The following is a 144,179-nucleotide window of genomic DNA, read 5'->3' on the forward strand; positions in this document are numbered from 1 at the left end:
TCTGGACAGGTTTGTCAAGACCAAGCATCTACAAGCTACTAGGCAGACGATCCTGGAGTCCTACATTCAGGACTACATCTGCAAGGGGGGTCTGGAGGAGGTTCCAGCAGGTGAACGGGGCTTAGGGATCTATTCACCAGTTTTTATGGTTCCCAAAGCTTCAACAAGTCTCCGGATGATTATCCATCTGAGGTATGTCAATCGGTTCATAAGGAAGGTGAAGTTTCGTATGGAAACTATCAGGTCAGTAGTTCACATGCTCAATCCTGGGGACGTGATGGCAACCCTGGACCTCAAGGATGCATATCTGCACATCCCGATCCATCCCATCTTCCAGGATATATCTCAGGATCGCGGTCCAGGTTTCCGGGGTCGTCAGGCATCTTCAGTTTGTTGCCCTTCCCTTTGGCATTTTTTCTGCCCCTCACACTTTTACCAAGGTGGTGGTTTCTGTGGTGGCAGCTTTTTTACCAAGGTGGTGGTTTCTGTGGTGGCGGCTTTGAGACTTCAAGGACTGACCATCATTCCTTATCTGGACGACTGGCCTTTTCTATAGCGGTCCTAACTCGAGATCTTCAGGTAGCAATCTCATTTCTGTTCTGCCAGTTGACGATCCAACCTAGGCGGAAGTCAAACATAATCCCGTTGACATCAGTAAGATATCTAGGCTTCATAATCGACTGGAGTGGTCTTTACATCCGGAGATATTCAAGCAGATAGTCCTCAAGTGGGGTATGCCAGAGGTGGATCTCATGGCAACAAGGTTCAACACCAAGGTGGAGAGGTTTTGCTCCCTTTACAGCGGTGATAGCCATCATACTGTTTTGGCCAAAAAGATCCTGGTTTACCCAGCTCACCCAGATGAGTCGAGGACAATATTGGAACACCCCCCCACAGCGGACCCTGGTTTTGTGGGACACTCACCTCTGCTCAGATATGCACAGATTCAACCTGACAGCCTGGAGGTTGATCAGTCACTTCCCGGAGTAGAAGGGCTTTCAGAGTCGGTCCTGAGAACGCTGTCTCATTCCAGAGCGAACTCTACCAAGAGAGCCTACTCTCGTATTATGAGGATATGCTCATCCTGGTGTACCTCAAAGGAGGTGGCGTCTGCAGATCCGCCCCTCTCTGCTATCCTTCAGTTCCTGCAAGACGGCCTTGATAGAGGCCTTGCCCCTTCTACTCCTGAGAGTTCAAGTCTCAGCCATCTCAGCTTGCCTCAACAGGCCTTTTTCTCAGGACCTGCTCATCAAACGGTTCCTTAAAGGATCTGAAAGATTAAAGCCTATAGTACTGAGACCCATTCCTCAATGGTATTTATCAGTAGTTCTCAGGGGGTTAACATCTCCCCCCTTTGAACCGTTAGAGGAAGTGGATTTTAAGTTTGTCACTTGGAAGCTTGTGTTTCTCCTTGCAATGACTTCGGCCAAGAGGGTCTCTGAGCTTCAAGCTCTCTCAGCACATGAGCCCTATATGATCTTCTTACATGACCGGGTGCTTCTTAGATTCCTCCTGTATTTTAGGCCTAAAGTTCCTTCCTTTCAGAACATCAACTAGGTGATATCCCTCCCGGTTCTGTCGACATCTTCCACCTCCTCCGAGGAACCTGCTAGACATTCTCTGGACGTCTCGAGATGTCTCCAGATCTATATGGATAGATCAAAGGAGTTCAGGAAAGATGAAAATCTTCTAATTCTGTTTGCCGGTAAGTTTAAAGGCTGTAAGGCATCCAAACCTTCCATCAGTCGGTGAATTAAGGAGGCTATTAGGGAAGCTTTTGTTTCCAAATCTCTGGACCCTCCGGAGTTTGTAAAAAGGCCCACTCTACTAAAGCTGTGGCTACTTCTTTTGCCGAGAGGAGTCTTCTGCCTCTGACATGATTTGTAAAGCTGCCTCCTGGAGCTCTGAATCGACATTCATCTCCCATTATAGACTAGATGCCAGACTAGTTTTCGGCCTTTGGGCAGACTATTCTTAGTTCTGCCAGACAGGAGGGCCCTCCCTAGGGGTTTCTTCTTGCTATCTCTCCATCTGTGCTGCTGGTAGGAAGTAAGGGAATCGTTAATGTCTAACGATAATTTGTTTTCCCTTAGTCCTAACAGCAGCACACAAATATCACACCCTAGTAAGTCTAGTTTTTTTCTTGCTGTAAACACAGTGGGCTGGGGGTTTACTCCCGCCTTTTAAGGGGAAACTTAATTGTTAAATTGAGTTATTATGCTTGGGCTCATTAAACATTCCGCCAGTCCTACCAGTCCACGGGGTCGGTTAACCCCATCTGTGCTGCTGTTAGGACTAAGGGAAAACAAATTATCATTAGAAATTAACAATTACTTTACATTTTCTATATGTCTACTTTTTGTTGGCATCATTTTGTAAATGTCATAAAAAAATTTCACTACATTAGAAGGCTTAGAATTTTAGAAGCAATTTTTCAAATGTTCAACAAAATTTCCAAAACTATTTTTTTAAGAACCAATTCAGTTATAAAGCGATTTTGAGGGGCTTACGTAATGGAAACCACCCATAAATTATTTTAGAAACTACACCCCTCATATTATTCAAAACTTATGTTTTAAACTTTGTTAACCCTTGAGGTGTTCCATAAGAAATAAAAAAAATTCATTTTTTGGTAATTTTTTTCTTGCAATACAGCAAGGGTGAACAGCAAAATAAACCTCAATATACATTATTCTGATTCTGCAGTTTACAAAAATACCCCATATGTGGTTGTAAACTGCTGTCAGGGAAAATAGCAGTGGTCAGAAGGAAAGGAGCGCCATATTGTTTTTGGAGGCAGACATTGCTAGGATGGTTTTAGGGCACCATTTTGTATTTGAAGAGACTCTGACATATACCTACAATGGAAACCCTCAGAAAGTTACCCAATTTTGGAATCTACACCCCTCAAAGAATATATTAAGGGATGTACTGAGCACTTTGACCACATAAGCGTTTAACGGAATTTGGAAACACTTGGCTATAAAAATGAAAAGTTTAATTTCTTCCAATAAAATGTTGCTTTAGTCCCAATTTTTTTATTTTCACATGGATAGCAGGAGAAAAAGCACCCCATAACGTGTTACCCATTTTCTCCTAAATATGGCAACATCCCATATGTGGTGGTAAACTGCTGTGGGGGCACATGGCAGTACTCAGAAAGGAAGGACTGCTGTGGGCAGAGCTAACTGCTGACTGAACAAGACGCACATCTCTGTGCTACTCAGAAAGTCTGCTTTCTTGATGATTTCCATCAGCAAATCAGAGTTGGAAACAGGCCATCCACGCATCAAACATCACCACGTGAGCTGCTGCACATTTTGAGACCATTTTTGGCCACATCGAAGAACATCCCAAACCGCGGCCTACAGATCCCTTAAGCCACGGCCTCGATTTACTGCCGAGCATCAGACCTACAAGCCACGCCACAAAGCCAGGCCCAAACGTAGTGCACACTCTAGGGGAAAAACCTACTTCCTCACCTGCACCGCACCCTGCTGTCCGTATCAGCGGACCTCCAGTATAACAAAGCAATCAGCCTAAGGGATCCTCGCCATCCATACCCTACGCACCATGAGGCACATCTCGGCCATAAACGCAGAAGGCCCTCCTCTAAGTAGGCACGCTTTCGCTTTCACTGCAATCTGTCTGAAGTTCGGTGCTACCCCCTACTTGAAATATTAAGACAGCAACAGGCATAGTCTGAATTTTGAATAGGATTGACTTTGAGATTTCCAATCTTACACTAAACTTTACAAGCATCTATACCTTAAAGGGCCAGTGAGTGACTCCATTTTTTACCTCCTAGAGGTGTATAAGTCAAATCTTCCTCAGGAGTGAATGTAAAGATCCCCCCACCTGCCACCTGCCACCTCCCACTGAGTCTGCCTGCCAACATGGTGAAATACGGTAACTCTAAAAATACGGGAGTACATGAAAAGAATAGTGGGGTTAAAGAAGACATGGATACGTTCATGAAAAGAAATACCTCGACCCCACAAAAAAAAAAACTTTAGCGAGATCACACTTTCCAACATAAAATCTAGGGACTTCTAGAGAGGAATTTGTAGACAAAGGTGCTAGTGAAACAGAAAGCATGGCAAATTCAGAACTTCCGCTATCAAAATCTTTTCTGCAGATGACTGATTATCTGAGGACTTAAATGATATCAAACAAGACCTCAAATTATTGGGCCAAAGAGTCGAAGTTCTTGAAAATGCACAACTCACTATCAGTGAACATTTAGAAGCCACAGCTGAACACTTCCAAAAATGTCAGTCATACTTTAACTCCATATTTGACTATGTAGAAGACCAAGATAATCGGAGTAGAAGAAACAATCTGCGTATCAAAGGGATCCCAGAAACCATCACCCCAGAGACTCTAATGTCCGCAGTGAAGGAGATATTTGTAACGATACTGGGAGAAGACCATTCAGAGCAGATTGCAATACAAAGAGCACACAGATCTCTCAGGCCCAAACCCAAACCAAATGATCCTCCAAAAGACGTAATTTGTCGTCTATTGGACTTTAGAACAAAAGAAGCTATCCTGAAGCAACATAGAGAAGGAGGGGCATGCAGTACGTCACATGATCTTTTACCATGGTGATTCACCATGGTAAAAGACCATGTGATGACCGGAGTGACGTCATCAAAGGTCCTTTACCTCTATTTAATGCTCACCACAGGTCCTAGTCAACAAAATAGAAACAAGGAGATGCCGGGCTTCGCGATCAAGTGGACTAAGGTGAGTTAAATTATTTTTTATTTTTTTTAACCCCTCCAGCGCTGTTTTACTATGCATTCTGTATTCAGAATGCTATTATTTTCCCTTATAACCATGTTATAAGGGAAAATAATACAATCTACAGAACACCAATCCCAGACCCGAACTTCTGTGAAGTTCGGGTTTGGGTACCAAACATGCGTGATTTTTCTTATGCGAGTGCAAAACGCATTACAATGTTTTGCACTCACACGGAAAAATCGTGCATTTTCCCGCAACAAACCCGCCTCTTATCCGGGCAAAAAAACTGACGCCCGTGTGAAAGAGGCCTTACTGATAATGAAGGTAGATACGTTTTTGTAAAGGGGAAAATAACAAACCAACTAATCACTATTGGGAACTTCTATGCCCCAAATCAGAAGCACGTTCAGTGGGTCATAGCTAGAGATGTCCTTGCGGTTCACCCGGCGGTCGTTTTGCAGCGAACTTTTCGCGTTGGCAATTTGCCGAACATGCGGACATATGGCGATACTCGCGCCTGCCATATTCTTTTAGATCGTGAAGAACTTTGAACCATGACACATCCATCAGATGGTACAGGACAGCCAATTGAGACGTTTCAGCACATGGACATACCCCTACCTTATAAATAAACCTGTCTGGGTGCCATTTTACATTCAGTCTTTTTCCAGTGTAGGGAGAGGTTGCTGTGTGGAGCAGGGACAGACTGTTAGGGACATAAATCGCTAGCTAATAGGGCTACAAAAGTCCTTTTAAGGACTGGTATAGGTGTTCTATCGATAGGTGTACAAATAAAAAAGAAAATCCACAGCACTCCTCAGTTCTGGTGAATAGGCTGGTTACTTTATTGGTAACAGCAGCATTGGAATAGCAACGTTTCAACCATCTCTGGTCTTTATCAAGCTATGAAATCATATAGTGACATGTGCCTTTAAATAGTGGTTCAATGGGTGTGTCTCCCATCAATAGAGCAACAAAAATCAACATGTGAGATAACTTCAGTGTTAGGGTTCAGCCTATCAAGTGGTTCAGTGTAGTTAATTGAATCATTAACATATCGTTTATACATAAAATCACATAATACTTACTGATGGGGGAGGGACCATGTGAAAACCGCGCTCAGTCAGGAGGTGAAATGGCGCCAAAAACCGGCATGTTCCGATTCCATATGCGCCTGCGCCGAGTCCCCACATCCACAGGGGGAGGGATTCTAAGGCGGCCAATAGAAAAATCGGGTGCCCGTGACGTCTGCTGTTGCCGGGGGCGGGGGGCAGATCCCAGTGAAGGGAATGTCCTCCGGCCGCGGCGCCAATCAGAGCACAGGCACTGATGACGTCTATTGTTGCTGGGGAGAGTCAGCAGTCCCGAGCAGAGCTCGGATCGCTTCCCCTTCACAGCAACTGCAATTGTCATACATATATATGCAACTGGGGGAGAACCGGGGGGAGCATCTTCAGCCTGAGGATCCCATCTGGCTGGAATTGTTGTTTAGACAATTCCAGCTGTCACTTGGGTGTCCGTACTAGGCTGTGGCCCCTACATGGACGTGGCCAACACTAGGTTAGCCATCAGTCCCTATAGCAGGGGCCACAGTCCGACATTCATACATCCCCTATCTGTATACAGAATAAACCACAAAATTCCTTGAGTGTGTTCATTCTGTGACAGGGGTTGCTTAACATGGTAGTGTCCCCCCGGCCGCTCATTATTCAGATGGCGACCGGGGGTGACACCACCCTGTTCATACATACTCATTAGAGGGCTGCTAATGCATCAGACTTACCCCCGCGGTTCCCGTGTAGCTGCTGAAGAAGTATGGCAGTGATAGAGGTCTTGGTCATTGTGGAATCTGTGTAGGCGCAGCTGGAGTGGTAGTCGGATGGAGAGACTAATAAGACCTGGTTTCACATGGAGGACCCCCTGTAAGGTAAAGGTGAAAAAGGTGACTGAAGTGATTAAAATAAACACAACAATTATCTATTGTTGGGCACTCTACTTATGATAAAATCGTCCGTAGCAAAGTCATGAATAGAGATTGGGCAGGACATAACCTGGGGAAAAAAATGTTAATGTAAGAAGATGCTCAAATTAAAGTCCCTATTGAGTCCCTTCGGTTCCAGCGTATCAAGTCTATGGATCCATTTTAGTTCTAATTTCTTAAGTTGGGTCTCTCGGTCCCCACCTCTCCTCAGTTGTGGGACTCCATCGATGACTTGAAATCTCAACTGTGAGATATTATGTCCGGTTTTTACAAAATGTTCTGGGACAGGTAGTTCAAGAACGTGTTTGCGTATCTTGGATTTATGTTGCGTAAGTCTTTTTTTGATCTCCTGTGTGGTCTCGCCCACATATAGTAGTCCGCAGGGACATTGTAAAATATAGATGACAAATGATGAGTTGCATGTGTATAGCTGTTTAATACGGTATCTAGTACCTGTCCGTGGGTGTACAAATGTATTACCTTTCATCATGCTGTTGCAATGGCAACATCCTAGACAAGGGAAGCTGCCCGTTCTTTTATTTTGTTGTTTTGGGGTATGTGCATCTGCATGTACTAACCTGTCTCGTAGGTTCGCTCCCCTTTTGTAGGAAAGTAGGGGGGGGTTCTGGAACTCAGGAGTTTCTGGGAAGGCCTGGGTTAAGAGTTTCCAGTTCTTTTTAATGATGGATGAGATTTGGTTGCTCAGGGGGGTATATGTAGATACAAATGGTATTTTTTTAAGTTGTTCTCTAGGTTTTCTTTTTTCAATCAGTTCCCGTCTGGACATACACTGTACTTTGTCTTTATGTTTTAGGACCAGTTTAGGGGGATACCCTCTCTCCGTGAATTTTTGTGTCATTTCTTTTAGTCGGGTATGTGTATTCTGTTCCTTACTCACTATCCTCCTAACCCGTAGGAACTGGCTATATGGGAGAGACTTTACCATTCCGCGCGTGTGTGCACTGTCAAAACGCAGGAGGTTGTTTCTGTCAGTTTCCTTGCGGAATAAATCTGTTTGTAAAGTGGTGTTTTCAGTATATACCCTTACATCCAGGAATTGAAGTTGTTCAGTTGAGTATACTTTTGTAAATTGTAATTCTTGGTGTATCCCATTGAGGTAGTCATTGAATCTCTGCAGTTGTGGTATGGTTCCTGTCCAGATGAAGAAGATATCATCGATATATCTCATCCAGCCTCTCACATACTGGAAGAAGCTGGATGGATATATGTGGGCCTCCTCAAAATCTGCCATATACATATTTGCGTAGGCTGGCGCCACATTCGAACCCATTGCGGTTCCTCTGCACTGGACATAGAAATCCTCTTTAAACAGGAAGTAATTACAAGTTAGTACTACTTCCAAAAGGGAGAGAATCAATTGTACCTTCTGTGGTGTGTAGTTGGAATGGTCGAGTCTGTGTTGTACCGCTTCTAGTCCTTTCTGGTGTTCTATGCTGGTGTATAGACTTACCACGTCAAATGAGACCAATAGATTACCTTCTGTGTATTCAAGTTCCTCTAGTTTAAGGAGAAAGTGGGAGGTGTCTCTGACAAAGGAGGTGGCCGTGGTTGCAAATTCCTGGAGTACCTTGTCTAAAAAGACAGCTATTGGTGAAAAGATTGAATTTATCCCTGATACAATCGGGCGTCCCGGTGGGTTGGTTCTATCCTTATGTATTTTTGGTAGGGTGTAGAGAACCGGTGTGGTGGGGTGTGTCGCAATCAAGTAATCATGGAGGGATCTGTCAATGATGTCGGCAGCAAATGCATCATCAACTAGTAATTTGATTCTCTGCATAAAATCAAATTTGGGATCGTGGTCGACTTTTCGGTATACTAGAGTGTCATTAAGCTGTCGTGTGACCTCCAGTTCGTATTTCGCAGTGTCCATGATGACTATGGCACCCCCCTTATCGGCCGGTTTAATGGTAATGTCTTTCATGTTGCTCAGTTGTTCTAAGGTCTCTCTCTCATCTTTTGTGAGATTTGATTTAGATTTAAGGTGTGGGGTTTGGGCCCTAAGTTTTGCCATATCTTTTTGTACTAGGGCTATATATGCCTCGATCACATTATTGTTCGGGGGTGGACTAAAGGTGCTCCTAGTGGGTAAATTGAGATTTTTATGTGTCATTATATCATTATTACTAGGCTGGGCCGTCTTTATCATGTCCCCCTGTGGTTGATCCATGAAGTGGGCTTTGAGTCTAAGTCGCCTGAAGAAGGCAAACAGGTCCACTTCATAGTTAAACCAGTCAATTTGTGTCGTGGGGCAATATGACAGTCCCCTTTCAAGGAGAGAGAGTTCTGAGTCAGAAAATGTATGTGATGATATATTTACCACCAGTGTGTCCCTCATGTCTTTTTCAGGAAGAAGTCCTTCGGTATATTCGTTTGTCCAGAGGTGGTCGGACCCACAGGTGGTTTCCTGGATCTGGTTACCCTGGTTTTTCCTCCATCGTCTGTGTTTTCGTCCCCCCCTCCTCTGTCGGTATTGCTTGCACCTTGTCCTAAAAAATGAATGTCGTCGCTGAGATCCTCTGAAGACTCTGTAGCTGTATTTCCAGCGTCTCTCCTCTTATTATTTGGGCGCCGGGATCTGGATTTTGTTCTTGGTTGACTTCTTTGTCGTCCATCTGGTTGTTTCCTATATACATCGCCTTTGGTATAGTCGTCCATGTCTCTATGCCACTTCTGTCTTTTGGTGGTCTCAATGTTGTTACGATATTTTAACAGGTCAGAGTCGAGTTTATCTTTAAGGGCTGAAGCTTCCGCTTTAGGCAATAGTGATCCTATTTGGTCTTCAAGTCTGTCAATCTCTTTTCTATGTTCCTGGATTTCGATCTGGAGATATTCCATATTGAGCAGCATAATATCCATGGAGTATCGGTTGGAGATGAGTTCAAATTTGGCACAGAAGTCACTATTATTTGGTAATAGGATAGGTCTAAGGTGAGATCTAAGTCCTCTGGGGATGCGCTCAGCTCTATAATATTCCCGGAGTGTTGAGAGATGTAGTTCATGAGAGATGTTTAGTTTTTTCTTTTGTTCAAGTTTACGCTTCAGGAGGTCCGTAGTTGGTGTATTCAAAAAGGAGGTTTCTTCTGTAGTGTTCCCCAGTATCCGTGCCACTTCTTCTCTAGTGTAGACTGAGCTACCAGCTGCTGTCATTTTGAAGAGAATTTAGAGAAAAATCTTTACTGAGGAGTGCTGTGGATTTTCTTTTTTATTTGTACACTTATGGGACCCCTAGCCAGGATCCTGATCCGCGAGCACCAACCTATCCAGGTTTCTATTGGCAACTGTCCCTATATTGGGACCTGGAGTCCTCTTTTTTACTATCGATAGGTGTGACATATTGAGGGGTGTAATATGCTTATACTTTCTAACATACAAAGTATAATATAATGCAATTGTATTGTGCAGCAGTTGTGTGTGGTTCTGCTGTGATACTGCAGCCACACAGAGTGCCAAACGCTATTGGAACAAATAATTTCTACTGGTGTGATTTACCAGTTGCCCCCCCCCCCTAAACCTCATTGAGGCAGGGGTGTTATTTAGCAATAATTGCGTTACCGCATCTACACAGAATGACAAACACTATTTGAAGAAATAATTTCTATTGGTGTGATTTACCAATTGCTTCCCGAAAAAAACTGATTGAGGCAGGGGTGTGATATATCTTCTTCCACAAATACTGCTCTTCTATAGGGACTTTTGTCACAGGGTAATTTTGGAAATGACAGGCAGAGGAAGAGGCAGGCCATTCCACAGGGGTGGTAGGGGTCGGGCAGGTGCACCAGGCTGGAGCCTAAGTGGGAAGTTGCAGAAGGTGCGTGCGATTACATCAAAGGACGCACCAGACTTGGTTGAGTGGCTCACTCAGCCTTCCGCTTCTGCACCCTCCTCATCCTTTCTATCTGCACCCTCTTCACTCTCTGCTGTGTCGACCCCCAAAGACACCACCACCACCATATCCCCTCCGCTCGGGTCAGAGGATTTATTTTCCCATACATTTCAAGACTATACCGATGCATAGTCATTCTTGGCATCAGATCAGGAAGAGGAGGTATCAACGTTCGCCACCCAGCAGTATGACGACAGTACCCAGATCAGCCCAAGGAGGGTGATCCCCACTGTTGCTGCCTACTTTGAGATCTCAAATGTCAGTGGTGGTGAAGGTGACAAATCCGATCATGACGTGTCGATGGAAGTCACGTGAGTGCCCACAAGAGAGGAAGAGGAGGGAAGTTCAGAGGGAGAGACGGAGCAGCACATAAGGAGGAGAAGGAGGAGAAGAAGCAGGCAGAACTTACAGTGCACAGCAGGCAAAAAGCAGACTGCTAATGTATCTGGAACTAAACATCCACCATGCACGGTCACATCTGGTGCTCCCAGGAAATCGTAGTGTGGGCTTTTTTTAATGTGTCCACTGCTGACAATAGTGTTACCATTTGCAGCCTGTGCTGTCAATGCATAAGTCACAGTAATCCCAACACTCACCTAGGGTCGACCACCTTAAGGAGGCACCTGGCCTCCAATCACTGAGCACAGTGTTTCGAGCCCAAAAATGACCCCATTATAGAAACTACACCCCTCAAGGTATTCAAAACAGATTTGACAAACTTTGTTAACCCTTTAGGTGTTCCACAAGAATTAATGGAAAATAGAGATACAATTTCCAAATTTCACTTTTTTTCAGATTTTCCATTATTATAAATTTTTCCCAGTTACAAAGCAAGGGTTAACAGCCAAACAAAACTCAATATTTATGGCCCTGATTCTGTAGTTTACAGAAACACCCCATATGTGGTCGTAAACAGCTGTACGGGCACACGGCAGGGCGCAGAATGAAAGGAATGCCATACGGTTTTTGGAAGGCAGATTTTGCTGGACTGTTTTTATTTGACACCATGTCCCATTTGAAGCCCTCCTGACACACCCCTAGAGTAGAAACTTCCAAAAAAATGGCCCCATTTTAGAAACTACGGGATAGGGTGGCAGTATTGTTGGTACTAGTTTAGGGTACATATGATTTTTGGTTGCTCTATATTACACTTTTTGTGAGGCAAGATAACAAGAAATAGCTGTTTGGCACCGTTTTTATTTTTTGTTATTTACAACATTCATCTGACTTGGTTAGATCATGGGATATTTTTATAGACCAGGTTGTCACGGATGCGGCGATAGCTAATATGTATACTTTGTAAGTTTTACACAATGATTTCATTTTTTGAAGCAAAAAACTTTGCTCAACTCGCGCATCACATCCGTGCGGAATACTCGCCCGTGTGAAAGGGGCCTTAGTGTGTTGTCTTCAAAATGGCAAATATGGACATCTTTGATTTCAGAGATAATTTGCATTTAAATGTGGATGAAGTTTTTAATACAGAAAAGTAGGTCCACAGGACCAATGATATAGATGACATTTTGAGGGAGTTGAAACACCTCATGTCTAAGGAAAGAAGAACTATTTGGGATGTTATTTCTCTTTAAAAATGTATAGTGGAGGAAAATATCCCTGAAGGCTTGAGGTGGCAACTCCCTTTTAACTCAGAGGGAGGAGATCTTAATCATTGGGAAACGTTTGTACATTCATGTGGTTTAAATGCAATAAGATTTATTATAGATAAGAAGAAAATCAAACTCAAGCATCTATGTGATGAAATATAGGATATAAAAATTAAACTATCTCCATTTAAAGAAATGGAGGAATATAAGGAGCTTTCCTATAAATGTCAGAAAGAGGTAATGAAAGTGGAACAGGAAACAAAAAAAAGAAAAAACAGAAAAAATTTAAAAGTTTCAGAGGACTATGACAACAATAGGGTTTATAAATGGCGAGAAAAGAAACAAGCAGTAAAGGAACAAGCACACGAATGGGAAAAATAGCAACTCGGTATATGAGGGTAAAGGACAAAATCAAGGTGCAAGATATTTTGTTAGAGATGAACCCACAGATTCACAATATCAACAGTGAACATGGAGGCGTCATCAGGAACACCAAGGATATAGACCTTCCTTTGTACCTAGATACAGAAATAATTTGAGCCGCAATTATCAGGGACATAATAATTATACCCAGTATTACAATTATGGATATGGAAATTATAATAGGCAGCAGTATGTCAGAGGACCTAGAGGACCAGGAGTGGGAAGACTATATAGACGGGATTATAGAAGGGAAGATAGAGGGGATAGATACCATTCTTAATTAGAAAGAAGTAAAACAGCAAATTAACCACCGAAAGGGAAAATAAAGATAGAAAGGAGATACAGGAGGGAGGAGAAGAAATTAGAAAGAAAAAGATAGAAAAGGAAAATTTTCCCCACCAAAGGATCAAGGGATTATTGATGGGAGGGAATCAGGAGAAGGGAGAAATTACAAACACTCCAGGGAAGATAAAAAGACATACAGAGGAAAGAGAGGAGGAAAAAGAAATACGAAGTCCACAAGCAAAGAAGGGTCGGGAGAACAATTAGGCATTTATAAGAAACTCATATGAATTGACAGAGGGAGAGAAAATTATATTAAATAAAGGCTTGAAATTTGCCCCTACAAATGAGGGGAATAAATGTGAGGCATATCTAGATATACAAAGCTATATAAGGAAAATAAATATTTTTAAAGGGAGTCTTTCACCTAATCTGAGCGTTTTAGACCGATCAGATCAGGTTATAGACTCTTTGACCCTTATTACAATCGTACCCTTCTCTTCTGTGTCCCTCGTCCAGATAATGAAAATAACACTTTTTAAACTTATGCAAATGATCTCCTGAAGGTGCCCAGGGGCAGCGTTACTGGGCAATGTGCCCAGAAAAACACACGTCCAGCCGGCGGACGTCACGAGCGACACCAGAGGATGGCGGTTATTTTCATTATCTGGACAAGGGACACAGAAGAGAAAGGTACAATTGTAATAAGGGTCAAAGAGTCTATCAGCTGATCTGAGCGGTCTAAACGCTCAGATTAGGTGAAAGACTGCCTTTAAATACATAACTTCCAACCCCATACAAAATAAAGAACCAGAGGGAGACCATATATGCACCAATCTTAGGAACAAATCAACCTTTTACCCCACCAATAAGGAAAATGAATGCATTGAGGCTTTCAAAAAAAGTGTATTAATGGGATTAGGGGAAATACGGGATAATTTGTAAGAAAAAGGACAATCTTACGAAAAGAGAAAAAAAAGCTCTGCAAAATTTGGAAAAAAATAGAAACATAGTTATAAAACCAGCAGACAAGAGGGGGGGGGGGATAGTGGCCCTAGACAAAGGCAGCTATGAAAACGAAATGCAGAGGATCCTTAGTGGTCGTGTGACATACACAATATTGAAAATAAACCCTTTGAATGAATATGAGAAGGATTTAAAAATAGTTCTGGATAGAAGATTGGGGAAGGGGATCCTTAATAAGAAGGAATATAATTATTTGAATAATGCCCAGCCCAAAACACCGATCACATATTACCTGCAAAAAGTCCACAAGGTCCCAATAAACCCTCCCGGGAGACCTTTAGTCTCCGTAATTGAGTATTACTAGCAGAGTTTCGGAATACGTGGATATATTCCTAAAAAATATGTGCTCCAAATACCCTCTTATCTTAAAGACACGGGTCATACGCTGGAGGTGATAAGAGAACTGATTTCCTTTACAGATGATATGTATCTTATGGCGGTAGACGTCACATCATTATACACAATTGTTCCGGAGGAGATAGGTTTGAAGGGAGTACAGTTTTTTATGCATGAGGATGATCAGCTGGAGGAGGAGCAAAAAAAGTTCATCTTGAAGTGTATTGCTTATTGCCTTGGCCACAATTATTTTTGGTATGGTGAAGTTTTATGTACAGACAGCGGGCGTGGTGATGGGTGCCAAATTTGCACCGAGTTTCGCCAATATTTTATGGCTTACTGGGAACATCTACTGTAAAAATAGATCCAGAGAAGACAAATGCAACCGAATAAGAAAGGAGGTGACAGCTACATCTAATCATAAGGAGAAAAAAATAAAAGGGAATCTATTATGTGAAACGGCAGGGGTTATCTATGTTTTAGAATGCCCCTGTAAGTTACAGTATGTGGGAAGAACACTTAGGAAATTAAAAGTATGAGTGGGGGAACATATTAATAATATAAAAAAGGGACTTGAGACTCATAGCATCTTGGCACATTTTAAAAGAGCACATCAGAAAAATCCGGTGGCTTTGAAATTTATGGGAGTGGAACAAGTGCATAAGAATTGGAGGAGGGGATCCAGTAAAACAAATAAATAAAAAAGAAGCGCAATGGATTTTTGAGCTAAACACGCTACAACCTGCAGGTCTCAATGTCGAATGGGACATGAGAGCTGTGAGTATGGCGTGATTGCTTTTTTTCATTGTGGCTATGTAGAAAGTCTTCTTTGCAGCATGCTCTAGGATATTAGGGAGAATCCGGTGGATGAGGCTTTACTAGGTGGAATACAGTAGCTGTATTTAGCTGCAGTAGGTCTTCAGTTTCCTAGGATGGAGTTCAGACATGCATCATAGTGCCTATTTATTTTGCCATATACATAGTAAGTTTCTATGGGAATTGAAATGTGATCTCTTTAACATAAGGGAACTAGTGTAGCCATAAATAATGGCCCTGTATATGAAGTGGTATCATTTTTAATTGTGTGGGAATAACATATATTTTTATTTTTTTTATTTTGTATATGTATGCTATATGACGCAATTTTTTTACATTTTATCGGGATACGTTATTAAGTATTTAAAAGAAAAAAAATTTAAAATTTGAAAGTCGACCTAACGGAAGTAATACAGAGACTTACCACGTGTGACAAGAGATTAGATATTTTTTTTTTGTAGTGTCAATTGGAGAGGAGAGGAACGCCCCAGAAGAAGCAGACAGTGAAACCCGGGTCGGGCAAATTGATTTTATATGTGATGTGAACAAGTGTCGATCTAGTAAGTAAAATAAAATACGTAGTGTTTCAATAACCCGTGGGTATTGCACTATGTTGTGTTCCTTTTAAAGAATAAAAGAGCTGTGATTGTTGGTGGATATTGAGACCGAGGAGCTGGAATTGTTTGGAATCAAGATAAAATTGTCTTATGGAAGTGTTGCTGTGTGTGAACTGTTCCTTAGGCCTAGTTTACACGAACGTGTGTGATCCGTGGCCGTATTGCAGCCCGAAAATTGCAGCCTGCAATACACAGCCAGAGTTCCGTGTGCTATCTGCATCACGGATGCGGACCCATTCACTTCAATGGGTCCGCAAATCCGGAATTGCAGAACGGAACGGGACCCCTCGGAATCACTACGGAGTGCTTCCGTGGGGTTGCGTCCCGTACTTCCATTCCGCAAAAAGATAGAACAGACCCTATCTTTTTGCGGAACGGGTGGATCGCGGACCCATTATAGTGAATGGGTCCGTGATCCGATGCAGCTGACCTACGGCCGGCGATCGTGCATTTTGCAGCACGGGCACGGGTCATACAAGTTTGTGTGAACTCGGCCTTACTGATGAATTTTAAGCACGGACCTTGAATTGCAGTTTATTTAAGTTAAACGCTTGTTGATTTCAAAAAGCGCCATTAAATTGCCTAACACCAAAACTGAACCCGAACTTTTACTGAAAAGTTCGGGTTCGGGTCCGGGGTCCAAAAATCCTAAAGTTCGGAACGAACCCGAACTTTACAGTTCAGGTTCGCTCAACCCTATGCAACAGCACTCTCCAAAACAAATAAAGTACAATAATGCCACAGTTAGTGATTGAGGATCATCTGCCGAGATGGTTCGCGAACACGATCGTGCAAATGTGATCAAATGTTCGCAAACCGCAAGTTCGCGGCGGGTCCCGTTAATTTTAATGGCAGGCAAACCTGAAAAACAATATTTACTAGAAGTGCACAAATAGTCCCACAACATGGACATTGACATACGAGATGTATTATTCGAATTTGCAATCTCCATTTATTATTTTTTTCAATGCAAAATATCAGCAATATAATTTTCGCGTACACGCATGCACCAATGCACTATACAGTACCCAAATGCACTCTAAAGAAAGTATATTGGTACATAACACCCGTACCACCCGCTTCAATCAGTTTTTTTGGGGGACGAGTGGTATATCACACCAGTAGAAATTATTTGTTCCAATAACGCTTGTCCCTCTATATACCTGCAGTGTCGCAGCAGAACCGCACACAAGTGCCACACAATACAAATGCACTATAATATACTTTCTAACATAGAAAGTATATTATAACATTGTACATGGAAGGCAATCCATTAGAATATACATAAAGATAAAACGTAACCTTTAATAATGTTACTATGAGGGTCCATTCACACTTCCGTAAGTGTTTTGCGGATCCGCAAAACACGGACACCGGCAATGTGCATTCCACAATTTGTGGACCGCACATCGCCGGCACTATAATAGAAAATGCCTAATCTTGTCTGCAATTGCGGACAAGATTAGGACATGTTCTATTTTTTTTTGCGAAAACGGAAGCACAGATGCGGAAGTGTGGATCCGCAAATGTGGATGCGGACAGCACATTCCGGCCCCATTGAAATTGACGATCGGATGCAGAGCTATTTTGTGGATGTGTGAATGGAAAATATATCCCTCAAAATGAAAATAGATTAAATTATTAAAGTTAAAGGGGTTCTGCACTTTGTTTTAACTGATGATCTATCCTCTGGATAGATCATCAGCATCTGATCAGCGGGGGTCTGACACCCAGGACCCCCGCCGATCAGCTGTTTGAGAAGGTAGCGGCGCTCCAGCAGCGGCGCGGCCTTCTCACTGTTTACCGCTGGCCCAGTGACTTCACAACTAGTATCAACTAGCGTGGGCGGCATTCAAGTAAACAGGGCTTAGCCCCGCCCACGCTAGTTGATACTAGTCGTGACGTTGGCCCGGTATTAAATTGTTTAGAGGATCGATTGGGATGCAGGCCGATTTAGCCCAGTTTATTTAAGTCCGGCATATTTGCTATAATCATCTAATATCTGGAAAATCCTAGAGAGTGAACCATGTGAACCCACAAACAGCATAATATCATCTGCATATAAGGCAATTTTTTCTTCATGGGATCCATACCTGAACCCCACAATTTCCCTATCCTGCCTAATCATGTTCGCTAAGGGTTCCATAGCTTCGCAAATAGCAGGGGGGAAAAGGGGGCAAACTAAAAAGACAGGGTGGCATTAGCAGGAGGTGCTCAAACCCACATGCAGTCGTGCATATATACAGGGGAGCAAATCCTGCACTTGTGGCCCGTTGCTAATGGCGATCCCCAGCAAAATGCATACGTGGAGGATGCCCGCGGCGAACCACAAGTACCACAATAGACATCTCACACAAGGTAACAAGTGCGTATGTCATAATCAATATAACAATATAACAAAACAATAACAAATACAGGTGCACTCTGCAGTCTCACTAAACCCTCAAACTGATTTTAAAATTGAGAGATTAGTCAACATGTCCTACGGTGTAGAACATGTCTAAGCCCGGGCACCACGTCAAGGTTTCTCAAGTAGCCCGAGACCTAACACTCTCCTACCTGAGCCGTATGGGCGATACCAGGAGCCAGTGGGCAAATTACAGGAGCATGAGGCCGACTCACAAACAGCTCACTAGTTACCTCCAGCATGTAACCATGCTTACAATGGGAGGAGGGAGGAGTCTGTGAGTCCCACTCAAGACTGACTGATATGGCCCAGGCCTCACAGGTGCACCTAAATGTGGCCTGTAGATGGAAAACAGGCACATTTAAATTGGAGTTTATACACCTCCAGGAATCTATATATACAAACCAAAAAAGACAAGGTGGCATTAGCAGGAGGTGCTCAAACCCACATGCAGTCGTGCATATATACAGGGGAGCAAATCCTGCACTTGTGGCCCGTTGCTAATGGCGATCCCCAGCAAAATGCATACGGTGGAGGATGCCCGCGACGAACCACAAGTACCACAATAGACATCTCACACAAGGTAACAAGTGCGTATGTCATAATCAATATAACAATATAACAAAACAATAACAAATACAGGTGCACTCTGCAGTCTCACTAAACCCTCAAACTGATTTTAAAATTGAGAGATTAGTCAACATGTCCTACGGTGTAGAACATGTCTAAGCCCGGGCACCACGTCAAGGTTTCTCAAGTAGCCCGAGACCTAACACTCTCCTACCTGAGCCGTATGGGCGATACCAGGAGACATGTTCTACACCGTAGGACATGTTGACTAATCTCTCAATTTTAAAATCAGTTTGAGGGAAAAGGGGGCAACCCCGTCTAACACCCCTGCCAATGGGTATGTTATCTGAGTATTCTCCGTTCAATATCAATCTTGCAGATATTTCAGTATATAATAATTTAACCCAAGAGACAAATATATCGCCAAGTCCCATTTTCTTTAATGTTGCCATTAGAAAAGGCCATTCTATGGTATCGAAAGCTTTCGAGGCATCTATGGTTAAAATCTTGCGCTTACCACTGTTTGTGGGTTCCACTTGGGTACTTACAAAATATCTAATGATATTTTCAGTTGTTGTTTTACCCGGCATGAATCCCGCCTGATCCTCATATACAAGCACCGGCATCACCTCCCTAAGCCTAGCCTCCAATATCCTTCCCAGTATCTTATTATTCGTATTGATCAGTGAGATGGGGCGATATGAATCTGGAAAAATTGTGTCTTTCCCAGGTTTAATTAAGGCTTCCCTCAAGGAGTCGGGCAATTTCCCCGATTCCCTTGAGGTGGCCCACATTTTAAGCAAGCTCGGGGTCAGTATTTCTCTATATTGGGTATAGACTTCGAACTGGATACCATCTATGCCTGAGGTCTTGTTGTTAGTTATCTTTAGTAGTGTTTTGTCCACTTCTGCCAGGTCTAAGGGGATTTACAAACTATCCCTTTGATCTGTTATTTTTTTCCAGAAATTGTTGTATTTGCACCGTATTCTTCTTTATTTTACTACTATATATGTTCTCAAAGTATTCTTTGAGCAGATCCATTTTAGCCGCTTGTTCAACAATATTAATTCCAGCTTTGTCTATCAGGCAGTGTATATACTTATTTTTATTTGTCTGGGCTGCCACCAAAGCGGCTAACCTTTTACCTGGTATATAAGTGCATAAATATGGTTGTCTCTCACAAAGTTCTCTTTTTGTTGTTCCGCCATGAAAAACAGTTCATCTTCCATTTAGGTAACTTTATCTAACCATTCATTATAGTTTTGCTCTATGGGATTTTCAACATATTTTTTTTCATAGCTTCGTGTTCTAGTTCTTATATTTTCCCCCTTGTATTTTTCTTATGTATTGCCATGTATATTTTATAATAATTCCTCTAATAAAGGCCTTTGCAGCCTCCCAGACCGTGTTAATTTCCGCAGAACCCTTATTTATAAAAAAGTATTCCTTAATCTCTTTCAAAATTATGTCGTGTACAACCATTATATTTATCCAGCCTATATTAATATTCATTCCTCTTGCTTTTTTCCTGCCACCCATTTTTGTATTTATGACAATGGGGTTATGATCAAAAATCCCCCATTGTCCATAAATAACTCGTTCAATGTCCAGTGAACCTTTATTATTTGTGAAAGGTAAATCAATCCGTGATAAACTTTTGTGTGTTTTAGAAAAACACAAGTTTTTTAGTTTTGGGTGCATTACCCTCCAAATATCAATCCAGCCCAGTTCTTGTGTGGTGCTTTTTTAATTTAGAACCCGTGCCATTTACTTGAGTGTTCCCTATTCTACATCTATCTATTTTCCCATCCATTACATTATAAAAATCTCCTATCACCAAAAGTGATTTATCCCCTGCAATGAGCGTAAAGTATCCATTTTAAAAGGAGGCGGTATATACACATTTGCTATTATCCATGCTCTACCTTCTATTATACAATCCATGAGAATATAGCAACCTTCTTTATCTATAACAGTTTTTACTATTTTATGCCGATATTGCGATGAATTAGTATACTCACTCCCCTCGCATAGGATGAGAAAACCAAATGAAAGGAGTGCTGCATCCATGGTCTAATCATCCCCCGCATCATCTCGCTTGTGAAGTGCGTTTCCTGCAAGCAGACTATGGTGGAGAGAGACCTTTGTATAGCATCGAACACAGCAACTCTTTTTATACCCTTACTAAAGCCCCTAATATTCCATGAAATTATTCTCATAGAGGCCTATAGTACTACCCAACTCATATCTATATTTGTGAGGGTCCAAGGGAGGAGGGGAGAGGGGGAGGGGGAGTGCAGGGCAGGGGGAGGTCCAAAAAGGAAGAAAAAAAAAAAACAAGCAAAAAAAAAACCTTAAGCAGCACAGGCGTTGCCGAATTAGAATTACCCACCCTTCCTATGACCCAGAATGGCATCAAGCCCTGTCTCTCTTACTTAGCATTACCCCCTCCCAGCCCGACCCCATCCCAATTGCACGTCAGCTCTGTATCTTTTCTTTGATCCACTCTCTCGCTGCCTCTGCAGAATCAAAAAAACAAGTTCTATTCTCCCATTCGATCCGTAGTTTAGCTGGAAACATCTTTGAATACTTTACATTGTTCAGACGCAGCATTTTTTTAACCAGCTCACTTTATAAAATAAGCGTAGCATTAACACTTGAACATTTTTTGTGACTATGGCATTATTGTACTTTATTTGGTTTTCAGAGTGCTATTGCATTGTCTTTTTTTCTCCGTACACCTCTCAGGCGCCTAATTCTATATAACTTGCCCCCCAAACCAACTAGCCAATTGCCTAATCTATTCACCTTACAATCCTGGGACATATGGCAACATCACAATATACATAAATTTGTACCAGAGAATACCCCTCTGCTAAAGGTTAGAGATACAGCCAACTCTGACACAGGTTAATTAACCACTGCTACCTTACCGATGCACTCACTTCTCTCTCAAGGGCTTTTACCAACCATGGAGGAGGCTAAGACTCTTCTAAATATGCCTGCAATTAACTTTCTGTCTTACTCCACGCTCCTATGCGCCCTTTAAAATCTTATTAAAACAGAAGACTTAAATAAACCCTTTGAATCTATGACCCAACAAAATGCACCTCCCAAGAAAACACTTGCTTTCTTTTACCAAACCCTTTAACGCAGCATATAGTGAATCCGCTGGACCTCTCATTTATCAAAGCTTGGGAATCTAACCTACAAACAAAGTTTAATGAGAACCAACTCAAACTGCTTCTGAAGTCACCTAAGGTCACTTCAAGATGTGTACTCACTCAAGAAAATGGTTTAAAAATTCTTACTAGGTGGTACATGACCCCAGCAAGAATACACAAAATAGATACCTCATATCCCGACAAGTTGGAAATGCTTTCATATGTGGTAGTCATGTAGCAAAGTTTCCCCTTTCTGGTCATTCATTTGACATACCATAAACAAAAAAAACTGAGGTTTTCCTGCTTTTCCTACTGCCCAAGGAAATCCCAAGTAATATTAAGCTTCTCCTCCGCCCACTGATAGCAGATGCCAGATTGATCTTAGCAACGTCATGGAAGTCAACCAAACGACCGTCTATTGCTGAATGGTATGCCAAAGTGGACCAAATTTACAGATTAGAATAAATATCCCATTGGGAGTTTTGCAATCATACTAAATTTGATGTTATCTGGGACCAATGGAAGATTTTTAGGGGCTTCCTGGCAGAGGAAACAGTAACCCAGTCTTAAGGGAAATATTATATGCCGTGTAGCCTCTATATTTATGTTTCAGGACGCACATTGACCATACCCCCACTTTCCCATCCGTCCGTTCCTTTTTTCTCCCTTTCCACCACTCTTTATTAGAGTTAAGCGGACACCTGGATGTTCGGGTTCGATGGGTTCGGCTGAACTTCACAAAAAAGTTTGAGTTCGGGACCTGAACTTGACCCCGAACCTGAACCCCGTTGAAGTCAATGGGGACCTGAACTTTTGAGCACTAAAATGGCTCTAAAATGCCATGGAAAGGGTTAGAGGGCTGCAAAATGTGGTTAAGAGCATGGCAAGTGCTCTGAAAACAAATGTGGATAGGGAAATGACTTAAAATAACTGACACTGCTGGCCATGCATGCTGTTGTCTACAGAAACCTGTTGCCTTTTGCTTGTGTGTGCAATTTCCCTTTAAGTAGTGTCTCCCTGCTGTGTGGTGTGTGTGGGGTTAATACACTGGCTGGAGCAAAGTGGTGAGTTGGGTGTGGTCTCAGGTCTCTATGCATACTTTGGCTTAGAGACTGAGATCAGTTTTGGTCTGTCTGCCTTGCAGGAGAGATGCTTGCTCTTTGCATGGATGAGATCTGAGGGCCATCCAAGTTTGACATCGATGTTCTTAGCAATGTCATCTGCGATGTCATACTGTGTGTTTCCTCCTTGTCTTCCTTCCCCTCCTGGTGTGTTGTTTATGGTGTGGGTTTGAGTTGGAGGTTTGTTGTACATCTTGTTTGTTGTTGCATGTCTGGGATTTTGTTGCTGTTTGTCCCTGCATGTGTGCAAGACGTTTCCCTTTGTGTGTGTTTACTCCAAAAGGGGTCTGGTTTCCCGGAGGGGTGAACCATAAGCCTGAATGCAGCGCTGCCTGGAGCTTCCGTGCATCTGATGTTCGCATGGAGGTCCGGAAAGAAGTTTGATGTCGTTTCTCCATCTCTGCTGCGGCAGGTAAGTGTTGGTTGTTGCTAGTATTCTGTTGATACACTGTGTACTTACCTGCCGTGCAGTTGCTGCATTGTCTTTTTTCCTGTCAGCTACTAAGCCTCTGGAGACGCCTTTCATCTATGGTGTTGGATGATCAGGAGGTCTCTGCCCTGTCACAGTGTTGAGGGTGATGTAGGGATTCCTAGACTTCAATGGTAAAGGGGCTCATACCCACGAACCTAGAAGGCGGCTCATGCAGCCAGGAGACTAGGGCTGCTTGAGGAAAGCTTTTTTCCCCACTTCCCACCGGGACAATAACATAAAATACGTAATTTTTTAAATAATAATCTTGATCTAGGTGTACGAGGTCCATATGGAGTAAAAGGTTGAGGAGGCAGTAGATGTGGCGGTGTAGGTGGAAGCGGCGGTGGTACACCTCAAGCATAATTACCCCCCCTCTTAAAAAATATTAAACAAACCTTCCACTTTTGGGTGGTCCCCCTTTGCTTCTTGGATTGGATGCAAAAATCTTATCACCAGCATGATTTTACCTAAACTAACCTACTTATTCCAGGTTCTTCCCATCCACATTCCGAACAGGTTCTTTATGGAAATCAAACAACTATTCCTGTCATTTATTTTGTGGGCTATAAGACCCAGTATTGTGTTCTCCACAATAATTAGACCCCAGACCTCAGGTGGTTTTGGACTGCCTGATATCAAATTGTACTATCACTCAATCCACCTAGCTAAAATCATAGACTGGTTACGTCAACCAAAACATAAATACTGGGTGTCAATTAAAGAGGAAATATCCCGTATACCTCTCAAATAAAGGGGGTTACATCCTAATGTGCAGATGCACGCTGCCACGTCTAAAAACATAGAGAAAAAAGACAATGCAACAGTAGAGTTCAGCGGACACCTGGATGTTCGGGTCCGACGGGTTCGGCCGAACTTCCCAAAAAAGTTAGAGTTAGAGACCCAAACGTGACCCGAACTTGAGCTGGAACCCAAACCCCATTGAAATCAATGGGGACCCGAACTTTTGAGCACTAAAATGGCTGTAAAAAAAGGCATGGAAAGAGCTAGAGGGCTGCAAACAAACGTGGATAGGGAAATGACTTTAAATAACATAAAATACTTAAAAATAAAAAATTATAATCTTGATCTTGGAGGACGAGGTCCATAAGGAGTATGAGGTTGAGGAGGCGGTGGATGTGGTGGTGTAGGAAGCGGCGGTGGAGGATGAGGAGGTAGCTTACACTGCTTTTTAGTTTTTATTTTATTTTTTTAATTACGGTACACCCCAAAACGCTGGGAAATATAACCTATTATAATCCCCTCCAGCCGTGCTAAACAAACGTTCAGACAATACACTGGCTGCAGGGCAGGCCAGCACCTCCAAGGCGTAAAGGGAAAGCTCAGGCCAAATGCCCAATTTGTAGATCCAGAAGTTGAAGGGGGCAGACCCATCAGTCAGTACGTGTAGGCAAGTGAAAACATACTGCTCCAGCACGTCGCACGTCCCTGTGATGTCCATGATCCATTTGGATATCTTCTCTATCAACTTTTGATGTTCTTTTCTGCGCCTACCATGTTGATCACGGTTTGTGGCGAATCAGGGTTCCACACCGGAGAGGGAGCGTGAGAAAGGGATACCATGTCCAAGTGAGGTTACTTGTTTGAAATTAAATATGTTCATAGTAACATAGTAAATTAGGCCGAAAAAATACATTTGTCCATCCAGTTCGGCCTTTCATCCTGCAAGTTGATCCAGAGGAAGGCAAAAAAAGGAAAACGAAAACAGTGAGGTAGAAGCCAATTTTCCCCACTTTAGGCGAATAAAAAATTTGTTCCCGACTCCAATCAGGCAATCAGAATAACTCCCTGGATCAATGACCCCTCTCGTGTAGCTATAGCCTGTAATATTATTACACTACATAAATCTCTGTACTGACCCCTGATATATTTATACATAGAAATTGGATCTCCCCTCAGTCGTGAAGTGAATAACCCTAATTTTGATAATCTTTCAGGGTACTGTAGTTGCCTCATTCCAGTTATTACTTTAGTTGCCCTCCTCTGGACCCTCTCCAGCTCTGCTATGTCTGCCTTGTTTATAGGAGCCCAGAACTGTACACAGTACTCCATGTGTGGTCTGACAAGCGATTTGTAAAGTGGTAGGACTATGTTCTTATTACGGGCATCTATGCCCCTTTTAATGCAACCCATTATCTTATTGGCATTGGCAGCAGCTGCCTGACACTGGTTTTTGCAGCTTAGTTTGCTGTTTATTAAAATTCCTAGATCCTTTTCCAAGTCAGTGTTACCGAATGTTCTACCATTTAGTATGTACGGATGACTGGAATTACTCCTTCCCATGTGCATAACATTACATTTGTCAGTGTTAAACCTCATCTGCCCCTTATCTGCCCAAGCCTCCAATCTATTCAGATCCATCTGTAGTAGTATACTGTCCTCTTCAGTGTTAATTACTTTACACATTTTAGTGTCATCTGCGAAAATTGATACATTACTATGCAAGCCTTCTACAAGATCATTAATAAATATATTGAAGATAATAGGACCCAATACTGACCCCTGAGGTACCCCACTAGTGACAGTGACCCAATCTGAGTGTGTACCGTTAATAACCACCCTCTTTTTTCTACCAGAAAAGCAAAAAAGTGGGACAAATTATTAAAGCGCAAATGTGGGACAAGTTGTTAAAGTTTAAGCATTGAATGAAAAGAGGGGGAGTGCATCAATTAAAGAAGAATTTTTGAAATTCAGTTCCCTGTCACCTATTCAGAGAAGGGGTTTAATCATGGCAAAAATGGTCAAAGGTCACCCAAGAATATAATAGACAAATTATTGAAATTTGTTTACCTGTCTACTAGGTAGAGCAGGGGTATATCACACCCAAAAATTGGTGAATTTCACCTGAAAATGTGAATTTTTTTATCTGTCTCATAGGTATAGCAGGGGTACATCACAGCAAAAAAAAATTTAATTTTACCCGAATAATTAATAGACAAATTAGTGAAATGTTACCTGTCTACTTGGTACAGCATGGGTATATCACACCCAAAAATTGGTGAATTTCACCTGAATATGTAACAGACAAATAAATATATATTTTTTTACCTGTCTACTAGGTATAGCAGTGGTATATCACACCCAAAAATTTTTGCAATTTACCCAAAATGTAAGAGTCAAATTAGTAAATTTTTTATACCTGTCTACTAGGTAAAGCAGTGGTATATCACACCCACAAATTTGTGCAATTTACCCGAATATGTAACAGAGATATTAGTGAAATGTTTTTTACCTGTCTACTGTCATGAACTAAGGAGTGGGGAAGAGGAAGTGCATCCACTAGCTGCCGCCCACGCCTCTGTCCCTGCCTACTTACACTACCTGTCCTAAGCGACGAGGCGTAACTGGGCGACGGTCCCTAACCTCTATAAGTGCAGAGATGCAGAAACAGGATATAGCCAGGCAGTAGGAGGAAACCCTGCAGATGGATCCGAAGTCACGTAAAATGTCAGGAGAAATACTGAAATGCCAGAGATAAACACTAATGTAGTGTCAGAGTACAAGCCGAGGATTAAACCTGGAGGCAACGTCAGTACACAAGGAATAGCAAGGACGGGTCAGAGTACAAGCCGAGGGTCAAAATCTAGAGTAGCAGAAGAACTGAGTAATAGCAGTTAGGCACAGGAATAGGGTTGAGCAAACCCGAACTGTAAAGTTCGGGTTTGTACTGAACTTTAGGATTTTTGGACCCTGGACCCGAACATTTCAGTAAAAGTTTGGGTTCAGTGTTAGTAAATTTCTTGGTGCTTTTTGAAAGGCTGCAGAGCAGCCAATCAACAAGCGTTTAACTGTGTGACCTTAAAAGCCATCACAGCCATGCCTACTAATGGCATGGCTGTGATTGGCCAGTGCAACATGTGACCCAGCCTCTATATAAGCTGGAGTCTCGTAGTGCTGCATGTCACTCTGCTGTTCTTAGTGTAGGGAGAGGATGCTGCTGTGAGGGAGAGAATGAAAGCGACGGAATGAGGCCCAGCCATAATGGACTGCGGCTTGACTTAGGGGGAAGACCGCAGGATGGGAAGGGTTAAGGTTGAAGCATGGCTAGGGGTTGGTTTAAGGGAGGAAGGGGAGGATCAGCAGATTCGCGGGCAGTATATATTTGTATGTATAGGAGGGGTTTAAGGCAGTGATAGGATAGAACGAGTGCGTTTGGTAAGATGTCGTCTCTGGAAGAGTTAATGGCTGCGGTTAGGGCGGCGGTGCAGGTGCACGGTGCTGCACATTTGCAGGAGTCTATGCTGTCGGTCCTGAACCCCCCCCCCCTGCGTCTGCTGTGGCTGTGCGTCCTTGCCGGGCTAGGCGGTCGGTCCCGCCGGAGCGCCTGAGCCCGGAGGCTACACCGCGTGTGCGCCGGCGAGTGAGGAGTCCCCCCAGGCACCCTCCGCTGCGGGCTGCGCGGGCTGATGTGGTCCCCAGGCGCAGCGGGGGGGCTACGGCGCGAAGTGTGCGGCTGGCGGGAGAGGGACAGTCCGGTGCGGGTCCCGTCTCCCGGTCTCCGAGAGGGAGAGATGGTAGGCGTGCGGCTGCCTCGCCGCCGGAGGAGTCGCGGGCGGCGAGAGGTCAGGGTGGCTTACCTGCAGAGCGCGGTGGCGTGGCGGCTGGGTCTTGTGCTGGCCTGGTGGATGTCGGCGAGGAGGTGTTGCCTGCGCCGCGGTCGGTGTCCTCTGACCCGCAGCCCGGTGTCCTCTGACCCGCGGCTTCATCGCGGCGGGAGTGTGGAGCGGAGTGCTGCTGCTGGTGGGATGAGCGCGGCGCGACCTCTAGCGGCAGGTCGGCGTCATAGCACCTTGCTCAGTACTGCTGAGGTGGTTGTGCCCCCTGGAGTGGACCGTGATACTGCGGCTCACAGTGTCCCTGCTGTGGAGCCTGGATTTCTGGATGTTGCATTGGAGAGGAGTTCGTGGCCAGGTGTGGTGGCCTCTGCTACGAGGGGAGTTGAGGATGTCCGGCTTCAGCAAGTGGAGTCTGAAGGGGAGTCGTTGCAGCTGGAGGACGGTGAAGTGGACCCAGGAGAGGGATCTGCGGCTGGCGGTCTGGCCATCTCCTTAAGGGGCGACGCTGAGCAATCCAGGAGTGACGTCCCGTTGGTGATACCCGAGGGAAGGCTTGCAGCTGCCGGTGGAACTGCCCGGGGACGGCCAGGTGAGAGAACTTCGTGTCAGGTTCCTGTCGGGGGGGTCGGGGGTGCTGTAGTACATGGTGGGGGGGGTTCTGAGGTCTTGGTGCGGGATGTACAGTGAGTGCAGAATTATTAGGCAAATGAGTATTTTGACCACATCATCCTCTTTATGCATGTTGTCTTACTCCAAGCTGTATAGGCTCGAAAACCTACTACCAATTAAGCATATTAGGTGATGTGCATCTCTGTAATGAGAAGGGGTGTGGTCTAATGACATCAACACCCTATATCAGGTGTGCATAATTATTAGGCAACTTCCTTTCCTTTGGCAAAATGGGTCAAAAGAAGGACTTGACAGGCTCAGAAAAGTCAAAAATAGTGAGATATCTTGCAGAGGGATGCAGCACTCTTAAAATTGCAAAGCTTCTGAAGCGTGATCATTGAACAATCAAGCGTTTCATTCAAAATAGTCAACAGGGTCGCAAGAAGCGTGTGGAAAAACCAAGGCGCAAAATAACTGCCCATGAACTGAGAAAAGTCAAGCGTGCAGCTGCCAAGATGCCACTTGCCACCAGTTTGGCCATATTTCAGAGCTGCAACATCACTGGAGTGCCCAAAAGCACAAGGTGTGCAATACTCAGAGACATGGCCAAGGTAAGAAAGGCTGAAAGACGACCACCACTGAACAAGACACACAAGCTGAAACGTCAAGACTGGGCCAAGAAATATCTCAAGACGGATTTTTCTAAGGTTTTATGGACTGATGAAATGAGAGTGAGTCTTGATGGGCCAGATGGATGGGCCCGTGGCTGGATTGGTAAAGGGCAGAGAGCTCCAGTCCGACTTAGACGCCAGCAAGGTGGAGGTGGAGTACTGATTTGGGCTGGTATCATCAAAGATGAGCTTGTGGGGCCTTTTCGGGTTGAGGATGGAGTCAAGCTCAACTCCCAGTCCTACTGCCAGTTTCTGGAAGACACCTTCTTCAAACAGTGGTACAGGAAGAAGTCTGCATCCTTCAAGAAAAACATGATTTTCATGCAGGACAATGCTCCATCACACGCGTCCAAGTACTCCACAGCGTGGCTGGCAAGAAAGGGTATAAAAGAAGAAAATCTAATGACATGGCCTTCTTGTTCACCTGATCTGAACCCCATTGAGAACCTGTAGTCCATCATCAAATGTGAGATTTACAAGGAGGGAAAACAAACCTCTCTGAACAGTGTCTGGGAGGCTGTGGTTGCTGCTGCACGCAATGTTGATGGTGAACAGATCAAAACACTGACAGAATCCATGGATGGCAGGCTTTTGAGTGTCCTTGCAAAGAAAGGTGGCTATATTGGTCACTGATTTGTTTTTGTTTTGTTTTTGAATGTCAGAAATGTATATTTGTGAATGTTGAGATGTTATATTGGTTTCACTGGTAAAAATAAATAATTGAAATGGGTATATATTAGTTTTGTGTTAAGTTGCCTAATAATTATGCACAGTAATAGTCACCTGCACACACAGATATCCCCCTAAAATAGCTAAAACTAAAAACAAACTAAAAACTACTTCCAAAAATATTCAGCTTTGATATTAATGAGTTTTTTGGGTTCATTGAGAACATGGTTGTTGTTCAATAATAAAATTAATCCTCAAAAATACAACTTGCCTAATAATTCTGCACTCCCTGTATTGTCTGGTATGCTCGCGTTGCTATTACGGTTGGGCCCGGGTTCAGCTGGGTCCCCGGCGCCGGTATGGTCTCCTGCTCCGGAGGTGGCGCTGGTTCAGGGGGCGGCGCGGGGTTTGTTGGGGGCGGGTGACGAGGGCGCGGTGGCTGGTGTGGTGGCTTTGGGTTCAGGAGTGGCGGCTGGGCCTAGGGGCGATGTGGGTGATGGTGTTCGGTTGGCGGATGCTGCTAAAGGTGAGATTTACGTGTGTTTTGAGGGGCCGTTGGGGGCTCATTTGAAGCAGGAGGTCAGGGAGAAGATATAGAAGGATGAATACGTTGAGATTTTTTCTTTGCTTCCGTTGGAGAAATTTAATTTGGATAGGGGTAAGCCGGATGAGAGGAAGGAGGAGGAGGAAAGGAGGCGGTATAGATTGATTCCGCGGACTTTTCAGAATTGGCTGCAGGCCTTTGCGATTTTGTCCAGCGTGGTGGGGGAAAAGGCGCCTGAGCACTGCTCGGCTCTTTTTTGCTATATGGATGCGATAGGAGAGGCTCATCGGACGTATGGGGGTGTGGCGTGGCTCAGGTATGACGAGCAGTTCCGGCAGCGGAAGGCGGTCAGGCCTAGCATTCGTTGGGACCACAAGGATATTGGTCTCTGGATGCGGTTGATGGCGGCGCCCCGGGGGGGTCTCAGCCCTTTCGTGGAGCGGCCGGGGGTGCCTCGGCTGCGGAGCCTCAAGGGGGGGTCAGATGGGGTTGTTGTTGGCAGTAAAATGAGGGACATTGCAGTTTTTTGTCCGACTGCAGGTACAAGCATGAGTGCTCCGGTTGCGGCGGGGCCCATAGCCTGTCTCGATGCTTCCGGCGTGGGAAGGGTAAAGGACCCGAGGTTATGCAGAAAAGGGGTGACGCCGGTGAGAGTGGGAGCCGTATTTAAGGACGTACCCAAATAGGGAGGCGGCTCGGTTGTTGTAGGAGGGGTTTGTTATTCCTTGTGGTTTGGTCGGGGCGCAGGTTGCGTCCCGGAATTTGTCTTCGGCTTTGCAGTTTCCTGAGGTGGTGAGGGAGAAGATTGTGAAGGAGGTTGCGGCTGGTAGGGTTGTCGGCCCCTTTGCGGAGTCTCCTTTGCCTGATTTGTGGGTTTCCCCTTTGGGTTTGGTTCCTAAGAAGGAGCCCAATAAGTTCAGGCTCATTCACCATTTGTCTTTTCCGGTGGGTGGGTCGGTGAATGACGGGATAGTGGATGAGTTGTGCTCGGTGTCATACACGTCTTTTGACGAGGCGGTGCGTTGGGTGCGGCGTTTTGGGCAGGGCGCCCTGCTTGCTAAAACTGATATCGAGGCGGCTTTTCGGTTGTTGCCCATTCACCCTGATAGTTTCCATTTGCTTGGTTTTCGGTGGGAGGGCTGTTTTTATGTGGATTGTTGTTTGCCCATGGGGTGTGCGATCTCGTACTCTTTGTTTGAGTCGTTTAGTTGTTTTCTTGAGTGGGTGGTGAAGCAGGAGGTGGGGTGGAGCTCTGTTTTGCACTACCTGGATGACTTCTTGTTTTTGGGCCCAGCTGGGTCCAGGGTGTGTGCTGTCTTGCTGCATACGATGGGACGGGTGGCGGCGCGTTTTGGCGTTCCGTTGGCTGTGGATAAGACGGAAGGTCCGTCCACAGTCATCAAGTCTTTGGGGATTGAGATTGACAGTTTGGCTATGGAATGTCGTCTGCCCGGCGATAAGGTGCTGGATCTGTTGCAGGAGGTGGCGTTTTTGAGGCGGGCTAGGAAGGTTCAGCTCAAGCGGGTTCAATCGGTTTTGTGTAAATTGAATTTTGCTTGTCGCATTTTGCCGATGGGGCAGGTTTTTTGCCGTCGTTTGGCTTTGGCGACTGCGGGTGTTACTGTACCTTTTCATTATTTGCGGTTGCCGGGGGCTGTGAAGGATAATTTGGCGGTGTGGGAGTCCTTTTTGATGGATTACAATGGACGGTCTGTGTGGATGGAGACAGTGGTTAGTAATGTGGATTTGGAGTTGTTTTCGGATGCGTCTGGTTCGTGTGGTTACGGTGTTTTTTGTAGGGGGCAGTGGAGTGCGGAGACGTGGCCGGCGGAGTGGAAACAGGCTGGTTTTCTTTCCAATTTGGTGTTGTTGGAGCTTTTTTCCGATTGTTCTGGCTACTGAATTGTGGGGGGACTGGCTCAGGAATCGGCGGGTGCGTTTTTACTGCTATAATATGGGTGTTGTTCAAGCGATTAACAGCCAGTCCGCCAACTCACCGCCGGTGTTGAATCTACTGCGGCATCTGGTGTTGCGGGGGTTGCGGTTGAATGCCTGTTTTGTTGCGGTACATGTCCTGAGTGTGGATAACTCACTTGCTGATTCCCTTTCTCGATTTCAGTGGGAGCGTTTTCGAGGTCTGGCGCCGGGTGCCGAAATCCGAGGGCTGCCCTGTCCCCAGTGGCTCTGGAGCGTGGCCTTGGGGTTTCAGCGGACTTGATCAGGAGGTCGATTAGTAGCGGTACGTGGTCGGCTTACTCTTCTGTGTGGTCTTTGTGGGAGGATTTGATTGAGCAGGTGGGTGGTTGTAGCTCGTTGGAGGATTTTCGGACGTTGTTGGTTTTCTGGGTGGGCACGTGTTATGCTGCAGGTTTGTCCTTTTCGGTGGCGTCGAAGAGGGTGGCGGCGGTTGCCTTTTGGTTGCGGTTGCGGGCCATCGCTGATGTGTCTCAGTGTTTTATGGTGCGGCAGGCGTTGAAGGGTTATCGCCGTGGAGGGCTGCGGAGGGACACCCGTGGTGGACTGCGGCAGGGTCGGTTTGTAAGTCGGTGTGTCTGTTTAGGGCGGCGTTTACATTGGCCTTTTTCGGAGCATTTTGCATATCGGAATTGGTGGCGGCTAGTCGCAAGGGCACTGGGGGTTTGTTATGGGAGGACGTGGAAGAGGTGGATGGTGTTTTGCGGTGTTATATTCGCAGGTCTAAGACGGATCAGGAGGGTAAAGGGGTTGTTTTGTGGTTGAGGCCGTTGGTGGGGTCCTTGCTTTGTCCTGTGCGATGTGTAGGGGAGTTCTTGGAAGTTAGGCCCGGTGGTTTGGGGACGTTGCTGGTTCATCGGGATGGTTCGCGGTTGTCGCGTTTTCAATTTGTCGCTGTTTTTTGGAAGTGCTTGGTGGCAGCGGGTTTACCCGCTAAGGAGTACGCCTCTCACTCGTTTTGGATTGGGGCTGCGACCGAGGCGGCCAGGTGGGGCCTGGGGGAGGAGGTTATTCGGCGTATTGGGCGCTGGGAGTCGGATTGTTTTCGATCTTATATTCGGCCTCATCTGTTGTGACGGGTGTGGGTTGGGCTGAGTGTTGGGGTGCTGTGAGTTGTTTGGTTAGTGGATGTGGTTTAATTGTGTTTGTTTTGTTGCAGGGTCGGCGCCTTGTTTGGCTTGGATTTTCGGGCACTCGTATGTTCATTGGGGGGCCTTGCGAGCGGATGTCCGGAGGAATGGACGTCAACTGGGCTTCTCGGCGGACGAGATGCAGATTAGGTGGATTGGTTTGCGGGGGCTTCTTTGGGGGCGGGTTTTGCCCGAGATTCATTTGAATGTGCGGTTGGATCGGCCTCCGGATATTTTGGTTCTGCATGTCGGTGGGAATGATTTGGGGGTACGCCGGTCGCGTGATGTAATTCGGGATATTAAGCTAGATGTGTTGCGGCTGTTGGCGGATTTTCCGGATGTTTTGTTGGTATGGTCGGAGGTGGTGGCAAGGAGTAGCTGGAGGTTTGCTAGGTCTGTGGAGCGAGTTAATAAAGCTCGGGCAAAACTGAACAAGGAGGTTGGACGATTTGTGCGCAGGCAAGGTGGGATAGTGGTGCGTCATAGGGAATTGGAGGCGGCGGCGCCTCAGTTCTTGAGAGCGGATGGAGTACACCTCAATGATGCTGGGATGGACATGTGGGCATTGGGCATTCAGGAGGGTCTGGAGACGGCCCTTAGGGTGTGGCAGGACGCCCACAGGTGAGGTGTCACCGGTGGTCTTCTGGTGGCTGATTTATATGGGATCCTGGGGAGCAATACAATGGTTAAGAGATGCGGGACATGTTGGAGCCTGCATCTCATGTGGTTTGGCAATGCTGAGGATGGGGCTCCTGTTTGGGCTAAAAGGCCTACAGGAGGAGATGCGTGGATACTTCAAGGATTTGGTGCTCTTGGGTCGGTGAGTGCGGCCAAGGGTAAGCTTGAAGTATAAGGTGAGACGGTTAAGGAAGATGACGCTTGTTTGGGTTGCCCTCCAGGATCCTTGTTATGGTGCAGTAGGTCATGACGTTGAAGGTTGTGTTAAAGTGTCTGTTGTTATTATTGTTATTATTATTATTGTATATGAATAATAAAGTTCGGCCGTCATGGTCAATTTCTCCAAAGAAAGAAGGTGTCGGTGTGGTTATTGAAAGTTATAGGTTAGTATGAAAGACGGAGGAAGTTCTTCCATCCTATTAAGTCATAGGACAGAATCTGCTATCAGAACTCCAATTGAACTCAGCAATCTATATAGCTTTTGTTGTGTGGGTTCAGTGCACAATCTTTTTACCCTGCCCTGAGCCCAGTGACTGAGAAAAATATCTGTGGATCACAATACAATTCAGTTATATTTGGGTGTGAACATATACCGCAAACGCATCTTCACAGTGTGTTGGTATAATAATACCGTGTTTATTGTTTATATTTTTGGATATGGCAGGATTTTTGAGTACTGGCTTCGACTCTGGTAGTTGGTTGACAGAGGCCAAGGAGGTTTTTTCTGACAGGGCATTCTGTCAGAAAAAATATATTCCATCTTATGGGGCATCCTTTAAAGAGCTGGAAAAAGTATATAAAGAGCAGATAGTGTCCTGGTGGGAGGTACAAAGCCTGGAACACTACCTAGAAAATAACATTGTCCCACGAGGTTTACGAATCAATTTGACCCCAGCAACCCGATGTAAAAATACCTCCCTAATGAGTAAATGGGAGCTGGAGGACACTAATAGTTCGTTGAGATTTATGAGACTACTAATTGAACAGGAACGGCAGACTTTGATTAATTTGGATACTAAATTGCGTGATCAGATTGCCATTACCCAGTCTTTTTCACAGGAGACGGACTTTGGGACAAGGGAGAAACAACTTCAGACCTCTTTGGATAAATTCCAATATCACCTCAAAGAGCGAAAACATAAACAATTTAACCGTGATTTGGCCGATTTTAAAGAAAATAAAGTATATGTACAAACATTTTATAGAAGAAGGCTAACTGAAAGAGACACTGACTTTTCATCAACAGAAACAGACCAGTCAGAATCAGATAAAGAACAACACACAGGGAACCGAAAAAATACAAATAGAGGTAGAGGCCGAGGTAGAAGAAACCAAAACCGGGGAGGCTCATATAATAGAGGAGGATCAGGTTTTTTAGACCAGAGCACGACCTACCCCCTAAGGAATCGACCACAACAGCAACCTCAGGGAGTGGGAATCACACCGGCCCAAAAATAATTAACCTATCATCCCACATTCTAACAAACACGGAAACAAGGGTTCTTGAAAGAGGTCTCTCCTTTGTCCCAACGTCCCAATATAATCCTTTTAAGACCACAGTGGACTTGCACCTCTTTGCACGGAAATTGCGGTGGTATAAGCACTTCTGCAATCTTGAGAGGAAACAAAGCATAGAGATGGGTGTCTCTGTGGAAATGCTGGCAGACGTAAAGCTTTTACAAAGTTTAACTACTGATAACGAACCAGCTCCAGGTGAGGGACCTTTCTCATGTTTAAAGAACAAGAGTAAAAGGATGCCCCCCATAGGTGAGATCAACTGTGTGGATGTGTTTCTCAAATTGGTTAGTACCGACCTTGAGACCACTCACCTGTACTCAGCACCAAACAATTGTACTCGGGATGAACTGGGTGGATTGGACAACTTGTCCAAAAACAAAAACATAGTTATTAAACCATCAGACAATGGTGGGAACACCGTCATCCTGAATACAAAGGCTTATGAATCAATGTGTATGAACTTATTGGCTCCTCGCGATTGTTATGAGGTACTTCATGTGGACCCCACTGTGGTCTATAAAAAGGAACTTAAAAGTATTCTAGATAAAGCCAAACTTGCTAAATTAATCAATCAGGAAGAATACGAGTTTTTGTATCCCCAGTGCCCACAAATCGCCACGTTCTACAGCCTCCCGAAGGTTCACAAGGGCTGCGTGCCCCTCAAGGGGCGACCAATAGTTTCGGGGTGGACAGCCTCAGTCAAAACCTGGGAATATATATTGACAGAATCCTGGCCCCGTTTGTCCTCTCCCTCTCCTCCCGTGTCAAAGACACAGGTGATCTCCTCAGACAACTGGAAGGTATCCATCTTGATGAGGGCTGCATACTAGGTAGTGTAGATGTAGAGGCACTATACTCCTCCATCCCACACAAGTGGGGTCTGTATGCTGTATCATACTTCCTATCCACAAGAGGAAGACACTTCCAGGCCCACAATGACTTTGTACTTGAACTACTTGAGTTCTCATTGACAAGGAATTACTTCCTGTTTAATGGGCAATTCTACCACCAGCTCAGGGGCACTGCGATGGGGAGCCCCTGTGCCCCATCGTATGCAAATTTGTTCCTGGGCTGGTGGGAGAATACCATAGTATTCAAAGATGAGTCTATGCTAGAACTGCAGTGTGTTCAAAAGTGGGCACGCTTCATAGACGACGTGTTTGTCATCTGGAAAGGGAGTATGGAAACCTTCTCTGATTGGGTCCTATTATTAAATAGGAACGATATAGGCCTACACCTCACATCAGAATGTCACCCAACTCAACTTCCATTCTTGGACATCTGTGTGGTCATAAGTCCGAGTGGTCATTTGGAGACTACAATCTATCGTAAACCCACCTCTACTAATTCTCTCCTGAGGTGGGAAAGTAGTCATCCATATCCCCTCAGGAAGGGAATACCGCGGGGCCAATACCTGCGATTAAGGAGGAATTGCTCCAAACGCTCGGACTTTGTCACACGGGCCAGAGACCTGAGAACTCGATTTCTGGACCGGGGCTACCCAGCAAGTGTATTGACACCAGCGTACCAGAACGCTTTAGGTAGGGATAGAGTGTCACTCCTCACCCCCCAAAAAGAGGTCTCCACGAATGAAGGAAGCAAGGAAGACAGAGAGATCCGTCTCATTAGCACATATAATGGCTGCTCATCTGCAGTTAGAGACATTATCTCGAGACATTGGCACGTACTACGAATGGACCGTGATATTTGCAAGGTCACAAAGGAGCACCCCAGCATTACCTACAGGCGCGGCAGAAGTATCCGTGACCTTGTGGTACATAGCCACTACACACCAGCAGCCCGCGGAAAAACTTGGCTTGAGAGAGGGATTAGTGGTAACCACAAATGCGGAGGATGCGTGGCGTGCCCCTTTGTGACCAAGACGAAAACCTTTAAGAGCAATAACACGGGAAAAATATATAATGTAAGTGATTTTATTAACTGCAAAAGCAGGGGAATAATCTATAAAATCACATGCATTTGTGGGAAAGAGTACGTCGGAAAGACAATCAGAGAGTTTAGGAGGAGAATAGGAGAACATGTCGGCGACATTAAAAATGCCAGAGATACACCCGTGGCGAGACACGTGAATACCGAACATGATGGAAGAGTTGAATGTCTCTCCTTCATCGGTATCGAAAAAATTAAACCGGGCATCAGACGAGGGGACTTCGATAGGAGAATTCTCCAATGCGAAGCAAAATGGATTTTCTACCTAAAGACCGTCCATCCTGCGGGTTTAAACGAGCAACAACACTATAGCTGTTTTCTGTGAATGTGTGCAATACATACATATGGTGCAACATACTCACAGATTATGTGCAAGAATGAGGGTTGTATCCAACTAATGTGTTGATATCTAGTTGTTCATTCTCACCCATTTGCGCACGTGATCTAGAATTTGAGCGCGTTGGGCATGCTGGGGTTAATGAACAGGTAGATGTCACCCAAACAAAATACTGCTACCAGTAGCAGAATAGTATTTCCTCCTTGGCTTGCTGCTACAATTGCAGTGGAGCCGGGGTATGTGTTTAAATGTCCTGCCAGCTAGTATCCATACTGCGATCCAGCAGAGATGAAAATCGCATGCAAGTCATCATTTGCGGCATTCAGGGCCGTGTTTCAGGTGTTGCCATGCAACCGGCGACGCTTGGAAGCAGGTCCTTACCTCACTTCCGGTTCGCCCGTACCATGTGATGACAACTTCCGGTCCGGTGGAACGCACGCGAGCGGCGTGCGTTCCACAGGCGATCACACATGCTGTGATCGCTATGGACAGGTGAGTCGGATATACAGGGGGGCGTACACCCACTAGGAAGGGGGGTAATATAAGGAGGTGAGAAACAACCACAAATTGCTCACCCAAATCGCCACTATTTGAGGTGAGACACAGCACTTGCTTGGGACACCTCTCATGTCAAGGCTCGGATACTATACACCATAGATCCGGATTGAAAGTAGGAGGCTACAAACGATCTTCTTTCAGTAAGTAATCTGAGTTTGAATCCAATTTATGAACATTGGCAACTCAGTTTTATATGTGACTTATACCTAGTGTGTGTTTGTTAATTTACTTCTAGTTACCCCTGAATACATCTATGAAACCCCTGAGGAGGTCTGGAGTCTAGGACCGAAACATGGCATGTAGGGTTTTGTATTAGGGAAAAATAGCACAAGGCCCATACTGAGGGACAGGATCGGTATGGGGTCGCCCCTGTCAGGGCGGGTGCTCCATGTGTGTTAGGCAGCTGCTCAAGTAGCCCCCCACCTATATGTAGGTAGGAAAGACATACCAGGGCTATATAGGAGTGCCATATCGCCTACAGACATCAGCACCTTGATCACACAGGTTTCGGTGGTCCACCCACTACCTGAACCGTCCTCCACAGGCTGTAGAATTCATCAAATGGGGTAAGATCCACCCTTTATTTGTTTATTCTACAGCGGAGGTGTTTGTCCTTAATGTTTCTCACCAAGTGGCATTTATTTTAAATGATCTAGTAAATGTTATGTTTTAAAAAATTCCTATTCACAATACAATTCAGTTATATTTGGGTGTGAACATATACCGCAAATGCATCTTCACAGTGTGTTGGTATAATAATACAGCGATCTGTGGATTGCACAGTTATGGGCTGGGGGGTTCTGTGGATGGCACTGTTATGGGCTGGGGAGTCTGTGGATGGCACATATATAACAGTGCCATCCACAGATCCCCCCCTGTAACAGTGCCAGCCACAGATCCCCCTGTAACAGTGCAAGCCACAGATGCCCCCCATAACAGTGTCCATCATCCACAGATGCCCCAATAACAGTGTCTGTCATCCACAGATCCCCCCCCCCATAACAGTGTCCGTCGTCCACAGATCCCCCCATAACAGTGTCCATCATCCACAGATCTCCCCCATAACAGTGTCAGTCATCCACAGATCCCCCCATAACAGTGTCAGTCATCCACAGATCCCCCCCATAACAGTGTCAGTCATCCACAGATCCCCAGTAATAGTGCCATCCACAGACCACCATTAGTTCCAAACCCACCAAACACACAGCACACCTTTTGGTTAAAAATATTTTTTTTCTTATTTTCCTCCCCAAAAACCTAGGTGCGTCTTATGGGCCGGTGCGTCTTATAGGGCGAAAAATACGGTAATCAGTTTTTTTTAAAAAACACCCTTTTTTTTGGCAATATCCTACATCTGGTGCCTTTGCAGCATTAGTCAGTGTGCAATTTAAGCTAGAAATACAGCTACAATTTTCTGGGTTTTTAAAAACACCCTTTTTTGGCAAAATACAAAATTTTACAGCCCTTGCTGCATCTGCACATGTGAAATTCAAGCATTATACACAGCTGTCATATTCTGTTATTTAAAAAAAACACCCATTTTAAAAAAACACCCATTTTCGACAAAAAACTTAATTTTGCGGCCTTTGCTGTATATGTCATTGTTAGATACACTCTTTAGATACTGTGGTTCTATTCTGCTATTAATATAACACCCATTTTGGAGAAAAAATCTTTAATTGCGGTCTAGTCTGGATGTGTTCGTGTGAGATACACCCTTTACATACTGTGGTTCTATTCTTCTATTAATAAAACACCCATTTAGAGAAAGATCCTATATTTGAGGAGAGCGTCAAATAAGGGACTTGGCCCAGGTCGTGGTGCTGCTGGTGGAGCTCCTGTTGCAGGAGGAGGACGTGGTCGATATGTGCCAGCTACACGCACAAGTGAAACACCTTCCTCAGGTGAGAGCAGGCGACAGAACCTTCAGCGTTATTTGGTCGGGCCTAATGCGGCTCTACGAATGGTGAGGCCAGAACAAGTACAGGCGATAGTAGATTGGGTTGCTGACAGTGGATCCAGTTCCTTCACATTGTCTCCCACCCAGTCTTCTGCTGAAAGATCAGAGTTTGCACCTGCAGCCAATGTCCATCAGTATTTTACCTCACCCCCTTGCAAATCAGCCAAGCAGTCTGAGCCCTAAATGATGCAGCAGTATCTTCTGCTTTTTGATGACTCTGTAAGCAGGGTTTCCCAGATCCATCCACCTAGCCATGCCCCAGAAGTGGAAGAGATTGAGTGTGCCGATGCCCAACCACTTATGTTTCAAGATGAGTACATGGGAGGAACATAGCACATCTCGGATGATAACAAAACACAGGTGCCAACTGCTGGGGCTTTCGAAAGTGTGCAGACCGACAAGGAGGGCAGGTGTGAAGACTGGGTGGAGGACGATGAGGTATTTGACCCCACATACAATCAAGGTAATGCGAGTGACCTGTGTAGTTTGGAGGAAGAGGCAGTGGTCGCACAGAGCCACCAGCATAGCAGAAGAGGGAGCAGGGTGCAAAAGTGGAGCGACCATCCCCTAGACAGTACGCCTGCTACTGTCCACCGCAGCAAGGGACCGAGCACACTAAAGCCAGCTCCAAATAGTTCCCTGGCGTGGCAGTTCTTCAGACAATGTGCTGACAGCAAGACACGAGTGGTTTGCACGCTGTGCAATCAGAGCCTGAAGCGAGGCATAAATGTTTTTAACCTGAGTGAAAAGCACGAGCTGAAAAGGAGTAGACACCTCAAAAACAAAGAAAGGTCTCTGTCTCCTCCTGCTTCCTCTTCTTCAGCAGTCTCGGCCTCTTCATCCACCTCTGGAGTGACAGTGCCACCACTGCCACCCTGCAAAGAGAGGATCTGCAAGCAACACCACCATCTGGGTCACCAAGCATCTCCACAATGTCCAAAGGAAGTGTTCAGCTCTCCATCTCCCAAACAGTGGAGCGGAAGAGGAAGTGCCCACCTACCCGCCCGTGATCCCTGTCCCTGATTGCCAACATTTCAAAATTACTGGCCTTTGAAATGCTGTCATTCCGTCTGGTGGAGACAGAGAGTTTTAAAAGCCTTATGGTAGTGGCTTCCTCATCCTCTACCAGCTTCTCATCTGGTCAGCGTAACACCTTCACCACCAACTTCAGCACAGCCAGGGGTAAACTACAGGAGGCAGTTTTAAAACTTATCTGTTTGGGGGACAAACCCCACACCACGCAGGAGCTGTGGACGGGCCTTGAACAACAGACCGATGAGTGGTTGGTGCCTCAGACCCATCATTCCACACCACTGACCACACCATGTATCCTCTGGGTGGTTAGCCCGGCATCCTGGGTGACAAAAAACTGGGGCACGTATACCGTTCGTGCTGCACTTCAGCCAGTTATATATGCTCTTATCTATGAGCCTCCTCAGGAACGACCTAGTTTGCAATATCTTATTGCCTACCTCAGTGTGCATGTTGGTAGTCGAGTTTACTCACCACGCTGCCAAAAACGTATGTAAACTGCCATTAAGGCAATTGTTTCATTACTGTGGGTCTGCAGTGTCATAAAGGATTGTTTATTCCTGTTATATATGCACACACGCATCACTGAACTGGGGCGGCCATAACCATTGGCAATGGTCCCGTTATCTTTGCATACCTACTACACGTAACCCCCTGATGAACCCTCCGTATGGGTGAAACGCGTCGTAGGTTATCTATACTTATCTTAATATACCTATACCTAATTGTGCGTTTTGTTTGTATATTTTATCTTCTAGGTGTGCCCTGTACCTCCTGGTTATGCCACGAGGGCAGTATACAGTGGACACCTTTGCAACTAATCCTTTCTATCTGTGCTTGTTTTCCATGTTAGACACCACTTATATCGTCCCACTCCACCACTCACCTCACCAGGGATAGTTAGGAGTTGGAGTGTAGGTACGGGGACAGGGCGCCCCCACCATCAGGAGACGTCCCTGGGCAGAGGACCAGATTAGGGAATCAGTACTAGGGATAACCTTCCCCGGCCTTCCGCCGTGTATACCTGTATCTTAGGTATTCATTTTTTGGCCTCTACATGGATCATTCGCATAGAACTGTTTTGTCTGTGTATATGTAAATTCTGAAATTACCTATTAAATTTAGTTACTTAATGAATAAACAGGGTACTTCTGCTGGACTAACTGTTGGTGCCAGTGAGCCTCAAGCCCGGCCTGGTAGTGCGAGATAATGTGCCAAATCTCGTAGCAGCTCTGGGACTAGCCGGTTTGACGCACATCCCTTGCTGGTGCATGTGCTGAATTTGGTGGTGCAGAGATTCCTTATAAATTAACCCAATATGTTAGAGCTGCTGCATAAAATGCGGGCCATCTGTGCGTGCTTTCGGCGTTCTTACCCTGCTGCTGCTCGCCTGTCAGCGCTGCAGCGTACCTTCGGCCTTCCTGCTCACCGCCTCATATGTGACGTGCCCACAAGGTAGAACTCCACCTTGCACATGCTGGCCAGACTGTGTGAGCAGCAGCAGGCGATAGTGGAGTTTCAGCTGCAGCTCACACAGACTTCAGCTCTGCAAAACAGCACCACTTCACTACCAATGAATTGGCCTCCATGCGAGACCTGTGTTCCTTGTTGTACTGTTTCGAGTACTCCAGCAACATGGCCAGTGCCGATAATGCCATTCTCAGCATTACTATCCCACTTCTATGCCTCCTTGAATAAATGCTGCTGGCGATGTTGGAAGAGGATGTGGCACAGGAGGAGGAGGAAGAGGGATCATTTCATAGGGTTTCTGGCCAGTCATTCACAAGTGGCTCCGGGGGTGGGTTCCTGCACCCAAAAATGCCAGGTACACAATTTTCCAGCCAGGGCACCGTTCTGGAGGATGACGAGGTGGAGGAGGAGATGGAGGAGGAACCGTGTTCACAGCAGGGTGGCACCCAAACCAGTTCATGGCCATCACTGGTGCGTGCCTGGGGGGATACAGAGGACACAGACGATACATCTCCCACACAGGACAGCTTTTCATTGCCTCTGGGCAGCCTGGCACATATTAGCGATTACATGCTGCAGTGTCTCCGCATCGACCGCCGAGTTGCCAACATTCTAATTTGTGCTGATTACTGGGTGGCCACGCTGCTGGATCCACGTTACAAGGACAACGTACCATCCTTAATTCCCTCACTGGAGTGTGATCGTAAGATTTGCGAGTACAAGAGCATTCTAGTAAAGGGCACTGCTGGTGGCATTCCCAACTGACAGTGGGGGCACAGTGGAAGCACAAGGCGAAGACAGAGGAGGAGGAAGAGGTCACCAACACAGCTGTGGAACAGCCAGCACCTCAGAAGGCAGGGTTAGCATGGCCGAAATGTGGAAAAGCTTTGTCAGCATACCACAACAACCAGCACCAGCAGCTGATATGGAACGTCTTAGCAGGAGGCATCATTTCACCAACATGGTGGTGCACATGCCTACACGTACTGAAAGAAGGGTCTGCCCCCTTCAACTTCTGGTTCTCAAAATTGGGCACGTGGCCTGAGCTTGCCCTTTACACCTTGGAGGTGCTGGCCTGCCCTGCAGCTAGTGTATTATCTGAAGGTGTGTTTTGCATGGCAGGGGGTGTTATCACAGACGAGCACAGACGCCTGTCCACAGCCAATGTGGACAAGCTCACGTTCAATTAAATGAACCAGGCATGGATCCCTCAGGACTTGTCCGTACCTTGTGCAGAATAGACATGTATACCGGCCTTAACCAGCCATTGTTATACTACAGCGCAATTGCTTATTCTTGTATTTTGGATATTTCACACTGTTTTGGAGTGTACCCTAATAAAAAATAAAACCAAAAACCATTGTTGGCCTCCTGGTCCTCCTCCACCACTGCTTTCACCAACACCACTAAGTCCACCGACTCCTCAAACTCCTACTTCATATGGACCTCCATCTCATAAATCAAGTAGTTTTTTATTTATTTGTATGTATTTTATTTTATGTCATTTCACTAATTTGTCTGTTACATTTTCGAGTTAAATTCAAAAATTTTTGGGTGTGCTATACTACTGCTATACCTAGTTGACAGCTTAATAAATTTTACAAATTTTACTTTTACATTTTTGGGTGATATTAACCAATTTTGGTCTGTGATAGACCCCTGCTATACCTAGTAGACAGGTTAATAAAATTTTTCTGTTACATTCTTGGGTTGACATTTAAAATTTTTTGACGTGAATAAACCCCTGCTCTGCATAAGAGACAGGGACCGAAATTTTTAACAATAATCTGTTCCAAATGCTGGGTTACATTAACCCATTTCTGGCAATGAAAAACCTGTACTCCGCATAGGTGACAGGGACTTAAATTTCTAAAATTCTTCTTTAATTGACCCTTTCCTTCGATCCTTCTGCTTTAATAACTTTTCCCATATTTCCGTTCAATCAAAATTTTATTTCATCCATTTATCTCCCTTGAATGTGGTATCTCTTTCTCACGCTCCCTCTCCTGCGTGGAACCCTGATTCGCCAATAACCGTGATCAACATGGTGGGCTCAGAAAAGAACATCGAAAGTTGATAGAGAAGATATCCAAATGGATGGTGGACGTCACAGGGGCACCTCTGCATAGGTGACAGGAACATCAATTTAAAAAAATCGATACATTGTCAGGTGACATTTTACAAATTTTGCCAGATAGAAACCCCTGCTCTGCATAGGTCACAGGAAATTAAATTTAAGAAATTCTTCTTTAATTGATGCGCGCCACCTCCTTTCATTCAATGCTTAAACTTTAACAAGTTGTCCCACATTTGCGCTTCAACAGTTTGTCCCACATTTCTACTCTATCATATTTAACTTGAAACAATTAACCTACCTTGGATGTGGTCTCTCTTTCTCACGCTCCCTCTCCATCGTGGAACCCTGATTCTCCTATAACCGTGATGAACATGGTAGGCTCAGAAAAGAACATCGAAAATTTATATTGAAGATATCCAAATGGATGGTGGACGTCACAGGGACGTGCGACATGGTGGGACAGTATTTGAGCACACGCCTACATGAACTGACTGACAGGGGTCCGCCCCTGCAACTTCTGGCTCTCCAAATTGGGCACATAGCCTGAGCTTGCCCTTTACACTTGCCCTGCCATGCTAAACACACGTTCAGACAATACACTGGCTGCAGGGCAGGCCAGCACCTCCAAGGCATAAAGGGCAAGCTCAGGCCATGTGCCCAATTTTGAAACCCAGAAGTTGAAAGGAGCAGACCCGTCATTCAGTACGGGTAGGCATGTGCACAAATACTGCTTCACTATGTTGCTGAAATGATGCCTCCTGCTAAGACGTTCCATATCAGCTGGTGGTGCTGGTTGTTGTGGCATGCTAACAAAGCTTTTCCACATTTCGGCCATACTAACCCTGCCTTCTGAGGTGCTGGTGGTGCCCCAGCTGCGTTGGCGACCCCTTCCTCCTCCACCTTCGCCTTGTGCTTCCACTGTGCCCCCGCTGTCAGGTGGAAATGCCACCAGCAGAGCATCTACCAGCGTTTATTTGTACTCGCGCATCTTACGATCACGCTCCAGTGACGGATTTAAGGACGGTACGTTGTCATTGTAACGGGGATCCAGCAGCTTGGCCACCCAGTAATCAGCACAAGTTAGAATGTGGGCAACTCGGCGGTCGATATGGAGACACTGCAGCATGTAATCGCTAATGTGTGCCAGACTGCCCAGAAGTCATGACAAGCTGTCCTCTGTGGGAGGTGTATTGTCTTTTGTCCTCTGTATCGCCCCAGCCACGCACAAGTTAGCTGGTTTGGGTGCCTCCTGCTGTGGACACAGTTCCTCCATCTCCTCCTCACCCTCCATCTTGTCATCCTCCAGAACTGTGCCCTGGCTGGACAATTGTGTACCTGGCGTTTTTGGGTGCAGGAACCCACCCTCGGAGCCACTTGTGAATGACTGTCTGGAAACCCTATGAAATGATCCCTCTTCCTCCTCCTCCTGTGCCACATCCTCTTCCATCATTGCCAGAAGCGTTTTTTCAAGGAGGCATAGAAGTGGGATAGTAACGCTGAGAACTGCGTTATCGGCACTGGCCATGTTGGTGGAGTACTCAAAACAGCGCAACAAGGAACACAGGTCTCGCATGGAGGCCCACTCATTGGTGGTGAAGTGGTGCTGTTCCACAGAGCAACTCACCCGTGCGTGCTGCAGCTGAAACTCCACTATCGCCTGCTGCTGCTCGCACAGTCTGGCCAGCATGTGCAAGGTGGAGTTCCACCTTGTGGGCACGTCGCATATGAGGCGGTGAGCGGGAAGGCCGAAGTTATGCTGCAGCGCTGACAGGTGAGCAGCAGCAGGGTGAGAATGCCGAAAGCACGCACAGACGATCCGCACTTTCTGCAGCAGCTCTGACATATCGGGGTAATTTTTAAGGAACCTCTGCACCACCAAATTCAGCACATGTGCCAGGCAAGGAATGCGCGTCAAACCGGCTAGTCCCAGAGCTGCTAAGAGATTTTGCCCATCATCGCACAACACCAAGCCGGGCTTGAGGCTCATTGGCACCAACCACTCATTGGTCTGTTGTTCCATTCCCATCCACAGCTCCTACGCAGTGTCGGGTCTGTCCCCAAAACAGATAAGTTTTAAAATCGCTTGCTGTCGTTTGCCTCTGGCTGTGCTGAAGTTAGTGGTGAAATTGTTACGCTGACCAGATGAGGAGACGGTAGAGGATGAGGAAGCGGATTAGGAGGAGGAAGCGACAGGAGGCGAAAAGAAGCGCCCTGCAATCCTCAGTGGTAGAAGGACATACACCAAACTGCTATCCACCTCAGGCCCAGCTGCCACTGCATTTACCCAGTGTGCTTTTAGGGAGATATAATGTTCCTGACCATGCTTACTGGTCCATGTATCCGTAGTTAGGTGGACCTTGCCAGAGATGGCGTTGCGCAGTGCACACCTGAATTTTTTTCTCCCACTTGGTTATGCAGGAAAGGGATGACATGCCTGGAAAATTAGTGGCGGCTGGGCATGATGTATTGTGGGACAGCCACCGCCATAAGGTTTTTAAATAGCTCTGTCTCCACCAGACAGAATTGCAACATTTTAAATGCCAGTAATGTTTTAATTCAGGGCCAGGGTGGGTGTGGGGGGGGGGGGGTGAATACTTCCTCTTCCGCTCCAGTGTTTGGGAGATGCAGAGCTGGACGTTTTTGTGGGACATTGTGGAGATGCTTGGTGACCCAGGTGGTGGTGTAGCTACCACATGCTCTGTTTGCGAGTTGGCGGGTGCCACTGTTACTCCCGAGGTGGAAAGAAGAGGACGAGACTGCATAAAAAGAGGAAGCAGGAGGAGCCAGAGACCTCTCTTTGTTTTTGCGGTGTCTACTCTACTGCAGCTCGTGCTTTGCACTTAGATGCCTGGTCATGTAGGTTGTTCTCAGGTTGAGAACATTTATGCCTTGCTTTAGGCTCTGATTGCGTGCAAACCACTTGTGACTTGTCGTCAGCACATTGTCTGAAGAACTGCCACGCCTGGGAACTCCTTGGAGCTGGTTTTGGTGTGCTCACATTGGGCAGTAGCAGGCACACTGTCTAGAAGGTGGCACTCCATTTTTGCACCCTGCTCCCTCTTCTGCTGTGCTCGTGGCTCTGTGCGACCACCGCCTCTTCCTCCGAACTACACAGGTCACTCGCATGACCTTGATTCCATGTGGGGTCGAGGACCTCATCGTCCCCAGTCTTCACCCCTGCCCTCCTTGTCAGTCTGCACACTGCTTAAAGCCACAGTAGTTGGCACCTGTGTTTCGTCATCATCCGAGAGATGCTGCGGTGGTCCTCCCATGTACTCATCTTGAAAGATAAGTGGTTGGGCATCTCTTCCACTTCTGGGGCATGGCTATGTGGATGGCCCTGGGAAACCCTGCTAGCAAAGTGATCAAAAAGCAGAAGAGACTGCTGCATGACTTGGGGCTCAGACTGCTTGGGTGATCTTTCAGCAGGAGACTGGGTGGGAGACAATGTGAAGGAACTGGAGGCACTGTCAACAACCCAATCTACTATCGCCTGTACTTGTTCTGGCCTCATCATTTATAGAGCCGCACTAGGCCCCACCAAATAACGCTGAAGGTCCTGTCGCCTACTTGCACCTGAGGAAAGTGTTTCACTTGGTCTTGTAGCTGGCACAGATCAACCACGTCCTCTCCCTGCAACAGGAGCTCCACCAACAGCACCACGGCCGGGGCCACGTCCCTTATTCGACACTCTCCTCGTTCTCCGCAAATTTAGGATCTTGCCCAAAATGGGTGTTTTTTTTTATAACAGAATATAACATTTGTATCTAACGCTTGTATTTCACACTGACACTTTTTTAAAGCCAGAAAATTATTGCAGTATTTCAAGCTTATATTTCACAGTGACAAATGCAGCAAACGCCTCAAATTTAGTATTTTGCCAAAAATTTGTGTTTTTTTAATAGCAGAATATAACAGTAGTATCTAACGTGTGTATTTCACACTGACAGATGCAGCAAAGGCTGCAAATTTACTATTTTGCCCAAAAAGGATGTTTTTTTTAAAACCTAGAAAATTATTGCAGTATTTCCAGCTTATATTTCACACTGACAAATGCAGCATAGGCTCCAGATGTAGGGTATTGCCAAAAATGGGTGCTTTTTTTAAACCCGGAATATTATTGCAGTATTTCAAGCTTGTATTTAACAATGACTGAAGCAGCAAACACAACACATTTAGTATTTTGCCCAAAAAAGGGTGTTTTTTGAAACCCAGAAAATTGTTGCAGTATTTCAAGCTTGTATTTCACACTAACAAATGCAGCATAGGCTCCAGATGTAGGGTATTGCCAAAAATGGGTGTTTTTATTAACCCAGAAAATTATTGCAGTATTTAAAGATATTATTTCACACTGACGAATGCTGCAAAGGCCACAGATGTAGGGTCTTGCAAAAAATGGGTGATTGTTTTAAACCCAGAATATAATTGCAGTATTTCAAGCTTCTATTTGACTGTCACAAATGCACATATGCTGTGCTGGTGCACTGAAATGGCCGCCGCCGCCACCCACCTAACTAACAGATGGATAAAAGTTATTTTTCTGTGTCACTGGGCTCAGGGCAGGGTAAAAAGATTGTGCACTGCACCCACAAAACAAAATCAAGGTAGATTACTGAGTAACAAGCACTTCAGATTAAAGATTCTTTCCTTTTCTCTCTCTCACAGCAGCAGCATCCCATCCCTACACTAATCAAAACAGAGTGATGTGCAGCGCTACGTGACTCCAGCTTATATAGAGGCTGGGTCACATGCTGCACTGGCCAATCACAGCCATGCCATTAGTAGGGGCACACAAGTTAAACGCTTGTTGATTGGCTGCTCTGCAGCCTTTCAAAAAGCGCTATTAAATCCCCGAATACCAAACTTTTACTGAAAAGTTCGGGTTCAGGTCCGGGCTCCAAAAATAGTTTGGGTTACAGTTCGGGTTCGCTCAACCCTATTGACCACCTAAAAACCAGCAACTTGTTAGATCTAAAACAGGATGGCTTCACTGAAGGCAAATGATATCAAACTAATCTTATTGATTTCTTTGACTATATCACAAAAGTGTTGGATGAAGGAGGTGCCACAGATATTTCCTGCCTTGACTACAGCAAAGTTTTTGATATAGTGCCACATAAAGAGCTGATCGATAAATTAATAGATATTGGACTTAATCTCTGGTTAGTTCAGTGGATTCACATTTGGCCAATGAATAGACACCACAAGTCTTGTTGTTAATGGTGTGCATTTTGAGGAGAGACAAGTTACACAAGTTGTACCCCAAGGGTGTTTCTTGGGCCCTATTATTTTTTATATTTTTGTAGGTGTCATAGAAGATAGCTTGGTAAGCAAGCTTTACCTATTTTGTCCAAACAATGGAAACTGCAGTTCAATGTGTTTAAATGTAAAATAATGCACTTGGGGAGAATGAACCTTCTATCGGAGTATCACAATGGCAGTTCTGTGTTATCCAGGACTTTTGCAGAGAGGATCACAATCTCTCTCTTCCAACTCTAGCTATATAGCAAAGCATCCGACTTGCTTTCTCAACTGCCTGCTCACACTGTGCACTATTTTTGAAGCCCCTTAGATCCTTGCTTTAAAGAGCGATAGGGAGACTACATCTAGAATATATACCCCCAAAAAACATAGATAAAGTGGAACAGGTGCAAAAGCGGACTACAAAAATGGTGGAGGGTCTGAAGCAAAAACATATCAGGAGAGACAAAGAACTTAGGAAGTCATTTATGACCAGTTATACATCACTTTTGTGGCGCATATCTGGTGCAAATTCTGTTGCACGCCATGGTGAGGCAGAATCTGCAACTTCTTCCATGCTCATGCCACGCCTAAAAAAGCAGGCGTAGTGTGGGGGAGGGGGGCAGGTCAGCAGGCCCATGTCATTCCTCATTTTCTTAAGCCTGGTTTAGATGTAGAAAATGGTCTAAATGTAAGGCAGAAAGGAAGCTGTCTTGCATTTAGAATCGGCGCTGGATGCGTCGAAGTTATGTAGAGGCCGGCGCCTCTACATAACTTTGGTGATCCACTGCCATCTATAGGGCTTATTAAGACCAGCATATAAAACACTGGTCTTAATAAATGTGCCCCTTAGAAACATAGAATGTGTCGGCAGACAAGAACCATTTGGCCCATCTAGTCTGCCCAATGCCTTAATTTGTATATCCTTGGAAAAGGGGGGATATGATCAAAACCTTTAGGCCACTACACTTTGTGGAATACATGTGGTTTTTCCGTGCGCATTCCTGTGCAAAAAAATAAAAAATACACTGCATATTACAGTACCAACAAAGTGTATGAGAATATACAAATCTCAAGATTTGCTGATTTTTTTCCATGCGGAACTTGACCTGCCATTCTGATCTCGAAATAAATAGCATGTCAATCATGTTTGTGGTTTTAGCTGCGGATTTTACCCTTTTAAATGGAATGGTGAGGTCTGTGGCAAAATCAAGTCTGCATCAAAATCCGCAATTAGACATTGCATATTTTGGTGTGTATATCATGCAGAAATGCACATAATTCAACACGGAAATTCTGACCAGCAGATGTTGTTGGGAAATCTACAGTGGGAATTTAAACAATCCTGAGATAAACACGTGACTATCCTATAAGATAAGTAATAATATAAGGGTAGACTAGTTGGACCTTGTGGTCTTTTTCTTGCTGTCAATCTTCTATGTTTCTATGTTTTTGCTTTTTTTTTCAATCTTTTTTCCCACACAGTCTTCCCAACATGACAGGGGGCACACAAAAATTCTATTAAAAAAATGCACATCAAAATCAGCTAGAAAAACCCCTTATCAAGTTGGGCATTTTTTATGCTTTTTTTGGCCATGAACAAAAGTGTGAAGAAACATAATATTGGACACATGAATAGAAGTTTTTGCAGTCCTTTGCTGTTAGCCTTGGGTTATGCTTTTGGAGTGTTCTTAAGATGCCCACTCCTATGGAAAGTAGCAACAGTTCTAAAATGTTACATCTTTAGCAATGTTTTTGTAGACCTTCTTAGCTGTATAGGAAAATAAAAACACCTGAAAACAATCAAAAATGTTTGTTTAAGCTTCCAAAAATGGCCACGGATATTAGGAAGCCTAATACAACCTTCAATTGTATCTGTTATACAAAATACACATGTAAACAGTGTATATAAACTGTATACTGTATAAAAATATAAACTAAAATAAGCTTTTAACAAGTAGAAGAATAGGAAGTAAAACATCTGGACGGATGTATACACAATATTGGGCACAGTAAATACTTGCTAGGAAAAGAAAACCAGTTTTAAACAATAGCAGGGAAATTAATTTTCATTTTGAGAGGCAGTGTCTAAACAATTTCTTGCCTATCCTGCCATATAGCTATTCTAAAAGCTTTCAGCAATTCTAGTGAAATGTATTAAAATCAATAGCAATTTATCCTCTTTTTAGACCCCAAGCAACAAAAGTAAATAATACTGTCACCTCAAGTGTGCCTGCAGAACATGGTCACAAAACAGTCTTGCCACTATAATACAACTCTCTGCGGCTCTAGATCTATGCCAGCTTTGCTGATTGTATTGGCTTTCATCAGGGACAAATATTTCAGAAGTATTCACAAATAGGTCAAGTTCCATGCTGCGGCACAAGCTATAAATTTACAAGCTCAAAATTAAAGGAATTTTTTCAGTTTACTGAGCAGAATTTTAAACTGAAAAATAAAAATCACATAAGCTGCCATAGTAGAAATACACTTAGAAATATCAGTTTTAAACATGTTACATTTCTTTGAAACTTAACATTAGAAAACAACACATAGAAAAGCCTATTTAATTTGAACACTTAGATATATTAGTTTAAAAACATTTTGTTTTATTTAAAGGTGTAATGTTAAGTGAGTAAATGATTAATGAATCATTTTTAATATGATGTTAGCCTTTGTTTACACCCAGCAGATTTGTTGCAAGAAGTTCTATGACTATCACGTCTGAGATGGCAGGTAACAGACGCGTGGCACAGAGAGGAGGGAAGAGGAGCACCCTTCCACTAGGGAGAGGGAGGAGTGGTGACCCCTAGCTCACCTGGCACTGGCACCTGACTGCCCCGACGTCCCTAGATGGGCTGCTAACCCGTATGCTGATCATGTGCCTTGTACCTGGCTTACCCTGAAATAAACCCTAGGTAGTGAATAGTGCTGTAGGAGCACTAGTCCTCATCAGTGACAGCTAGTGTAGCAACAGGGAAAAGACAAACACAAACAATCCCCGAAGGGAGACAACAGCAAAAGTGAACCAGAGATCCAACAGCTCCAGTTGCAATGGCTACACAGCAACAGTTGTCCACCTATGGTCAGAATGGAATATCTGGAAGGAAGGTCTATATCTGGTAACAAGGGAAGCAAAAGGGAGAATATATACTAGCTGGGAGTGGCTGACAGAGAATAGCTGAAAGGAAAAGCTACAGATTCCAAAGCTGGACAAAAAGGATTACAAACCTAAGCAGGAAAACCTGGACTGGAATATATTCTCACCATTAGGTCATGAAGCGATTCCTTGAGAAACTGAGCATGTAGCCACCTGCTGCGACCTTCTGACCCCAGGCACTACATGGTCAGCGATAGGTTGTGACACCCTCGGGACAGTACCTACAGTACCTTTCTACGAGGGGCCACCGGACACTCAGGACCAGGTTTCACTGGATGAAAAATGTGGAAAGAATGAATTAATCTTCTGGCGTTTACTTCCGAAGCTGGCACCCACATTCTTTTTTCTGGACCATAACCACTCCAATGAACCAGATATTGAAGGGAGCGACGGACGAAACAAGATTCTACAATTCTTGCCACCTCAAACTCCAAAATTCCATCGACAATTATTGGAGGTGGCAGTAAAGGAGATGGTTCTGGAGGTGCAGCATACTTTTTGAGTAAGGATTTATGAAAAACATTATACATTTTCTAAGTTTGAGGACCCGATAAACCTAGGACCCAATTTCCAAGAGGGAACCTTTAAGTTAATATTCCTAGTTGGCAACCATACATAGTCATTCACCCCTAGGTCCGTACCTGGCGAATTCTTTTTTTATCAGCCATATGCTTATATCTGTCTCCCATATTTTTCAAGTTGCTTTGAACCTTTTGCCATACAGGAGAGAGTGATGACGTAAACCATTCTCTCAGGGATCCCAGAAGGCTCCCCCTCACTGCAAGTGCAAAATTGTGGATGAAAACCATGTGCACCAAAAAATAGTGACTTAGCAGTTGATTCTTGATGGCGATTGTTTATAGCAAACTCTGCTAAAGGTAAGTAAGAAGACCATTCCTCCTGATTTTCAGACACAAAACACCTAAGGTAAGTCTCTAGGTTTTGGTAGGTGCATTCAGTCTGGCTGTTCAACTGTGGATGGAAGGCTGAGGAAAATGAGAAATGTACCCCAAGACGAGAATAAAAAGCTCTCCAGGATTTAAAAATAAACTGGGTTCCACAATCCAAAACAACACTGGAAGTGACCCCGTGAAGCTTCACTATTTCGCTGAAAAAAACCTATGCCAGGGTTCTAGCATTTGGAAATGAGGGTAAGGAAATGAAATGCACCATGTTACTGAACCTGTCTACTACTACTACCAGGATAACAGTTTTTCCCGCAGATACAGGTAGGTCAGTAATAAAATCCATCGACAGGTGTGTCCATGATCTGTTGGGAATGACCAGAGGGAACAGAGACCTCGCCGGATGAGTATGAGTGACTTTAGCTCATGCATAAGTTGACAGGTAGACACAAAATCAACTACATTTATAAGTGTAAACATTCCCATCCTTTTCACAACTTAATAAATTCAAAAATCTCCAGCATCCGAATAAAACGTAGTATTTATCTCGTTACCGGTTAAAAGTACATATATAAGACTTCACCACCCTCCACAGCAGGTTAACATGTTTTGCAATGTTCTTAATCATAACTTCTGACGTGTGTAACACCTGTGTAGAAGTAACCCACGTCCACCACAAAATCAACTACATCCTGGTGCAACTCAGCCACCAAAAATGACGAGACAATAGATTCAAGGTTGCCCTACTACCTGGGTGCCCAGTGAGTATAGAGTTATAGAGTATAGCGTTATGGTGTTCTTTTAACCCCCCCCCGAACCGCCTAATGCAGGATCGCGGTCTGGAGGCGGCAGCTCTGTGCAGAGTAACGCATATACGCATTATCTCGCGAGAGCCGTGATTTCCTGTAAACGCGCGCACACAGGATCGGAAGGTAAGAGACAGGATCTCCAGCCTGCCAGCGGCGATCGTTCGCTGGCAGGCTGGAGATGCGATTTTTTTTAATCCCTAACAGGTATATTAGACGCTGTTTTGATAACAGCGTCTAATATACCTGCTACCTGGTCCTCTGGTGGTCCCTTTTGTTTGGATCGACCACCAGAGGACACAGGTAGCTCAGTAAAGTACCACAAAACACCACTACACCACACTACCCCATGTCACTTATTAACCCCTTATGAACCCCTGATCACCCATGATCACCCCATATAGACTCCCTGATCACCCCCCTGTCATTGATCACCCCCCTGTAAGGCTCCATTCAGACGTCCGTATGATTTTTACGGATCCACGGATACATGGATCGGATCCGCAAAACACATACGGACGTCTGAATGGAGCCTTACAGGGGGGTGATCAATGACAGGGGGGTGATCACCCATACAGACTCCCTGATCACCCCCCTGTCAGGCTCCATTTAGACATTTTTTTGGGCACAAGTTAGCGGAAATAGATATTTTATTTTTATTTTATTTTTCTTACGAAGTCTCATATTCCAATAACTTGTGTCAAAAAATAAAATCTCACATGAACTCACCATACCCCTCATGGAATCCAAATGCGTAAACATTTTTAGACATTTATATTCCGGACTTCTTCTCACGCTTTAGGGCCCCTAAAATGCCAGTGCAGTATAAATACCCCACATGTGACCCCATTTCGGAAAGAAGACACCCCAAGGTATTCCGTGAGGGGCATATTGAGTCCATGAAAGATTAAAGTTTTTGTCCCAAGTTAGCGGAAAGGGAGACTTTGTGAGAAAATACAAAAAAAAAAATCAATTTCCGCTAACTTGTGCCAAAAAAAAGTAAAAATCTATGAACTCGCCATGCCCCTCATTGAATACCTTGGGGTGCCTTCTTTCCAAAATGGGGTCACATGTGGGGTATTTATACTGCCCTGGCATTTTAGGGGCCCGAAAGCATGAGAAGAAGTCTGGGATCCAAATGTCTAAAAATGCCCTCCTAAAAGGAATTTGGGCCGCTTTGCGCATCTAGGCTGCAAAAAAGTGTCACATGTGGTATCGCCGTACTCAGGAGAAGTTGGGGAATGTGTTTTGGGGTGTCATCTTACATATACTCATGCTGGGTGAGATAAATATCTTGGTCAAATGCCAACTTTGTATAAAAAAATGGGAAAAGTTGTCTTTTGCCAAGATATTTCTCTCACCCAGCATGGGTATATGTAAAATGACACCCCAAAACACATTCCCCAACTTCTCATGAGTACGGCGATACCACATGTGTGACACTTTTTTGCCGCCTAGGTGGGCAAAGGGGCACACATTCCAAAGAGCACCTTTAGGATTTCACAGGTCATTTTTTACACATTTTGATTTCAAACTACTTACTACACATTAGGGACCCTAGAATGCCAGGGCAGTATAACTACCCCACAAGTGACCCCATTTTGGAAAGAAGATGCCGAAAGGTATTTTGTGAGGGGCATAGTGAGTTCATGGAATTTATATTTTTTGTCACAAGTTAGTGGAATATGAGACTTTGTAAGAAAAAAAAAATCATAATTTTCCGCTAGCTTGTGACAAAAAATAAAAAGTTCTATGAGCTCACTATGCCCATCAGTGAATACCTTAGGGTGTCTACTTTTCGAAATGGGGTCATTTGTGGGGTGTTTGTACTGTCTGGGCATTGTAGAACCTCAGGAAACATGACAGGTGCTCAGAATGTCAGAGCTGCTTCAAAAAGCGGAAATTCACATTTTTGTACCATAGTTTGTAAACGCTATAACTTTTACCCAAACCATTTTTTTTTTACCCAAACATTTTTTTTTTATCAAAGACATGTAGAACAATAAATTTAGCGAAAAATTTATATATGTTTTTTTTGCAAAATTTTACAACTGAAAGTGAAAAATGTCATTTTTTTGCAAAAAAATCGTTACATTTCGATTAATAACAAAAAAAGTAAAAATGTCAGCAGCAATGAAATACCACCAAATGAAAGCTCTATTAGTGAGAAGAATAGGAGGTAAAATTAATTTGGGTGGTAAGTTGCATGACCGAACAATAAACGGTGAAAGTAGTGTAGTGCAGAAGTGTAAAAAGTGGCCTGGTCATTAAGGGTGTTTCAGCTAGGGGGGTTGAAGTGTTTAAAGGGATTGTCCAGGTTCATGCTCCGATGCACTCCTTTGCCCTGTGCTAAATTGTGCAGGGAAAAGGCATTTTTAGGAGTTTCAGTGACGTACTGGGGCTCTCCATGGGGCTGACAGGAACCCCGGTGACATCACTGGCACTGTGTCATGGTCTTACCTTCTTGCTGTTCTCCTTCGTTTGACATGTGCTGGCGGCCATCTTGGTTTCTGGGTTTCTTGTAGCCTCCCACCCTGCGGCTTCTCCTTCCCACTGGGAGGAGCTGGATGCCTAGCTCATATATATAGGAGGTCTGTGGCTTCAGTTCCTTGCTTGGTCCTCCTGTGTTCACATGCTTCTAAGACTGCTGCTGCTTCTGGTTCCTGATCCTGGCTTCGTCTGACTACCCTGCTGGTTCCTGATCCAGGCTTCGTCTGACTACCCTGCTGGTTCCTGATCCAGGCTTCGTCTGACTACCCTGCTGGTTCCTGATCCAGGCTTCGTCTGACTACCCTTCTGGTTCCTGACCTCTGGCTTCGCAAGACCCTGCTTCGGTTTAGCCATCCGTTTGGACTTTTGCCTTACAGCTTGATTTTCAATAAAGCCTTCTTATTTCCACTTATCTCTTGTTGTACGTCTGGTTCATGGTTCCATGACATTAGGACCAAGCCATGAATTCTGACGGTACAGGGCCATCCTCGCTACCTACGCTGGTTGCCAGACTTGATCAGCAGGATCACCTGTTGGGTCGGTTCGCTGTGGCGTTGCAAACCCTGCTTGAACGCACGGCTCATTTAGCTTCCGTTGCCGATGGGTCGGTTGTCGCTCCTGGGCCCGCTCCTACTGCCGCTCCGGTTGTTGCGCCAGAGTCTACCCCGACACCTGTTGCTGCGCCTGCGGTGTTTCGGGGTATGACCGGTTCTGCCCCCCTTCCACAGCGCTTTGGGGGAGAGCCAACTCAGTGCCGAGGTTTCCTTAACCAGGTGGGCATTTATTTCGAGTTGCTGCCACATGCCTTTCCTACTGAGAGATCAAAGGTGGGCTTCTTGATCTCGCTGCTCTCGGACAAGGCCTTGGCCTGGGCCAGCCCTTTATGGGAGAACAACAATCCGGTGGTTGCCGAGTTTTCCGGTTTTGTTGCTTCTCTTCGGAAGGTATTCGATGTGCCGGCTCGTGCTGCCTCTGCTGCGAAGCTCCTTATGTCCATCAGACAGGGTTCACGATCCGTAGCTGAATACGCCATTGAGTTTCGTACCCTGGCAGCAGAGGTGGGCTGGAATAATGAGGCTCTGGTCGCTGCTTTCTCTCATGGTCTCTCGGATGCCTTGAAGGATGAGGTTGCAGCTAAGGACCTACCAGTGGAGCTCGAGTCTCTTATTTCTTTCCTGATTTTGATTGACACCAGACTCAGGGAGAGACCTTCCTTTAAGGAGAGCCTGCGGAGGTCTTCTAACAGATTGGCGCCTACGTTTGCTGTCCCACCCGTGCCTCCCTCTCCTCCCACGCCTCCTGGGGATGACTTGTCTGGGGGTGAACCCATGCAGCTGGGGTTTGCTCGCCTGTCCGAGGGGGAGAGGGTACTCCGGAGACGCGAGGGCCGATGCATGTACTGTGGTCTCGGTGGGCATTTTCGGTTGGCATGCCCGAACCGTCCGGGAAACGCTCGCACCTGAGATCCTGTCGGGGGCAGATCTTGGGTGGAGTCTCCTCGTCCCCGGTTTCCCGTGTTGACAAACCACTGATTACTGTTGTCCTCTCCTGGGTCGGGGGCTCGGTGACGACCCAGGCGTTGGTGGACTCTGGTGCTGGTGGTTTGTTCATTGATAGTGTGTTCGCTGCCGCCAATTCCATTCCTCTGCAGCCTCGAGGTTCCCCACTGGCTCTTGAGGCGATAGACGGCAGACCCCTTCTGCCGCCACACGTGACTCAGGAGACCCTTCCAGTGGGGATGGCCATTGGTGCCGTTCACAGAGAGTCGGTCTGTCTCCAGGTTATTTCGTCTCCACACTACTCGGTGGTCTTGGGGTACCCCTGGCTCCAGAAGCATAATGCGACTTTCGATTGGAGATCGGCCGAGATCCTCTCGTGGTCACCGCAGTGTGGGGCTAGTTGCATCCATGGGCCTGTCAAGTTGCTGTGTATTTCCTCGGACTCTCTGTTGCCTCCTGAATACGAGGAGTACCGGGATGTATTCGATAAGGTGCGTGCGGTTGCCCTACCTCCGCACCGCCCATACGATTGTGCCATAGAGTTACAATCTGGTGCCGTTCCTCCTCGTGGCAAAGTCTATCCACTGTCGGTAGCGGAGAATGAGGCCATGGAGGAGTACGTGAGGGAGGCGCTTTCACGCGGACACATTCGCAAATCCTCGTCCCCGGCAGGGGCTGGATTTTTCTTTGTGAAAAAGAAGGGCGGTGAGTTGAGGCCTTGCATCGATTACAGGGGTCTCAATCGCATCACGATCAAGAACGCTTACCCGATACCCTTGATTTCCGAGCTGTTCGATCGCCTCAAAGGGGCCACGGTCTTTACCAAACTCGACCTGAGGGCGGCATATAACCTGGTAAGGATCAAGGCGGGCGATGAGTGGAAGACCGCGTTTAACACCAGGACCGGTCATTATGAATCCTTGGTTATGCCCTTTGGGTTGTGCAATGCGCCCGCAGTCTTCCAGGAATTCATCAACGATGTTTTCCGTGACCTGTTGCAGCAGTGTGTGGTGGTCTATTTGGATGACATCTTGGTATATTCTGAATCCATGGAGGCCCACATTCTGGATGTCAGACGAGTGTTGCAACGGTTACGAGAGAACAAGCTGTTCGGTAAGCTTGAGAAATGCGAATTTCACCGATCCCAGGTAACCTTCTTAGGTTACATCATTTCCGCTGAGGGGTTCTCCATGGATCCTGAGAAGGTTTCGGCTGTCTTACAGTGGCCCCAGCCCAGTGGTCTTCGTGCCCTGCAGCGCTTTTTGGGCTTCGCCAATTATTATCGGAAGTTCATCAGGGACTTTTCCATGCTAGCCAAGCCTCTCACGGATCTGACCAGGAAGGGCAGTAATCCCCAGGTCTGGCCGCTCTAGGCCATCCGAGCTTTTGAGGCTCTAAAGTCCGCCTTTGTGTCGGCTCCCGATTCTGTCGCATCCCAACCCTGGGTTGCCTTTTGTCCTCGAGGTGGACGCGTCTGAGACGGGAGTAGGCGCCCTTCTGTCTCAGCGTAGAACACCAGAGGGTCCTCTGCTTCCTTGTGGGTTTTACTCCCGGAAACTGTCTTCCGCGGAGTGCAACTATCAGATTGGTGACAGGGAGTTATTGGCCATCGTGCAGGCCCTTAAAGAATGGAGGCACTTGCTCGAGGGCTCGATGGTTCCGGTTCTCATCCTGACGGACCACAAGAATCTGACCTACCTCTCTGAGGCCAAGAGATTGACACCACGTCAGGCCAGATGGGCTCTGTTCTTGTCACGTTTTAATTACGTGGTCTCCTACCTACCCGGTTCCAAGAACATCAGAGCGGATGCCTTATCACGGCAGTACTCCGAGCTGTCCGGGGAGGAGTCGATTCCGACTTCGGTCATACCTCCGAATCAGATCCTGGCCGCTATTCGCACCAGCCTGACCTCTCCCCTGGGTGAGCAGATTTTGGCGGCTCAATCTGGTGCTCCCTCTGGGAGACCCAACGGCAGATGTTTTGTGCCTGAGGAGTTGCGCACTCGGTTGTTGCGAACCTACCATAACTCCAAGGCCGCGGGGCATCCTGGAAAGAATCAGCTGTCCTGGGCTGTTTCACGTCTGTTCTGGTGGCCTTCTCTACGTTCCGACATCGCCGCATATGTAGCGGCATGCTCCGTTTGTGCCCAGAGTAAGTCCCCTCGGCACCTTCCGTTGGGCCTTTTGCAACCCATAGCCACCGGGGAGCGTCCATGGTCACACCTGGGGATGGATTTCATTGTAAACCTCCCTGCATCCCGAGGCCATACGGTCATTCTCATGATTGTGGATCGGTTTTCCAAAATGTGCCACTGTGTTCCTCTCAAGAAGTTACCCTCTGCACAAGAGTTGGCCTCGATTTTTGCCAGGGAGGTCTTCCGGTTGCACGGTTTGCCCAAGGAGATTGTGTCGGATCGGGGGAGTCAGTTTGTGTCCAGGTTCTGGCGCGCCTTTTGCTCCCAGTTGGGGATTCATCTCTCTTTCTCCTCGGCCTACCACCCTCAGTCCAATGGGGCCGCAGAACGATCCAATCAGGCCTTGGAGCAATTCCTTCGTTGCTATGTCTCCGATCACCAAGACAATTGGGTTGACCTCCTGCCTTGGGCTGAGTTTGCCAGGAACACGGCGGTGAACTCTTCCTCTGGGACGTCTCCCTTCATGGCCAATTATGGGTTCCAACCTGCCGTGTTACCGGAGGTATTCTCTCCCCAGGATATTCCGGCTGTGGAGGATCACCTTTCCGTCCTACGTGCTTCTTGGGTACAGATCCAGAGGTCCCTTGAGGTCTCTGCGCAGCGCCAGAGACTCCAGGCTGATCGCAGACGAGCGCCCGCTCCTTCCTACCAGGTCGGAGACCGCGTATGGTTGTCCACCCGCAACCTCAACCTTCGAGTGCCCACTCCCAAGCTGGCGCCTCGCTTTGTTGGTCCCTTCCGAGTGCTTCGCAGGGTAAACCCGGTAGCCTATGCCCTTGCGCTTCCTCCTGGCATGCGGATCTCCAACGTGTTTCATGTCTCCCTGTTGAAGCCACTGGTGTGTAATCGTTTCACTTCCTCGGTTCCTCGTCCTCGTCCGGTCCAAGTGGGCAATCATGAGGAGTATGAGGTGAGCAATATCCTGGACTCACGCCTGGTCCGCGGTCGGGTGCAGTTTTTGGTCCATTGGCGTGGTTATGGTCCAGAGGAGCGTTCCTGGGTTCCCTCCGCAGATGTCCATGCTCCTGCCTTGCTCCGAGCCTTCCACGCACGCTTCCCTCAGAAACCGTTCTTTACTCCGCGGAGGAGGGGCCCTTGAGGGGGAGGGACTGTCATGGTCTTACCTTCTTGCTGTTCTCCTTCGTTTGACATGTGCTGGCGGCCATCTTGGTTTCTGAGTTTCTTGTAGCCTCCCACCCTGCGGCTTCTCCTTCCCACTGGGAGGAGCTGGATGCCTAGCTCATATATATAGGAGGTCTGTGGCTTCAGTTCCTTGCTTGGTCCCCCTGTGTTCACATGCTTCTAAGACTGCTGCTGCTTCTGGTTCCTGATCCTGGCTTCGTCTGACTACCCTGCTGGTTCCTGATCCAGGCTTCGTCTGACTACCCTGCTGGTTCCTGATCCAGGCTTCGTCTGACTACCCTGCTGGTTCCTGATCCAGGCTTCGTCTGACTACCCTTCTGGTTCCTGACCTCTGGCTTCGCAAGACCCTGCTTCGGTTTAGCCATCCGTTTGGACTTTTTGCCTTACAGCTTGATTTTCAATAAAGCCTTCTTATTTCCACTTATCTCTTGTTGTACGTCTGGTTCATGGTTCCATGACACACTGATGGGCGGGATTTAGCTCTGCCCTAGCCAGTAAAACGGCTAGGACAGAGCTAAAGCCCGCCCCTCAGAGCCGGTGACATCACCGAATACATTGCAGAAGTTGCGGAAGTTACCGCCTGGCAGTGTGTTATTGAAAACAAAAGAGCCCGGAGCATGAGATGCTCCGATGCTAGGCTCAGGGATGCTGCCGGGGTGAAAATAAGGGTATGTTCGGGTTCCGCTCTGAACATATTTTAGGGAGCAAATTCAAAGGCACAAACAACTTTCCTTGGGGGGGCAGTAGACCGGGGCGTCTCCCTGAGCCTCCAACTCCATCCCTTCCAGGTCTGAATGTAACGCAGAGACAACCACCCCCTTTTGTAAAGTATAACAGGTTTTTATTATCTGTAATCACCGTGACGGGATGAGCTGCCCCCTAAAAAAAAATGACGCCATTCCTCAAATGCTAATTTAATAGCTAAAAGTTCCCTGTTGCTTGTATCATAATTCTTCTCGGCTGCCGACAATTTCTTACAAAAGAAAGCACAAGGATGCCATTTTCTTGGAGACAGACCCTGGGACAGTACTGTCCCCGTCCCCACCTCCAATGCATCAACCTCCACAATAAAAGGTTGAGAAACATCAGCCTGGACCAGTATGGGTGCAAAGGTGAAACTTTCCTTCAGAGAGGAAAAAGACAGTTTAGCAGTGTCAGACCATTTAGAAAAATCAGTCCCATTCTTAGTCAAGTCAGTAAGGGGTTTTTACAATCACGGAATTCTAAATGAATTTTTGATAGAAATTGGCAAAATCCAAAAAGCACTGCATAGCTTTTAGGTTCTCAGGAAGATCACATTCTAGTATCGTGCGGACCTTCTCTGTATCCATACAAAGCCCCGAAGCTCATAGCAGATAACCCAGGAATTGTACCTCCTGAATGGCGACTACACATTTCTACAATTTAGCATATAACTTATTCATCTATAAAATCTGCAACACCTGCCTAACATGTGCTTTGTGCATCCCCAGATCATGTGAATAGATCAAAATATCATCAATATATACAAAACGGATTCCAAAAAAGTTGGGACACTAAACAAATTGTGAATAAAAACTGAATGCAATGATGTGGAGATGGCAAATGTCAATATTTTATTTGTAATAGAACGTAGATGACAGATCAAACGTTTAATCCGAGTAAATGTATCATTTTAAAGGAAAAATACGTTGATTCAAATTTTCACTGTGTCAACAAATCCCAAAAAAGTTGGGACAAGTAGCAATAAGAGGCTGGAAAAAGTAAATTTGAGCATAACGAAGAGCTGGAAGACCGATTAACACTAATTAGGTCAATTGGCAACATGATTGGGTATAAAAAGAGCTTCTCAGAGTGGCAGTGTCTCTCAGAAGCCAAGATGGGTAGAGGATCACCAATTCCCACAATGTTGCACAGAAAGATAGTGGAGCAATATCAGAAAGGTGTTACCCAGCAAAAAATTGAAAAGACTTTGCATCTATCATCATCAACTGTGCATAACATCACCCAAAGATTCAGAGAATCTGGAACAATCTCTGTGCGTAAGGGTCAAGGCAGTAAAACCATACTGGATGCCCGTGATCTCCGGGCCCTTAAATGACACTGCACCACAAACTAGGAATGCTACTGTAAAGGAAATCACAGAATGGGCTCAGGAATACTTCCAGAAACCATTGTCAGTGAACACAATCCACTGTGCCATCCACCATTGCCAGCTGAAACTCTACAGTGCAAAGAAGAAGCCATTTCTAAGCAAGATCCACAAGCTCAGGTGTTTTCACTGGGCCAGGGATCATTTAAAATGGAGTGTGGCAAAATGGAAGACTGTTCTGTGGTCAGACGAGTCACGAATCGAAGTTCTTTTTGGAAATCTGGGACGCCATGTCATCCGGACCAAAGAGGACAAGGACAACCCAAGTTGTTATCAACGCCCAGTTTCAGAAGCCTGCATCTCTGATGGTATGGGGTTGCATGAGTGTGTGTGGCATGGGCAGCTTGCATGTCTGGAAAGGCACCATCAATGCAGAAAAATATATTCAGGTTCTAGAACAACATATGCTCCCATCCAGACGTCATCTCTTTCAGGGAAGACCCTGTATTTTTCAACAAGATAAGGCCAGACCACATTCTGCATCAATCACAACATCATGGCTGCGTAGGAGAAGGATCCGGGTACTGAAATGGCCAGTCTGCAGTCCAGATCTTTCACCTATAGAGAACATTTGGCGCATCATAAAGAGGAAGGTGCAACAAAGAAGGCCCAAGACGATTGAACAGTTAGAGGCCTGTATTAGACAAGAATGGGAGAGCATTCCTATTTCTAAACTTGAGAAACTGGTCTCCTCGGTCCCCAGACGTCTGTTGAGTGTTGTAAGAAAAAGGGGAGATGCCACACAGTGGTGAAAATGGCCTTGTCCCAACTTTTTGGGGATTTGTTGACACCATGAAATTCTGATTTAACATATTTTTCCCTTAAAATGGTACATTTTCTCAGTTTAAACTTTTGTTCCGTGATTTATGTTCTATTCTGAATAAAATATTAGAAGTTGGCACCTCCACATCATTGCATTCAGTTTTTATTCACGATTTGTATAGTGTCCCAACTTTTTTGGAATCCGGTTTGTCTTACCACAAATCTGCCGACAAGATGACAAAAGATATCATTGACAAAGTGTTGAAAGACAGCAGGGGCATTAGTCAGGCCAAATGGCATGACCAGGTTTTCATAATGCCCCTCAGGAGTATTAAATGCTGTCTTTCATTCATCCCCCTCTTTGATGTGAATCAGATTGTAGGCTCCCCTTAAATCCATTTTAGAAAAACATTTTGCACGAGCAATCCGATTAAAAAGGTCAGGAAAGAGGAAGATGATACGGGTCTCAGATAGTTATCCGATTTAGTTCCCGAAAATCTAAGCAAGGACGTAGGCTCCCATCTTTCTTTTTCACAAAGAAAAACCCTGCAACAACGGGTGAAGAAGAGGGTCTGATATGTCCTTTTGCCAGACTCTTGGAAATATAGTCCTTCATGGCTTGTCTTTCGGGGCTAGAAAGATTATATTACCTGGTCTTAGGTAAGTTTTCTCCAGGGAGTAGGTTGACCTGGAAATCATACGGACGATGGGATGGTAACTCCTGACATCCATTTTCAGAGACAACACCCTCAAAGTTGGACACAACTGCTGGTAAGGTTGTAATGGAGGTGGCTGAGCAAATGCTACTTAGGCAATTGTCCCTACAATGCCCACTCCACTCCAATATCTCCCTGGTCTGCTGATCAATGACAGGATTATGCGCTACCAACTATAAAGACCTAATGCCTTAGGAGTGGAAAGACCTTCAAGGACATAGTAAGAAATAAACTCATTATGGAGGGCCCCCACCTGAAGATGTATTTTATGTAAAATGTGTTGATGGCGAATAGGTGGATTCATCTAGATAAAGGACTAGAAGACAGACCCAAAGTTTGAGAAAATCGGGCATCCACCATATTGACCCCTGCCAAACTGTCCAAAAAACTGAGATTGCCTCAGTTTTATTACCCGAGACTACCATAGCTGGCAAAGCAAACTGAGACGTTTGTATGGAGGAGATGTATACACCCAGGTTGTCATCCTCCGCACAAACCGGGGTCAGTAGTTCCGGCGGTTGTTTCTTTTTGGGTATGGATAAACAAGCTCTAATAAAATGACATCTCTGACCACAGAAAAAACAAACCCTTGTCTTACGGCGATCCCCAGGAGGAGCAACCTGAAGAGTGGATCCCCCTAGTTGCATAGGTTCTTCTGAGTCAGAACAAACTGCTGACCGATCTCCCTGCTGAAGCTGCTGTAATCTAGACTCAGCCAGGGAAACTCAGTCAGGGTCATCGTATATGAGACCTAGGGCCTCAAAAAACTCATATACTGACCGGAGGGCCTGGGTACCAGCTGGTAACGGAAAAGACCAGGATTGAGGATTCCTTTGGAGAAGAGATATGACAATCCCCACCCGCTGTTCCTCATTACCGGAGAAATTTGGGCGCAGCCTGAAATGTAATTTTCCGGCTTCTCGGAAAACAACAATTTTGTTTCTGCCTCCAGAATATCTGTTTGGGAGAGCAACTTTAGGTTCCAGATTGACCTGGTTACCCATAACAACCACTGGGCTTGAGGTCTGCTGCTGATGCTGATGCTGAAGGGGCACCGCCCTCAATCATGCCACTTCAATAGACAGACCTTGCAACTGCTTTGCCAAAGCAGCAATATAATCCATATTGGATTTTTTTTTTTTTTTGTGTTTAAAAGTATTTTATTATACTCTTAAGAAAGCATACAGTATAACATAACACCAACAGTGGTGTAAATCGGTACCATTCACATAAGCAAGTAAACATCTTAGAGCACAGGGAGGAGTATCAGGAGTTGCAATCCATTAATAAAGAGAGCAATCAAGTGAGAAATCACACTTCAGAATTCCACATCAGCCATATGGAGATAGGACCATTATAAACTAGTCAGAAATAGTACTGCCGCTATCAGAGGAGTATGTTAGGTAAGACTCAACAGGCACACATAACCCAAACCCTAACCTCCAATCTATTAGGGCGTTCATAGGAGCAGAGGAAGAGGGAAGATACAATCTCGTTGGGATACAATCTCGTTAAGTTAACGGGCTTAACTAGACATATTTTGGATGGAGAGAGTGAAATAAAGCTGTCAGTGCTGGGTGAATCTATATTTAGTCCAGGGGGCCCACTTTCTCAAGAAAGTTAGGTGGGTCCGAGATTCCCAAGAAGCCATTTCTTCGAAGCGGTGGATTTGGTCAACCTTCAATCTCCATTGCTCCACCGATGGTAGACTGGTTTGTAACCAGTATTGGGGAACCAAGAGGCGGGCAGCTAGCAAGAGTTGCCTAAAGAGAAAAGTGGGAGGCAGAGACGTCTTGTCACCAAAAAAGGAGAGCAATGCTCCATACGGTGAGATGGCAATGTCAGAGGAGCAAATCTGATTGCTTATCTGAAAGATCTCTGCCCACCACTTGTTTATAGGGGGACAAGTCCACCAAATATGGAGAAAGGTGCCTATCTCATTTTGGCATCTCCAGCATTCGGCAGAGGTGGGTCTGCTGAAGCGAGAGGTCTTAACAGGGGTAATGTACCATTGCGAGAGAATTTTGTAACCATTCTCTTGGGCCCTAACACACCTAGAGGATTTGTGAGGAATGTCAAAGATCGTAGGTAAAGAGTGGATAGGGAGATCCACACCAGTTTCCACCTCCCATGAGCGTATGAAAGCTGGCTTAACAACTAAGGGTGGAGATCTTAGCTTATTATAGACCAATGAGATAGGTCTTCTAGGGGTGTTAGGGTCGGCTATTATTGCTTCGAACCATGTGAGGGGTCGGAGGAGTTCACCATTCACTGTTGTTTTTATGAATAAAGGACTTGATATGAGGGATGATAGCAAAATCACGTGGTTGTGGGACTCAACAAGAGTTTTGACAGTCTCATTTGAAGGTACCAAACCATGGGGGTCAAGGAGAAGGGAGAGTGGCAGGGCTGAGGATCTAATCATTTTGGAAGAGGAGTCTCTGGGCCCGCTGGCATGTGAGCCAAGGATATCGCTGATCGTGATGAGAGGAGAGGGGAACGGGGTAGAACAGTGAGAAAGATTCCACCATTTCCAGGCTTCAACTGTTGCTTTGATGAGTGGGAAGGATTGTATGTTGGTTTGGGGGGGGAGTATGATACCCCAGACAGAAGGCTCGGGTCGGCATTCCAATAATGTCTTGTTCCATGGCTACCCAGGATTTGCTCTCTGTGTTCCTCAACCAGTCTATTACTTTTGACATAAGTATAGCCTTCCCATATAGTTCAGGATCAGGTAGCCCAATCCCACCTGTCATGCGGGAGCGAGACAGGAATGAGTAGGAAAGTCTCGCCTTCCTGCCATTCCATATGAATGTTCTGAATCTCTGTTTTAGGGAAGTGTAGTAAGATTTAAACACTGGGATTGGGAGGACTTGCTGGAGATATGTAAGACGTGGAATAATTAGAGCCGAGAGGATATTTTTTCTACCAAACCATGATAAGGTGGGGGCTGATTTAGTGAGATTGTCAAGAGCTGAAAACAGGGCCGATTTTAAAGGGACATAGTTGAGTTTGAACAGGTCTGGTATGGAAGGGCTAAGTTTCACTCCTAAGTAGGTAATAGTTGGAGAGGACCAGTTAAAAGGGGAATCTTTCATTAAAGAGTGTTTGAGTGGTAATGATAACCCTGTGCTAATGATGGTGGACTTATTCTCATTGATCTTGAAGTTAGAGACTGCACTATAAGTCCTTAAATGTTCCTGGATTATGGGGAGTGAGATTTTAGGATTGGATGTCATTATCATGACATCATCAGCGAATGCCGCAATTTTATGACTTCTACCCCCAAGGGTTGTACCCTCTAATCTCTGTATCTGCTCTAAGTTTGGAAAGCAAGGGTTCCATAGCCAATACAAAGAGCAGGGGGATAAAGGACAGCCTTGACGAGTTCTGTTTTGAATACGAAAAGGAGAGGATAAGTCACCATTGACCATAACTCGAGCTGTGGCCCGGTCGTACATAGCAAATACAGCCTTGATATATGGATCAGGTAGGCCAAAGAACTTAAGGACATAGCTCAGGTAATTCCAATTTATGCGATCGAACGCTTTTTCAGCGTCAGTGCTGAGGAGAACAAGGGGAGTAGAAGTGTGCCTAGCGTAAGAGAGAGCATTAATAACTCTAGAGGTGTTATCCCTACCCTCTCTATTACGTACGAAGCCTACCTGATCCATATGCACCAGAAGAGGGAGAAGGACTGCTAGGCGATTGGCCAAAAGCTTCGCCAATAATTTTAGGTCAATATTCAAAAGAGAAATGGGCCTGTAATTTGCACACAGCTTAGAGTCCTTCCCCTCTTTAGGAATCAAGGCTCTATGGGCCGATGTCATGTCCCTGGACAAAGGGGTGCCTTGAAGAGATTGATTACACACTGCTAATAGATGTGGCATCAGTAACTTTTTGAAGGTCTTATAGTAAAATGCAGGTAGCCTGTCTGGACCGGGGCTTTTCCCCTGGGGCATCTCGTCTAAGGCTGTAGAAATCTCCTCCAGAGTAAATGGAGCTTCGAGGGCACGCTGTTGATCCACTGATAATGTTGGGCAGGAGGTAGTTTTTAGAAAACCATCCACTAGGGAGGAGTGGGCAGATGGAGTCGCGGGGGAAGGTAGATTATATAGTGCTTCGTAAAAATCTCTAAACTGTTTTGCGATCTTTGAGGAAGCAAATATTGTTTCACCACTAGGGGTAGATAATTGGTGAATGTAGTTGTCAGCTCTTCTGGATTTAATTCTGTTCATGAGGAATTTGGAAGCTTTGTCCCCGTGTGCAAAGAACTTATATTGCGAATTAAGATAAAACTTGGCCGAGTTATTGTGTAATAGTGTTTTTAACTCTGCTCTTGCTTTAGACAATTCTTGGAGTTGGACGTCAGAAAGGGATATTTTATGGGTGGACTCTAATTAGTTTATTTTAGAGAGGAGGGTGTTGATGTTAATTTCTCTAACCTTTTTTAAATGCGATCCAATACTAATGAACTCGCCCCCGATATAAGGTTTGTGCGCATCCCAAATGGTCTGTGGTGATAGCTCAGGTAAGGAGTTTATGGTAAAGTATTCTTACAGCTTAGACATAATTTTCTTCACAGAATCTGGATAGCCAAGGATAGATTCATTTAGTCTCCAGTTAAAGTTTCCAGTTTTCTGTGTGGGGGAGGATACCTTAAGAAATATAGGGGCGTGGTCGGAAATATGTATAGACCCAATCTTGGCCATTTGGCATAATTGGAGGTACTCTTTAGCAATAAAAAGATGATCTATATGGTGGTAATTATTGTGTACGTGGGAATAAAATGTATAGTCAAGGGCATCAGGGTAATGTGTACGCCAGACGTCTACTAGATGGAGATCCCAAAGGATACTTTTGATGAACTTTAGGGAACGTTTTGAGTGGGAGGTTGAACGAGCCGACGAGTCCATTTGGGGATTAACGGCCACATTGAGATCACCCCCTAGCACTACTATGCCCTCCTTAAAGGAGGTAATCAAGGGAGCCACAGAGGAAAGCCAACTAGCCTGTTTAGAGTTAGGGGCGTAAAGATTTACAAATGTATAAACCTGAACACCAATGCTCCCCTTGACCATAATGAATCTGCCCTCTGGATCTTGCTTATGGGCAATATATTTAAAGGGAACCTTCCTCTTGAAACCGATACTCACTCCTCCGGACGAGGCGGAGCCTCCCCCACAATGAAACCAGAGAGGGTAATGAGAGAATTCCATGTTGGGGTAGTGATTGAACCTAAAGTGAGTCTCCTGGAGGAGCAGCACATCGTGTAAGAAAGAGTGAGATGTGTGCTGGTCCCCCAGGAGAGGGCACTTACGGTTTCAGGAATATCCACCTCGTCCAGGAGCGAAGTGCAGCCTCCTAGATCCTGTGCGTCCTTAGAAAGGATAGGGAATATGTGTGACAGGTACCTTAAACTAAACAAAGGGAAAGGGAAAGCGATGAGAACATAGAAAAAGAAAACAAAAAAGTAACTTAGAGAGTGGGTTGGCCCACTGGTGTAGAGCATGGGGGAAATTGGTCAAAGACCTGTGAACAGTCCGTTCAGCACATAAGATTGCAGTCAGGAACTAAACTAATTTTAGTCCAAGCAATCCACAGCTTTTTAGGTAAAGGAGGAAATGATCAGGTTATCCTCAGGTAAACCTAGTGAGGATAGTTAGGAAACGGCATGGTATTACTGCAGGGAAAAACTTAAACAGGATAAAAAAAAGAAACTAAGAGAAAAGAAGACAGGAGCATGGTGTTGAAGGTTAGAGGAGGGAGAGGAGAAGCAAATGAGAAAAGCATGAGCATAATAGTACAGAGGTAATATCATACTAAGTCGGACTTAAGCCTGGGTCCACTAGCAGTATGATCAGCTAATAAGGCATATAGTAGCCAAAGTCCCTTTATAAGGAAGCAGTAGATTATCTGGATAGATCCAGGGAAGTCCAGGAGAAAGGAGAATATCCTCTCTGCATGTGAAAATTTAACCAGCCACAGTCCAGGGAGATTCATATTGAGACAGTCTCTTGGGAGTTAACTGGCGATTCCTCTTCCCCACTTTGTGGGCCTTAGGGGTATGTTGCACAGTGAAGGCTTCAACCACTGGAACATCTGGTAAAGTTCATATATCCAGGAATAAGTCCCAGTTCTCAATTGGCATAGGAGGGATTTGCAGGTGATCATAAACAGCCTCTAAGTCGGCGTAGGTGGAAATGCTTATGCAGCGGCCTCCATGGGAAAAAGAGATGCCAAAGGGAAAGTTCCATTTGTAAAGGATTATGTTCGCCCGGAGCCATTCCGTCAAGGGTTTAAGAAATTTGCGCTTCCTTAAAGTTGATGGGGCTAGATCTTGATAAATTGAGACTGGAGCCCCTTCAAATAAGATGTCTTGTCTATTTCTTGCAGCTTCCTGGACAGCATTCTCAACCTGGAAGTTGAGAAATCTGCACACTATGTCTCTCGGGGGTTCTTCTGGTTTAGGTTTAGGCCTCAGCGCTCTGTGAGCCCTTTCCAGGACAATCTCCAGTGCAAATTCGGGACCCAGAAGTGAGGAGCAGAGGGAGACGATCGCAGCAGGAATGTCGCCAGGGAGCACAGACTCAGGGATCCCCCTTATGCGCAGGTTGTTCCTGCGACCCCTGTTTTCCTGGTCTTCCAGGGCGTTCTGGAGCTGGTTCAGGTAGGTACCGCATTTCTGGAGGGAGTTGGACGTGGCCCTCTGATGATCCAGCATCTGGACCTGTTGATTTTCAAGCGATTCCACCCTGTCCCCTATGTGACGCATGTCTTGTCGCATGGCAGCGAATTCACTCAGAAGGGGTTCAAGGGCTTTGCTCAGGGAGTTCTTCAGATAGTTTCTAGTGATCGGGAGGGCTCCCCTACCTTGCGGTTCCTCATAATCGCTTTCGTCCTCAGACCTGGCCTTCTGCGGCTGAGCGGGCGCCATTTTAGATTCGTGGGCCACATATGAAGCGGCCGCTTTCTTCAGGAATTTATCCATGTCGCCTCCCACCACTTGACTTTTGCAGGTACCGGAGCTGTCCCCTGCTCTGGGGTTCCCGATTTTAACCATCTTCCGGCAGATTGCTACTGATAGCTAGTGCAATGAACGGAGTGTGGTACGGAGCTCAGAAACAAGCGGCCATCACAGACCGGCGCTGGCTCCGCCCCCCCCATATTGGATTTTCTTTTACTTTAAAAAAAAATATAAAAAAATAAGAGCCAGATATAATATCACATCTGAGATGGCAGGAAACAGACTTGCGGCGTAGAGGGGAGTCAAGAGGAGTAATTCTCAGCCTGGTAACGAACGTTAAAATAAAACAAAAACTAACTTTATTGCGGGTTCAATACTAAAATCTGGGGCAGTACAGCCCACCTAAAGTGTCAAATGCCGGCTAGGGTGCAATAGTAAGGCCTCACGACCATTCAGTTTTTGCCGGCCACAAACCGCAGATCCGCAAAAAACGGAAGCGACCCATTGTAGAAATGCCTATTCTTGTCTGCAAAACGGACATGAATAGGACATGCTATATATTTTTTTTGCAGGGCCACGGAATGGAGCAAAGGCCCTCTTTTGTGGCCTCTTTGAAGTGAATAGGTCCACACCCAAGCCGCAAAAACTGCGGCTCGGATGCAGACCCGAAAAACGGTTGTGTGTATGAGGCCTTAATAAGAGGTATGTCTAAAAATATTTCGCTTGATCCTATTGCTCCCCATAAGGTGCAAGGATACACTAAGGCCTCTTGCACACGACCATATATATTTTGCGGTCTGCAAAAAATTGATCCGCAAAAAATACAGATGATATCCATGAGCATTACGTATTTTCCTGAACGGAACAGCTGGCCCCTGAACAGTTCTATTTTTTTGTGGAACAGAAATACGGAAACGGAATGCACACTGAGTACCTTCCGTTTTTTTTGCGGACCAATTGAAATGAATGGTTCCGTATATGGTCCACAAAAAAACGGAATGGAAACGGAATGAAAATACGTTTGTGTGCAAGAGGCCTAACAGTGTGTCAGCCAGGTAGTTTTCCACACTGGTATACACCTCAGCTACGTATCAGCTGCTACAAAGAGCAGCAATCACGACCAGCCGTGTTAGTAAAAAGCCCAGTCTATACCAGTGAGATTTAGGCAGTAAGTCAGCGCTCTGTATTGTGTTTTACAGCAGTGTTCACTTAGTAATAGTGTTACTGACTTAAGGTGCCAATATTTGCCCTACACACGATCACCCTGCCTGTGGAATACTATCTACTAGATGATGGTTCACCATGTCCACTCAGCATGTGAACCTAATGGCTGCTCAACACGTTTCTACTGAGCAGGGCCGGACTGGGGATAAAAACCAGCCCTGGAAAAAGTTGCATACCAGCCCCACAGCATTGCGTCATTATTTACTTGTTTATAAAAGGGGAAAGCATTCATTTTAAAACACGTGTGTAAACACGAACATGAACTTTGCCCCACAATAGCTCTTTTGTAGAACCCCCATTGTTCATATTTTCACTGTAGACCAGCTTTTCCCTACCAGGATGCCTCCAGCTGTTGCAAAACTACAACTCTCAGCATGCCCACACAGCGTTTGGCTGTCAGGGCATGCTGGGAAATGTAGTTTTGCAACAGCTGGAGGCATCCTGGTAGAGAAACACTACAGTAGACCATTATCCTATCCAATTGGGTCAGAACTAAGAATAATCAAAGAACTTTACTTTAAAGTAGAGGTGGGATGAATCAATTTTTTTTCGAATCTCGAATCCTATGAATCCTGTACAGACGGTGTAAGAAACTAAGTGATCCAAACTCAATATTATTTAAATATGAAAAAATAAAGAGTCCTTTTTTTAACAAAGTATTTGGATTTGGATTTTAAAAAAATTGGAAATACAGGGTAAGGCCTCATGCACACGGCCATAGTTTGGGTCTGCATCCGAGCCGCCGTTTTGGCAGCTCGGATGCAGACCCATTCACTTCAATGGGTCTGCAAAAGATGCGGACAGCACTCTGTGTGCTGTCCGCATCCGTTGCTCCGTTCCGCGGCCACGCAAAAAAAAATATAACATGTCCTATTCTTGTCAGCAAAACGGACAAGAATAGGCAGTTATATCAATGGCCGCCTGTTCCGCAAATTGCGGAAGGCACACAGGCGGCTTCCGTTTTTTGCAGATCCGCACATACCTCTTAAATCCAGTGATGTCTCTTTGATGTAGATGTTCTCTTTCCTCATCTTCTCCTTTTAGACCTTCAGATCAGACCTCCAGTTTTCAGCCATTTTTCGTCTCTGCAGTTTGACAAAAATAAATAAATCTTAGTTTACTACTTTTCTATCATTCTGGCATATTTTGGACAAATCATCCTACCACCCCCAATACTGTGCCACTGTGCTCCCAATATTATACTGCAGAAACAGATAAATCCCCTGATAATACTAGTACCACACAGAGCCCCCCATATAAAATACCCCTTCTTTGTGGCCTCAGTAGATGCCCCCATAGTGCCCCCCATTAATGTGGCAGTAAGTGTCCCCATAGATGCCCCCCATCATGTGCCAGTATCAATTGCCTCTCTCCTCCCCCCACATGTCCATCATCGTGCCATCTTGCCCCCCCCCCCCAAAGTGACAGTATCCTAGTGCCATCTCTCCCCCCAATGTGCCAGTATCATAGTGCCAAACCCCCCATGTGCCAGTATCAAGTGCTAAACCCCCCCATGTGCCAGTATCAAGTGCCTCTCCCCCCCATGTACCAGTATCATAGTGCCATCTTGCCCCCCAAGTGTGCAAGTATCAAGTGCCTCTCTCCTTCCCCCATGTGCCACTATCATAGTACCATCTCCCCCCATGTGCCACTTTCATAGTGCCATCTCCCCCCCAATGTGCCAGTATCAAGTGCCTCTCTCCTTCCCACCCACCCCCCATGTGCCAGTATCATAGTGCCATCTCCCCCCCATGTTCCAGTATTAAGTGCCTCTCTCCTTCCCACCCACCCACATGTGCCAGTATCATAGTGCCATCTCCCCCCAATGTGCCAGTATTAAGTGCCTCTCCCCCCATATGTGCCAGTATCATAGTGCCATCTCCCCCCCAATGTGCCAGACTTCTATTGTAGACTCGTTTATAGCTTTGATAGCTAGTGTACATCTATACACATGACAGCTGCCCCAACACACCCAGCATTGCTATATCTCTATATATGATAGCTGCCCCAGCACACCCATCTCTGCTACATCTATACACATGACAACTTCCCCAGCACACCCAGCTCTGCTACATCTATACACATGACAGCTGCCCCAGGGCACTCAGCTCTTCTATATCTCTATATATCTATCTACTGTATAGTAATACTTAGAGATATATAGATATAGCAGAGCTGAGTGTGCAGGGGCAGCTGTCATGTGTATAGATGTAGCAGAGCTGGGTGTGCTGTGGCAGCTATCATATATAGAGATATAGCAGAGCTGAATGTGCTGGGGCAGCTGTCATATAGAGATATAGCAAAGCTGAGTGTGCTGGGGCAGCTGTCATGTGTATAGATGTACACTGGCTATAACAGCTATAACAGAGTCTACAGTAGAAGTCTCAGTGGCTATTCAGCTCTTATGGCTGTGTGGGTAAGTGCTTTGCCTCTGATACAGAAGGTCGTGGGTTTGAATCCCAGCAGACACATCTCTCCCTCTCCTGCTACAGCACAGGCAAGGTGAGGATGGCAATACAGATGACTATGCCTGGGATTCGTTGGATTTGAATCTTGTAAATGAGAAGCGTGCAAGTTGTGACACAGTAGTGACACAGTAGGCTGTTGTGACACAGTAGGCTGCTGGCTGCCGTCCTGCATGTCGTGTGTGGTGTTTGTGGCAGTCGCTACACCGGCCAATGAGCCTCCTCAGCCAGCCGTGCGGCAGTCAAGGCTACCGGCCTAACGGGAAATTTCCCGGTATCCCGGGAGGCTAGTCTGGCCCTGCTACTGAGGGGGTAATTCCCCTGTGTCATCAGGAGCAGATATGCATAATGGTTGCAAAGAAAGAAAGTGCTATCCGCCACTGATGGTATGCGGACAGTATGCATTTGGCACTGGAATGGCCGTACGCGCCAGCTTCAACTGCGGTCTTAAATGCCCCGCCCTCTGGGTGTGAGCTTGTGGCAGACGGCCAATCTGGAGAGTGGGCAGGTTAATAAACCCACCCCCAGAGGAAGGCTAGTCACTTTATCAGATAACAGCTGGGGGAAGCACTCGAGTAGCGCTCGCAGGTAAGCAGGGGAAAATTAAAAGGCAGCCGTATACATATACTCAGCGAATTGAGGGCTGGCTCAAAGAGGGTGAATAAAACAAAAATAAAAAATAAATTACCCACTGACATTTATTCAAGCGCCGATGGTAGAGCTTACTCTTACATCACAGTAATTATTATGTCACTATGTCAGTGATGGTCAATTATGACACATATAAGGCCAATGAATATAGGATATGTCGGAAATATGGTGTACCCAAGGAGATTCATATCACCGTGCACATTAGAAGTTAATATTGATGCTAATATGTCCCATTTACCAGGGGCACTACATCCAGCTAAGGAGAGAGGGGTGGTGACCCCTAGCTCACCTGGCACTGGCACCTGGCTGCCCTGACATCCCTAGAAGGGCTGCTAACCCGTATGCTGATCACGTGCCTTGTCCCTCGCATTCAGACATACAAGGCAAGGAGGTATACAGTACCTTATAAAATATAGGAAATGGAGCAGAATGTCAACAAAGGCTATATTAGTACAGTATGTACCATATAGTAATTTCACAAACACATTGGTCAACAATAACCAGAACGTGAACAACCCCTTTAAGGCCCGAGTCTGTACACAGAGCTCTAGTCTCCAGTCACATTTAGCTATGTTTTCATATTGCCAGCTTTCAGGATGTTTTATGCTACGTTTACAGTAGCGTTGGAAATCTGGCTGCCTCATCCAGTTGGATTTTCCAGCTGTTGGCTGAACAAAAACCACTGTATGCAGCGTTATTTGTCTGTCCGAAACATGGTATTTATGCTGGAAAAGCACCTGGATTATCAGTGGTAAACTGCAGAAATAGGGGCAGAAGTGTGCTTTAGGCTACATTCACACGAATGTATTTTCTTCTGTGTCTGTTCCGTTTTTTTTTTGTGGACTGTATACGAAACCATTCATTTCAATGGGTCCGCAAAAAAGTTACTCTGTGTACATTCCGTTTCCATATGTCTGTATTTCCATTCTGCAAAAAAATAGAACATAACCTATTACTGTCCGCATTACGGACAAGGATAGTACTGTTCTATTAAGAGCCAGCTGTTCCGTTCCGCAAAATACAGAATGCACACGGACGTTATCTGTATTTTTTTGTGGATCCATTTTTGCGGCCCGCAAAATACATACGGTCATGTGCATGAGGCCTTAGACTGCTGTTAAACTATATGTGGTATAAAAGCAGGATCAAAACCTATCCCTGATTTTGTTAAGGATTTTGAGGATGTGCTTTCTAAACCTAGGTTGGACTCTGGAAGCAGATTAATGGCACAGTCATACGACCTGTGAGGAGTAAGGCCTCTTGCACACGAACGTGTGTGCCCATTGCCGTATTGCGGACCACATTTGTGTATCCGCAATACACGGTTGCCGTTCCGTGGGCATTCCATATAACGGATGTGGACCCATTCACTTAAATGGGTCTGCAAATCCAGAGATGCGGAATGGTGAGGAACGGAAGCAAGGAACAGAACCCTACGAAAGCACTACGGAGTGCTTCCGTGGGGTTTCATCCCGTACTTCCGTTCCGCAAAAAGATAGAACATGTCCTATCTTATTGTGGAATGGCCGGATTGCGGACCCATTCAAGTGAATGGGTCCGTGATTCCCTGCGGCTGCCCCACGGACTGTGCTCATGTATTGCAGCCCGCATTTTGTGGGCCGCAGCACAACCACGGAATGCACACGTTTGTGTGCAAGAGGCCTAAGGGAATTAAAGTTTCCTAAAGGATGAATCTACAATCATTTGGGGCCAGAATGCCAAGCTATGAAGGACTACATCCAAGAAAGTCTGGTGAAATGTCACATACCACCATCAGTTTCACCCTTAGGAGCAGGTTTCTTTTTTGTTAATAATAAAAAGGGGGGTCATAATCAATCTCTGAATGGACTTTTTAGAATGTCCATTCAGAGAATGCAGCTACATGTTAATCATGCAGATGCTGTGCCAGTGGCAGGGCTCCCCGTAGAGAAGGCAGGGACCATTCATCTGTGTCCCTGCCTTCTAGATCACTGAATGTACAGCGCTGAACGAGCGCTGTGTATTCAGCTAAGAAAGCTTGAGAGCTCAATCAGCCATGCAATGAGGCTGAACAGTGCTGTATGGTGCTGTACAGCCTCTCTGGGGAGTGTATTCCCCCTGTAACTCAGGGTACTATGTCAGCCCTAGGAGAAATCAATAGTAAAAAATAAATAAAAAATGTGACGTAAAAGTTTCCCCAGAGATCTTGTATTACTTTATGGGAGACACAAAGTGTAAAATAAAATAAAAATGTAAAAAATATAAATTATGAAAATAAAGTGTCCTTTTGCCAAATTAAGTCATTTAAAATTGTTAAAAATAGGAAAAAATACACCTATAAAAAACTGAAATTATGCCAAAACAGATATTTTTTTAGTCACACCTCCCAAAAACATATCAAGCAATCAAAAGGTTCTATATATACTGTACCAAAATGGTACCAATTGAAAAAGATACCTCATCCCGCAAAAAAAATTAGCCCTCACACAAGACCATAGTCAGAAAAATTTTAAACAATATATGGCTCTAAGAAAACAGCAACACAAAAACATGATTTTCTTTTCCACAAATGCTCTTATTGTTCAAAACTTACAAAATATTGAAAAAAATAGACATATTTGGTATTATCACATCCGTAATTACCAGCTCTACCAAATTATTACATGATCTACCCCATCAAGTGAACGCCATAACATAATAAAAATAACTTTGTTACCTATCCTCCAAAAAAATATATTAAGTCATCTAAAAATCGTATCTACCCAGAAATGGTACCAATAAAAAGTATAGTCTGTTCTGCAAAAGACAAGACTACGTTCAATATATTTATTAATGAACTTGTAGAAGGCTAACACAGTAAAATATAAAATTTTGCATATGACACTAAACTGTGTAAAGCAATTACAACGGAAGAGGTCAGTATAGTAATTAACACGGAAGAGGTCAGTATACAGCTACAGATGCCTCTGGATAGATTGGAGGCTTGGGCAGAGAAGTGGCAGATAAGGTTTAACACTCATAAATGTAAGGTTATGCACATGGGAAGGAATAATGCAAGTCACCCATACATACTAAATGGTAAAACACTGGGTAACACTGATATGGAAAAGGACCTAGGAATTTTAGTGAACAGCAAACTAAGCTGTAGAAACCAGTGTCCAGCTGTGGCCAAGGCCAATAAGATAATGGGTTGCATCAAAAGGGGCATAGATGCCTGTGATGAGAACATAGTCCTTCCGCTTTGCAAATCCACACGTGGAGTACTGTGTACAGTTCTGAGCTCCTGTGAACAAAGCAGACATAGCAGAGCTGGAGAGGGTTTAGATGAGGGCAACTAAAGTAATAACTGGAATAGGTGGACTACAGTACCATGAAAGATTATCAAAATCAGGGTTATTCACTTTAGAAAAAAGATGACTGAGGGTTGATCTAAAAACTATGTATAAATATATCAGGGGTCAGTCCAGAGATCTCTCCCATCATCTATTTATCTCCAGGACTGTGACTGTGACGAGGGGACATCCTCTGCGTCTGGAGGAAAAAAGGTTTGTACGCAAATATAGAAGAGGATTCTTTACAGTAAGAGCAGTGAGACTATAGTAATCTCTGCCTGAGGAGGTGGTGATGGAGAGTTCACTAAAAGAGTACAAGAGGGGCCTGGATGTATTTTTGGAGTGTAATAATATTAATGGCTATAGCTACTAGAGATGGGTCGTTGATCCAGGGTTATTCTGATTGCCTGATTGGGGTCGGGAAGGAATTTTTTTTCCCTTAAATGGGGAAAATTGGCTTCTACCTCACATATTTTTTTTTGCCTTCCTCTGGATCAACTTTTTGAACAACAGGACGAACTGGATGGACAGATGTCTTTTTTCGGCCTTATAAACTATGTTACTATACAGTACAGACCAAAAGTTTGGACACACCTTCTCATTCAAAGAGTTTTCTTTATGTTCATGACTATGAAAATTGTAGATTCACACGGAAGGCATCAAAACTATGAATTAACACATTTGGAATTATATACATAACAAAAAAGTGTGAAACAACAGAAAATATGTCATATTCTAGGTTCTTCAAAGTAGCCACCTTTTGCTTTGATTACTGCTTTGCACACTCTTGGCATTCTCTTGATGAGCTTCAAGACGTAGTCACCTGAAATGGTCTTCCAATACTCTTGAAGGAGTTCCCAGAGATGCTTAGCACTTGTTGGCCCTTTTGCCTTCACTCTGCGGTCCAGCTCACCCCAAACCATCTCGATTGGGTTCAGGTCCGGTGACTGTGGAGGCCAGGTCATCTGGCACAGCACCCTATCACTCTCCTTCATGGTCAAATAGCCCTTACACAGCCTAGAGGTGTGTTTGGGGTCATTGTCCTGTTGAAAAATAAATGATGGTCCAACGCAAACCGGATGGAATAGCATGCCGCTGCAAGATGCTGTGGTAGCCATGCTGGTTCAGTATGCCTTCAATTTTGAATTACTCCCCAACAGTGTCACCAGCAAAGCACCCCCAAACCATCACACCTCCTCCTCCATGCTTCACGGTGGGAGCCAGGCATGTAGAGTCCATCCGTTCACCTTTTCTGCGTTGCACAAAGACACGATAGTTGGAACCAAAGAGCTCAAATTTTGACTCATTAGACCAAAGCACAGATTTCCACTGGTCTAATGTCGATTCCTTGTGTTCTTTAGCCCAAACAAGTCTCTTATGCTTGTTGCCTGTCCTTAGCAGTGGTTTCCTAGCAGATATTCTACCATGAAGGCCTGATTCACACAGTCTCCTCTTAACAGTTGTTCTAGAGATGCTAGAACTCTGTGTGGCATTGACCTGGTCTCTAATCTGAGCTGCTGTTAACCTGTGATTTCTGAGGTGACTCGGATGAACTTATCCTCCGCAGCAGAGGTGACTCTTGGTCTTCCTTTCCTGGGGCGGTCCGCATGTGAGCCAGTTTCTTTGTAGCGCTTGATGGTTTTTGTGACTGCACTTGGCGACACTTTCAAAGTTTTCAAAAATTTTCGGACTGACTGACCTTCATTTCTTAAAGTAATGATGGCCACTTGTTTTTCTTTACTTAGCTGCTTTTTTCTTGCCATAATACAAATTCTAACAGTCTATTCAGTAGTACTATCAGCTGTGTATCCACCTGACTTCTCCACAACGCAACTGATGGTCCCAACCCCATTTATAAGGCGAGAAATCCCACTTATTAAACCTGACAGGGCACACCTGTGAAGTGAAAACCATTTCAGGTGACTACGTCTTGAAGCTCATCAAATGAATGCCAAGAGTGTGCAAAGCAGTAATCAAAGCAAAAGGTAACTACTTTGAAGAACCTAGAATATGACATATTTTCAGTTGTTTCACACTTTTTTGTTATGTATAGAATTCCACATGTGTTAATTCATAGTTTTGATGCCTTCAGTGTGAATCTACAATATTCATAGTCATGAAAATAAAGAAAACTCTGAATGAGACGGTGTGTCCAAACTTTTGGTCTGTACTGTATGTATGTTACTATGTTACGTTGGCAGAAAAATAAAAATGTTATGGATGTTAGTATATGGCGATGCAAAATATAATGGATTTTTAAAAATACATTATGCAAAAGTAGTAAAACTAAATTTAAAAAAACGACACAAATTTGGTATCACCATAATTGTATCAATCTGCAGAATAAAGTTATCATATCACATGTATATACCACATGGTGAACCTAAAAAAAAAAAAAAACAACACTGATAGAATTTAAATTTTTACCCATCTCACCTCCCCCAAAAATTAGATTAAGATTGACCAGAAAGTCAAATGTACCCCCAAAATGGTACCAATAAAACTAACGCTTGCCCCACAAAAAATAAGCCCTCACACAGCAAAGCCAACAAAAAAATAAAAAAGTTATTGCTCTTAAAAACTATTTCAGCAAATTCCATTTAAAAAAATCCAGGTGCCACTAACTTCTGAGCCCAGACGTATCCGCAAACAGCAGTTTACAATTACAAAAAGGGTGTTGATGCATTCAGGAGAAATGGGTAGCAAATTGTGGGGTGATGCTCTCCTGTTATCCCTTGTGAAAAAGAAAGTTAAGGCCTACATTTTCTTGTAAAAAAAAAAAACATTCCAGTAAAATCTGCCCTCCAAAAACAATATGGTGCTGCCATGTGCTCATACAGAAAATAATGACTATATGTGCGGTAATTATGTAAACTTCTGAATTAGGGTAATAAATATTGAGGTTTGTTTTAACCTTTGATGTGTTACATTTTGAAATGTCACCTCCATTTTGCTTTAATTCCTGTGGAATACCTAAAGGGTTAACAACATTTCTAAAATCAGTTTAGAATAGTTTAAAGGGTAATCGTTTTTTAAATGGGGTACTGTATTTTTCGCTTTATAAGACGCACTTTTTTGGGGAGTGAAATGGCCGTGCGTCTTATAAAGCGAATACTTCGCTGGCCGCTAATGCTGCACAGCGCGGCCAGCGAAGAATCAGTGTGGAGGGAGGAGACGGGGACACTCATGGCGGGGCCCAGTGCAGTGACTCTACCCTAATACACCGGGCCCCGCAACTGTTAAATACATTCAATCTGATCTATATCTAATTGTATATGCTCTGTACGGTACTTACTGTAGTACCGTAAGTATAGCATTAAAACAGCGCAGACCGACATCTCCCTTGGTCATACGCCACCTGCTGCAGCTCCCTCCTCATGCGTCGCCTGCCCAAGCTCCCTCTGTCATGCGCCGCTTGCCTGTTCATTCATAAAGTTGGGGCAGGTGGCGCATGAGGAGGGAGCTGCGGCAGGCGGCGCATGACCGAGGGAGATGCCGGTCTGCGCTGTCTTAATGCTATACTTACGGTACTACAGTAAGTACCATACAGAGCATATACAATTAGATATAGATCAGATTGAATGTATTTAACAGTTGCGGGGCCCGGTGTATTAGCGTAGAGTCACTGCATCGGGCCCCACCATGAGTGTCCCCGCCTCCTCCCTCCACACTGATGCATCTGATGGGGGATCTGTAGATGACACTTATGGGGATCTGTGGATGACATAAGTGTCATCCACAGAGCCCCATCAGTGTCATCCACAGAGCCCCCCTCAGTGTCATCCACAGAGCCCCCCTCAGTGTCATTCACAGAGCCCCCCTCAGTGTCATTCACAGAGCCCCCCTCAGTGTCATTCACAGAGCCCCCCTCAGTGTCATTCACAGAGCCCCCCTCAGTGTCATTCACAGAGCCCCCCTCCGTGTCATTCACAGATCCCCATAACAGTGCTTCATCCACAGATCCCCCATAACAGTGCGTCATCCACAGATCCCCATAACAGTGCGTCATCCACAGATCCCCATAACAGTGCATCATCCACAGACCACCATTAGTTTAAAACCTACCAAAAGCACACCTTTTGGTTCAAATCATCAGGTGCGTCTTATAAAGCAAAAAATATGTTAATTTATGTGTGGTTTGTAGTATGTCAGTGCCTCAAAGTGACTTCAGATCTGAATTTTTCTATAAAAACTGATTTGGGAAATTTTCTTGAAAAATTAAAAAATTGCTTCTAAAATTCTAAATGCACTAACATCCTAAAAAACAAAAATTATACTACCAAAATGATGGCAACATTAAGTAGACATGTGGTGAATGTTAATGAATTTCTATTTTGTGAGGTATTAAAAAAAAATAGTGATTTTTTTTAATAAATAAATATAAAATATTGACTCAAATTTGCCATTAACATGATGTACAATGTGTAATAAAAACTATTTAAAAATTGCTTCAATAAGTAAAAAACATTTATTTATTCCAAAGTTAATTTAATAAATGGGCTTGCTTTACTAAGGGGGCTTGTGAATAAGTGGAGTTTAAATAACCGGAGTTTAAGACAAGGAGCAACAAACTAAGGTTTGCTAGATTTTCCTTGTGTATTGTTGGCTTGATTCTAGCTAGTTCTCCAACTGCAGCAGATATGGTCTAAATCTTAACTCATATTTACTGTTTTCCTTCTTTATTGTGCTCCATGGACAATGCTAGTAAGGCCTCATGCAAAGGGCCGTGTTCCGCGGCTGAGAGCGGACCGTGGAAACCCTGCCGGGATTCCTGCTGACAGCATGAGCGCACGGCGTCATTGGTTGCTATGACGCTGTGCGCTTCATGCAGCCGCTGCTGTACAGTAATACACTATACTAGTGTATTACTCTACAGCAGTGGCTGCATGAAGCGCACGGCGTCATAGCAACCAATGATGCCGTGCGCTCATGCTGTCACCAGGAATCCCGGCCGGGTTTCCACGGTCCGCTCTTGGCCGCGGAACACGGTCGTGTGCATGAGGCCTAAGTGTGTGTGTACTGTGCAATGTATGCGTGCTTTGAAGAGCCATTCAAGGGTGAATACATTTTCACTAGATGCAATCATGTTGCATATTTGGAAGCCCAGATCTTGGATCTAAATAAGCAGCTTGAAATACTTAAGGGCATTGCAAAACTGGAGAAAGGCTTAGACCTCACTGTGACTGGGGTCAGTGAAATGGAGGCAGGAGGAGGAGATTGCGACTATTCGGTCAGCAGTTGGGTTAATGTAGAAAGAAAGGGTAGAGGGAAAAGTGCCAGGAAGGCTAGTCCTGTGCTGGAACGCCCTATTAAAAATGCCTGTTTATCTGATATTAGGGATAAAAGCCCAGGGCTAGCAACACTGCAGCAGGGCGTTTCTTCTAGCAACCAGGAGAATGACTGCTGCAGGAAGGATAGAAAAAGGAGTGCAGCAAGCTCAGACAGATGCTGGCGATAGGGGACTCTATTAGGAGGACAGACAGGGTCATCTGTCGCTGAGACCGTGAATGTGTTGTCTTCCGGGTGCTCGGGTTCATCATATTGCGGATCGGATTGACAGATTGCTGGGTGGGGCTGGGGAAGACCCGGCGGTCATGGTACACATTGGCTCCAATGAAAAAGTCAGGGGGAGATGGAAGGTGCTTAAAAATGATTTTAGGGAACAAGGAGAGAAGCTCAAGTCCAGGACCTCCAAGGTAGTGTTTTCAGAAATACTGCCAGTGCCATGAGCGTCACCAGAGAGACAACAGGAGCTTAGGGAGTTAAATAAGTGGCTCAGAAGCTGGTGCAGGAAGGAAGGGGTTGGGTCCATGGAGAACTGGGCCAACTTCTCTGTCAGTTACAGGCTCTACAGTATGGATGGGCTGCACCTTAATGGGGAGGGTTCAATTGCCCTGCGGTAAAAATGGTAAGACAGCTTGAGGAGCTTTTAAACTAGGATCTTGGGGGAGGGTGTCGGGTCATACTAATAAGATGGTAGATAGTGTAGATAGAGAGTGGGATATAGGAGGGGATAGTAGGGATTTAGTGGGGGCTGGGGTTAGTGAGGAAAGTAGGGAGAAGATTGGGCGGCACTATACATTGATGAAAAATATTACTGCTGGTAACAAGAACCTGTTACATACAAACATCAACTAAGAAGAAAATTGCGATGGCACACTCTCATTTGGATAAAAATTATTATTTAATGTTTTTAGTTAAATAAAGTTTAGTTTGTAATAAAACTTCTCTGTATATTGAGATTTAAATGAAAAATAAAATAAAAATAAAAAATGGAAACAATTAAAAAATGACGACGAGAGTTCAAAGTCTTTTAAAGAGTTTTTAACGGGTCTCTTCAGTAAATATTGGATGGTGGTATCATGTAGGCAAAAATAAGAACAGTTCACTTTTATGGGTTGGCGTTGTTCTTTCAAGGCTGTGCAATGTAACTAGTGCAAAAAAATCCAGTATATTAAAAAGGTGGTGCAAAAAAATGTTAATAAAAACATTGAAACATTCGTAGTTGATTGAAGTATATAACTTGAAAAAAGGTGCTCAATTAAGATAAATGTTGTGCACAACAAAGGTTAGTTAGAGTCCGTGTGTTGCCTGCAGGCTGGTGGGTATATCTTATATTGAATATTCTTGTGTTATATCACTCATCAGTGACAATAATTATAAATATAAATATACATATAAATGCCACAGTAATTTTCCCGTATGTTCACCGGGTTTCCCAGTGTTGGGATCTCTGCCTTGTAAAGAGATAACGCTTCTGCTGGCAAATAATCAGTATGCTTTGACAGTGATATGTTATTATAGTCGTTGCTGCTGGCAGTGCATACTATTACAGTGTAAAGGAACAGTAATGATAATACTGTACGTTACCCTTCCTCATCTGTTACGATATTTTTTCTTTTTCCTTTAGGCAAGGACCTGCGTGGCGTCCCACGTGATCGCTAGCCTTACCATGTGATGCGCGCACGTGATTGTGATGTGGTGTGACGTCACTTGGTATTTGTTTTTGATTGGCCAATCCTTTCCACTGCGGGAAGATTTGAAAAATTATCGTGATGGTTGATATTTTTCGTCCAAATGATTTTCAGTTCCAGAAGTCCGGGTTTATTGTAGTCCTCACTAGTTCCTCAGACCAGACGCGTTTCGGGACACTTATGGTCCCTTCCTCAGTGGTATAAAAAATACCCAGAGAAATTATTAGATAATGCCTTAAATAAAGTTAAGAAAATGGACAGACAGGAATTCTTTAAAGAGAAACAAGAAACAAATACACAACAAAATGAAGAAGCAAAATTAATTCTACCCTACAACATACAGCACAAAAATATTGCCAAAATTATCAACAAACACTGGCATCACCTACTCAAGGATAAAATTATAGGCCCAGTACTCAATACCACACCACCCATAGTCTACACTAAAGCTCCCAATTTAGGATTAAAAGTAGCCCCCACAGTGAAACAAAAAATAAAAAATACACAAACCAATTGGTTATCACTAAAGGGCTTTTTTAGATGTGGACGATGCAGCAACTGCAAAGTGACAAATTTTCCCAAAAAAACATTACAAGTTTGTTCGACACAAAACTCATTCAAACTCCAAATAGATGAATGCATAACATGTAATACCACAGATGTCATTTACCTGTTGGAGTGTCCATGTAACAAACAGTATATTGGAAGAACCAAAAGACAACTAAAGAAAAGAATATCAGAGCACATAGGAAACATCAAAAAGGGTTACGAACAACATACATTATCCAAACACTATAAAATATACCATAATAGTGATCCATCATCCCTCAAATTTGTAGCTTTCGAAAAAATCAACAAACCATGGAGAGGAGGAAACCATATAAACAACATGTCCAGAAATGAATCTAAAAGAATCTATGAATTCGACACCTTAATACCTGCAGGTCTAAACGCCGAGTTAGAAATATTTGGATTCTTGTGATATGGGGAGGTGCCTCTTTGGGAAAGAGTGATAGGGGTCAGGCTGTCTACCAGCACCACTATCCCCTCTCCTTTTTAGGCCCCTCTCCCCTTACACGCATCCTAACCCTCTCAATATAACTAACCCCAGTTGAGAAACCGCACAGAAACCACAGAAGACACCGCAAATAAACACAAAAACAGAATACGTCCAATATAATAGAAAAGGTCTTTCAGAGGTTATTGATGTGACACACAAATCAGGTACATACTCTAACCATGAATACCAGAATTAAACAGTCTGGGCAAGAAACAAGAAAAAAAGACAACCAGAAAAAGACAATCAAGAAAAGTCCTTGATATATCATACCAATTCAATCAACCAAGGAGAACAAGAAACCCCAATTTCTAAAATATATTTGGACATCACAAATAAATAAAAATTCATATCATTCCAAGAAAACGCACAGAAACCGCACTGTAAATTCAGAAATCATACAAACCTCAATTATTAAATATCACTCCTCCAAGATATGGGGACATATAAAATAAGGAGATAAATCATAACCACATTTCAATCACACTAAAATATTCATTAAGTCACATTCAAGGTCCATCACTATAAAAAGAGAGATCACTTTAAACACTACTGAAATGAAGTACAAAAAAACAATAAGAAAGTATGTCATATATAAGTTATACCAAAATCGCACTCAGAAACCTAATGTGAACAGACAGTGTGAACACACACCAAATTATTTATCCATCTAGTGGAGAGAATCCGGACCAAAATTTCCAAACAACCCAAGTAAATAGTATCCATCAGCTGATAAAATCCGCACCAGGATTCCCAAATAACCCAAATAAATTGATAGCAACACCCCTTAAAGAAAACAGCACATAAATCCTCACTTGCTCCGGACACATCACAACTTGACCACTGAGGAAGGGACCATAAGTGTCCCGAAACACGTCTGGTCGGAGGAACTAGTGAGGACTACAATAAACCCGGACTTCTGGAACTGAAAATCATTTGGACGAAAAATAGCAACCATCACGATAATTTTTCTAATCTTCCGCAGCGGAAAGGATTGGCCAATGAAAAACAAATACCAAGTGACGTCACACCGCATCACAATCACGTGCGCGCATCACATGGTAAGGCTAGCGATCACGTGGGACGCCACGCAGGTCCTTGCCTAAAGGAAAAATAAAAAATATCGTAACAGATGAAGAAGGGTAACGTACAGTATTATCATTACTGTTCCTTTACACTATAATAGTATGCACTACCAGCAGCAACGACTATAATAACATATTACTGTCAAATCATACTGATTATTTGCCAGCAGAAGCGTTATCTCTTTACAAGGCAGAGATCCCAACACTGGGAAACCCGGTGAACATACGGGAAAATTACTGTGGCATTTATATATTTATATTTATAATTATTGTCACCGGTGAGTGATATAACACAAGAATATTCAATATAAGATATACCCACCAGCCTGCAGGCAACACATTGACTCTAACTAACCTTTGTTGTGCACAACATTTATCTTAATTGAGCACCTTTTTTCAAGTTATATACTTCAATCAACTACGAATGTTTCTATGTTTTTATTAACATTTTTTTGCACCACCTTTTTAATATACTGGATTTTTTTTGCACTAGTTACATTGCACAGCCTTGAAAGAACAACGCCAACCCATAAAAGTGAACTGTTTTTATTTTTGCCTACATGATACCACCATCCAATATTTACTGAAGAGACCCGTTAAAAACTCTTTAAAAGACTTTGAACTCTCGTCGTCATTTTTTAATTGTTTCCATTTTTTATTTTTATTTTATTTTTCATTTAAATCTCAATATACAGAGAAGTTTTATTACAAACTAAACTTTATTTAACTAAAAACATTAAATAATAATTTTTATCCAAATGAGAGTGTGCCATCGCAATTTTCTTCTTTAATACCATATACTCTCACGGTTTTAGGTGTACCGGCGAGTGAACACCTCTATCCATATAGACCGACAGGTGAGCCTCAGGAACTATTTCATTTAAACATCAACTAAGGTAACCCAAAAATCCCAGATATTCACTTTACAGGTAATAGTAATTTAAAATGTATTTTCACAAATGCCAGAAGTCTAGCTAGAAAAATGGGGGAGCTAGAGGCTATGGTACTAGAAGAACACATAGATGTAGATGGTGTGGCTGAGGTGCCCCAGGTGCCGCCTCTCAGGGGGGTGCCAAAACAGAAGCAATGAGTGCTTCCATCAATACCGATGGAAGCACTCATTGCTTTGCCCTTTATGAGATGTAGTGCATCTTATAAAGGAAATACTAGTGAGTGTTTCCATAATAGAAGCATTCACTAGTCTGCAGGAGAAGGGAGAGAGAAGCACTGAGCGCTGTATAGTACTTACCCCTCCTCCTGCTCGCTCTTCTAAGGACATCCAGAGTGCACTTTGACCTGATGCTGCAGGAGGTCAGGTGACTGCAGCGCCAGCCCTGAGAAGAGAAGACAGTCAGAACAGGGAGAGTGGCGGCAGGAGAGTTAAGTGACCTTTATTATTTTACAGTCTGATCTGAGGTCTGATATGAAGGTCTAATGGGGGGGTCTGGAGATGTCCATGGGGGGTCTGGAGGTCTGTCTGGGGGGTCTGGAGGTCTGACTGGGGGTTTTGGAGGTCTAATAGGGGTCTGATTGGGGGTCTGAAGATCTGACTGGGGGGTCTGGAGGTCTTACTGGGGGGGTCTGATTGGGGGTCTGGAGGTCTTACTGGGGGGGTCTGATTGGGGGTCTGGAGGTCTAATGGGGGTCTGATTGGGGGTCTGGAGGTCTAATGGGGGTCTGATTGGGGGTCTGAAGGTCTAATGGGGGTCAGATATGAAGTTCTAGAGCTCTAATGGGGGTCTGGAGGTCTAGTTTGAGTCTGGAGGTCTAATTGGGGTCATATATGGGGTCCGGAGGTCTGATATGGGGGGGTCTTATCTGAGGTCTGATATTGGGTCAGGGTCTTACATATAGGTCTAATGGGGGTCTGATCTGAGGTTTAAAACTGGGGTCTTATATGGGGTTTGACATAAAGGTCTAAAGGGGTTTGGTTTGACATGGGGGATCTCATTTAGAGTTTTATATGGGGGTCTGATCTGAAAAGAAGGTGTTTTATTTAATTAATAGCACACAATTGTTTTTGTACTGACGCACTGTGTGGTACCAGCATTTTCAGGGGAGCACAGGAAAGTATTGGAAAGTATTGGGGGTGGCAGGATGGAGTGTTGAGAAGGTAGGAGGATGATGAAAAAGTAAGAACATTTGTTTGTTAAACTCTGCAGAAATGAGGCGCGGCTGAAAGAAGTCACCGTGGTGGTCTGGTCTAACAGGAGAAGAAGAGGAATGAGAATATCTACATCAAAGAAAATAAGTCACTGGATGTAAGAGGTATGTGGCGCTGTATGTAATGTTACCTAAGTATGTCTTTAAAGGGGTTGTGCGCTTTTTTTTAATATGAGCGCTGCCTTCTCTGCTCTGTTACCTGCTCATAATTGCAAATGCTACGGCGATCAGGTGAACAGAACAGAGAAAGTAGCTCTCATATGAGTGCTGCCCTCTCTTTAAACAGCTGGGGGCACATAGTAGTAATGCCCTATGGAGGGGGCACAGAGGGCATTACTAATGTAAAGGGGGCACTATGGGCATTTTTTATATGAAGGGGACACAGAGCCAGAGGGCATTACTACAATGAATGGGGCACAGTGGGCATTATTACTGTGAAGGGGGCACAATGGGCATTTCTACTATTGAGAGGGCACAGAGGGCATTACTAGCACAGTGGTCATTACTATTATTAAGGGGGCACAATGGGCATTATTACTGTGAAGGGGCAAAATGGGAATTATTACTATAAAGGGGCACAATGGGGATTATTACTATGAAGGGGCCACATTGGCGATTATTACTGTGAAGGGGGCACAAAGAGGGCATTACAACTGTGAAAGGGGCACAACTACTGTGAGAGGGCACAATGTGGGCATAACTACTGTGAGGGGGCACATATCTGTACAAAACTACTGTAAAGGTTGCACAATGAGGGCAATACTACTGTGAGGGGGTACAATTGGTATTGGAGGGTGCCTGAGAAAGGACCTGCCAAACACCCTAGGCACGCCACTGCTCTCCTCCTAGAGTGTGTAACAATTCTTCCTACAATCTCACTGTTCCTGCAGTCTCCCTATCCAATATTCCACAATTAACCTTTTCAGGACACATGACGTACCAGTACGTTATGTTGTCCTGGTACTTAAGGACACATGATGTACCGGTACGTCATGTACGGTTCCGATCACCGCCGCCCGGCGGGCGGTGATCGGAACCCAGTGCTTGCTCAAATCATGAGCAGGCACCTTGGCTAGATGCGCCGGAGGGTCCTGTGAACCCCCATGTTGGCGATCGCAGCAAACCGCAGGTCAATTCAGACCTGTGGTTTGCTGCGGTTTCAGAAACATCAAATAAGCTTTATTTCAATGTTTAACCCCCCCCCCCCCCCGCTGCCCTCTTTGTTATCTGCCGGCGGGCGCAGCGGGAAGGTGCGGGGAGTGCTTCAGGGAGTGCTTCTAATCAGACTTTGTAAAGTGAAAATACAGTACACTATATAGTGTACTGTATTGTATTATACAGACATCTGACCCACTGGATCTTCAAGAACCAAGTGGGTCTGGGTAAAAAAAAAAAGTGAAAACAATTTAAAAATCAAAAAAACACATTTATCACCGATTAAAAATGAAAAACCATGGCTCTCAGACTATGGAGACACTAAAACATTTTTTTTGGTTTCAAAAATGAAATCATTGTGTAAAACTTGCATAAATAAAAAATATAGTATACATATTAGGTATTGCCGAGTCTATTTCTTGTTACCTTGCCTCACAAAAAGTGTAATATAGAGCAACCAAAAATCATATGTACCCTAAACTAGTACCAACAATACTGCCAACCTATTCTGTAGTTTCTAAATTTTTTTGGGAGTTTCTACTCTAGGGGTGCATCAGGGGGGCTTCAAATGGGACATGGTGTCAAAAGAAAACGGTCCAGCAAAATCTGCCTTCCAAAACCGTATGGCATTCCTTTCCTTCTGCACCCTGCTGTGTGCCCGTACAGCTGTTTATGACCACATATGGGTTGTTTTTGTAAACTACAGAATCAGAGCCACAAATATTGAGTTTTGTTTGGCTGTTAACCCTTGCTTTGTAACTGGAAAAAAATTATTAAAATTGAAAATATGCCCCAAAAGTGAAATTTTTAAATTGTATCTAAATTTTTCATTAAATCTTGTGGAACACCTAAAGGGTTAACAAAGATTGTAAAATCAGTTTTGAATACCTTGAGGGGTGTAGTTTCTTAGATGGGGTCACTTTTATGGAGTTTCTACTCTAGGGGTGCATCAGGGGGGCTTCAAATGGGACATGGTGTAAAAAAAAACAGTCCAGCAAAATCTGCCTTCCAAAAACCATACGGCGCACCTTTCCAACCCTCATATTGCACTTTGTGAAGAATGGGAATGTAAAGTAATAACTATTTTTGTAGGTATTACTATGTATTATAGAAGTAGAGAAATTGGAAATTTGCAATTTTTTACACATTTTTGGTATAATTTGATATTTTTTATAAATAAAAATGATTTTATTATTTTTTTTACTTCATTTTACCAGTATAATGAAGTACAATATGTGACGAAAAAACTATCTCAGAATGGCCTGGATAAGTCAAAGTGTTTTAAAGTTATCACCACTTAAAGTGACACAGGTTAGATTTGCAAAAAATGGCCAAGTCCTTAAGGTGAAATAAGGCTGTGTAACATCTCTTCCTATGCTCAGATCCAGGCCCGTCGCTAAGGGACAGGCAAAACAAGCAATTGCTTGGGGCCCCGAGCTGGTTGGGGCCCCGAGCTGGACGGGGCCAAACAGAGTAACTCAGAAGATTCGATGGTATATTCTAACCCCTTGCCTGGGGGTTAGAATATACCATCGGATCTGAGTTTTACGAGCTCAGTGAGATCGCAAAAACTCAAATCCAATGGTATATTCTAACCCCCAGGCGTTCCCATGGTGACGGGGATGCTTGCCTGGGGGTTAGAATATACAGGGCCATGCCGCTCACAGCAGTATATTTTAAACCAATCAGTAACTACTTTAACTTTATTCATTGCTCATTCCTGAGCTCTTAACTTGGATTATTTGGATATCTCTTACTTTGTCTTCGCTCCGGTAACTAACAGCAGGCAGCGGGGGGCGGCGCTCACTCACTGTCACTGACGTCAGGCGCCTGCTCCTCCCACTAGGCGGCGCAGGTGCGTGACGTCAGTGAGTGAGCGCCGCCTGCACTGCCTGCTGTTAGTTACCGGAGCGAAGACAAAGTAAGAGATATCCAAATAATCCAAGTTAAGAGCTCAGCAATGAGCAATGAATAAAGTTAAAGTAGTTACTGATTGGTTTAAAATATACTGCTGTGAGCGTCGGGGAGGGGGATCTGTGGATGGCACTGTAGGGGGATCTGTGGATGGCAGTGCCATCCACAGATCCCCCTACAGTGCCATCCACAGATCCCCCCTCCCCTAAACAGTGCCATCCACAGATCCCCCTACAGTGCCATCCACAGATCCCCCCTCCCCTAAACAGTGCCATCCACAGATCCCCCCTCCCCTAAACAGTGCCATCCACAGATCCCCCTACAGTGCCATCCACAGATCCCCCCTCCCCTAAACAGTGCCATCCACAGATCCCCCTACAGTGCCATCCACAGATCCCCTCCCCTAAACAGTGCCATCCACAGATCCCCCTACAGTGGCATCCACAGATCCCCCCTCCCCTAAACAGTGCCATCCACAGATCCCCCTACAGTGCCATCTACAGATCCCCCCTCCCCTAAACAGTGCCATCCACAGATCTCCCCCCTAAACAGTGCCACCCACAGATCTCCCCCCTAAACAGTGCCATCCACAGATCCCCCCTAAACAGTGCCATCCACAGATCCCCCCTAAACAGTGCCATCCACAGATCCCCCCTAAACAGTGCCATCCACAGATCCCCCCTAAACAGTGCCATCCACAGATCCCCCCTCCCCTAAACAGTGCCATCCACAGATCTCCCCTCCCCTAAACAGTGCCATCCACAGATCCCCCTACAGTGCCATCCACAGACCTCCCCTAAACAGTGCCATCCACAGATCTCCCCCCTAAACAGTGCCATCCACAGATCTCCCCCCTAAACAGTGCCATCCACAGATCCCCCCTAAAAAGTGCCATCCACAGATCCCCCCTAAACAGTGCCATCCACAGATCCCCCCTAAACAGTGCCATCCACAGATCCCCCCTAAACAGTGCCATCCACAGATCCCCCCTAAACAGTGCCATCCACAGATCCCCCCTAAACAGTGCCATCTACAGATCCCCCTCCCCTAAACAGTGCCATCCACAGATCTCCCCTCCCCTAAACAGTGCCATCCACAGATCCCCCTACAGTGCCATCCACAGACCTCCCCTAAACAGTGCCATCCACAGATCTCCCCCCTAAACAGTGCCATCCACAGATCCCCCCTAAACAGTGCCATCCACAGTATTTGCAGTGTAAACCTCCTTTTTTATTTATATAAAGTGTGGGTGAACTTAAACTGTATCACTATACTGTGGTTCCTGTAGGCTTTGCGTGCGTAAGGTGGGGAGGGCGTGGAGGGGGGGGGCCTCCATGTCTATTTTGCTTGGGGCCCCCAAATTCCTTCAAACGGCCCTGCTCAGATCACAGTAAAATGGCAGAGATTGTGCAATATGAGGGTTTTTAAAGGGCTGTGGCGTCACAGGGGATGACCATCTGCTGTTTGGCTTACTGCATGGCATTATGGGTCATATCGCATTCCGGGGCTTCATACTTTCACTTTGTAATACGTGTAGCCACCATTTTAGGAAAAAAAGATTAATTGCCAAGAAGCGCAAGGAAATTCGGATTTGTGGCAAATCAAATTTTTCCAGATCAAATTCCACTTTGGATGCTTCAATTTGTTCAACACTAGTTGTAACCATGGAAACAAGCAGTGTGTAATGTGATGGAAAAATGAATCCAGCAAGCAAAGGAAGCAATATGGATAGTAACATTCATTAGTAAATGGCTTGTATTCACTTTTGCAACATACTAAATTCTATTTGCTGAAGTGAGACAACCCCTTTCTCTTTTTGTTTCCTCCTTCCTATCTTTAAAGGGGTTATCCATCATTTTTAAACTAATATGTCCCCTTTCATGTGGCTTACAACTATCACATTGATAATAATGACAATGTGCCTATGGGGCAGCCTGTACTCCCCGTGTAATTAGGCTCCCGTCACTTTCTGGATCACATGCTGTACATTTTACATGTGATTAAAGAAGGCCTTGCGGTTCGCCTGGCGGTCGTTTCACGGCGAACTTTACCCGTTCGCTGTTCGCCGAACGGGCAAACATATGGCGATATTTACGCCCGCCATATTCTTTTACTTTGTGAAGAACTTTAACCCATGACACATCCATCAGGTGGTACAGGACAGCCAATTGAGACAATTTTCAAATAGTGTATTTGGGTACTGCAGACATTTATCCGTTTTCACTGCGTTATCTCTGCTACACACAGTGAGAAAATTTAAAGGAGAAATGTGTTATAACTGGTGTGATTATAGACCAGTGGCTCCCAAAACCACATATTGAAGTTAGAAAATTTAAAGGACAACACCACCAACACCATATACCCTCCGCTTGAGTCACAGGAATTATTTTCCGATCCATCACAATACATTTCCGATGCGCAGCCATTCTTGGCATCAGATCAGGAAGAGGAGGTAGCAACAGCCGCCACTGAGCAGTCTGATGACAGTACCCAGATCAGTCCAAGGAGGTTGGTCCCCGCTTTGGCTGATTACTCCGAGATCTCTAATGTTAGTAGTGGGGAAGGTGACGTTGATGATGACGTGTCTCTGGACGTAACGTGGGTGCCCACAAGAGAGGAAGAGGAGGGGAGTTCAGAGGGAGAGATGGACCAGCAGATAGGGGAGAGAAGCAGGCCGAACTTACATTGCACAGGAGGGACAAACCAGACTGCTAATGTATCAGGAGAAAGCCATCAACCATATATGGTCACATCTGGCGCTTCCAGGATGCCGACACATGGCTCCGCAGTCTGGGCTTTTTTTAATGTGTCAGCTGCTGACAATAGTGTTGCCATCTGCAGACTTTGCAGTCAACGCATAAGTCGCGGTAAGCCCAACACTCACCTAGGGATGACCTCCTTAACCACCTCAGCTCCCCTAGCTTAAACCCCTTAATGACCAGACTACTTTTTACAATTCTTCACTACACTACTTTCACGATTTATTGCTCGGTCATACAACTTACCACCCAAATGAATTTTACCTCATTTTCTTCTCACTAATAGAGCTTTCATTTGGTGGTATTTCATTGCTGCTGACATTTTTACTTTTTTTTATATTAATCGAAATTGACTGAAATTTTTCAATTAAAACTACATTTCTATATAAATTTGTCTCTAAATTTATTGTTCTACATGTCTTTGATAAAAAATAAAAAAAATGCAATAAGTGTATATTTATTGGTTTGGGTAAAAGTTATAGCGTTTACAAACTATGGTGCAAAAATGTGAATTTACGCATTTTGAAGCAGCTCTGACTTTCTGAGCACCTGTCATGTTTCCTGAGGTTCTACAATGCCCAGACAGTAGAAACACCCCACAAATGACCCCATTTCGGAAAGTAGACACCCTAAGGTATTCGCTGATGGGCATAGTGAGTTCATGGAAGTTTTTATTTTTTGTCACTTTTTTTTTTACAAAGTCTCATATTCCACTAACTTGTGACAAAATAATAAAATTTTACATGAACTCACCATACCCCTCACGAAATACCTTGGGGTGTCTTCTTTCCAAAATGGGGTCACGTGGGGTATTTATACTGCCCTGGCATTTTAGGGGCCCAAAAGTGTGAGAAGTAGTTTGGAATCCAAATTCGTAAAAATGCCCTGTGAAATCCTGAAAGTACTCATTGGAAATTGGGCCCGTTTGTGCATCTTGATTGCAAAAAAGTGTCACATATGTGGTATCGCCGAACTCAGAAGTAGTAGGGCAATGTGTTTTGGGGTGTATTTTTACATATACCCATGCTGGGTGAGAGATATCTCTCTAAAAGACAACTTTTCCCATTTTTTTATACAAAGTTGTCATTTGACAGAGTTATTTCTCTCACCCAGCATGGGTATATGTAAAAATACACCCCAAAACACATTGCACTACTTCTCCCGAGTACGGCGATACCACATGTGTGACACTTTTATGCAGCCAAGATGCGCAAAGGGGCCCAAATTCCAATGAGTACTTTCAGGATTTCACAGGGCATTTTTGCGAATTTGGATTCCAAACTACTTTTGGAAGTATAAATACCCCACAAGTGACCCCATTTTGGAAATAAGACACCCCAAGGTACTCCGTGAGGGGCATGGCGAGTTCCTAGAATATTTTTTTTTTTTGGCACAGGCTTCAGTGGCCCGAAAAATTATTTTGTACGAGAAAAAAAAAAAATACAATTTCCCCTAACTTGTGCCCAAAAAAAATATATTCTAGGAACTCGCCATGGCCCTCACGGAATACCTTGGGGTGTCTTCTTTCCAAAATGGGGCACTTGTGGAGTATTTATACTGCCCTGGCATTTTAGGGGCCCTAAAGCGTGAGACGAAGTCTGGAATATAAATGTCTAAAAATGTTTATACTTATGGATTCTGTGAGGGGTATGGTGAGTTCATGTGAGATTTTATTTTTTGTCACAAGTTAGTGGAATTTGAGACAAAAAAAACTATTTCCGCTAACTTGTGGCAAAAAAAAATAAAAATCTTCTATAAACTCGCCATGCCCCTCAAAAGTGATCTTTTTATGGCATGTTTTTATATATGTCACTGCGGTGGCGCGGACTGAACGCAAGTGTGCGCACAAGATCAGGCCTGATCGGGCGAACACTGCGTTTTTTGTAGAGCCTATAGAACATGTCCTATTCTTGTTCGCAATTGTGGACAAGAAAAGGCATTTTCTATATAGATTCTGGCAATGTGCGGATCCGCAAAATTCGGAAAGCACATTGCCGGTGTCCGTGTTTTCCAGATCTGCGGTGTCCGTGTTTTGCGGATCCGCGGATCCGCAAAACACATACAGACGTCTGAAAGGAGCCTTACAGGGAGGTGATCAATGACAGGGGGGTGATCAGGGAGTCTACATGGGGTGATCTGTTTACAGGGAGTCTACATGGAGTCTACATGGGGTGATTTATTTTGTGGTGCATCTGACTTTATGATCACTCGCTATTACACCTTTTTGTGATAAAAGTTGTCCAAAATTTGCCTTTTTTGAGAGTTTAAAATTTTTGTTTAAAAAGGTGTCCACCTGAGGGGTTATTCGGTATGATATTTTTAGACAGCTGGTTGTTAGAATTGCGGCAAGACCGAATATTTTTCCAAATTTTTTAGTTATTTCTATTTTACACAATAAAAACATTGTTGAACCAAAACAAATTCAAGTTTTACTGTCTCCATATTTTGAGAGCCATATTATTGTTTTTATTTGGCGATTGTCTAATGGAAGGGTCTCATTATTTGCAGAATGAACTGACCGATTGTTACTATTTTGGGGGGCATATGCCTTTTTTGATAGCTTGGTGTTGCATTTTTAGTGATGTTAGGTTGAATAAATTCATATTTTCTTTTAATTGTTTATTTTTTATTTTTTTTTAAAGTGCTCATAGGATATTTTTATAGAGGCGGTCGATATGTACACGGCGGTACAAAATATGTCTGCTTATCTATTGTTTACCTTTTTTTATTTAAAGTCTTTATACACATTGACGATTTAAATCTCAATACGTTAGTGATATTTATGATCATTATATAGTTTATTAGTGGTATTTCAGTACAGTATAATTTTATTTTCTTTGTTAATTAGTGATAGTTCTATTGAGTTTAATGTTATTTATTTGTTAAGTTAATAGTTTTAATGTAGATTAAAGAATTATTGTCCAATGTTCTTTTTTGTATTACTATAGTGTATGTTGTTGCCTCATTGTTGGCCCTTTAAATGTTTATGTACATGTTATGGATACATAATCATATTGCTATGTGCACATATTTGCCCTCCTGGCAGGGGCTGGTGATCACCTCCTCTTCCTCCGAGTCCTGAGATGGGGTGGTGCTTGAGGGAACAGCACTTTCCACCTCCTTCACTTCTCCCACATCTGGTGGGGATGGTTTAATAGGCTGGGAGGGTCCTGACTCCTCCTCCTCTTCCTCCTCAACCTCCACGGCCTCCACCGATTGCCTTCTCCAAATGGAGGGAATAGGAACTTCTGTGATCACAGAATGTTCCGATTTTAGACAAAACAACAACCCATTTGGCGCCAGATTTCATAGGCCAGCTCCCACACAATTTTCTGCTTCTCGGCGTGGGACCGGGTGCGGTCATAACCCCGCCCCAACATCTGCTGCAAGAGAACACGCCCGTGTGCATGCGACCTTACTGTTACGGTTAGAAGATGGGATTGTATGATGACTGTATGCGGGTGGGGTTTGAGCTAACAGATACTGTTCAGCTAAGCAGAGATGTACCTGTCTAGTGAAGTGACGGTACGGTATGGGTTGTACAGATGGTTCGCCTCCCCGTGATGCACCCTGGGTAACTCTAAATGAACCAGCAAATACTGGCGGTCTGACAAAGAAAGCTTCTCCTGAGTCCTGACCAACAGGATACAAACTATAATCTATAGACTATGTGTGCATGTGTGGTATATAGTGTGTCTGTGTGTGTGCGGTATATAGTGTGTGTGTGTGCGGTATATAGTGTGTGTGTGCGGAATATAGTGTGAGGCATGACAACGGATGTGCAATGTGCCTGTTAAATATATTTCTCTGCTGTCCATACAAATATGCCTTATAAAATGTCAAGCTTTGTGCACTTAAGAAAAATTTGATTAGCTGAAGGTCGCACTGGCGATTTTTTTTATAACACTCTTTATTCATATAAAGCGATTGTTCAGACATGCAGGTGAAATGCAATTAAATACACTACTTTAATGTAAGATTACTTACAGTCACCAGAAGTTCTTCCTCTTCGTCGTTAAACTTCGTTCCAACCATCACATCACATCTAATTGCTAGTCAGTGCAAACCAGTTGCTGTAGGCCACGCCTTCCTAGACTATGTGTGCACATCTAGTAACTATTTTGATGTTGCAAATATGACCTGGAGGATTTTCATGATCGCATGCCATTAAAATGAAACCGTTCTTGAACATTTGAGCGAGTTTGAGCGATGGTGTTCGTAAACTAACCTTCAGATGTTCGTCCATCACTACATGTACAGTCGTGGCCAAAAGTTTTGAGAATTACACAAATATTAGTTTTCACAAAGTTTGCTGCTAAACTGCTTTTAGATCTTCAGTTGTTTCTGTGATGTAGTGAAATATAATTACACGCACTTCATACGTTTCAAAGGCTTTTATCGACAATTACATGAAATTTATGCAAAGAGTCAGTATTTGCACTGTTGGCCCTTCTTTTTCAGGACCTCTGCAATTCGACTGGGCATGCTCTCAATCAACTTCTGGGCACATTCCTGACTGATAGCAACCCATTCTTTCATAATCACTTCTTGGAGTTTGTCAGAATTAGTGGGTTTTCGTTTGTCCACCCGTCTCTTGAGGATTGACCACAAGTTCTCAATGGGATTAAGATCTGGGGAGTTTCCAGGCCATGGACCCAAAATGTCAATGTTTTGCTTCCCAAGCCACTTAGTTATCACTTTTGCCTTATGGCACGGTGCTCCGTCGCGCTGGAAAATGCATTGGTCTTCACCAAACTGTTGTTGGATTGTTGGAAGAAGTTGCTGTTGGAGGGTGTTTTGGTACCATTCTTTATTCATGGCTGTGTTTTGGGGCAAAATTGTGAGCGAGCCCACTCCCTTGGATGAGAAGCAACCCCACACATGAATGGTCTCAGGATGCTTTACTGTTGGCATGACACAGGACTGATGGTAGCGCTCACCTTTTCTTCTCCGGACAAGCCTTTTTCCTGATGCCACAAACAATCGGAAAGAGGCTTTATCGGAGAATATGACTTTGCCCCAGTCCTCAGCAGTCCATTCACCATATTTTCTGCCGAAGATCAATCTGTCCCTGGTGTTTTTTTTTTTGAGAGAAGTGGCTTCTTTGCTGCCCTTCTTGACACCAGGCCATCTTCCAAAAGTCTTCGCCTCACTGTGCGTGCAGATGCGCTCACACTTGCCTGCTGCCATTCCTGAGCAAGCTCTGCACTGGTGGCACTCCGATCCCGCAGCTGAATCCTCTTTAGGAGACAATCCTGGCACTTGCTGGACTTTTTTGGATGCCCTGAAGCCTTCTTAACAAGAATTGAACCTCTTTCCTTGAAGTTCTTGATGAACCTTTAAATTGTTGATTGAGGTGCAATCTTAGTAGCCACAATATCCTTGCCTGTGAAGCCATTTTTATGCAACGCAATGATGGCTGCACGCGTTTCTTTGCAGGTCACCATGGTTAACAATGGAAGAACAATGATTTTAAGCATCGCCCTCCTTTTAACAGGTCAAGTCTGCCATTTTAACCCAATCAGCCTGACATGATGTCCAGCCTTGTGCTCGTCAACATTCTCACCTGAGTAACAAGACGATTACTGAAATGATCTCAGCAGGTCCTTTAAAGACAGCAATTAAATGCAGTGGAAAGCTTTTTTTGGGATTAAGTTATTTTTCATGGCAAAGAAGGACTATGCAATTCATCTGATCACTCTTCATAACATTCTGGAGTATATGCAAATTGCTATTATAAAAACTTAAGCAGCAACTTTCCAATATTTATGTAATTCTAAAAAGTTTTGGCCACGACTGTACAATCCACGTCTGTCTACAACCCACAACGCAGGTTTCAGTTGTGCAGTCAAGCAGTTTTGGGTTTCTGACTGATACGTAGATGGATATGTAAGAAAAAAGTTGAAGAGCAGCACACAAACAAAGAGTGGTGCAATACCTTGCAACAGACCAAGGACCATGGTCTTGTTAGATTGGCAAGCGCCCAACCCCTAGGGAGGGTGCTTAGGGACTGGTGGTCCCCCTTTCCCCCTTCCCAGCCGTGGGTCATAGATAGCACCTTGCCGGTTTCTTTTAGGTGCCTGAGGGGTTAATGGAAGTATGGTGTCACGTCACAGGGGGACGAGTAAGCGATGTCTCCTCCCTCTAGTAGAGTATATAACCCCCTCCCCGGCTGCTGCACTTCCTCTTTGCAGCGGAAGCCGTGTTGGTAAGGTTGGCTGTCTGTGAGAAGAGATGACCGCAAGGGATGCCTCTTTGAGGGAGGCCCTTATGGCAAGCTATTCGGAAGGGGGAGAGGGCTGGTTGCACTCCTTTCTGGGCAGCCTTGGTTCCCCTCTGCCCCCTTCTGCCGTCGCGAGTGGTGGGAATGTGGCGGCGCTGCAGCAAGCTGCAGGCAGCGCCGTTACTTCTCAAGGAGGCCGGCGGTCCGCCCGGTGCACCCGCCCTCCTATCCGTTTAGGTCACAGCCCCCCCGCGCCCTCCCATAGATCTGCAGGCACTCACCGGAGCTCCCGGTCCCGCGCATGCGCCGTGTCATCCGGCCGGGAGTCTTCGGCGGCGCGTCTAGGCGCTTTAGCCCCGCCCCTTCCGGTGTCGTCATCTCCGGCCGCTCCGGAGTTAGTTCGCGCGTGGCAGGCGAGTTTGTTGGGCATAATGGGAGCGCAAGGCAGCGTCGAGTCCTGTGACTCCCCACCGACCCCCCCTCCTTCTCAGCCTGCTGCCCAGGCTGTTAGTATTTTTGACGTGTCGGGGGGCTCAGGTGTTGCCCCGAATTTGATAACTGCCGGCCAGGCTGGCTTGATGGGGCCTGCTTCCTCTATGGCTGACCCCCCTGTGATAGCGGCGCCCCCTCCTTTGCCATCTCACCCCCCCCCCAGCTGCCTCAACTCCCCCGACAGCCTCAGCTCCCCCTGCAGCCTCAGCCTCCCCTGCAGCCTCAACCCCCCCTGCAGCCTCACCCCCCCCTGCAGCCGCAAACCCCCCTGCAGTCTCAGACCCCCCTGCAGCTTCGAACCCCTGGGGGTAGTGTTAAGTCGCGCAGGCGCAGGGAGATGTCTGGATCTTCGTCATCGTCCTCAGACAGTAGGCGGCGGTATCATCGCCATGCACGTAGGCGACAGTCCCGTCACCGTTCCAGGGTTTCAGGCAGCAGCAGGCGTTACAGATCCTCTAGATGGCGCTCACTGTCATCTTCGGATGGATCGACGGGCGCATCTGAGGAATCTGGTCGGCCGGCGGGTTCAAGAAGGAAGAGGCGGGTGCCTAGTCGTACCTCCAGGGCTCCCAGCCTGACTCCAGTGACGGAACCCCGGACTGAGATCCCGGTACCCGGTCCTTCTTCGGTTCTGGCGACCGATGCACCTGGTGAGTACCAGTATACTGGGGCATGGGGGGGCTGGGGGGCTGGGGGGTTAGTGGGGATGTTGAATCAGTGCTTAAGGCGTTGCTTGCGAAGATGTCCCCTTCTCCTGCCCCTTCTCCTTCTTTGTCACGCACCCCAGTTTTAGCGGGAGTATATAAAGACTCTTTCTTTTGTGGTGTTAGCCCCCTGGGTTGTCACTTGGATGACTCTGTGAAAGAGAAAATATGGTCCAACCAATATATTGACATTTGGTCTCTCATAGCGGTGGATCAACATACAGTTGATAAGGAGAGGCGTTTTCCTAACAAGCCGTTTGATCGCAAGCCCAGGGTCGCTAAGACCATTAATAACTGGTTGCAAGCTTTTTCAGTGTTGGGGTGTATTATGGGTCAGCGTCACCCTGACCGCTGTTCGGAATTATTTGTCTACCAAGATACCATTTACAGTGCTTACAGAGCTCATGGCGGTAGCGTATGGTGGCGGTATGATGAAGAATTCCGGCGGCGGTTGGCGTTACATCCGGACGTAGGTTGGGGTGTTAAGGCAACTGATGTCTGGCTTCGCCTCATGGTGTCCCAGCGGCAGCCCCCCTTTCTTAGCGCGGCCACTGGTTCCGGAGCAAGCGCTGGCCAGGGGCCAGTGGCCGTCTGCCGCCCCGGGGCGTGCTGGCTTTTCAACGAAGGCCATTGCAAATACGCGGGCCTGTGCAAGTACAAGCACGAGTGCTCGGCATGCGGTGGCAACCACGCCGCTAACCGGTGCTCTCGCCCCACATCTAGACCTTTCAAGCCCCTTGGTTCAGGAGACCCTAAGGACCCCGGTGAGCGTGGCAGAGATGTCCCCATGGCTAGACATTTACCCCAATAAGGCGGCTGCCTCGCAGCTTCGCTTTGGTTTCACGTTTGGTTTCTTTATTCCTTTTGTCTTGAGTAGGTTTCCTGTTTTTTCCGACAATTTGCGATCTGCTAGGGAGCTCCCTGAGGTTCTTCGTGAGAAGTTGGGCAAGGAGGTGTCTTTGGGTAGAGTCAAGGGGCCGTTTCAGTCCCGGCCGTTTCCTAATCTTAGAGTGTCCCCTTTGGGTATTGTTCCCAAGAAGGAACCTGGCAAGTTTCGCCTCATACACCACTTATCCCACCCCAAGGGTTCGTCGGTGAATGATGCTATTCTGCCTGAAGAGGCCTCAGTGTCATATGTGTCCTTTGACCGTACAGGTCAGGGCGCCCTTTTGGCTAAGTCGGACATTGAATCGGCTTTTCGGCTCTTACCTGTTCACCCGGATTGTCATCATCTTCTTGGTTGTTCGTTTGATGGTTTGTTTTATTATGACACTTGCCTTCCCATGGGGTGTTCGATCTCCTGCCACTATTTTGAGATGTTTGGTTGTTTTTTGGAATGGGTGGTCAGGTATGAGACGTTATCCTCATCGGTCATACACTATTTGGACGACTTTTTGTTTGTTTCCCCGGGACCGGGGGATGGTTGTCTTTTGCTCCTCAATAGGTTTTTGTCCTGTATGTCCAAGTTTGGTGTTCCCATATCAGCGGAGAAAACGGAGGGTCCTGTCACGTGTCTGTCTTTTTTGGGCATTGAAATTGATTCTGTAAGTATGGTTTTTCGTTTGCCCTTTGATAAGTTGCAGAAGTTGTTGTATTTGATAGAAGGTTTTTTGGCGGTGCGCAAGGTTACCCTACAGCAGCTTCAGTCATTGCTTGGTCTGCTCTGTTTTGCATGCCGGGTCATGCCCATGGGTCGTTTGTCGTTGGCTACGCGGGGGGCTAAGTCTCCTACTCACCGCGTCCGCCTGACTAGGTCCCTGAAAGCCTACTTGCGGGTATGGCGGGATTTTCTGCTCTCGTACAATGGTCACACGTGTATTATTTCTGAAGAGGTTCCTAATTCGGTTTTGTCCCTTTTTTCAGACGCTTCTGGTTCCTGCGGTTTTGGCACCATTTTTGGTAGGGAGTGGTGCTCTGCCCCCTGGCCGGAGTTGTGGCGTTCTCAGGGCCTTTGTAAGAATTTGACGTTGCTGGAATTGTTTCCTATTGTGGTGGCTGTGGAGATCTGGGGTCGCGAGCTTTCGAATCACCACGTTTGCTTCTGGTCTGATAACCTGGGTGTGGTCCATTGTATCAACCGCCTGTCATCTTCTTCTCTCCCGGTGATTGCGCTGTTGCGACATTTGGTATTGCGTTGTCTTGAGCATAATATATATTTCAGGGCTCAACATGTTCCAGGTGTTGATAACAGTATTGCTGATGCTCTTTCCCGTTTTCGTTGGCAGGTTTTTCGGGAGCTGCTTCCGGAAGCGGAGCTCATCGGGAAGGAGTGTCCGGAGCACATATGGCGTTTGGTGGCCACCAGCTGATGTCCCTGGTTGGGGCTTCGGTGTCTCCTGCGACCTGGCGGGGTCACGGTAAGGCATGGGCCGACTGGTTATCAGGGGTGGGTGCGAGGAACGTTTCCACTCAGGATTCCCTCCGTCTGGAGATGACTGTGGAATGGTTGCTGAAACTCAGATCCATGGGTGTCTCCACCAGTTGCGCAGCGACGGTTGTCTGGGGTTGCCTTTTTCTTTCGCCTTTGTGGTTGGTCTGATGTCTCCAAGCATTTTATCATCAGGCAGGCCATGATTGTCGCCGGCCTATTTCATTTAACCTGTTATGCAGGCTGGTCGAGGCTTGTTCGGGGGTGTGTACTTCAGTGTTTGAAACAAAGCTTTTCTCGGCCTGTTTTAGTTTGGCCTTTTTTGCAGCTCTTCGGGTGGGTGAATTGCTCCCCCCTTCTGGCAAGAAGCCAGGTGGGTTGTTGTTTCAGGATGTGGTCTGTGGGAATGGGGCTGTCAGGGTCCGGGTTCGCAGGTCTAAGACGGACCAGTTCGGCAGGGGGGCGTGGATCCCTCTTCACCAGGTTCCTGGTGCGGCTTGTCCGGTTCGTCTGGTCTCTGTATACGGTGAGTCTCGCGTTGGTGGGGCTAATTTTTTCACTCACCAGGATACCTCCCCCTTGACTAAATTTCAGTTTGTAACTGTCTTTCGCGCTTGCTTGTCACGGTTGGGAATTGAGCCGAAGGACTTTGGCACCCACTCGTTTCGCATTGGTGCGGCTACGGAGGCGGCCAGAGCTGGTTTGCCGGAGTCGGAAGTTATGCGCATTGGCAGGTGGCAGTCTGCCTGTTACGCCAGGTATATTAGGCCGGATCTCTTGTTATAATTAAAAAAAATAATAATATATATATATATATATATATATATATAAAAAAAAAAAATGTTGCTAAATGTATTAGTCATACGGATGTTGTATGTAATTCTTGTGATCTCAGCCTGTTATGCATGATACGGCGCCAGTGGGTTTGCAGCGCGGGTTCGCAGCGTTATCCTATGTTACTTTGGTGCTAACTGTTTTTTCTTTTAGGTGTGGTGCGCCCGGCGGTCTGGTTGGTTGGCCACTCATACATCTTCTGGGCGGCTCAAAGAGCGGAGTGCAGGCCTGGCGGTCGGATGCTGGGATTCCGTGAGGTGGATGTATCCTGGAGGGGTATCCGTGGTCTTAAGTGGTCACAGATTCTTACTGAGGTGGTAGATATCGGCTTTCATTCCAGGGGTCCTGTGATTCTTGTCATCCATGCCGGTGGCAATGCCTATCACGCTTGGCCGAGCTCATGACTCTCATGCGCTCTGACATTGAGAGGTTCTCGTCCTTCTTTGCCGAGATGGTGCTGGTATGGTCCGAAATTATTCCTCGGGTGGTTTGGCACGGTGCCAGGGATGCCGAGGCTGCCGAGAAATGTAGGAGGACGGTCAATTCTCGCATGTCCCGGTTTGTGCGGTCCCGTGGGGGGGTTGTGGTGAGACATCGCCAACTTGAAGGTGATAACAGATCCCTTATGAGGCCTGATGGTGTTCACTTGACTGAGATTGGTCTGGACATCTTTATTTCTGGCTTGCAGGATGGTATTGAGCAGGCCATGTTTTTGCTGGGTGGTGGTCGGAGCCCCGTGTAAGGCTGCGGGTCTCCTCCGTGGCGGCAATTGATACAGCGGAGTGTTGGAAATGGCTGATGGCGTACTTGCCCGCCGGGAGTCCGGCGGTTGGCAGACCGCTCCAAGATGTTATTTGTTTTTGCCGTATAAAATAAATAAGCTGTGGCCGATCACCACCCAGCTAAAAGGTTACCTGTTGTCCTGCGTGTTTATTATACGGGTCAGTTTTATTAAAGGGAGCTTCAGGTAGGCAGAGGTGCCGGCCCGGTTCTTAGCTCCCCTTTGCCCTCTCCTAAATACCTAGGGAGGGTGCTTAGGGACTGGTGGTCCCCCTTTCCCCCTTCCTAGCCGTGGGTCATAGATAGCACCTTGCCGGTTTCTTTTAGGTGCCTGAGGGGTTAATGGAAGTATGGTGTCACGTCACAGGGGGACGAGTAAGCGATGTCTCCTCCCTCTAGTAGAGTATATAACCCCCTCCCCGGCTGCTGCACTTCCTCTTTGCAGCGGAAGCCGTGTTGCCCACCCTCCCGCCCTTGAATGGGTATTTCAGCTGGGATTTTTCTTGTTTTCTGTTAAAAGAAAAAAAAGGAGTTAAGGAGAATGATCAGATAAAGGAAGGTTGTGGGAATAACGATGTTATAAGGGATAGTTTAAGGAAGGTGTTGAACCTTTTACCGTTGTTTTAAGTTATTTACATTGTCTTCTTTTAAGAAGGGCGGTTTGATTTGGCTATGAAGTCACAGCTGGCGGCAATTGATACAGCGGAGTGTTGGAAATGGCTGATGGCGTACTTGCCCGCCGGGAGTCCGGCGGTTGGCAGACCGCTCCAAGATGCTATTTGTTTTTGCCGTATAAAATAAATAAGCTGTGGCCGATCACCACCCAGCTAAAAGGTTACCTGTTGTCCTGCGTGTTTATTATACGGGTCAGTTTTATTAAAGGGAGCTTCAGGTAGGCAGAGGTGCCGGCCCGGTTCTTAGCTCCCCTTTGCCCTCTCCTAAATACCAGCAGTCACTATATGTGCAAAAAAAGGCCAAGGCAGCACTCAAATATCCATATCAAACAGTGGGTGATTTATTAACCGATGTGTTAGCAGCAACACATGGGTCAATGAATCACCCAGTGTTTGATATGGATATTTGAGTGTTGCCTTGGCCTTTTTTTGCACATAGATAGATGCAAATATGCAATTTTTTTTTTAAAGATGATGCAGCAAACTTGAAATTATATTGCCAACAACGTGAAGCAACACCTTATTTCGCTGTAAAGACAGTCATAAAAAAGTATGGTAATTTAATTAGCCAAATATTCAGTTGCATCTGCTTCAGCAGAAATGCACTTGAGAAATAAAGAGCTCTAAAATGATACTTTGGCAAGACTGGATCACTGAACGTATAATGACTTCCTCAAGTCTCTTCTATACAAGGGTCACCCGTTACAAAGTAAATAACTTTATCCAGGAAATTATTGAGTAGAGTGTCAACATTTAATGCATGGAGACAGTCTGGGTGTCTTTGGAGATACCCCTGGTAATTATTAGAATAGCAATTAAGAACAGATCACTTTACCAGACTCGACAGTTGTGTTCTAATTAAACTTTGTTGGATTTGTAGACGCTTATATATTGAATAACACTGTAGTTTGCTGAAATATGTTCTTAATTGCAGTAATGCATATTTATATGACTTAAAACTTTATATACAACAGGTTGTTAGATTAATGGAAAATGGTAAAAAAGAACATAAACAGTAGTTTGGCAATGAATGTATTAATATTTACTGCTTAGTACCAAAAGAAAAAGAATACAAAGAATACTTTAACCCATAAGTGACCACCAATGCACCTTTTTACAGCTGCACGGAGTGCCAACGTCTTTGCATGAGCACCTGAGCTTAATGAAGGCCCCAGGCCTGTCTGTATCATATGTTTATTAGGCTGTGCCACTCTGATGCACCGGATTGTGCCTGTCAATATAGCACTAACAGTATACATTCTACTGTGTAAACAGTACAGCTCATTATAGAAGCAATCAAAATGCCTCTGCTAAGTCCTTTTGTGGGACTAGTAAATGGCAAAAAAAAGTTAGTTTTATTAAGTAAAAAATCTCCAAGTTAAAATGGAGATCGTAATGATCCACAAACATAAATACCATGTAATTTCTCCCGTACAATGAATGCCATAAAAGAATAATGCAGTTATACGTGCAGTTTATTTGCTTATTTGACATAAAAAAACAAATAAGAAATGGTCAAAAAGTGTAATGAACCCCAAAATTGTACCAAAGAAAACTAGAATTGACCCAAAAAAGGAAACCCCCAAACAGCTCCATACAATGAAAATGTAAAAAGTTATGGGTCTTAGGATGCAGTGATGCAAAAACATTATTATTATTTTTTTTAAGTAGTAAAACTTATTTTAAAAAAAACTGCATGTACTTGTTATTTCTGTAATCATACTGATCAGGAGAAAAAAAAGTTATAATGTTATTTATCCCAAAAATGTAACTATGTAAAGTTTATAAGATAAAAACTTAGTGGCAGTATTGATGTTTTTTGTCATCTATGCAATAATTAGGAGACCCACTGGTGATTAGAAGACTAGGAACATGCAGTTGATCCATGCAAGAGTGCTCAATAGACCTAAGTGGGGAGTCAACTCAGAACACAGTGTCCCAGTCATAGAGTGGGGAGGTGGGGGCAGTAAGAGAAGATGGCAGAAGGTGGATGGCAGCATCAGAATAGTGGCTCTAGCACATGACCATTTTCCACCATGTTCTGGTGTGGCAGCAATCATTACTGCCAGATTGATCTAGTCTGATGCATCAGGCACCGGTGTGTTTAAATCATGGCTGATCCACACCTGATTTATCTTATCTCTCAATATTTCCTGTTAAAAGGCGAGTTCTTTTGGGGGTAACTATGCCCCATGCCGTACTAAACACCCTCTATGATGCCACACTACAGGATAGGCAGAAAAGCTTACGCATTCCAAAATTGGCCACTTGCGGCAACAAATCAAGATTGGCTGCCAGTAGTCCAGTGGATATGGGGTGGCAGGGTGCAGTCCAAATATGCCACTACCTGCTGGTTCAGGTTCTGCTCCATGTCCCGTTGCTGGCGCTGTTTTTTTTTATTTTGTAGGTGGGGGAAGAAAAGTGCTCATTAGAGGCTCGACTTAAATTGCTGCTGATGAAGCTAGTGCTGCACCTGTCCCCCCTCTAACAGTCATGACAGTAGAGCATCAGCACAGGGGACCCCTCGGTCAGATCTTTGCGAGGATGGGTGATGGTGCACATAGGTAGCGATCAACTGACTACAGAGGATGTCTACATAGGATATCCCTCTCAGCAGGAGTAAAAAAGGACCCCCATTTTGGAACGGTAGTGAGGGTCTAACATTCTAGGGAGCCAGTAGTCATCCCTCTGCTAAATAGTGATAATGCGTCTGTCATTACGCAAGCAACTCAGCATGCATCCGGGCATTTACACCTACATGGTCTGCACATACTGCTATGGTCTGTCGCGGTCTTCTGCCTGGTCTTCCTCATCACCCTCCAGCTCCTCATGCTCCTATTGTTCCTTTCCTGTCGATTAGGCAGATAAACCACCTATTTCTGTATACAATTCCTAGGTGTTAATGTCTTTCTCCTACTCCTCCTCTGCCAGTTCAGCCCCTATAGAGCTGAGGTGGCCATGAAATGTAGTCACCATCTGCTCCAGGACATGAAGAGATGGAATTACATCATTCATCCAGTAGTCCTGGTGACTGACAAATAAAGTGGCCTCCTCAAAGGGCCTGAGCAAAGGGCAGGTGTCATGCATGAGTTCCCGCTGGGTAATGTCGAACTTACACAGGAGAGTATTCCTGTCCACCTGCATCATCCTGAAATTGTTCACAGCCATAGCCTTCCTCTGCTCATATAGTCATCCAACATATGGATGGTGGAATTCCAAGTGTGAAAATGTTGCAGATGAGGTGATGTCGGGAAGCACCATTCTGCAGCTCAAGGAGGGTGTACTTTGCAGTGCAAGAGTGGCATGCACAGTTTCCTTGACATGTTCAGCTTTTTTAGAGTAGTAGTGACGGCTTAGGACTGTCCTCCTTGGCTTGGCACAAGCCATCAGTTCTCTGAAATGGTCAGAGTCCACCACATGGAAAGGGAGGGATTGTAGTACCAGGAACTTGGCCAAGAATATGTTCAGCTTCTGCACAGTTGTCTTTTTGCAATCACCTCTGTGATAGATGGCTGCCGATGGTTGACCTGTTGCTGCTACCCCACTCCTTCTTCTGCTGCTACTTCTGCTGGCTCCAGCAACATTTTTGACACTGCCAATTCCTTTATAGGGCCCTGGCACCTCTTTGTTGGACATACTGTACAGTAACAGTAACTGTATATGTAAAATACGTTATTCAATGGCAATGTGTACACCTGAATAATGGGTACAGTATATTACACAGGTTATTCACCCCACTATGAGCATCAAGGTCTAATGGCATTTCTTATCTATTAGACAAGGAGGGCACAACAATAACAGTGATATGACACAGCTTATTCAACCCAATTTGAGAATAAAGGAGTAATGGAATTGCTTATCTATTAAACAAGGTGGGCACCACTGGCATACCACCCATAGAGGCAGACTATGCAGTTGGTATAGGGCCGGTAAGTGGAAGGTGCCTGGCCTGGCTGAATGGCTCTGCCCCCTTTCTGACCTGAGTACACTGTTCCCTTCTTCCTTGCCCCTACAGTCCAAATGGTTTAGGCCTCATGCACACGACAGTTTATTTTCACGGTCCGCAAAAACGGGGTCCGTAGGTCCGTGATCCGTGACCGTTTTTTCGTCCGTGGGTCTTCCTTGATTTTTGGAGGATCCACGGACATGAAAAATGAAAAAAAAATCTAAGTCAAGTTTGCCATTGAAATGATAGGAAAAAACGGACACGGATCACGGACACGGATCACGGACACGGATGACAATCTTGTGTGCATCCGTGATTTTTCACGGACCCATTGACTTGAATGGGTCCGTGAAGCGTTGGCCGTGAAAAAAATAGGACAGGTCTTATTTTTTTCACGGCCAGGAAACACGGATCACGGATGCGGCTGCCAAACGGTGCATTTTACGATTTTTTCACGGACCCATTGAAAGTCAATGGGTCCGCGAAAAAAAACGGAAAACGGCACAACGGCCACGGATGCACACAACGGTCGTGTGCATGAGGCCTAAGTCTGATTTACTCTGTAAGAGAGTACGGCCCCGTCAGGGTTAGCAACACTTTACTGCTCTGACCTCCTGAATGTGACCTGCAGAGCTCAACGAGAAAGGTATCTCCAGCATCCCACATTCCACAGACACAGCAGACAGTCTGCATATCTGCTGCAGAGTGAAAGGGAGGAGGACATAGTGAGTTCACACTTGGTCATTAGTGTGTATATATATATATTTATATGCATATACTAATATGTGTGCATATATACCCTATGTATCTACATTGTGCCTACATGTCTTTTGGCTTATATGACTGCCTTTATTTTATGCTCATAGTGTGCCAGAAATTATATCAGTTCTATTCATTAGCCCCTGATGTCCCATATTGTGTGTCATTGACAGGTGGTGGCCTCTGCAGGGATTTTGTGGGTTTATATACGATGACCGCGACGCAATCCGTCATGGTCACCGTTATGCCTTTGTTGCTTTGCAGCCTTTTTCTTGCCTTCACTGGGTGCACGCCATAGGACACGGTATTTATTCCGGGTTGCGCTGTCCTGTGTGTTTTTTACATGGACATGCGCACACGCAATACGGGGAGGCTTTTACCTTTTGTATAATGGCCGACTGAGCGCTTCATCAGTTATGCGCATGCTCCTGCAACGTGATGCGATGACGTCATGCCGTGCCTTTGACGCTGCTCGGCTCCTGCGCATTGCCTCTATCGGAAAGCCGGATTCGGCGGTATACGACATGTGTGGCACAGCTGACAACGTAGGGTATGTCACCGCTTTCCCTTTTCCCTTCATTTCTTCTTTCTCCTCCTACATTATGTGCACCTGTATATAATTATCGCACTTATATGGCATTTTATATATGCCTCATACTGTATTGTTGATATAATATTGATGCGGTTTTCTATTTATGACTAATACTCATCTATGCACTTTGATATTGTGTATGCACTATTTTGCACTTTATTTTTAGACATTATTGTTGATTGATTGTTTTGTGATGTAATAGGGGTTGGACTATATATACCCCAAAATACACTGTGTTCATTGCTTGAAAAAGGCTCTTGTATGAGCTTAAACGTTGCCTTCCACATGGATGAATAAACACCATTGCTTTTACTTGGAGTGCTGTCCGTTTTTCATCTATCCATTTGGGGTAAGCAGCTACATCCCTGGACTTAGCACCCAAACAGCTTTTTTCCAGTGCTGCCATCATTTTCTCTTTTATATATATATATATATATATATAGAGAGAGAGAGAGAGAGAGAGAAGTAAAAAGGCAGCCAGCAGCACTCCAGAATTAGCAGAAAAGCATGTGGTTTATTGACCCAAAGTCAAGCGACGTTTCAACAGCTTGTTGCTGTATTTATTTGGGTCAATTTTGCTAATTCTGGAGTGCTGCTGGCTGCCTTTTTACTTCTAGTTCATTGGACCTAGGTGCTGGTCCACTTTGGCCGGACATGCACCCCTCGCTTACATAGTGTGCTGCCTCCTCATTTTCTCAAGGTATATATATATATATATATATATATATATAGTGGGGTTTCGCTCTGGTAGACAGGATTAGTGGATGCAGTATAGAGGCAACAACTAGGGATGAGCGAACCCGAACTGTATAGTTTGGGTTCGTAACGAATTTTAGGGTGTCCGTGACACGGACCCGAACCCGAACATTTTCGTAAAAGTCCGGGTTCGGGTTCGGTGTTCGGCGCTTTCTTGGCGCTTTTTGAAAGGCTGCAAAGCAGCCAATCAACAAGCGTCATACTACTTGCCCCAAGAGGCCATCACAGCCATGCCTACTATTGGCATGGCTGTGATTGGCCAGTGCAGCATGTGACCCAGCCTCATTTAAGCTGGAGTCACGTAGCGCCGCACGTCACTCTGCTCTGATAAGTGTAGGGAGAGGATGCAGCTGCTGCTGTTAGGGCGAGATTAGGCACTAGACAGGGATTTACTCAGCAAAAACACTTAATGAATTGATTGATCTACTGCTGTGAATCAATCATCTTCTGCTATTCAATTGCTCACTGTTTTTAGGCTGCCCAGAGCGTTTTTCAGTCACTTTTTTCTGGGGTGATCGGCGGCCATTTTGTGTCTTGTGGTGCGCCAGCACAAGCTGCCACCAAGTCCATTTAACCATCAATAGTGTGTTTTTTTTTTTTTTTTGCTATATCCTACATTGGCTGTGCTTGCTATTTTATTGAGGGGTGAAATACAATTGCCAAAATAGCAGTACCCTAAATCTGGTGTTTCAGCTGTGGCTAGCCAATTGTAATACTGTCTGCTGTCTGGCAAAGGATATATATTTGTTCTGGGTTGAAATACAATTCCCAACTTAGCAATTCCCTGAATCAGTGGTTTCTGCTGTATCAGGCCAACTTTAAATCTATCCATAAAAGGGTATATTAGATTGAAGGTGCGGATAGGGTCATCCTCAATAACTTCACACGCTACCGTTTACTGCATTTCCAAGTCTAATTCTGTCCGTAAACGTATACCTGTCATCCAGGGCCTAAATACTAGGCCTACAATTTATATTCAGCTAAATCTGTCATTACTGCTGTGCCTGTATTAGTGTAATACGGTACCTAAATAGATGGCCAGATAGTGTTATGTGTCTGTAAAAAAAGGCCTGAATTTGAATTCAATACATTGGGCCAAATAATTTTTTTCTTATTGTGGTGAACGGTAACAATGAAGAAAACATGTAGTAAGGGACGCGGACGCCGCCATGGTCGTGGTGGTGTTAGTGGACCCTCTGCTGCTGGGAGAGGACGTGGCCGTTCTGCCACAGCCACACGTCCTAGTGAACCAACTACCTCAGGTCCCAGTAGCCGTCAGAATTTACAGCGATATTTGGTGGGGCCCAATACCATTCTAAGGATGGTAAGGCCTGAGCAGGTACAGGCATTAGTCAATTGGGTGGCCGACAGTGGATCCAGCACGTTCACATTATCTCCCACCCAGTCTTCTGCAGAAAGCGCACAGATGACGCCTGAAAACCAAGCCCATCAGTCTGTCACATCACCCCCATGAATATCAGGGAAACTGTCTGAGCCTAAAGTTATGCAGCAGTCTCTTATGCTGTTTGAAGACTCTGCTGGCAGGGTTTCCCAAGGGCATCCACCTAGCCCTTCACCAGCGGTGGAAGACATAGAATGCACTGACGCACAACCACTTATGTTTCCTGATGATGAGGACATGGGAATACCACCTCAGCACGTCTCTGATGATGACGAAACACAGGTGCCAACTGCTGCGTCTTTCTGCAGTGTACAGACTGAACAGGAGGTCAGGGAGGAATTGGTGGAAGACGATGCAGGGGACGATGAGGTCCTAGACCCCACATGGAATGAAGGTTGTGCCACTGACTTTCAGAGTTCGGAGGAAGAGGCAGTGGTGAGACCGAGCCAACAGCGTAGCAAAAGAGGGAGCATTGGCCTGTTCCAGTGTTGGGTGACATGAAGCCTGATTCTCTGCTATGGGACCTCTCTCCTCTGTCTGGGTGCCGGGGCCTAAATATCTGACAATGGCCTGTTCCAGTGGTGGGTGACGTGAAGCCTGATTCTCTGCTATGACATGAAGCCTGATTCTCTGCTATGGGACCTCTATCCTCTGTCTGGGTGCCAGGGCCAAAATATCTGACAATGGCCTGTTCCAGTGGTGGGTGACGTGAAGCCCGATTCTCTGCTATGACATGAAGCCTGATTCTCTGCAATGGGACCTCTCTCCTCTGTCTGGGTGCCGGGGTCTAAATATTTGACAGTGGCATGTTCCAGTGGTGGGTGACATGAAGCCTGATTCTCTGCTATGGGACCTCTCTCCAATTGATATTGGTTAATTTTTATTTATTTTATTTTTATTTTTATTCATTTCCCTACCCACATTTGTTTGCAGGGGATTTAACTACATTTTGCTGCCTTTTGCAGCCCTCTAGCCCTTTCCTTGGCTGTTTTACAGCCTTTTTAGTGCCGAAAAGTTCGGGTCCCCATTGACTTCAATGGGGTTGGGGTTGGGGACGAAGTTCGGGTCGGGTTCGGATCCTGAACCCGAACATTTCCGGGAAGTTCGGCCGAACTTCTCAAACCCGAACATCCAGGCGTTCGCTCAACTCTAGCAACAACAAGTTCTTTGGATCAAACCTTGCAGTGTTAGTGGTAATTCACACCATGCAGCAATTCTGCCTCAAAGAGTCCTTGACCATAGCAGCACCAACCTGTTTTCACGCCATACAGGTAATAAGCCTTCATCCAGACACAAGGCTCCCAGATCCCAACACAGACAGACCTGGCTTCTGAGCCCAGCTGCCTATTTAAGGACAGCCAGGTGCTGCCAAAACCCAGATCGGCACTTAAAATCCGGTACGGTATTTGACCTCACCTGGCTGTAAATCAGCCCAGCAGCACATGCTGAGAGGAAAATACCTGCTTTCCGAGACAAAACCTCTTACTGTGTCATATATCCCCCCCTCCTTGTTCAACCCTGAGGGGGTGAACACATGCCAGACAGTGTACCCGGGACAGGGCATCTACGTTTCCCTGTAACTGGCCTGCCCTGTGTTCCACCGAAAACGTAATGTTTTGTAGAGAGAGAAACCATCGGGTGACCCGGGGCATTTCTGTCCTTGGCCTGGTTCATCCACTTGAGAGGGGAGTGGTCAGTCACCAGGCGGAATTTTCTCCCCAATAAATAATAGCGTAGAGATTCTAGTGTCCACTTGATAGCCAGGCACTCTCTATTCACTATACTATATTGGGTCTCGGCTGGGGTGAGCTTACAGCTAAGGAAGACAATGGGATGCTCCTCGCCGTTGACTTCCTGAGACAGTACCGCACCGAGGCCTACTTCTGAGGCATCGGTCTGTACTATAAACTCCCTTTTGAAGTCACCAAAACGGGGACCCGCACAGGGCTGACTGACACATTTTCCCAGGTGTGGGATAGGGTTGGGTCCCGACGTTGGGCGGGACCAAAATCATTCCCAGAGACATTGAGGTCTGCCAATTCAGTACCCGGCGGCAAGTCCTCCATGTCTCCCACCCTTTGGTCTCAGGTTCCCAGGGTTCTGTCTTGAGCCAGGCCACTCTGCTAGGGTTACCCCTGTCTCATGGCTATCAGTCACTCTCATAGCAGGCCACAGTGCCGGGAAGCCTAGGAATTATCTCCCTATTATGAGTTCATAATGTAGATTTGTGGCGACAGCCACCTCGTGGGTCCATGTACCGGCCACCGTAGCTAGAGACACCCACGCGGTGGGGTAGTCTTTTAAGTCTCTGTGAATGCACATCACCCCGATTTTCCAGCTAGTATACTCAGGGGACCGCACCAGGGTAGCCCTTACTAGGGTCACCAGACTCCCTGAGTCCATCAGAGCCTCTGCCAGAGTGTCTCCCACTTCCACCTGGCACAAATGATCTAGAGACTCTGGGGTACCTGTTGCACACAGCCTCCTGGAATATAGCGACTGATGGTAGCCATAGTTAGTGTCCATGGGCTCAACCCGATGGGGACAGTCAGCCCTTACATGACCAGGCTCCTGACACCGCCAGCAGACTATTGGAACCAGGTCTGCAGTGGGTACATTCCGGTAGGGTTTTATCGGCTCAAATCTCTTGGCCTGGGGTAGAGATTTCCAGAGTTTGCTGACACCCTCCCGACAGAACCCTCCTTTAGATTCCTGGTAGCTTCATAGCGTTCCATCAGGTCCACCGTCTCAAGGGCATTGCCAGGAGACACCTGACTGATCCAGTGCTAGAGAGGGTATGGCAAAGCCCTCCAGAACATATCAGATAACATATGATCCAGCATAGCAGTGGGACTCAGCACATCAGGCTGTAGCCATTTTTGCAAGAGGTGAAGTAATACTGGGTTCTTGCAGGCTCAGCCGGATTGAACCCCCACTGATGCACCCACTGGGCCCAGACCAACACATTCACCCCCAGTCTTGCCAGAAACTCACCCTTGACTTTCTGGTAGTCAGCCACTTGATTGCCTGGCAAATCGAAATACACCCGCTGGGAATTGAATGCCAAGAAACGGAGCTACGACCTCAGCCCACTGGTCATGGGGTAGATTTTCCCTAATGGCCACTTTCTCGTACATCGCCAGGTAGTTTTGATGTCGTCTACGGGGGTCATCTTAGGTCATCTTCCTCCTGCTGTCTGCAAAGCCATCATTTCTTGTAGCAGCAACTGGTTAGTCTCCTGCATAGCTGCAGGTTTGTCTCTCACTGCTGCATATTAGCCTCCACGAGGGTTTTCACAACAGCCTCCATTTTGTCGAGGGGCACTGGTTGTAATATAGCTGGTTTAATGTACGACAGACAACTGTGCCTGAAAAATGCAGAAACAAAAAACAAAACGGCATTCACGCCAGCCTTACTGCTTATGCACGCATCCTCCACCAATTTTGGGGTTTTGCTGTGTTAGACAGGATTAGCAGATGCAGTATAGAGGCAACAACAAGTTATTTGGATCAAACAGTTCAGTGTTTTATTCACACTTTAGGCAATTGACAAAACAAGTCATAATTAAACAAAAAGTCATAATCAAACAAAAAGTGTTGGTGGTAAGTCACACCATGCAGCAATTCTGCCTCAAAGAGTCCTTGACCATAGCAGCACCAACCTGTTTTCACACCAAACAGGTAGCAAGCCTTCATCCAGACACAAGGCTCCCAGATACCAAAACAGAGATGCAGTGTCCCACTACCCACATGGGTACTGCAAAGTTGTAGGGTTAAGCTTTATATAGTCGAGAATAAATATTAGAGAGGGCTCGCCTACTGATCAAGAACTGTATGGGTGCACCTACAAAGAGAATTCGCCCAATCCTCTAAAAATTATTGAGATCAAGAACAAAGAGATAGTAGGGCACACCACCACTTAGTTACACATGGAGAGTTAATAGAACAATATATTTATTCAAATACTCGTTATATGCAGTACTTATTTAAAATGCATACTAAATCATACAGCTAAAATTAATGCTTCATAAAAAAATAATAAAAGGCATAAATAAAATAATACAGAATAATATTTCCCTGTATTTTGGCCAATGGTTTCTGGGTCTATATAGATGAAAAATATCGTCTCTCCGATGGGTTAATTAACCCAGCTGATGTCCCGGTCAGCAGTGTTTAAATAGTATTGAACAGTCTGGTATTCAGATAAAGTTCTCAGTATGGTCACTTGTGTTTACTGATTAATCATCACTTTATATATTCAATATAGTGCGGTTAAATATTGCTGCTTATTTGTATGATAAACCGGAACTGCTTTACTCACTGTTTTAGTTGAGTCGTGAAGGTTTTAATTGCATCACTCGTGGCGTCCCACGTGCAATGGAGTTGTTGTAGGCTGTGATGTAATTGTAGTTTGGTTTCCAAATAACTTGTAAGAGCCTTCTGTGTGGGATTTGGGATCCTCGGTGGCCGTCTGTAGCCGTGCTGTACTGGTGGTTACCTGATATTGTTCCTGCGCAGCTGGTTTGTTTCACCAAGGTCAGGTCTCACTAGCAGAATACAGGTTTCCGGCTTTTTTTATATATACGAAAATATTCACTGATCCCTCTCCTTTTACTTGACTTTAAGCGCTTTTAATCCTCAGGTCCCGTACTTAATTTCATGGGGTTGCTGATCACCATACGCATTTCGGAGTGAACTAAGACTCCTTCCTCAGTGGCTAATTTTTCCATGAAAATGGTAGATTTTTGCACACCTTGCCAGGTGTGGTCTGGGTTAATTAAATTCTGCTGTGTCGAAAAAGTGACATGGATTCCTTCTGATCTCACAGTAGAGGGACATATTATCTTATATAATTATAGATCCCATTGTTTCAACAGTATAGTTACCGTATTTTTCGCCGTATAAGACGCACCGGCGTATAAGACGCACCTAGGTTTTTGGGGAGGAAAATAAGAAAAAAAATATTTTGAACTAATTGTGGTCTGTGGGTGATGCACTGTTATGGGGATCTGTGGATGACGCACTGTTATGGGGGATCTGTGGGTGACACTTATGGGGGATCCTCTCTGGATGGCACTGTTATGAGGATCTGTGTATGACAGTTATGGGGGGGATCTGTGGATGACACATATATAGCATCTTATGCTATGTGTCATCCACAGATCCCCTCCATAAGTGTGGGGGTCGCATTTGCTTTTATAATGGGGGTGGGGGTCGCATCTGCATTTATAATGACAGCGGGGCCCGTGCAGTGACTGTATTCTACTACACGGTATAATTATATCCCTAATACCGTAGTTGATTGTTGTGTGCACTGCATGTAAAAGCATAATGTGCGATGATGAGCGCTATTACTTACAATTAGAAGCGCTCGCCGTTCGGAGCAGAGAGGAGGGAGGAGGCAGGAGGCAGGCCGGGAGGACGGGCGCTGGCAGTGTGAGTCATACGTCACGCGCCTGCGCCGCCTGCTTCATTCATGAAGCAGGCGGCGTGGGCGCATGATGGATGACTCACACTGCCAGCGCCCGTCCTCCCGGCCTGCCTCCTCTCTGCTCCGAACGGCGAGCGCTTCTAATTGTAAGTAATAGCGCTCATCATCGCACATTGTTGTGTGCACTGCATGTGAAAGCATAATCAACTACGGTATTAGGGACATGATTATACAGTGAGCGGGGCCCGTGTAGTAGAATACAGTCACTGCACGGGCCCCGCTGTCATTATAAATGCAGATGCCGCCCCCAGCCCCTCCTCCCTCACAGCTGATACACCCGCCGCACGGCATTGCGGCGGGTGTATCATTGAAAACTAAGCAAAATCGGCTACATTCGCCGTATAAGACGCACTGCTATTTCCCCCCCACTTTTGGGGGGAAAAAAGTGCGTCTTATACGGCGAAAAATACGGTATATATTTTCTCAAGTTAAAAAATATATTAAATCATCATATAGATATATACTTAAAATGCATCAATTTTGTAATAAAATACATTAAAAAAAATAAATACAATAGATGTGAATAAGTTAACAACCGGGACGGCATAATTCAACATTGTAGATATAGTACAGACCACTATTTCGTTCTGTACATACTTGTATTCAATAATACTGGTTATTTTTTTTTATTTTTTATTAATTCTTTATTTTCAGAATTTTTTCAGTAGAGAAACAAACATACATCGACCTGAAGGTCTTACTTTGAGATCGATAGATAAACAGTTACATTTTTTCAGGTATAACAAACAGTGAGTACACAAAGCGATGTTATGATCATTTACATACTAGTAGCCCGCTGTGTGAAAGGAGACTTAAGCCAAGCATGAGACCCGAATAGCCGCTCCCACAGCCGTGTAGCCATGAGCCCGACTACCCAAGCCCACACCTACAGTTTATTGTCGGGCGAGTAAACGTCTAGTATATGTACTAATAAACAAAAACCTTCATATGAAAGTTAAAATCAAGTACTTTGAGCAAAAGAATTGGGGAAGGGAGAGAAGAAAGAAGAAGAAGAAAAAAGAAGAATGGGGGGGGGGCATATACCGCTGGCTAAGAACCAATAAGCCTCTTTGGTATCTCAGGCACCTAATGAATGTACATCCTTATGATGTTATAATGAGCAATAACCATGCCCGTTACCTCAAGCCATCCCTAAAGCGAGTTCACCGCATTCACCCTCGATCAGATTCTTCCAAGGTTGCCAAGTTTTCCAATATTTCTCATGGCTTCTGTTAATCCAGCTCGTCATTTCTTCGAATTGGCATATTTGGTTTACTTTGGCTTTCCATTCCTGTAATGAGGGAGTATTGGCGTTTCTCCAGTGAAGGGGTATAATAGCCTTTGCAGCCGAGATAAGGTGGGTCACCAAATTGCGTTTGGATGGCCTATATAGATCAGATGGTAGAGAAAAAAGAACCATCTCCAAAGTAACCTTGAGCTCAGGAGGGGAAACTTTGTTAATTATCTTAGTGACATTTTCCCAGAGGGGTATAATGAGAGGGCAGGACCACCATATGTGAGATAATGATCCCACATCATCACCACACCTCCAGCACAACCGATCGGGGGCCAGACCACACTTATGTAAGAACTCAGGGGTTCTGTACCATCTCGATAAAAGCTTGAAATGGTTTTCCTGTAGGCGTATACATGGTGACATTCCATGTGAAAAGGCTAAAACCTTCTTAAGATCCAGATCCGAGAAGGTAGTATCAAGCTCTCTCTCCCAGTCCCTGATGTACAAAGGTTTTTTCACCTCGCCCTCGGCTCCTACCAAAGCATAGAGTGACGAAATTTTCCTCTGTTTAGGAAGTGGTGATAGTAAGATCTTTTCGAAGTCAGTTAAAGACCTACCTGGGTTGCACCTCTTATCAAGTTCACCGCACACAGCACCCAAATAAGATTTCGTCAGGAAAAATCCCGCCGAGTTCTTAGTTTGCTCCGGTAATCTACTCAGTATAGCCGCTTCAATGTCAGGTAATAAATCCCTTAGTCTAGTTTTGGTTAATGATGTCCAGACCTCCTGATGAATGTCTCTGTGTTTTCCTAGCAAATCCGGAATGAGATTTGCTGGCAAGAGTGGGGATGGGCTGGGTGCTAGGGTTTTGCTTAACTCTTTCCATGTTTCTCTAATCCCTTTCAATAGGGGGTCCAAATTTTTCATATTCTGTCCTGTGTCAGGTAGCCAGAGGAGTCTTTGGAGTGCGGGTCCCGTACTTTGACGCAAAAGGTTTTGTACATCTGTTTGTCTCTTGGGATCCACTGACTCTAGCCATCTGTTTAACTGGATAGCATGGTAATATTTTGATATTTCCGGGAGCCCCAGACCTCCTTTATGTCTATGTCTGATCAGAAGGTTATGTGAGAGTCTAGGTTTTTTCCCGTTCCATAGGAACTTAGAGAAAGTTTGTCTAATCACCCTGAAGAATGTTTTTGGTAAGTGGATCGGGACCATTTGCATTACATAGAGAATCTTGGGGAAAACATAGGCTTTGATTACATTCTTCCTGCCCATCCAAGATAAGTATGGCAAGTTATATTTCTGCAATAGGTTAATAGTGTCATTTTTAAGAGGCGAAAAATTATATTTAAATAAGTCCTCCAAATTTCTTGGTATCAAAATCCCTAGGTATTTTAGTGGGCCCTTAGTCCAGTGGAATGGAAGGAGGGACTTTAGGGAAGTAACTCGTGATTCAGAGAGAGAAATGTTTAGAATTTCAGACTTAGAGTAATTGACCTTAAAATCTGAGATTAAGCTGAAGATCTAAATTTTTTGGGCTAGATGTACTAGTCCTGTCTCCGGGTTAGTCACCAGAAACAGGAGATCGTCTGCAAACGCAGTACATTTCAGATCTCCTTGGCCTCTGCCAACTCCTTTAATTTCCGAAGTCTGTCTAACTAGCTGGATGAGTGTTTCTATCACTAGAATAAATAGGGAAGGGGACAGAGGGCATCCCTGCCTTGTTCCATTTGTTATTTCAAAGGTCGGGGACAGGATACCATTGACCTTCAATCTAGCATGTGGGTGCTGATAGAGGGTGAATATTGAATGTATGAAGGGTTCTGGTATGGCAAATTTTTCAAGTGTCATTTTCATGAAGTTCCAGTTGACCCTGTCAAACGCCTTTTCAGCATCTATGCTCAACAGGGTCAACGGGAACCTCTTTGTTTTAGCTGCGTGAATTGCGTGGAAGATTCTACAAGCGTTGTCTTTCCCCTCTCTCCCTTGTATGAACCCCGACTGTTCTGGGCCTATTAGATAGGGTAATAGTTTGCCTAGCCTAGTTGCTAATATTTTGGCCCAAATCTTCAAATCCAAATTCAAAAGGGAAATTGGCCTATAGCTTCCACAATTCTGGGGATCTTTCCCTTCTTTGGGTATAAGCGTGACATAAGATTCTTGTGTCTGTCTAGGGAGTTGACCTCCTTGTAACAGTGAATTGCAAACGTTAGTAAATCTGGGTAAAAGAATATCCCGAAAACTCCTGTAGTAGAGTAAAGGCAGACCGTCGGGTCCTGGACTCTTCCCCGGGGGGAAACTACCAACAATGGATTCTACTTCGTCTAGCGTAATTGGAGTAGTCAGGGAGTCTGAGTCCTCCGGTCGCATCTCCGGTAGATTCAGGGAGTCCAGAAAATTTCTGGTTAGTGTATGCCTATTATCCTCTCGGTCTGGGGGTCTGTCTTTATTTAGGTTGTATAGGCCCTCATAAAATTTTTGAAAAGCCTCAGCTATTTCAGGCGTTTCCTGAGTGGTTTTACCGTCAACCTTTTTTATTTTGGAGATGTGTGATATATTTTTAGTTTTCTTTAGGATTGAGGTCATCATTTTGCCTCCCTTGTCACCATGTGCGTATATTCTATGCTGGAAGTTTAGCAGCTGTTTCCTCACTCTATGAGATAACAGTTTTTTTAAGTTGGGCTCTGAGGTCTGCTAGTTCTTCCTGTTTTTTCCTACAAGTAGACAGTTTGTTTAGCTTTTATATTCTCGATATCTGGGATAGGATGGAATCTATGACCTTTTGCTGTTCTTTTTTGGCCCTAGTACCAATGGAAATGAAACAGCCTCTAATGTAAGCCTTGTGAGCTTCCCATTCAATAGGAGAGGTGCTGTGTGCGGCGGAGTTGACCCGAAAATACAGCTCCAGTTGAGATCTGACCTGTTCCATATGAAGTTTGTTATTCAACAGAGATTCGTTCAGTCTCCAATTCCATTCTCTTCTTGGTAAGGAGGCCAGGGCAAGGGTCACGTGGCAGGGTGCATGATCAGAGATGGTGATATTACCGATCTCGGCATTTCTGGAAACGGGTAGAAGAGAGGTAGATGTTAGTATGTGGTCAAGTCTCTGATAGGAGCCGTGTGGAGTGGAAAAAAAGGAATAATCCTTAACCAATGGATTGCTTTATCTCCATACATCGATCAGTTGTAAGTCCTGTAATTTTTTATGTAATTTGCTGATGTGTTTCTGAGAAATGTGTGACTTGGAGGTGGAAGAGTCGATTTCTGGATTGAGAACTAGGTTAAGATCAGCTCCCAGTATTACCTGACCCTCTGCAAAGTGTTTTAGAGTGTCCAAAGCTTTGAGAAGCCATTGAACCGTGGCCTTATTTGGGGCGTATAGGTTAGCTAAAGTGTATTTTCGTGAGGCTATTTCCCCTTTCAGAATCAGGAGTCTGCCTTCTTCGTCCGCAAACTGTTGATTCAGTGTGAAAGGTATCGAGTGATGGATGGCAATAGATACTCCCTTAGAAGCTGAAGTAGGGTGAGCGCTGTGAAACCATTGGCTAAATGGATGGGATGGTAACTTAGGGATTTTTTTCTGACGCAGGTGAGTCTCTTGTAGGAAGACTATGTGCGTGCCCATTTTCCTTAAGGCTAACATCACCTGACCTCTCTTTTGAGGAGAGTTAAGGCCCTTTACATTAAAGGTCGTTATTTTAATTTCCGCCATGTCCGTCTTAGTGACACAACCCTGATTATCCTCTCTAGCTCAGTATATTTGTGTACTTTGACAGGATGGGGGACAAGGAAGAGGGAAAGGGAAAGGAGGACAGTAGGGTATAGAATAGAACTAGGTAAAGAAGAAAAATTTGAGAAATAATAGAAGAATGCAAGTATTAATCAATACAATAATTTCTTGGTAAGGGGTGTGTCGAGTAGGAGTCGGGAGAGAGTAAAGAAACAGGACTGTCCCCACACACTCCAACCCACAAACCAGTTTTCATTTCACCAACTAATTGGTGAACCCACTAATCCAAACCCCTATTCCATCCTCCCTGGGTTGGACAGCATCAAATGACTCGCTATAGGATCAGATATCCACATGAGATAGATGGGAGGATATAATTTCTAACAAACCAACAATGGAAATATGCATTTAAATCTAAAAGATGTATAGGACATTCACACATCAGAGCCCTATTGAATCTCACTTATGTTATGTAGTGTCAAATGACCAACGACTAAACAAGCAAGAAAAATGAGAAAACATAGATCTCAAACCCTCCAAGAGGAGACAGCTCTCTAAGGGACAGCAGTCATCTGTTGATTGCACCAACTGTCCATCGTGCGATGTGATCTGCAAACCCAGGGTCAGCTTTCAAGTTGGAGGATTTTGACACTGGCGAAGGGTCTCTCACTTCCACTGCGTCTCCTTGAGAGCTGGCCATCTTAGGGCCTGCGCCTGGAGAGATGAGCGCTTTCTTCTTGAGAAATCTCTGCATGGCTTGCTGGCTCTTTTGGGTTCTCGGGGTGTCAGGAGCATCAGCACTCCTATCTCTCCCGTATTTGACCATTTTAGAGTGGGTCACCGCTTTTTAAATGGTTTGAATCGCTAGAGTGTGGAGGAGCCGAGGTCTCACACAACCATCTGCAGTCACAGCTAGGCTCCGCCCTATAATACTGATTATTTGAAACAAAACGCACTATCCGCTGTGTGGTAATACTGCGGTTTTTAAGCAATCACACTGCGTTTTTAATGTAATTTATCTTCTCCTGGTATTTGGGTGAATATCTATATATTATAATTTCCATATGTGATTGCCAATGTTGTATTTATGTTATCCTGTTTTAAACCATATAATTTCATATTACTTCTAGTTCTATATATAATAGATGTGCTATATAATTGTTATCATAACAGGTGGCTATGATCATCTGTAATTTTAGAAGGCAACGGACAGTAGACGATATATAATAGAGCAAACAGTAGAAGGTCAGATAGGTAGCCAGATAGATCGAAGGATACATAGGAGGAGCACCGTGCCATAAGGCAAAAGTGATAACTAAGTGGCTCGGGGACCAAAACGTTGACATTTTAGGTCCATGGCCTGGAAACTCCCCAGATCTTAATCCCATTGAGAACTTGTGGTCAATCCTCAAAAGACGGGTGGACAAACAAAAACTCACTAATTCTGACAAACTCCAAGAAGTTATTATGAAAGAATGGGTTGCTATCAGTCAGGAATTGGCCCAGAAGTTGATTGAGAGCATGCCCAGTCGAATTGCAGAGGTCCTGAAAAAGAAGGGCCAACACTGCAAATACTGACTCTTTGCATAAATGTCATGTAATTGTTGATAAAAGCCTTTGAAACTGATGAAGTGCGTGTAATTATATTTCACTACATCACAGAAACAACTGAAACAAAGATCTAAAAGCAGTTTAGCAGCAAACTTTGGGAAAACTAATATTTGTGTCATTCTCAAAACTTTTGGCCACGACTGTACAGTCGATATACACAGTAATAAACCACAAACAGGGGATAGAAGCCATGGGACAACAATTACAACAAAACAGCCAATTACCTATGGAGCAAATTAAGTATTTGCAGACAATCACACAATATATTCTGGACCACAACTATTTTTGGTTTAATTCAGATATATTTGCAGATATGTGGTACTGCGATGGGCACCAGGTTTGCCCCCAGCTACGCTAATCTATTTATGGCAAATTGGGAACAGAAGATCATTGATCCCAAGCTGGTGACAGACCTGGTGCTCTGGAAGAGGTACATCGACGATGTCCTCTTCATATGGAAGAACGATCAGGAATCCCTGGGTAAATTTTTGGAAGATATTAAACTAGATGAATATAACTTACGATTTGTAGCAAAAACTAGTCAAACGATGATTGAATTCCTGGATCTGCAGATTAAAATCGAGGAAAAGAAATTAGTTTTCAATACATACCACAAGCCAACTTCAAAGAACAGCTATATTCTGTACAATAGCTGCCACTTGCCCCAATGGCTTTTAAATATACCGACAGGACAGTTCAGGCGAATTAGGAGAAATTGCTCAAAAATAGAGGATTTTGAGGAAGAAGCAATAATTTTGAAAAATCAATTCCTGGAAAAACATTACCCTACAGATATTTTGGAGACAGCATTAGATACAGTTCGTCAGTTAGATCAAAAGCCTTTTTTTTTAATATAAAAACTAAAGCAGAGCAGATAGATAACGGAGATAACACAAGGATAATTTTACCCTTCAACACGCAGCACAAAAAGGTGAGATATATTATCAACAAACACTGGCACTATATAAGCAAAGATAAGGTAATAGGTCATCTAGCCCCACATTTCCCACAAGTCACTTTCACTAAAGCACCTAATTTAGGACTTATGGTGGCACCAACAATCCCTAAAACAAGTAAAAATAAATCACAATTGTCCATACAAAAATGGAAATATACCACAATTTTTTTTTCGATGTGGGAAATGTATGGGTTAAGTCCACTGCATTCCCTAAAAAAACATCTTCAGTAAATTCCACTACAAATACCAGCACACGAATCAAGATTTCCTTACGTGTAACTCCAATAGCGTTATCTACATTATGCAAGGTCCCTGCAAAAGACAATATGTAGGGAGAACTAAAAGACAGCTTAAGGTTCACATAGCAGAACACATTTCCAACATAAGGAAGGGTTATGAGAAACATACTTTATCAAATCATTTTAAAACTACACACAATCAGAACCTAAGGGGACTCATCTTTACAGCTTTGGAAAAGGTAGAAATAGATTGGAGGGGTGGGAATCACATCAAAAGAATGTCAAGGATTGAATCTAGGCATATCTTTGACTTCAACACCCTTCTACCAGCAAGACTAAATGCTGAAATTGAGATCTATGGGTTCCTGTGAGTTTTTTCTTGGGGGAGGGGGTCCCTCACCGAGGAGGGACCCGTGAGTTACTGTAGGTCTCCGAGTCCGCCCCCGGTGGGTGGCCCCCTCTCCCTACCCCTTCCTAACATTTCCTCCCTGAATATTCTCCTCCTATGTATCCTTCGATCTATCTGGCTACCTATCTGACCTTCTACTGTTTGCTCTATTTTATATCGTCTACTGTCCTTTGCCTTCTAAAATTACAGATGATCATAGCCACCTGTTAAGATAACAATTATATAGCACATCTATTATATATAGAACTAGAAGGTAATATGAAATTATATGGTTTAAAACAGGACGAAATACAACATTGGCAATCACATAAGAAAATTATAATATATAGATATTCGTCCAAATACCAGGAGAAGATAAATTACATTAAAAACGCAGTGTGATTGCTTAAAAATCGCATTGCTTAAAAAACACAGTATTACCGCACAGCAGATAGTGCATTTTGTTTCAAATAACCGGTATTATTGAATACAAGTATGTACAGAACAAAATAGTGGTCTGTGCTATAGCTACAATGTTGAATTATGCCGTCCCGGTTGTTAACTTATTCAAATCTATTGTATTTATTATTTTTTATGTATTTTATTGCAAAATTGATGCATTTTAAGTATATATCTATATGATGATTTAATATATTTTTTGACTTGAGAAAATATATAACTATACTGTTGAAACAATGGGGTCTATAATTATATAAGATAATATGTCCCTCTACTGTGAGATCAGAAGGAATCCATGTCACTTTTTTGACACAGCAGAATTTAATTAACCCAGACCACACCTGGCAAGGTGTATAAAAATCGACCATTTTCATGGGAAAAAATAGCCACTGAGGAAGGAGTCTTAGTTCACTCTGAAACACGTATGGTGATCAGCAATCACAAGAAATAAAGTACGGGACCTGAGGATTAAAAGCTCTTAAAGTCAAGTAAAAGGAGAGGGACCGGTGAATATTTTTGTATATATAAAAAAAGCCGGAAACCTGCTGCGCAGGAACAATATCAGGTAACCACCAGTACAGGACGGCTACAGACGACCACCGAGGATCCCAAATCCCCCACAGAAGGCTCTTACAAGTTATTTGGAAACCAAACTACAATTATATCATAGCCTACAACAACTCCATTGCATGTGGGATGCTACGAGTGATGCAATTAAAACCGGCACGACTCAACTAAAACAGTGAGTAAAGCAGTTCTGGTTTATCATGCAAATAAGCAGCGATATTTAAAGACACTATATTGAATATATAAAGTGATGATTAATCAGTAAACACAAGTGACCATACTGAGAACTTTATCTGAATACCAGACTGTTCAATACTATTTAAACACTGCTGACCGGGACATAAGCTGGGTTAATTAACCCTATTAACCTACAAAAGGCCACCTGTCAACTAGACAGCTACAATTACCACTCGTAAAACATACAAGGTAAACCAAAAGTGGAGATGATGTATAAAAATATAAGTTTATTATAAAGTATAAAGGATGTGGAAACTACAGGATGACATACAAAGATACGGAGAAGCGCAGGGTCACTGACGCCAAAAAACACCAATATGTCTGTGAGATATAACACACAGAAAGGTACAATCCATGAGAATAATGAAAGCTCAGGGATAACCAGGATGGCCAAGCAGCAAGGTCACCGCAGTAAAACTATGCACAGATTGTGCAAGTGACCATACCCGGTGAACCATGAGCTTTCTCACACATGACACAGTGCATAAATATCTAAACCGACCGTAGTGATAACAAGTACTCGATATAAGAGTCAGTATCTCAGTCAGAAAGAAGATGGTAACAGTATGCACAACGAATATATAAGGGACTCACTATGGATATAAGCGGAAGTCCCAATGGACGGTGTGAAGCAATGCTAATGCCAGAACGTACCTGAAGACATGGTGGTAGATGGACTGTCGGACCCTGAGCGCGTAACCTCGACACGCGTTTCACCTTACGGCTTCGTCAGGAGGTACTGGATTATGTGCAAGCAGGGTATATATAGGACAAAATGGGAGTGGGTGGGTAGGGAGAAATTACCTCCATATGAAGCACCTGCGGTCCACATACTTGGGCGCGGAAAACTTCATGATGCAAGACGCCATCTCTCGGCGCGTCCACATCTGCTCACCGCGCATGCGCGGCACTTACAGACGTCATGGAGTGCGTCAAGATGGCGCCGTGCAGCGCATGTGTAGTCCGCGACCCAGTGGAACGCAGGTGACCCGCAACTCACAATGGATGAACGGAGGGCCAACGAGCGTCATAATCACGTGAGTGGCAATGACGCTGTTCCGGAATCCACACTACATATTCCATATTGAGTCCCGTATATAGTAACATGGGCCTGGAACCAGCAAAAGTACTCACAGTGGCGTGAAAAAGTATATAATGAATACAATATAGTATATACTATGTGTATATGTGTGTGTGGGACAGAGCATATTCATATGCAAATTATTGCTCTGGTCCACCCACACAAGAAAAAGTGAAAAGACAAAAAGAAGAGACGTATATCAAGGGTCCATAAAATTGGAACCAAAGTGCCATATATCAGGGGTCCATATAATTGGAACCAAAGTGCATAGTTGCATAGTGAAATAAAGCATTGTATATAAAGACATAATTTATTATATATGAAAAAATATACTATAAAAAGTGATGAATAAAAAATAAAGGATAAACAATAAATAAATAAATAGAAAATAAATCGATGAATGCATGCCCAATACATTATATATTGTAAATGCAAGAGAATCAAGTATCACGTACATAATTAAATAGCCATGATTAAAATAGCCAAATTGACAGTACAGTATATAATAGCCATGATTGAAATGGTGGTCCAGTACACAGTATATATCAATGAGTTACATGATTAAGGACTGATCCGTATAGAATGGATGAAGTTACTTATATAACTGTTCATCAAAACATGATAATTCCGGGCTCATCCTATCTTCATTATCAAAAAATATATGGGCATACAAAATTTATTATACATAATCAAAAAGTGACCATCAGTGAATACAAGGAATTTTCTCTGGTGAGTGGATAACTAAATACGCTGGTATTAATAAGGGCCACCAAATTGGCCCCTCAGGGGTGGCTAAGCAGAGAAAGGACCGAGATATGGGGTGGGAGCACCAGAGGCGGCACCACGGGCGGCAATGGCCGCCAGTGGGGTCGACCCAGGAACTCCCAGCCCAACAAGGCCTAGGGAACTCAAAATGTGAGGGGCAAGAATAGCCCAAATATGGGGTGGAGCATCCAGGGCGGCCATACGGACCATCCTACTGTTGGAAGCGGACAAAAGGCCTTGACTCAGAAGTGTCCGAATGGTCATAAGCAATATAGAACCAACCGTAATATTAGAGACATGTTGAAACAATGCAATAAATTAAATTATAACTAATCTCCTGCATATGTCTAGTAGTTCATATCTGGTATTGTCCCACGTATCGATCGTATTCTCCCATGGTTGATGACGGAATCCATTGCCACCAAATCCCACAAAGGAACTGAATGTATGAATCTCAAAAAAGAAGAAAAAGACATATAATATTACAGTAACGAAAAAATATATAAATAAAAAACAATAACATACCCTGCAATTAAAATTTGCGCGATGTTCATAGGAAGGAGGAAAAGCTGTTAAATTAATTGAGGCCATGGGGTGTAACGGTATCCAGGGTGACTACCCATTTAGTTTCCCTGCGGAGTAGAGCCACTTTAACATTCCCGCCTCTGGATCCTAAATGGATTCTGTCAATGCCTTTAACCGTTAGTCCCCCTGGATCGGATCTATGGAACTTACAAAAATGTCGTGGGACTGCCTGTAGCAATTCCTAATCTCTCTCTGGTGTCTCTGCAGCTGACCGAATCTTGCAGATATGTTCCAATACCCGTACCCATCGTCATGCCGATGTAAAACAAATTGCATGGGCATGTGATCTGGTATATCACTGCCTCTGTATTGCAATTGATATGGTGTACGATCTTAAAGTTCTTGGAACCAGAAGAGTCACAGAAGGCAGTGGAACGGGCCATATATTTACAAGCAGCACAGGATCTGCAGGAGAAAGAGCCCCAACTGGGGCCCCTGCTCCCGAAGATGCCTCCTACGGGTTTTGGTACATAATTACTCTTGGTGAGGATGTCGCGCAAATTGCGCAACCTTCTCCAAGTGATCTGGGGGTATGCCGGGACGCTCACTGCTAGGTCACCATCCGTTTGCAAGACCGGCCAGTGTTTGCGTAGAATATACTGTATGAACTTCCACTTGTTGTTAAAAGGGGTGATAAATCTCACATTAGTATCTTTTTTGGTTTTATGCTTAATTCTACTCACCAGCAGAGAGTCTCTTGATGTTTTTTTGGCTCTCTCATAGCCCCGCTGGATCGTGTTGAACTGATATCCTCTTTCGAGGAATCGCTGCGTAAGAGCTGAGGCCTGCTGATCGAAATGCTCCACGTTGGAGCAAATCCTGCGAGTTCTTAGAAATTGCCCTGTGGGTATTGCTGGTATCGTATTTGGATGGTGAGCAGAGGAGGAGCCGTGGAGAAGGGCATTGACAGCTGTGGACTTCCTGAAAAGATCAGTGGACAAATATCCATCAGGACCCTTTATAATCATTATGTCCAGAAATTCAGCATTCGTAACACTGTAATTCCAGGTAAGTTTGATATTACGCGTGTTCTTATTAAGATGGGCCAGGAAGTCTTCTAAGACAGGAATAGTATCCTGCCATAAGAAGAACACATTGTCTATATACCTCGACCATAGGAGTGCGGCATCGTATCCAGGTGTATCGTGAACCACCTCCCTCTCCCACAGCCCCAGGAACAAGTTGGCATATGAGGGGGCACAAGATGCCCCCATTGCTGTCCCCTGGAGCTGTAGGAAGAGGCGGTCCTTAAAAAGAAAATAATTGTGCGTCAGTGTAAATTCCAATAACGCCAAAATAAATTCAATCATATCATTTTCGTAATCGGTCATAGCCAAAAAAGATCTGGATGCTCGCACTCCCTGGTCGTGGTATATAGACGTGTATAGCGATTCAATATCGCATGTGACGAGAACCACGTCATGATCGACGTGGATTCCGTTCAACCGTCTCAGCATATCAGTCGTATCTTTTACGAAAGATGGGAGGATCTCCACAGTTTTCTGAAGAAAAAAGTCGATGAACCTCCCTACGTTAGTGCACAGACTACCGATCCCCGAAACGATCGGGCGTCCAGGAGGATAAGTACGGCTCTTGTGCACCTTGGGGAGCAAATAGAGGGTGGGTTTAACGGGAAAATCAACCCGCAAACCCTCCATCATTTTTAGGGTAATAATACCCTGATCATGAGCATCTCTCAGGATGTCATCAAGTTGGTGCTTCATATGGAGGTAATTTCTCCCTACCCACCCACTCCCATTTTGTCCTATATATACCCTGCTTGCACATAATCCAGTACCTCCTGACAAAGCCGTAAGGTGAAACGCGCGTCGAGGTTACGCGCTCAGGGTCCGACAGTCCATCTACCACCATGTCTTCAGGTATGTTCTGGCATTAGCATTGCTTCACACCGTCCATTGGGACTTCCGCTTATATCCATAGTGAGTCCCTTATATATTCGTTGTGCATACTGTTACCATCTTCTTTCTGACTGAGATACTGACTCTTATATCTAGTACTTGTTATCACTACGGTAGGTTTAGATATTTATGCACTGTGTCATGTGTGAGAAAGCTCATGGTTCACCGGGTATGGTCACTTGCACAATCTGTGTATAGTTTTACTGCGGTGACCTTGCTGCTTGGCCATCCTGGTTATCCCTGAGCTTTCATTATTCTCATGGATTGTACCTTTCTGTGTGTTATATCTCACAGACATATTGGTGTTTTTTGGCGTCAGTGACCCTGCGCTTCTCCGTATCTTTGTATGTCATCCTGTAGTTTCCACATCCTTTATACTTTATAATAAACTTATATTTTTATACATCATCTCCACTTGTTCGTTTTGGGTTAATTAACCCATCGGAGAGATTATATTTTTCATCTATATAGACCCAGAAACATTGGCCAAAAATACAGGGAAATAATTATCTGTATTATGTTATTTATGCCTTTTATTGTTTTTTATGAAGCATTAATTTTAGCTGTATGATTTAGTATGTATTTTAAATAAGTACTGCATATAATGAGTATTTGAATAAATATATTGTTCTATTAACTCTCCATGTGTAACTAAGTGGTGGTGTGCCCTACTATCTCTTTGTTCTTATGCTTTATATAACCTGTTTTATGCTGCAGTGCATCTTTATGCATAATCTCTGCCTACAGGTGTGTTAGATTCCATTAGACTGAGCCTACCACTAGGGGGAGACCGCACATCCCATATATACCCCGGGTCAGGCCTAGTTAGAGTCTTCTGTCTTCAGCCCTGAGCTGAAGTGGTCCACATCTTGTTTAGAACTCTGCTAAGAGTTAGTGGACATCAGCTAAAAGTTTAGCTTCAGAAAAGGATATTAATTCAGAAAGCACTAAAGAAACAGAGACCCAAAGGGTTAGGGCCATCGCTATACGCGTCTTAGGATCTTTGGAGTTAAAAGTGAAGGATTTTCCAGTCTCCGGCAACCTCACTAACCTGCACTGGGATAACAGGGACCAACGTAGAGGTCCACTACTAGTAAGCATAAAACCTATATCATTAATAGCCTGAGAGACAGACATCACACTTGTGAGCAGTGGACCTCTTGCAGCTTTACCTCTGTCCCTCTTAAAGAGACTGTTTTATGCTTGGATGTAACAATTATCAGGAGCAACGTTCAGTAAAAGTTATAAGATGGATTGCACCATCCTTGTCTCTGTCTCCAATTCCTCAGTTAACACTACATTAAATGGTTGTACCACCATAAAAGGTACTGGCATCACAAGTACAAGGGACCTTGCCATAGGCACATTAATACAGACCATCAAGGGCACCTCAAACTACAATCTGGCCTGTGTCCCTTACACCAGAGTGTGCCCCAGAGAATTCCTGTGCCATTCTCCTCATCACTTGTGCAGGCCTGCCCAGGGACAACATAACCGTGAGTAACCAGAACTGTATTTACCTCGGCCCACCTAATGCTCACACCGTGACCTCACATATAATTCCCCTGTCGGTCTGGCTCACTGCATAGAGACCTGGCTTCTGAGCCAAGCTGCCTATTTAAGGACAGCCAGGTGCTGCCAAAACCCGGACCGGCACTTAAAATCTGGTCCGGCATTTGACCTTACCTGGCTGTAAATCAGCCCAGCAGCACATGCTGGGAGGAAAATACCTATTTTCCCAGACAAAACCTCTCACTGTGTCACTATATATATATTTATATATATAAATATATATATATATATATATATATATATATATATATATATATATATTTATATATACACACAGGGCACTATTCACTGCTTACCATACAGCAGCCCCCCATAGACATATGCTTTAAATTCTGAAGGGGTTGTTCAGTCCCTGCCGTTCATTGCCTAATTACTATTAGCCTATTTCTAAGAAGGCAGAAGGGAGGTAAGAGGTACTGAACCCCACTCAGAATTTGAAGCATATGTCTAGGTAATATTTTCTGTGTATACATATATATACACACACACAAACACAAACCTCTTCTTGCTCTGTTACGTAGATGTGTAGTGCAGTGATGGCAAAGGCTCAAAAGTTTAGCCTGTGCCATCAGCTGTTGGTGTCAGCTATATATTGCTGAATCTGGAGTCAGTTCTGCCATCTTAACACTTTAGCTGCTTCATGTGAACATAAACACAAAGCACATAAAATGTACCTATATTGTTCTTATAAGGGCTCATGCACATGGTCATAGCAGTTTATGCGGTCAGCAAAACACAGAATCTGTCTGTCTGCATTCCGCATCGACCCACAAAAAAATGTGCATTGGATGCAGACAAAAAGATGTTTGTGTACATGAGCCAGTAGGTTAGTGTACTTTATTTAGGGGGGCCCAATTCTGAGTTTTGCTATGGGGCCCATTGATTTCTATGTACGCCCCTGGAGCTCACCCAAATAATGTTTATATTACACAGGTTATTAACCCTAATATGAGAATAAAGGTATAATAGAATTGCTTATCTATTAAACAAGATGGGCACTGTTCAATTAGATAGCTCTGTTCCCTACATTGATGCAAACTGCACTGTTTCCTAAGGATTTGTTTTGTCTTACAGATACTGCACTGTGTCCCCCTATGCTCTCCCTACAATATCCCTGCACTGTCCCTATCTGAGATTATACTACAAACCGGATTCCAAAAAAGTTGGGACACTATACAAATCGTGAATAAAAGCTGAATGCAATGATGTGGAGGTGCCAACTTCTAATATTGTATTCAGAATAGAACCTAAATCACGGAACAAAAGTTTAAACTGAGAAAATGTACCATTTTAAGGGAAAAATATGTTGAATTTGAATTTCATGTTGTCAACAAATCCCCCAAAAAGTTGGGACAAGGCCATTTTCACCACTGTGTGGCATCTCCCCTGCTTCTTACAACACTCAACAGACGTCTGGGGACCGAGGAGACCAGTTTCTCAAGTTTAGAAATAGGAATGCTCTCCCATTCTTGTCTAATACAGGCCTCTAACTGTTCAATTGTCTTGGGCCTTCTTTGTTGCACCTTCCTCTTTATGATGCGCCAAATGTTCTCTATAGGTGAAAGATCTGGACTGCAGACTGGCCATTTCAGTACCCAGATCCTTCTCCTACGCAGCCATGATGTTGTGATTGATGCAGAATGTGGTCTGGCAATATATTGTTGAAAAATGCAGGGTCTTCCCTGAAAGAGATGACGTCTGGATGGGAGCATATGTTGTTCTAGAACCTGAATATATTTTTCTGCATTGATGGTGCCTTTCCAGACATGCAAGCTGCCCATGCCACACGCACTCATGCAACCCCATACCATCAGAGATGCAGGCTTCTGAACTGAGCGTTGATAACAACTTGGGTTGTCCTTGTCCTCTTTGGTCCGGATGACATGGCGTCCCAGATTTCCAAAAAGAACTTCGAATCGTGACTCGTCTGACCACAGAACAGTCTTCCATTTTGCCACACTCCATTTTAAATGATCCCTGGCCCGGTGAAAACACCTGAGCTTGTGGCTCTTGCTTAGAAATGGCTTCTTCTTTGCACTGTAGAGTTTCAGCTGGCAACGGCGGATGGCACGGTGAATTGTGTTCACTGACAATGGTTTCTGGAAGTATTCATGAGCCCATTCTGTGATTTCCTTTACAGTAGCATTCCTGTTTGTGGTGCAGTGTCGTTTAAGGGCCCGGAGATCACAGGCATCCAGTATGGTTTTACGGCCTTGACCCTTACGCACAGAGATTGTTCCAGATTCTCTGAATCTTCGGATGATGTTATACACAGTTGATGATGATAGATGCAAAGTCTTTGCAATTTTTCGCTGGGTAACACCTTTCTCATATTGCTCCACTATCTTTCTGCGCAACACTGTGGGAATTGGTGATCCTCTACCCATCTTGGCTTCTGAGAGACACTGCCACTCTGAGAAGCTTTTTTTATACCCAATCATGTTGCCAATTGACCTAATTAGTGTTAATTGGTCTTCCAGCTCTTCGTTATGATCAAATTTACTTTTTACAGCCTGTTATTGCTACTTATCCCAACTATTTTGGGATTTGTTGACACTGTGAAAATTTGAATCAACGTATTTTTCCTTTAAAATGATATATTTACTCGGATTAAACGTTTGATCTGTCATCTACGTTTTATTACAAATAAAATATTGACATTTGTCATCTCCACATCATTGCATTCAGTTTTTATTCACAATTTGTTTAGTGTCCCAACTTTTTGGGAATCCGGTTTGTATTTAAAGCTTTGTAACAATTTCCCCAGCACTTGTCACATCTGTCCCTATGCTCAGTTCACTGTTAAATAGCAGAGACTGGGCAGGATAAGCCTTTTTATAGGGCTGTGACATCACAGGGGCTGATTGGCATTATGGGTGATGCCTAATTCCCGGGCTTCTTACTTTGACTGTGTAACATGTGCAGCAGCCATTTCAGAAAAAAATCTGATCTATGGCGAATCACGTTTTTGTGGAAATTGGGATTGAATTCCACTTCGTTAACTTTGGTTTTGCTCAACACTACCGTGCAGCCAGCCAATCAGAAGATAGACATCCCCTATGATGTCACAGTCGCCACTGTGAATTGAGCATAGGAAGAGTTGTGGCATGCGCCAGTGTTTTAGAAAGCTTTTAATTATAGAATATTTGATAGGGACAATGCAGAGACAGTGTAGGAAGATTGTAGGGAGAGTTTTTAGACACTGTAGGGAGAGCATAGGCAGACTGCCGGGACAGTGTAGGTTCAGTGTAATCGCCCTGTGTATCTTGTTCATCTGCTGTGCCATTCATTCTTAATCTATTTTGTTATACAAAGACTTACTGTGCATCAGACTAATTGTAAACAGGTGGTCTAACATATAGGCACATTTATCTACTTCAAATGATTCAGTTACTGTACACTTTGGACAACAGCCAGTTGCTTGGACCCTAAAAAGAAATAGCCAGTGATAAAAATGTTGCTGTAGTTGGCACAAGTAGCAGCAGAAGAAGGGGTGGTGGTAGCACTAACCGCACCAACAGGCCAGAGCTGCCACTGTCATCTAGCTGTACTGGAATGGTGGACTCGTTCTTCAGCATCATCTCAGGATCAATGGGTTCCTCTGACATCACATTTAGTTGGAATAACCCAGGACAACTTTGTGCTCACACCTGTCCTGCAACTGCCTCTTTCTTTTACTGCCCCTTCTGCTTAGGAAGTAATGTATGCTGCCTGCTCTGCTCCAATTTTCAGTGATTACAAGCTTAGTGTTGACCGTCAGCAGCTAGAGGCCAGCACAAACTTCAAGGAGAGGTCTGCTACATCCTGCCTTAAGGGTGCAACTACCTATAACGACAGTCGGGTGGGAGCATGTTTTGCGAGCCTGCAGGCCTGTGAGACAGCAGCAGGGGGCAGCAAGCAGATGAGCCAACAGGGTGGAAGCAATGGCAGATCTGGATCCAAACACGCCCACGGAAGACAGCCTTCTACTCAGGAGCCTACCTGTTAGGAAACAACTAGCAGGGCATGGGTTCATAAAAGTAGCCATCTTTACCCGTCTGTTCCAGGTCCACTATTATGACTCTTCATGCTGTTTTCACCCTCTCCAGTTTGTTACAGGGACACTAGTGACCCTGTTTAGCCGTGTTGACATCACTGTTTATTTTTCCGCTCTTCTTATTCATGAGAACAGAAACAAGGTCCCGTTAGAGCATTCATAAGGCCTCTATCACACGGTCAGTGTTTTGTATCAGGATTTGATCATGATTTAGAAAACAAAAGCAGGAGTGGGTCCAAAATATAGAAGACATGCAAATATTCCCATCACATGTTATGTCAGTTTTGGACCAACTTCTGCTTTTGCCTTACCAATAATTATCAAATGCTGACCAAATATTGACGGTTTGAATGCGGATGCTCAAGATAGGATCTGCTTTTTTGGGTTGTTCTTCTGATGGATCTGAAAAACAGAAAAATAAACAGTGATGTGAACACAACTTCTGACACCCTCCCCACTGTCATGCTGCCACTACTTAAATATTGGGCCACTACATGGTTTAGTCAATGCTGATAAATTAGGCCTGAAGCTAACATTTACCTAAAAGACTGTGTTCAAACTTCTGTTAATTGGTCAGTTTTTTCCATCACTTATTGTGAGCCAAATTCAAGAGCCAAGCCTATTCTTAGATTTGGAATATCATGAATACATCTGTATCTGTTCTATGGTCTTGACCCACACCTACTTTGGGCTGACAATAACTGATGAGAATGACAAATAAGTAAAGTGTGAACTAAGCCTAATAGTGACACACAATCATTCTACAGCTAACAGAAGGGATTCCAATGCATGCATGGATTAAAATAACCTTTTTTTCTCTATTATGTAATTGGCCCTGCTTCCATGTCCTTATTTTATTCCGCTAAATAGTCATTGGGACACAGCTCTTGTAGGTGCGTGCAACATTTTTATTTTTTTCTGAAGGCTGCTGAATGCTTTGCTTTTGGTTTAGCTAGGGGTTAGCTAGGAGTGTTGGTGGCCTGAACGATGATGCGTAGGTCCATATATTTGACCTGCCTGTTATTCTAACTCACAGTAACTGTCTCGTTACAAGAAAGAACTAGATAAGCATGTTGCTGCAATGCACAGTGATGTACACCGAGATACATTCTCTCTAAAGATTAACTGCAGGCCGGGATAGACTTGATTTAACACACTTTGTGACTATTTAATTCTTCACAAAGCAAATTTCTTGGAGGCATTCGGCAAAGGGACTAAATCTAATTTTTGAAAACTTCACACATCTCTAATTATCATGAACATTTCTAAAATTAGTTTTGAATAATTTGAGGGGTGTATTTTCTAAAACGGGATAATTTATTGGTAGTTTAAAAAGTCGGTTTTAGAAATTTTCTTGAAAACTAAAAAAAATTGCTTCTTTAATTCTCAGTTATCAAACATCCTAAAAAAGTAAAATTACATTTACAAAATTATGCCAACATAAAGTAGACATATAGTAAATGTTAATTGATAACTATTTTATGAGGTATTACTGTCTTAAAAGCTTGGAAATTCAAAGTTTGAAAATAGGAAATGTTTCCAAATTTTCTGCAAACGTTGGATTTTTTAAAATAAATGTTTAACATGTCAATTCAATTTTACCACTAACATAAAGTGTCGTGTCATGAGAAAACAATCTCAGAATAGCTTGGAGATTAAAAGCATTCCAATGTTATTACCACATAAATTGACACTTCTTATTTGCAAAATATGACTGGGTCCTTCAGATGAAAATTGGCTTGGTCCTGAAAGGCTTAAAGCTTTATTACCACTGGG

The sequence above is a fragment of the Bufo gargarizans genome, chromosome 4 (assembly GCF_014858855.1).
Source record: "Bufo gargarizans isolate SCDJY-AF-19 chromosome 4, ASM1485885v1, whole genome shotgun sequence".
NCBI lineage: Eukaryota > Metazoa > Chordata > Amphibia > Anura > Bufonidae > Bufo > Bufo gargarizans.